General features: G+C 39.1%; 2 protein-coding genes across 4 annotated transcripts; one reads left to right on the top strand and one right to left on the bottom strand.

Annotated features, from left to right (window-relative positions):
• Positions 1 to 639: 639 nt before the first annotated feature.
• On the bottom strand, positions 640 to 88,316 carry exoc5 (exocyst complex component 5). The gene is made up of 18 exons (XM_087989878.1): positions 88,107 to 88,316; positions 72,917 to 73,011; positions 68,366 to 68,513; positions 49,079 to 49,273; positions 45,865 to 45,929; positions 45,368 to 45,396; positions 44,232 to 44,341; positions 37,087 to 37,131; positions 36,776 to 36,916; positions 33,322 to 33,404; positions 25,955 to 26,164; positions 20,634 to 20,781; positions 20,308 to 20,416; positions 9,241 to 9,361; positions 8,816 to 8,902; positions 5,736 to 5,844; positions 3,821 to 4,036; positions 640 to 2,003 (listed from the first exon to the last, which is right to left on the bottom strand). Exons 1-18 carry the CDS (start codon positions 88,131 to 88,133, stop codon positions 1,815 to 1,817), a joined length of 2,127 nt encoding a protein of 708 aa, XP_087846004.1. The 5' UTR covers positions 88,134 to 88,316; the 3' UTR covers positions 640 to 1,814.
• A 120-nt stretch (positions 88,317 to 88,436) lies between these two features.
• Positions 88,437 to 105,482, top strand: ap5m1 (adaptor related protein complex 5 subunit mu 1). 3 transcript variants are annotated; one of them, XM_087989879.1, is made up of 8 exons: positions 88,437 to 88,585; positions 91,202 to 91,865; positions 92,900 to 93,127; positions 94,812 to 94,951; positions 98,156 to 98,241; positions 99,661 to 99,788; positions 102,523 to 102,619; positions 105,201 to 105,482. In XM_087989879.1, the coding sequence occupies exons 1-8, from the start codon at positions 88,521 to 88,523 to the stop codon at positions 105,296 to 105,298; spliced, it is 1,506 nt and encodes a 501-aa protein (XP_087846005.1). In that variant the 5' UTR covers positions 88,437 to 88,520; the 3' UTR covers positions 105,299 to 105,482. The 3 variants fall into 3 exon arrangements, 2 of the variants coding, with proteins under 2 accessions (XP_087846005.1, XP_087846006.1); XM_087989880.1 differs by having other exon boundaries at positions 88,438 to 88,478; XR_015757920.1 differs by lacking the exons at positions 102,523 to 102,619; positions 105,201 to 105,482 and adding an exon at positions 98,430 to 98,699.
• Positions 105,483 to 144,179: the final 38,697 nt, after the last annotated feature.

Below are 144,179 nucleotides of genomic sequence, written 5' to 3' on the forward strand. Positions count from 1 at the left end.
AAATATTCAAACCCCAAATGGAGGTAACAGTTTTATACCATATTCCCATTCATTCGAAGTCCTTTAGGCTGAAATAAAATTAAGTTCAAATGAAACTTCCAACAAAAGTAATAGCTTAGCTTCAGATTCAACAGTTTTGAATAATGAATAAACTTTACTGCTAGAATTACTGCATGGTCTACTGGGTCACGAATGGCAAATGGGCGTATGTTACAAGCCTCCACTGCATTACTCCACGAGCTACAACATACTTGTTGATAAATGTCTGGAAAAGGAAGTGTAATATATGGGAAATCAAACACATTATTGAACAAAGTAATTTTAAACTATTGATTTATCAGAATACTCAAAAAATAAAAGTACCTCAGTGGGTTTGCCTTTCTTTCCTATTTTGAGTTTTCCTGACTTTGAACAATTAGACCTGCAGCTGCTAAGAGATGGTTTGAGTTATAAAATGAAAGGTCATACCTGTTCGCCCAATCATATGACTAAGGTTGTTTCAGATTTAAATATCTTTTGTCCTTAGCATTCAAGGGTAATTAAAATGTAACATCTCATCTTTCCCCACATACAGATAATAGTATCAAGGATTATTGACAATAATACAGAAATAAAGAGAAATACTTCAACTACTCTGTATACTGGGGCATTTGCAGTTTAATCATGAGGAAGTAATGTTTACAATTTTACTAGTGGAGGAATTCTGCAGCTTTCCACTGATCATTTCCAATCGTTCACTCTTCATATTCCAGAAGAAATACTGCACAGCATGCACAGGAAATAATTACAACAATTACAACTGTTGGGAATGATGTAAAATCATATTCTAGAGTGTGAAAAAGGATCAGTACAAAATGTAAAAATTACTGACCAATTGTTTGTAGTACTTCTGGTCACACTGAGAGGCAAGATTTACTCAGAGAACATTGACAAAATAAATTTGAGGTCTGTTGAAATGACTGACATTTATAGCAAAAATAATTAAAACTCACTAACTAAGAAAAAAATTTCCCCCATACGTTAAGAGCAATGACTTTCAGAATGCTCAATTCTTCTATCTCCTCTAGCAATGTTATTAGTGTAACAGAGAACAGTAATAACACCAGAGATGTCAAAGGCATTATGTATTTAATCGAGCACTACTTGCAGTAGCTCATTAATACTAAAGCTAAGTTAACTTACATAGGAATGGCATAACAGAGACACATGACAATCGCCTCAACCCTCACCCCATTCCCTGACAAACAAAATAACCTATGAAGCAATAACATGTTCAATATGCTGAGGCACCTGCTGTAGCTGTTTAATCAAAGACCTGTATAAACAAATATACTATTAATATAGTGTTACATTTGTGTACAGTAAGAGCAAGTGAATCCATTATACCTGGATAAAACACTGTACATTTTCTTCAAACAAGTGTTTATAGAACTGAGCTTTAAATTTATTATTCAGTGCTTCAACAACCTCCCTGATTGTATTTAATTATGAACAGCAATTTTGTTACATATGGACATGAGTTATGTTAGTAGCTTCTGATAGGTTCAGCTCCAGATAATCATTAGAGCATAAGTTGTGCAAAAATATTATTGTGTTTAACTTGGATTAACTCAGCCTGTTTTTCAATGAAACAGTTCAATAATGGCTGCTTTTTAGTGAAGTCACAAATATCCCAAATATATTTGTAAATGGCTATGTAACAGGGGTTGGAATGCCCTGTATTTAAAGCTTCTGAAGTTTGAAACAACCTAAGCCCAAAAAGTCCAGCGTATCAAGCTTCGAAACTGTACTCAGATTTCAAAAAACCAAGGATTTCAGCTGAAGTGGCGACCAAGGCGTGCTGATCTGTAGTCAGACCGTAACTGCACGAAGGCATGAAGGATGTTCTTGTCAAGATTAGTTAGATGCTCTCCAGAACAGACCTGCTTTAGGTTGTCAGGTGCTACAACCAGGAGATTACAGAGTGCATGCAGCGTGTCAAAAAGTTGCAACACCAAGGGAATCTATATATAAAAAACAAAGAGAAAAGTGCAATTAGTTGTTGCAATTCAAGAGAAATTGCATATTTAGTAAAAGCAGCTTTAATCTGAAGAATGCAAAAGATATGCACCAAATAGGAAGACTAATAGTTTGGGCAGACGTTTTCTTATCCCATTCCCCACATCCTTCCCCCTGCCAATTCCCAGAAATAAAGCACAGTAGAATCACTGGCTGGAATTATAAACTTATCTTGATTAGTTGATGATTAAGACAGACAGAAATGCATAAAAGAGAGAATGCAATGGAAAACACGGAACTCTCATGATGATTTGGAGGACCTATTTTCTATAAAAGGGCAAATTGCACTTGTAACAGAGTATAATTCTGCTACTTAACTAATAACTGTACTGTGTTCTTCAAGGTGCAAGGACACAATGCAAGTCAAAGTGGGATGTATTTTTCTCTCAAGCCTCATTCTTATGATGTAAATTGCATTAAAGTTAGGTTGTTTGATCAGGAAACAAGAAAAAAAGCTTTGATTAGTTTCAGATTTTCATCTATAAAAAATGTGATGTCTGAAGAATTGATGTACCATTTTTGAAAGCTGACTTAAGGAGATATAAATGGAAAAAATGTTTACAAAATATGAGAATATTTCAGAAGAGTTGCTTGAAAATTGCAAGAGCAAGAAGTACTCTAAAGAATGACATCAAAAAAACAAAGTGAAAACAATTTCTGTCATGTGATCAGAGTTGAAAAGCTATAGACCGAAGACAAAGTGGACAGCAGCAGAGACAGGAGTTTGACCTCGCTATTGCTGAAGGTCATAGATAGGCTATGTACGAGTCACAGTGAATGACAGAGGATAGTACAAAAAACAGATGAGCATGGCATACCATTACCAATCTCCTGTTAGGAGCAGCTTACAGGAGATTTGTAGAAGTTATATACAGGGCAAGTTTGTAACCTTAGAAAAGAAAATCATTAGATTTTCAACAAAGCATACTTCCAGTTACACAGGGCTTCATATTTCTTTAGTGTACTTACAATGATGACAAAAATATACTATAATTAGAAGAAAATATAGCATTTATGTTACTTCAATACAATAATGTAAGTGTCCATGCATAATTATTTACTATCGTTAGAAAGCCTCCAGCATCAGTCTGACATCATAGACCATCTGGTCATAGAAATACAGAAATGGTTCAATTAACTTCCTGAAAATAGGGCAAGTCAGCCTGATCCTCAATTCTGAATGTGGATTTGCTGAATATCTGCATGGTTATATTTAACTACTTTACATTAATGATTTCTAAGATGCAAACAAACAGATGTTTGGATTAAAGACTTAAGGTTAACCAAAATTTTAGGTGATAACATGTACTGTTGTTAAAAGCATCCATTACTACATAATGGATATTCTATTCTATTAGTCCTGACAAATTAAAAAGGATCCTTGCAATTTAGCATTATTCGGTCAGATACAGCCCTGACAAAACTGTTAAGCAACAAAAATTCCAATCAAATCAATGTATATTTATATTTATTAAGATGGAAAATTTAAGACATTCTAAATCTAAACATTCAGTTCGCTAAAGTATTGTTTACTATTCAAGGCCAATTTTCTATTAAATTAATATTTTGTTGAGGGAGAGATGATACATCAAAAGCAAATCAGAAAGATAATGGACCCATTTAATACTTTTAAGTCACAATTATTTCAATTTGCTACCAGAAAGGCAAGAAAATATTATATAATCAGCAGAAAGACAGTGTAAAACAACAACAATACAAAGCAGTGTTGCGATAATGTTAATATTCAGAGCATATACAACACCTTAAATTCTTTGGCACACTTGCGATATTCAGCTACATCACAGATAGCCAGCATACCACCCATTGAACTGTAAGTATACTGCTGAAGGTGCTCATGAATCAGACGATGGAAGCGAACTCCAAATTCTGTTAGAACAGTATCCACATTCTTTCCATCCATCGAATTTCGATTTTTTTCTACTTGCTTTCTGACATAGCCACAGACTTTGACACAAGCCTAGCCAAAAATGAAATGCAACATCATTACTGTGCGCTGTTGTATTATACTAAGCAGTGAAAATGCGATATTGCATTATAGGCTAAATGCAATTGCTTCAAAACTGCAAGGCAAATAAACATTGTGTCACCTGACAGTTGCAAAGTTTATAATACAAACAGATGAACTTTCAACTTGTAAATTTTCTTCAACCTCTACACACCCTATATATAACCTGTATAAAATTACTCATGAGCCAAAATGAGATTTATATTTTAAACAAAAATGTTATCCATAATTTAGTTTTAAATGTTATATCTTCATGGGATAGGTACATCAACATTAATATACAAAACATTCATCCCAAATTAATAAAGACTTGGGAAGCTTCTTTACAATCAAACTCCTGCTGAGATTGGTCATTTGATGTATTTCTAAAACAGCTGCTCCTATGGAAGATACAAAATGATTGCAACCCAAGCAAAACACCATCACTGCTGGGATCACTGCCGAATATACAAACCTTTGATGTACCTATGATATTATTATTGTACATGGACCAAACCTTGACAAGTCAATCAATTATCCCAGCTTGCTACATTTTCAATCGTTTTGTTTTCTGTATAACGTGCGGCCATCTCAGGGGTCTCAACCGTAAAAAGTATGTTATGTAGTACTGGGCTCAAATATCTTTCTTTTGTGACAGCTCCTCTTGAGATCTTCTCAAAGACTACTTTTTGATTTTCACAAGCCACTTTTTGGTTGCATTGTGACTGCAATCGCAGAATTGAAAATCATCTTGTACTTCTTCTGAGTCAATGACTGTTTGCCACACTGAACACTTCTGACCATCTATACTCTAATTGGTAGCAGGCTTTTGAAAGTTATATAGCAGAATTACCGAGTTTTTCCTTGCAAGTCCACAGCCTAAAGGCATGAGCAGCAGATATTCTGCAAACTTAGGGATGTCTCACTCCTCATGTCTTGATATAAATGATCAATTATCTTTCTGGATCTTATAAAGTGTGTAAAACTAAAATCAGCTCCTTAAATGCAGTTCTATGCAATTTGGGGTGGTATGAACACTGCATAACTTGTTTGGATACACATTTGTCTTAGTTGGATGATTACGTTTCAAACTGTATTCCAGGAATTAAGCACATAATATAGACCTAATCCAATTCATGGGAGAATTATATTGATAGAGATGCCACCTTCTAGATGGGATATTAAAATGAAGTATGTTGAGCTAACTGTTAAAGGGATCGTGTGGTTCACTTAAATGTGTAGTTATTTTTTCCAAGCCAGCATTCTGCCTCAATCACTTAAAAGCAGATTCATTATTTGTGGAACCGTTCTACATACAAATAGATTGCCATTGTTTTGCAGAGCAGTGACCCGCACTTCAAAAAGATTTATTGAATGAGAAGTCCTTTGCAATGTCCTAATGATGTAACAATGCATTATCAAATGATAATTTATCAGAAATTTAGAAAGTGATGTTAGAATAAGAGGCTAAAGATAATAATATAGATTCAGACTGAAAGCTATGCATGAAGATAAGAATTACTGATTTGTAATCAGTTAAAATTTTCAAAGCAAAGCAATCATTTGGCACATTTGGGAGAATTAAATGTAACAACATTTTATGTAGAATAAAACTCTGTTAGTATGGCGTGATTATATTTTACATATTTGCGAAAAAGTTTTGGATACATACATTAGTATATTGAATTAGTACGTTGTTTTCATCTTCTGGCTTGAAGTCTGTCTTTTTTTGTTCAACGCTCAGGATATGCTTCATATGTCCAATCATACAATTCAAAGTCCTTCACAAAACAAAATTTTTTAATGTGGCATATGCCAGTTATTTCATTTTATGTTGGTACAGAACTAGGCAATTTTCTTTAAAAAATGCAAAGAAACAACATATAGACATTACAGAGGTATAGTGTAAATTGCTTCAGGGTAACCTTTGAAATATGAATATCTACAGTTTTTGAAAGGTTGACTATTGCATTGTACAATAATAAATTATATAATCCAATCAGAATTACACCAGAGATTAAAGTGAATCTATGTCAAGACCACTGCTCCTGACTACTTTCATTCATGATCTAGTTGTACATGACAAGGAAAGGTTTCATCTGCAATCTTGCTGACAAAGATAATGAATCCCAGGACTATAGATTATGCTCAAATATGGATATCAAGGGATTGGACTGCTCACAGGCAAGTTGAGTTTAAATGGCAAACTGCAATATTACATACATATATACGTTATATACATAATCAGGGGAAATCATTAGAGCTGGCAGATATTGACTTGCTGAATTCCTTTAAGAAGTGGACCAGTTTCAGACCGGAGCAAAGATCACCTTGTATAACACCGCATAAAGTTATCGGTGCTAGAGTGATCTGGACTGGTTCCAATTGCAAAAATGCTCATACAGGTTTGCTTCCAAATTGAGCTGGATTTTTAAATCTAGTTTTCAAATCGCCCAGATCTCATGGTTTCCGGTGGGGTGAAACAGTGCATATACTGCAAATCTCTAAAAACTGAATGGAGAGTTAGGTTGGATGAACAAGAGATATTTTCCTATCGACCATGTAGGGGAACATCAACTATAATGGAAAGACAGAGAAGTTGGGTTTGTTTATAGCCTAAAGAAAGTTAAGATTTAATAAAAATGTCCAACTTCAGTCAAGGGTTTTGATAGGACCATAGGACATAGGAGTGGAAGTAAGGCCATTTGGCCCATCGAGTCCACTCCGCCATTCAATCATGGCTGATGGGCATTTCAACTCCACTTACCCGCATTCTCCCCGTAGCCCTTAATTCCTTGTGACATCAAGAATTTATAAATCTCTGCCTTAAAGACATTTAGCGTCCTGGCCTCCACTGCACTCCGCAGCAATGAATTCCACAGGCCCACCACTCTCTGGCTGAAAAAATGTCTCCGCATTTCTGTTCTGAATTTAACCCCTCTAATTCTAAGTCTGTGTCCACGGGTCCTAATCTCCTCGCCTAACGGAAACAACTTCCTAGCGTCCAACCTTTCCAAACCATGTATTATCTTGTAAGTTTCTATTAGATCTCCCCTTAATCTTCTAAACTCCAATGAATACAATCCCAGGATCCTCAGCCGTTCCTCATATGTTAGATCTACCATTCCAGGGATCATCCGTGTGAATCTCCGCTGGACACGCTCCAGTGCCAGTATGTCCTTCCTGAGGTGTGGGGCCCAAAACTGGACACAGTACTCCAAATGGGGCCTAACCAGAGCTTTATAAAGTCTCAGTAGCACATCACTGCTTTTATATTCCAACCCTCTTGAGATAAATGACAACATTGCATTTGCTTTCTTAATCACGGACTCAACCTGCATGTTTACCTTTAGAGAATCCTCGACTAGCACTCCCAGATCCCTTTGTACTTTGGCTTTATGAATTTTCTCACCGTTTAGAAAGTAGTCCATGCTTGTATTCTTTTTGCCAAAGTGCAAGACCTCGCATTTGCTCACATTGAATTCCATCAGCCATTTCCTGGACCACTCTCCCAAACTGTCTAGATCCTTCTGCAGCCTCCCCACTTCCTCAGTACTACCTGCCTGTCCACCTAACTTTGTATCATCAGCAAACTTCGCTAGAATAACCCCAGTTCCTTCATCCAGATCATTAATATATAATGTGAACAGCTGCGGCCCCAACACTGAACCCTGCGGGACACCGCTTGTCACTGGCTGCCATTCTGAAAAAGAACCTTTTATCCCAACTCTCTGCCTTCTGTCAGACAGCCAATCCTCAATCCATACCAGTAGCTCACCTCGAACACCATGGGCCCTCACCTTGCTCAGCAGCCTCCCGTGTGGCACCTTATCAAAGGCCTTTTGAAAGTCTAGATAGACCACATCCACTGGGTTTCCCTAGTCTAACCTACTTGTCACCTCTTCAAAGAATTCCAACAGGTTTGTCAGGCACGATCTCCCCTTACTAAATCCATGTTGACTTGTTCTAATCCGACCCTGTTATTCCAAGAATTTAATGATGGATTCTAGAATTTTACCAACAATCGAGGTTAGGCTAATTAGCCTACAATTTTCCATCTTTTGTCTTGATCCTTTCTTGAACAATAGAGTCAATGAAGAAAAATTATTTACATTAGCAGGTAAGTCAGTAACCAAAGGATAATAATTAAAAACCATTGGGGAAATAACTTGCAGAAAATAAGGTGCCGTCTTTTGAAAAGATGATATATAGGCCACTGTTATAATCTGGATTACTCTGCCCAAGGAGGTGGTGAAAGCAGATTCAACATTAATTCCTAAAAGGTGAACTGAGTAAACAGCTGACAAAGAAATTGTAGGTCATTGGACAGAAAGCACGGATTAAGACTAACTGGGACCACTGCTTCCAAAAGCCAGCACAGGCACATTGGGCTAAATGACATCTACAACCTTAAATTACGAAATGAAGTTACATCACTGCATCACACATACAAAAATCCTTGTTAACATCCTAATGAAAATATACTCAACATGTATTTTCCAAAACTTTAGAATCTCCCATTCAATTGGATAAAAGGTTTTCTACAGTAGACAAAGATTTTTTTTGCAGGAGAAAAGTGTTTACTTAGGGATTAAGCAGCTCAATGATGATACTGTTTATTGAAAAGCTGTATCTAACAGATGCCTGATGGATGATTAACCAACCAATAATGAGATGCCGTATAGACAGAAGAAAAACTGTGGGATTTAATGACATCCCTGATACGGCATCTTGCAATGAATTTATATTTACCTGTCAATTCCTGTATCCAGTTTAACTTCCATCTGTTCAATGACTTCTTTCTTTTTCTGTAGACACTCAGTCAGTTTAGGAGAAGAGCTGTAGGTACAATTATTAACCAAACATCAACTTAGTTTGAATGAGGAAAAATAATAAAGATAGATAATTAAATAGATAATACAGAAGTTTTTTTTAAAAAATAAGCTACTGAAAAGCTTTTTGTTCTTGCAACTTTAATGATAAAATACATTTCAGATTTTGAAGCCTAATGATTTTTCACAATGGAGCATTCAGGATGTCATTTGACAATTTACTCCATATCAATTCAATTAAGATCCAACCAAAGGTTTTCATGCAATGCGAATGTAGTCCAAATGATTATTAGCCTAATCAGAGATAGACTGAAGTATTTGTGCCAATTAACAAAAATCTCTCACCTTAAGAGTGGCATGAGGTGGTCGTTAAACTGTTTGTCAAACAAATGAAAAATCGTATTTGCCTGTTGTACAACATCTAAGAAGTAAAGAGCTCCGGTTTTGGAATCTGTTGATGGGATTGCTGAAGGAAAGAAAGATAACTTGTTCTCAGTTTTTAAATCCTGACATAGGATCAATCATCATCAATAATTAATCAATAATTAATTACTTTATTAATCTTCTGGTTAACAGAAATAAACTGGCATAGTAACCAAATTCAAAAAATACAGGCAACTACAGATTCATGAGGCTAATTTTAAATCACTACAATGATAAGAACCAATACACACATGTTAACATGGCTTCAGAGATGAAAGTTTCTACTCATGCTTAAATATTTCAGGAGAGATAATTCAAGTGAAATGGTAAAGCCCACTGATATGGCTTACCACACCAGCAAGTCATGCTTGACAAACTTGCTGGCGTACTTTGAGCCTGTAACCAGCAAGGAAGATGAGGATGATCCTGGGGATGTTGTATATCTAGACTTCCAGAAGGCATTTGACAAGGTGTCACATAAAACACTGATCGAGAAGAGGGCTTAGGGTAGATGATCAGCTGACTGACAAAGCAGAGGGTGAGGATAAATGGGGTTCTTCTCTGGAAGGTGAACTGTAACTAGTGGGTTGCCGCAAGGTTCAGTTCTTAGACCTTAACTATCGACAATCCGTATAAATTATCTGCAAGCAGGAACAGCATGTAAATGCAAAGTTCACAGATGATAATAAAATAGGTGGGAAAGCAGGTAGCGATGAGGATAAAAGGGTTTAGATGGATAGTGTTAGGCTAGGAGAATGGGCCAGAATCTAGCAGATGGAGTTTAATGTAGGTAAGTATGAGATTGTCCATTCTAGCCACAAAAATAAAAGAGCAAATTATTATTTAAATGACAAGCAGGCTCAAAGTGCGTAGGTGCAGAGGGATCTGGACATCTTTGTGCATGAATTGCAGAAAGTAGGTATGCAGGTGCAGCTTATAATAAGAAAGGCAAATGGAATCCTGGCATTTATTGCAAGAAAAGTGGACCATAGAGTAAAGAAGTGTTGTTACAATTATAGAAGACATTAGTGAGACCACTTTTAGAATATCATGCTCAGTTTTGGTCTTCTTGAGGAAGGATGTGGTGGCACTGGAGGCAGTTCAGAGGAGGTTCACAAGGTTGATTCCAGGGATAAAAGGGCTATTGTACAAGGAATGGTTGAATAACTTAGACTCGTACTCTCTGGAAATCAGAAGAATGGGGAATGGAGGCGGGTGGGGGGTGGAATCTGATTGAGGTCTACAAATGCTGAAGGCAATTGATAAGGGGGAATCATCTGGTCAACATCCACCTTATGGGACGGTCTTGAACAAGAGGACATAGATATAATGTGAGAGGAGGTAGGTGCAAAACTGAGATGTGGAGAAACTACTTCTCAGAGGGTGGTGAATCTGTGGAATTCACTGTAGGAGTATGGTGGAGACAGAATCAATCAATAGATTCAAGAAAGAAACAGATACATTTCTGATGAAAACTGGGATAAAGAGAGTTGGGGAGCAGGCAGGAAATTGCAGTTGAGATCAGGACAAGATCAGCCATAATCACATTAAATAGAGTGGGCCTGAAGAGCTGAATTGCATACTCCCACTTCCCACGCTCCTGTGTTAACCACCCCACCTTCCCTGCAAAAGGCTTTTGCGAAATTGTAACCTTAACAGTGGTGCCCTGCACCCTCAACACTGGTGTCCTGCAAGGAGGTGTTCTCAGCCCTCTACTGTAATCCCTGCACACCTGCAACTGTGCAGCCAAATTCCGAACAAATACCATCTATAAAAGTTTGCTGATGACACCACCATAGTAGGACGGATATCAAACAATGATGAGTCAGAATATAGGAAGGAGACAGAGTGCTTGGTGCTGTGGTGCAATGATAACAAGCTCTTTCTCAATGTCAGCAAACAAAAGAACTGATCATTGATTTCAGGAAGGAAGGCAGTGGACATGCCCCTGTCTACATCAACGGAGCAGAGGTGGAGACAGTCAAGAATGTCAAGTTCCAAGGAGTGACGATAACCAGCAAATCTGACTTGGTCCTTCCACATAGATGCAATGGTCAATAAAGCATAACAATGCCGCTTCTTCTTCAGGCAGCTTAGGAAATTCAGCATGTCCATAAGGATCCTCATCAACTTTTACAAGTGCACCACAGAAAGCATTCTATCCGGGTGCATAATGGTCTGGGACGGCAACTATTCTGCACAGAATTGTAAGGAACTACAAAATGTTCTGCGCACAGCCCAGACCATTAAGGAAGCCAACCTCCCATCCATGGACTTCATTTACACTTCTCATTGCCATAGAAAGGTGGCCAAAATTGTCAAAGATCCCTCCCACCCTGGCAATGCTCTCTCCCAATCTCTTCCATCAGGCAGAAAATACAGAAGCTTGAACACACATGTCAACTGGTTCAAGAACAGCTTCTTCCTTGCTGTTATCAGACTGCTGAATGGATCGAACTTCAAATACTGATCTTGCTTTGCGCACCTCCTGTGCCTCGCTCTAAGCACCCCATGATCTGAATGTCCCTGTTTGCTATGAGCTGCCTGCACTGCTTGCAAAACAAACATTTTCACTGTATTTAGGTACGTGACTGGAATAAATCAAAATGGAATTTGTTATTCTCAAAACTGTTGGAATAGAGTGAGATACTTGGAACAGCTAAAAGTGGCTGACCAGTAGTAATTTGGGCTTTTTAAAACTAAAGAAAGAACATTTATGTCATATGATTAAGAAGAGTGAAGATGATATCAAAAACAAACAGACATTTATCCAAATGAATGGAGATTTTGGAGTTTAGAAAATAAATGTTGGATGTATTTTCATTTACAATGTGTTAGAGTCATAGAGATGTAGAGCACGGGAACGGATCGTTTGGTCCAAGTCGTCCATGCCAACCAGATAACCTAAACTAATCTAGTCCAACCTGCCAGCACCTGGCCCATATCCCTCCAAACCCTTCCTATTCATTTACCCATCCAAATGCCTTTTAAATGTTACAATCATACTAGCCTGCACTACTTCCTCTGGCAGCTCATTACATACATATACCAAACTCTGCATGAAAAAGTTGTCCCTTACGTCTCTTTTATATCTTTCTCCTCTCATCTTTAAATCTATGCCCTCTAGTTCTGGACTTCCTTACCCAAGGGAAGAGACTTTGTCTATTTATCCTGTCCACGCTCATGATTTTGTAAACCTCTACATCTTTCCGATAGGAAGGAGACCAGAATTGCATGCAATATTCTAACAGTGGCCTAACCAATGTCCTGTACAGCCATAACATGACCTCCCAACTCCTGTACTCAATACTCTGACCAATAAAGGAAAGCATACCAAATGCCTTCTTCACTATCCCACCTACCTGCGACTCCACGTTCAAGGAGCTATGAACCTGCACTCCAAGGTCTCTTTGTTCAGCAACGCTCCCAACGCTTACCATTAGGTGGATAAGTCCTGCTAAGATTTGCTTTCCCAAAATGCAGCATCTCGCATTTATCTGAATTAAATTCCATCTGCCACTTCTCAGCCCATTGATCCATCTGATCAACATCCTGTTGTAGTCTGAGATAACTTTCTTCACTATCCAATACACCTTCAATTTTGGTGTCATCTGCAAACTTACTAACTATACCTCTTATGCTCACATCCAAATCATTTATATAAATGAAGAGGAGTAGTGAACGCAACACCGATCCTTGTGGCACTCCACTGGTCACAGGCCTCCAGTCTGAAAAACAATCCACCACCACGTCTTCTACCTTTGAGGCAGTTCTGTATCCAAATGGCTTGTTCTCCCTGTATTCCATGAGATCTAACCTTGCTAACCAGTCTCCCATGGGGAACCCTGTTGAATGCCTTGCTGTAGTCCATATAGATCACGTACACTATTCTGCCCTCATCAATCCTCTTTACTTCAAAAATTAAGATACTTACTTTTCTATAGAAAAAAAATCTCTGGTCCTAACGTGGTTGATTCCAGAGCATCGTACATTAGTTTTGGTAAGCACAATAGTAAACAAATAGAACCAGTTCTTCTATAACATGATGATTGCGTTCACGTGCAAGTGCGCATTATTGAAAAATTGCACTTTAGAAACAGTGCTTAAAGTGTTGGTGATGTAATCATGTTACAGCCAACACACATTTAAAAAGTTCATGCTTTAGAAACAGCACCCCCAATTTGTCAATCATGTTATAGCAAAGCATGAGTTATAGCAGAACAACCCGTAAATATGTCCCAGTGATTTGATTCTATTGGTAGGCGAAGTTTTGTGAACTGAATATTCCCTTAGCATTTGTTTTATCTCCAACTTCTTTTTGGGTTTTGCCAAGAAGCTTTTTGTGAGAAAAATATTTTTGAATTATCAGTTAACTTGAAAGGGTTCAGAAAAGATTTACAAGGATGTTGCCAGGGCTGGAGGATTTGAGCTACAGGGTGAGGCTGAACAGCTGGGGCTGTTTTCCCTGGAGCGTCGGAGGCTGAGGGGTGACCTTATAGAGGTTTACAAAATTATGAGGGGCATGGATAGGATAAATAGGCAAAGTCTTTTCCCTGGGGTGAGGGAGTCCAGAACTAGAGGGCATAGGTTTAGGGTGAGAGGGGAAAGATATAAAAGAGACCTAAGGGGCAACTTTTTCATGCGGAGGGTGGTACGTGTATGGAATGAGCTGCCAGAGGATATGGTGGAGACTGGTACTATTGCAACATTTAAGAGGCATTTGGATGGGTATATGAATAGGAAGGGTTTGGAAGGATATGGGCTGTGTGCTGGCAGGTGGGACTAGATTAGGTTGGGATATCTGGTCGGCATGGACAGGTTGGACCGAAGGGTCTGTTTCCATGCTGTACATCTCTATGACTCTATAATAAGGATGATGCAACAATGAGGGTTACCTAATTGCTGCATAGGATTGCAGTTCATTTTCTATCCTTATCTCTCCACCCATCGGCAAAGAATCAAAAAGTGTTGTTACAGTGCAGAAGGCGGCCATTCAGCCCATTGTGTCAGCATCAGCTCCAAGCATTCTGACAAATGCTAAACCCCTGCCTTTTCCCCCTAACCTTGCACATTAGGAGAGGTTATGGCCAAGTACTATTATTGCAAAACCATTAATCTAGAGACCCAGATAACATCTGGGAACCCGATTCAAATCCCACCAAAGGCAGTTCGAGGAATTTGCATTCATCAAAAATCTGGAATTAAAAAAATCAATCAGGAAAACCCATCTGGTTCACCAATGTCCTTCCCCACCTAATCCGGCCTACACATTACTACATACCCACAAAGCTGAAAATGTGTTGCTGGAAAGAAGAAGGGCTTATGCCCGAAACGTCGATTCTCCTGTTCCTTGGATGCTGCCTGACCTGCTACGCTTTTCCAGCAACACATTTTCAGCTCTGATCTCCAGCATCTGCAGCCCTCACTTTCTCTCTACATACCCACAAACACAATGTGGTTGACTCTTAACTGCCCTCAGGGCAATTCATCCCATGAATGTTTTACTTAAATAATTATCTTTACATTCAATCATCCAGAGGTGATTTGAATGATTCAACTGAGATCAATCTCAAAGGCATTTCAAGGCAGAGCATTTCAAACCGGAATTCAATGCTGAATCACCTGCAAAGATTTTCCCCTCCCGCTTACTCTTGTACTGGTTATGGTATTGTTCACCAAGGACCTATTTTTGGCAGTCTCCTACTTCTCAATGACACGTTGCCCTTCAACAGTATCATATGAAAGCACAGCGTCAGCTTTTACACATATGGTGACACTGTCTCATCAGCACCTCAACCCCCACTTCACTGTTCTCAAGTTGCTTGTCAAACATTCAGTATTGTCTGAACAGAAATATATACAAAAAGTCATTGTCTTTAGGCCCAAAATGAGCTCTATTCCCTCACCAATGACTTCATGTCTTACCCTAGTACCTGCCTGAACCTGAATCTTTATGTTACACGCAACATGAGATGAGCTTCCAACCCTATATCTGCACCACCTATAAGACACTGACTTACAACATCATCTGACTAGACTCCTCCCACCCTAGTTCATCTCGCATCCGTGCCTTTGACTCACCCAATGCCCTTCCAAATAATTTTGCCTCAGAGCATTACATAGTTAAGAAATAGGAGAACAAGTCTCAAGTACAGGTCTGGGGTACCTATTTCTATAGCTTCCAAAAACCTTCTCCTATCTGTACCTTCAGTTTTCCTCACCACATTGTTGTTGCTGTGAATTCAGTTGCCAAGGCTCTAAGCTCTGGAACCCTTACTAAATCTGCACTCTCCTTGAAGATGTTCCTTAAAATAGACTTCTGATCAAGGTTCTGGTCATTAGTCTAATATGTGCATATGGAATTCAGTTTCAATTTTATTTGTTAACACTTATGATGTATTTTAATATGTGGAGATGTTTTCCTATATTAAAGGTACGAGAGAAAAACAAACTGTTGCTGTTGATTTTAGACGTCAAGAGGTGAGACCACATAAGGATTTAAACACAAGGCTGAGAACTTATTAAATTTAAAATCAAACTGGTATCTGCATTGTTAGTGGAGGTATGTGGTAAAGATAATTCTAATTAGAGCAGACAGAATGCAGAATTTCAGATGAGTTGCGATTTTGGAAGCATACAACATGAGGAGCTTGTCACTAGAACATTTAAATAAACAAATCTTGAAGCAACTTTCACGGTGAATAAAAAAAAAGTGCAGTTAAGTTCTGAATTTTATTGCTTTAGATTTTCATGGGCTGAAATAGTATTTAAAAGAAAGACCAAACCATGGACTTAAAATAGCCACAACAACCATGTTACTAGTCAGGTTGGTCACGTTTCATGAAACAAGTGTTCATAGAATCCCTACAGTGTAGATACAAGCCCTTCGCCCAACATGTCCACACCGACCCTCCGGAGGGTATCCCACCCAAACCCTCTCCCCCACCCGATTACTCTACATTTACCCTTGACTAATGCATCTAACCTACACATCCCTGAACACTATGGGCAATTTAGCATGGCCAATTCACCTAATCTGCACATTTTTGGATTGTGGGAAGAAACTGGAGCACCTGGAGGAAACCCAGACATGGGGAAAATGTGCAAACTCCACACAGGCAGTCGCCTAAGGCAGGAATTGAACCTGGGCCCCTGGCGCTGTGCGGCAGCAGTGCTAATAAACAAAAACAGCCAAAACTGAAATTAATATTTCATTCAAAGGCAAAGAAGCCAGTCATGTCGGCATTACGGAGATGTGACAAGAACCTCGATGACCAGTTACACTGTTACTCGCATGCTCAAGAAAGAATCATTGCAATTAAGTTTGAAGACATGTTAGAACTCTGACATGTTAGAAGCTTCTAAACAGGAAATCGCTTGAGTAGTGAGAGGAGATGAAACTTAAAATGCAACACTGAACAAGGCTGGGAACTCATGTACTGTCTAACCTGGAGACAAAGCACCCACTGATAACGCAGATTGAAACATCAGAACTGCATGTAGGTTTGCTCGCTGAGCTGGAAGGTTCATTTCCAGACGTTTCGTCACTCTATAACGTCTTCGGTGGGCCTCCGGGCGAAGCACTGCTGATAATTCCTGCTTCCTATTTATATGTTTGGGTTTCTTTGGGATGGTGATGTCATTTCCTGCTCTTTTTCTCAGGGGGTGGTATATGGGGTCAAACACGATGTGCTTGCTGATAGAGTTTCGGTTGAAATGCCCTGCTTCTAGGGATTCTCGGACGTGTCTCAGTTCGGTTTTTCCTAGAATGGATGTGTTGTCCTTCCTTATCTGTATGTAAGGATACTAGTGAGAGAGGGTCATGTTATTTTGTGGCTAGTTTATGTTCACATATCCTGGTGGCTAGTTTTCTGTCTGTTTGTTCAAAGTAGTGTTTGCTACAGTTCTTGCACAATATCTTGTAAATGACATTAGTCCCAAAAAAAAAGTCATTTACAAAATACATCTACAAAAAAGCAGTGCTTCGCCCAGAGGACCACCAAAGACCCTAGTAGGGTGACGAAACATCTGGAAATGAACCTTCCAGATGAAAATGGCTTCAGATCATAGATTCATACAGCATAGAAACAGATGTTTTGAACCACCATGTCTATGCTAAATACCAATCTCATTTTCAAAAGCTTATCCTGCAAAGACACCCAAAATATACTAAACTGGAAATACATCCAGGGAAGTTATTTGGGTGGAATTGAGAAATAAGAAAGGGATGATCACCTTATTGGGATTGTATTATAGACCGCCCCCCCCAATAGTCAGAGGGAAATTGAGAAACAAACTTGCAAGGAGATCTCAGCTATCTGTAAGAATAATAGGGTAGTTATGGTAGGGGACTTTAACTTTCCAAACATTGACTGGGACTGCCATAGTGTTAAAGGTTTAGATGGAGAGGAATTTGTTAAGTGTGTACAAGACAATTTTCTGATTCAGTATGTGGATGTACCTACTAGAGAGGGTGCAAAACGTGACCTACTCTTGGGAAATAAGGCAGGGCAGGTGACTGAGGTGTCAGTGGGGGAGCACTTTGGGACCAGCGATCATAATTCTATTAGTTTTAAAATAGTGATGGAAAATGTCAGACCAGATCTAAAAGTTGAAGTTCTGAATTGGAGAAAGGCCAATTTTGACGGTATTAGGCAAGAACTTTTGAAAGCTGATTGGAGGCAGATGTTCGCAGGTAAAGGAATGGTTGGAAAATGGGAAGCCTTCAGAAGCGAGATAACGAGAATCCAGAGAAAGTGTATTCTTGTCAGGGTGAAAGGGAAGGCTGGTAGGTGTAGGGAATGCTGGATGACTAAAGAAATTGAGGGTTTGATTTAGAAAAAGGAGGAAGCATATGTCAAGTATAGACAGGAGAGATCGAGTGAATCCTTAGAAGAGTATAAAGAAAGTAGGAGTATACTTAAGAGGGAAATCAGGAGGGCAAAACGGGGACCATGAGATAGCTTTGGCAAATAGAATTAAGGAGAATCCAAAGAGTTTTTACAAATATATTAAGGACAAAAGGGTAACTAGGGAGAGAATATGAACCCTCAAAGATCAGCAAGGTGGCCTTTGTGTGGAGCCACAGAAATGGGGAGATACTAAATGAATATTTTGCATCAGTATTTACTGTGGAAAAGGATATGGAAGATATAGACTGTAGGGAAATAGGTGGTGACATCTTGCAAAATGTCCAGATTACAGAGGAGGAAGTGCTGGATGCCTTGAAATGGTTAAAAGTGGATAAATCCCCAGGACCTGATCAGGTGTACCCGAGAACTCTGTGGGAAGCGAGAGAAGTGATTGCTGGGCCTCTTGCTGAGATATTTGTATCATCGATAGAGACAGGTGAGGTGCTGGAAGACTGGAGGTTGGCAAACGTGGGGCCACTATTTAAGAAGGGCAGTAAAGACAAGCCAGGGAAATATAGACTGGTGAGCCTGACCTCGGTGGTGGGCAAGTTGTTGGAGGGAATCATGAGGGACAGGATGTACATGTATTTGGTAAGGCAAGGACTGATTTGGGATAGTCAACATGGCTTTGTGCGTGGAAAATGGTGTCTCACAAACTTGATTGAGTTTTTTGATGAAGAAACAAAGATGATTGATGAGGGCAGAGCAGTAGATGTGATCTATATGGACTTCAGTAAGGCGTTCTACAAGGTTCCCCATGGGAGACTGATAAGCAAGGTTACATCTCATGGAATACAGGGAGAACTAGCCATTTGGATACAGAACTGGCTCAAAGGTAGAAGACAGAAGGTGGTGGTGGAAGGTTGTTTTTTCAGGCTGGAGGCCTGTGACCAGTGGAGTGCCACAAGGATCGGTACTGGGTCCTCTACTTTTTGTCATTTACATAAATGATTTGGATGCGAGCATAAGTACAGTTAGTAAGTTGCAGATGACACCAAAATTGGAGGTGTAGTGGACAGCGCAAAGGGTTATCTCAGATCACAACAGGATCTGGACCAGATGGGCCAATGGGCTGAGAAGTGGCAGATGGAGTTTAATTCAGATAAATGCAAGATGCTGCATTTTGGGAAAGCAAATCTTTGTATGACTTATACACTTAATGGTAAGGTTGGGAGTGTTGCTGAACAAAGAGATCTTGGTTCATAGCTCCTTGAAAGTGGAGTCACAGGTAGATAGGATAGTGAAGGCGGCGTTTGGTATGCTTTCCTTTATTGGTCAGAGTATTGAGTACAGGGGTTGCGAGGTCATGTTGCGGTTGTACAGGACATTGGTTAGGCCACTGTTGGAATATTGCGTGCAATTCTGGTCTCCTCCTTATCGGAAAGATGTTGTGAAACTTGAAAGGGTTCAGAAAAGATTTACAAGGATGTTGCCAGGGTTGGAGGATCTGAGCTACAGGGAGAGGCTGAACAGGCTGGGGCTGGGGCTGAGGCGTCGGAGACTGAGGGGTGACCTTATAGAGGTTTACAAAATTATGAGGGGCATGGACAGGATAAATAGTCGAAGTCTTTTCCCTGGGGTCGGGGAGAACTAGAGGGCATAGGTTTAGGGTGAGAGGGGAAAGATATAAAAGAGACCTAAGGGGCAACTTTTTCACGCAGAGGATAGTACGTGTATGGAATGAGCTGCCAGAGGATGTGGTGGAGGCTGGTACAAGTGCAACATTTAAGAGGCATTTGGATGGGTATAGAATAGGAAGGGTTTGAGGGATATGGGCCAGGTGCTGGGAGGTGGGACTAGATTGGGTTGGATATCTGGTCAGCATGGACGGGTTGGACTGAAGGGTCTGTTTCCATGCTGTACATCTCTATGGCTCAATGCATATTATACTGTGTCTTTCTTTTTGTACTGAACATTGTCACCAAAATTAAAGCTAGAGGCGATCAAATCAAGTTCAGCCAAAATAAGGGCTCGGAATGAATGCTGGATGATCATTAATTTAATTAATTTTTTAAAAAGCCTTTACCTATCCACTGAGAAACTTCCATACACTGAATTATCAAATAATGAAAATTACCTGCAAGTCCAATTTCTAGAGCATAGTCAATATGCTCAACACACAAGTATTCCACGAGAATAGTAAATATTCGAAAAGCATTCTTTGGTAAATCAGAAGAATCAGACAGCTATAAATAAAAAGTTAAGAATTAGCAAAAATAGACACTGCTTAACATAATAATTATATTGACTGCCCCAGTGAAAATCATCCCCAGAATATCCACCTGCAGAAATTTTAAAATTGAAGGACGGCAAGGCATCAATATTTGAAAAAAACCATCATATAGCCCAAACCTCAACAATACAGTACAAGGAACATTATTCTTTTTTGAAGAACATTCTTACCCTGTGACACCTCTCAAAGGCCTGTCTGGTCTCCTGCAAAAGATTGACAACTACCTCCTGTGACAGAAATGTCTCGCCATGCGTGTCAATACTTGGCCCCAGTGGTAAGTTGGTACGTTGGCGAATTCGCTCTTTTAGGTCCTGAATCCTACAAGATACACATCTATTATTTCACAGAAACATCCAAAATTTACAAAGATTAACAACTGTACTAATTTGCAGAGGACAAACATGTATAAAAGTATACCATAAGCAAAAGTTGAGATTACACAGGTTGACTCTCCTATGGTGTCAGACATGACTGAGACTTCTTGTAGTCATTTGAATGTCTAACATTAAAGCCATAACAGAAGCTACCTTTTCTTAAAAAAAAAACTGAATTCAGTGCACAATATTACAGATTGCTGGCCTGTTCTGATTTCCTGCAGGTTTACTGTAGTAAGCAAATTCATTGAATCTTCTATGTAAAACCCTCTGGCTGTCAGTGCCTCAAACTGTTTTACACACACACACACACACACACACACACACACACACACACACACACACACACACACACAGTAAGGTTCCAAAGTTTTCATTGCATATACGAATTTTCACAATCATAAAATTACTTAAACTGTTTTGCTCATAATTATTTTACCTTTTTACAAGAAAATGGAAGCCATCTAGGAGAGGATGTAACAGCATGGTATTTTGCCAGCCATAGCGTCTGATATTTTGCAATAATGTTATCACTCAGGCAATCGGGAAATCTACAAGTTTTGATTCTGCTTTTTAATAGAACAGATGTGAATATTTCAGAAAACATGAAAGAGCTGTTTCTGTAAACAGCAGAAGATTGAGACAGGACTCAGTAAATGTTTCGAAGCAGGATGCTATGAAAATATTGCCAGAATTTCAAAACTATTTTTGTTGGGAAAAAGCCCAAAATTGCACAAGGAATCAGGTTTATCCTAATCAACTGAAATGGGTCAAGAAATAGGAGAAATTTGAGCCAACTTTGATTTCTTCTGCACAAAAGTGGCATGGTGGCTCAGTGGCTAGCACTGCTGCCTCACAGCACCAGGATCCCAGGTTCAATTCCAGCCTCGGACAACTGTCTGTGTGGAGTTTGCACATTCTCCCTGTGTCTGCGTGGGTTTCCTCTCAGTCCAAAGATGTGCAGGTCAGGTAAATTGACCATGCTAAATTACCCATAGTGCTAGGTGCATTAGTCAGAGGGAAATGGGTGGATTACTCTTCGGAGGGTCTGTGTGGACTGGTTGGGCCGAAGGACCTGTTTCCACTCTGTAGGGAATCTAATCTAATCTAAACTCTGAGCTGCAGAGCATTTAAAAGAGACATTTGTAAGTAGAAGTAATGTCAATAATTCTGATCATCATCAAAATCAATGAATTTGTTCCAAATCTACAAAGCTTTGGGCTGACCAGAACAAGAATTAAATAATTAAAATTAGTGAGGTAGGCAGTATTCTAAAAAATTAATGATCCTAGCCCACATGTCAAGATGCTCTGACATTAAATATTAAATTCAGAATTCATCTAGTAACTAACTTCACCCAAAAATATTAAAATAAACTGAAGTAATGTTTCTAATTGAATTTTATAAAATAAACAAAAAAACCTTCAAAATAATTCTAGTAAAATTAAAACATTCAACTTAAAATATTCTTCAAATTGTAAATTCTTTCAAAACATCTTGGAACTGACTTTAATGAGATGTCAAGCAATTTCTCCCAATTTTTTCTGTCCAATAGAGTATAACATTCAACAGACTTGAAAGTAAATTTAAAATAAAATTATCCGTGATAACATCTTTAATAGTGTTAATGATTCAGAAAACAGATTAGACAGTTTCAAGCTAGTTTATATGCATGTGATTCTGACAAAAGTAATTTAAGAGGCATCACTGTAACATTTACAGAATGATAATGTACAGACAATTCTACCCAAACTCAAGTGAAGCATTCTGAAACAGAGGTGATAAGTTGGTAAAAGTGTGGCTGAACCAAGGTGTAAAGAGGATCAATTTGCCAAAGTGCATCAGTGGCTCCAAATTCAGACTCATTTTCAGCATGGTTTTGAAGTGCTGCAATTATTAGGGAATCATAAAAACGAAAGAGGGAGGGAAGTATTTTGCCCCTGCTGAATCAAATAAATTTAATTTTCATCTAAAAGGAATTCTTCCATTCAACAAATAGCACAGAGGTTAATGCAGGGAAACAAACTTCAATGTATGCAGTTAATATACACACTTGAGCAACTAGACAACTTTTTAAAAATCAGCTACAGTAAATTACAAATTACTTTCTTCACACTTCACTGTACTGCATTTCCAAATGCTTCTTCAAAGCACTGTACCTTAAATTTAATTATGTAATCATATAGACATACCAAATATTACAAAAGGGGGCATAATGATGAAGTGCACCTGCTGTGTATTCAGGTCATGGTATTTAATTAGATAAATTCATAAATGCTCTCATGTACAGACAAGCTAAGCTGGTTTCTAGACTCTTCTGTGAAATCCAAATTGGATGTCAGGCCTGAAGCAAACTCAGTCACCAAAGTAATCATTAAATTGGCACTGTAAATGGCTGTCCATCAAAGATAAGAAACCTTTATTGTATGAATCAGATAAATTGTTTGATTATGGTATAAATTAATTGAGTAATAAGCATATTAACAAAGAGCAAAGGAAGGGATATGTAGATCTTTATAGATTTGTTCCATAAATGTAATATATAAAACTGCTCAATTTTTTACAAAAATTCATTCATCAAATGAGGGCATTGCTGGCATTTATTGCCCATCCTTACTTGCCCAAAGGGCAATTAAGAGTCAATCACATTGCTGTGGTTCTGGAGTCAAACTTAGGCCAGATCCACAGCAATGGGTCATCATTAAAAACTTAACTTTCAAATTTTTTCTTGAATTCATGGTGGGACCTGTAAAGGAAATTACATTTGATAAGAATAAGGAAATTAATCACTGATGTGACAATAAATAATTTCCACAATAGGTCATTTGAGGAACATTGCATGAGTAGGGAAATGCAATCACCAACTATTCTTTTCGATTGACCCACTACCAATTGCTTTCACTCTATGATTAGGACCCAGTTTAATAATCATCGGAAATTGAATTTCACACACAGTTTTGCTACAGGCTTCATAAACTGATTTATGCTTGATTTGTCAATGAGGCGGCTTTGATAAGATATGTACTATTACAGCTTGCCTCAAAAAACTAGATTACTTTGAATTCAATTATGTTGATAAGGATAGAAAGAATATCTATTGCGCACTATAAACTTTAGAAAAAAATATTTTCAACATTTATAGTTTTGAAATCCCAAACATTAAAATTCTTTCAGGAGTGAAAATAAATAAGTAGTTTGAACAAAGTAATCTTTGTTTCTGTAATCAATGATTGGTTATGTCTTCAGGAGAAACTAGTCATATCCAATGATTCCTCTATGATACACCCATGCACAGCAGCCAGGAAGGTAACATGCATTTATATAGCTCCTTTAATGCAATAAGTATGGCATTTCACAGAAGCACCATAAAAATGAGAGAGTCATGGATGACAAAAAATTTGATGGAAGACACAAATTTAAGACAACTTTTAAAAGGCAGAATAGGAGATGGAGAGACAGAGAAGGCGTGTACATGTGCTTAGGCAATTGAAAGTACAGGCACCAATGGTAAATCAATTAATATCAGGTATACAAAATAAGCCAGAATTTGAGAAGTGCATATATTTCCAAATTGTAATGTTGAAGGAGATAATAGAGACAAGAAGGGGCCAAAGCCAAGAAAGGTTTTGAAAGGAGGTCAGTAAGCATGGGGCTGTTGGGATTTGATGCAAGACATGGGCTCTAGTGCTTGAGAGTTCAGTCGATGAACAAAGGCATGAATGAGGACTTCAGCAGCAAATGAGCTGAGGTATGGGTAAAATCGGGCAGGGTTAGAGAAATGGAAAGCGTCAATCTTAGTGATTATGTTAACATGACATTGGAAGCGCATATTGAAGTTAAATGTGACACGAAGGTTGTTTAATCTAAGGCAGTTGCCAGGAATAGACAGGGAGTTGGAATAGAATTTGGAGTTCAGACTGCTTTCAGCCTTATTAATACTAAATGGAAGTAAATTTTTGCTCTGCTAGATGTTGTCAAGTTACCTGAAAATGCAACTGTGGAGGTGGCATGAGGGGTAATGGTGAGGTGGGGCGAGATGTCATTAGTGCACCTGTCAGAATTACTAACGTTCTTCCAGATTCTGTCACAGGGATAGCAGTTACAGAAGAAAAGGAAAGGACAAAGGAACATGCTTCTGGGGACTCCAGAGGCAACTGCTTAAGAGCAAGTTATTGGAAGTAATAGTTTCAATTCAATTAGATTCATATAAAACTGTGTGGCAGCAGTCCACTCGTCTACATAACAGTGATGTTGGAGTTGGTTAACCATGTCAAAGGTTGCCGACAGTTCAAAAAGATTGAGGAAGGAAAATATATGTTTGTCAAGTCATTTAGGATATAAATGTTGAGTTTAATAGGGAGTTTTTTGGAGCGGAAAGGAAGGTTAGATATGGAACCTGCTAAAGTCAAGAATTTACAAATTATCCCACTTATAACAATCCACAAAAACGGTTGCCTAAAATTTATTAGTAGCTCACACTGAACTGGCCACTTTGAACAAAACATTGCAGGGAGTATTAAATTAGTCATGTCAAGACTTTAATTAAAGTATTTCCTGCTTTCTCTCATTTTTGAAATGCAATATTTAATTGTAACCTCTGTCCCTTAAGTTTTGTAGCCATTGGGGTGACTCTGCGCTCTCGTTTACACATGCTTGAGATGCCACTATTGTTTCCTTAATTGCCCCTTTAGCGTATAGCTTCGGCTTTCACCATTGCCCCTTTTATCATTTAACTTCCCCTTCCTACTATCTTATCACAAACCTGTTTGCTTCCCCTCCATCCCCAAGCTTGACCTGGAAATAGATTGCAAAGTACTCTTAGTCCTAACCAATAGTTAGGACTAAGAATACTGTTAAATAGTTCAAGTACCTCAGGTTTTATTTTAGAATCTTTGAACTGTAGAATTTTGCATGTGTCAATTTAAGTCAGTGATTAAGTCAGGGCTAAATTCTCAATGCTAATAGTCTCACACAATACACCTGGTATCTTTATACACAAACAAAATCCAATCTGAAAATTGAGAAAAATCAAGAGCTTCTGAACATAAAAAACAATTAAAATATCAGAAAATATTAATCATGGCTATTTTATCAAAACTTTATATTACTGCACTTACCCTCCAGATCCATAGGACCGTTTTTGATGATTTTTGGAATCGTAATAGCGTTGTAACACCATGCTACTCCTAGTTTTCAAGTATCCTGTCTCAATTTCGATATAATTTTCCAGGTATGAAAGGAAAATGCCTTTGATCATCTTTGCCAGAAATGTCTGTTTATCAGTACCAAGATCAAACTCTGCTAACTTGCTTGCTAAACTTGTGGTCCTGTAAAGCAGAGACATTACAAGAAATGATTATTTATTACCAGCTTCAAACCCCCTGCTAATAATGTACAACTAAATCCTAAGTAGCATTTTTAAAAAAATGTCAAGTTGAGTTGACTTTCATGCTTCCTTTACATTTATGGAAAAAAAAAACCTGAGCTTGCCACATTAGCCAGAGACAACAAGTGAAGTTTAAGTCCACGATCTGTGAATAGTGCCATGCTTGTTTTAATTTAAACCTGTACCTCACCATTTGAGGCACAGCATATTAGTGTACTGTCATGATGTGGTGCACTAAGTAACCTATAAAAAATAAGCCTTGCAAGAATCTGGTGCTTGGTTTTTCTTCTCCAATCATATGTAATACGCATCAAGAAAAATTGAAGAAGAAATCCTGTTAAAATGTGCAAATTTAAAAGCAGTTTACCGATTTATATGCTAGGAAACAATAGCTGGATGTATAGCTGTCATGGAAGTGTAATCATCATCTAAATGGTGGGAGTTAACAAATTTTGAAGAGGCTTACAAGTGCTTTCCTTTATTGTTCAGAGTGTTGAGTATTGGAGTTGGGAGGTCATATTGTGGCTGTATAGGAGATTGGTTAGGCCATTTTGTAAAACTGTGTGCAATTCTGGTCTCCTTCCTATCGGAAGGATTTTGTGAAACTTGAAAGGGTTCAGAAAAGATTTACAAGGATGTTGCCAGGGTTGGAGGGTTTGAGCTATAGGGAGAGGCTGAACAGGCTGGGGCTCTTTTCCCTGGAGCATCAGTGGCTTATAGAGGTTTATAAAATCATGAGGAGCATGGATAGGATAAATAGACAAAGACTTTTCCTTCGGGTAGGGGAGTCCAGAACCAAAGGGCACAGGTTTAGGGCGAGAGGGGAAAGATATCAAAGAGACCCAAGGGACAACCTTTATCACACAGAGGGTGGTATGTGTTTGGAATGAGCTGCCAGAGGAAGTGGAGGAGCCTGGTACAACTGCAGCATTTAAAAAGCATTTGGATGGGTATTTGAATAGGAAGCATTTAGAGGATTATGGGCCAAGTGCTGGCAAATGGGACTAGTTTAGGTTAGGCTATCTAGTCGGCATGGACGAGTTGGACCAAACAGTCTGTTCCCGTGCTGTACATCTCTATGACTTTAAGTGCTGACACTGAAATAATTCTCTAACAAACAGCACAGATCACTGCTGCATGATATCTACAGTTGAGGAAGATAACTCACTTTAATCTAGTCTAAAAAAATGAATTCATTATGACATCCAATTGTTTCTGAAATGAATAAGTTTTTAATCCTCTCAATGCTATCTGGAAATGCATTCTATGTGATCGTCAGAATGCATCAAGAAAATCTAGGATAGCATTGTTTATTCTCAATAGTTTGAGTTACTGTCCATTTTTTTATCCCTGCAGCTTAGCTTGGATAAACTTTTTCAAGCTTTAAACATGGAAATATTAAGAAACACAAAGAAGTCATGCAGCTCATCATCATGTCTGCACCAGCTGAATAAACTGGCTGCTGATTCTCATCTCATTTACTAGCACTTAGCATTGCAGGTTATAGTGTTTCAGTGCAGATTCAAGGTTTCTGCCTCAAATGCCAAACCAGGCAGTGAACTCCAACCAACCACCACCCTCAGGGAGCTACATTCCCTCTAATTTGCTTGTGGAGCACAGACTTCTTGAGCACAACAGTGGCTACCTCATTATTTGCCTGACTTAAGGAAAACCACCTTAGCCTATTCAACTTTTCCTCTTCAGTGCAATTTTCAAGCGCTGGCAACAATCTTGTATTCTCTCCAGAGCAATTATGCAACTCTTGTGATGACCAGAACTATACACAAAACTCAAGCTGCGACCTAACTTGTATCTTATGTAGTTCCAAATGTCAACCTCTGCAATCATGGTTCAGCTGATAGCATTCCTAAATTCTTCAACTTTTATTCCAGAACTTAAGCAAAAATAAAAATCAACACAGACTGAATACTAGAGTATTTCACTTTTAGAGGGGCTGTCTTTTGGAAAATAGAGACACTGGCAGTCTGCCAAGACACCACGACACTATTGTGATGATGATTAGAGGTATTCTCTGTGGTGCCCAAAATATGTTTAATCCTAATCAATATCATAAAAATATATCCAGCAATTATCATACTTTTTGTGAGAGCTTGCGGTGTACTCTACATTACAACAATGAAATATAATTCAAAATCATGAACTGTAAAGTGCTATCATGAAGTGCCCTGTGCTGCATAAAAGACATTAATAAATAAAGGCTTGCATTTATATAAAAACTATTAAGATCTCTTGCACTTAGAATGCAGCAATGGAGGTGAAAACAATCTAAGTTCTCCTCCAAGCCAAATGCTATTCCAAATTGGAACTAGATTGCTGATCTTTGAAGTCACTGGGCTAAAATCCCGGATCTCCTTCCATAACTGAACTGTGGATTCACCTACTCCACATGGACTTCAGTGAGGTAAAAACTTCAGTGATTCAAGAAGTTGACTTTTCAAGGGCAAATGGAAGGAATCCTGAGGGACAGGATGTACATGTATTTGGAAAGGCAAGGACTGATTAGGGATAGTCAATATGGCTTTGTGCGTGGGAAATCATGTCTCACAAACTTAATTGAGTTTTTTGAAGAAATAACAAAGAGGATTGATGAGGGCAGAGCAGTAGATGTGATGTATATAGACTTCAGCAAGACGTTCGACAAGGTTCCCCATGGGAGACTGGTTAGCAAGGTTAGATCTCACGGAATACAGGGGAAACTAGCCATTTGGATACAGAACTGGCTCAAAGGTAGAAGACAGAGAGTGGTGGTGGAGGGTTGTTTTTCAGACTGGAGGCCTGTGACCAGTGGAGTGCCACAAGGATGGGTGCTGGGTCCTTTACTTTTTGTCATTTATATAAATGATTTGGATATGAGCTTAAGAGGTATAGTTAGTAAGTTTGCAGATGACACTAAAATTGGAGATGCAGTGGATAGCGAAGAAGGTTACCTCAGATTACAACAGGATCTTGATCAGATTGGCCAATGGGCTGAGAAGTGGCAGATGGAGTTTAACTCAGATAAATGTGAGGTGCAGCATTTTGGGAAAGCAAATCTTAGTAGGACTTATACACTTAATGGTAAGGTCCTAGGGAGTGTTGCTGAACAAAAAGACCTTGGAGTGCAGGTTCATAGTTCCTTTTCAGTGGAGTCGCAGGTAGATAGGATAGTGAAGGCGGCGTTTGATATGTTTTCCTTTATTGGTCAGAGTATTGAGTACAGGAGTTGAGAGGTCATGTTGCGGCTGTACAGGACATTGGTTAGGCCACTGTTGGAATAGTGTGCGCAATTCTGGTCTCCTTCCTATCGGAAAGATGTTGTGAAACTTGAAAGGGTTCAGAAAAGATTTACAAGGATGTTGCCAGGGTTGGAGGATTTGAGCTATCGGCTAGGGCTGGGGCTGTTTTCCCTGTAGCGTCGGAAACTGAGGGGTGACCTTATAGAGGTTTACAAAATTATTAGGGGCATGGATAGGATAAATAGACAAAGTCTTTTCCCTGAAGTGGGGGAAATCCAGATCTAGAGGGCATAGGTTAGGGTGAGAGGGGAAAGATATAAAAGAGACCTAAGGGGCAACTTTTCATGCAGAGGGTGGTATGTGTATCGAATGAGCTGCCAGAGGAAGTGGTGGATGCTGGTACAATTGCAATATTTAAAAGGCATTTGGATGGGTATATGAATAGGAAGGGTATATGAATAGGAAGGGTTTGGAGGGATATGGACCGGGTGCTGGCAAGTGGGATTAGATTGGGTTGGGATATCTGGTCGGCATGGACGGATTGGACCGAAGGGTCTGTTTCCATACTGTACATCTCTGTGACTATGACTAAATGGGGATGAACAGTAAATGCCTACTTTTATAAAATAATATGTAGAAGCATATATAATAGTTTTCTTCCTATATTTCTTTATACCAACTTTCAGGTGACTCTTTGCAAAACTGAAAAGCTTAAATACTTCCATTCTTGCCTCAATTTTGAACACTAGGAATCAGACTCATGGATCTCGGTATGGTTTCCGATAGCCAAAAGTCTCCTATACCTCAATAACCAAAACTGACCGCAGTACTGAAAGTGGTGACATCTAGAAATAATACAACTTGAGCAGGATATTTCTGCACCTGGAATTAAAATTATTTCTGAAACATTCCAATAGCTGTGTTTATTGATGCTCTGCATTGTAGAGATATATTGAGTGTCAAGTTTATCAGTCTCTTTCCACTCCGTGTTTTGCTAATTTCAGTAAAATTCCATGTATGCAGAGTACAAATGTTGCCCATTTTTCTTTGCAAATTACAGTACAGTACACTTATCCTTACTAACATTAGATTAGATTACTTACAGTGTGGAAACAGGCCCCTCGGCCCAACAAGTCCACACCGACCCGCCAAAGAGCAATCCACCCAGACCCATTCCCTTACACCTAACACTACGGGCAATTTAGCATGGCCAATTCACCTAACCTGCACAATTTTGGACTATGGGAGGAAACCGAAGCACCCGGAGGAAACCCATGCAGACACAGGAAGAATGTGCAAACTCCACACAGACAGTCGCCTGAGGCTGGAATTGAATCCGGGTCTCTGGCACTGTAAGGCAGCAGTGCTAACCACTGTGCCACCAGAAACTTTATTTTGGCATTATCCTGCCCACCAGTATATAATAGTCGCTTTCTGTTTATGCTTTGCTCTTCCAGTTTGATACATTTGTTAAATTTTCAGATTGTATTTCTAGTTTGAGGTCAAGACAAATTATGTAGATAGGAAATAGGACTATAAAATCCTCACTTCTACCCAACCATTTCCATCCAAACTGACATTTGTCCCCTAATGTTTATGTATTATTTTCCATCCTTCATTCAATACCTTAACTATTCTCAAAATTTCCCATGCATTCGCAGAATATAAGAAATCTCTTAATATTTATAAAGTGTCTTTTCATCATTTCAGTACACCATGCTGCAGCTTTTTATACAATTTACTTGAGATGTCACTTGCTCATTAAATGGTCCAAGTGACTGGTCGAGCAATGTTTCACGTTGAGTTATGTTGAGTGCATTACAGTTAAGCCTCAAATGTATGCCTGGTAATCAATTCCATTATATTACAAAAGATCACAGCAACACTGTCTATTTCATGGATGCCTGAGACATTTTTGTCACTTTTGAAATTAGATTAGATTAGATTACTTACAGTAAGTAATCTAATCTAATCTAATTTCAAAAGTGACAAAAATGTCTCAGGCATCCATGAAATAGACAGTGTTGCTGTGATCTTTTGTAATATAATGGAATTGATTACCAGGCATACATTTGAGGCTTAACTGTAATGCACTCAACATAACTCAACATGAAATATTGCTCGACCAGTCACTTGGACCATTTAATGAGCAAGTGACATCTCAAGTAAATTGTATAAAATGCTGCAGCATGGTGTACTGAAACTAACATCATGCTCAAGGACAGTATTTTTTAATTGTCAATTGTAACAGATCATTAGAGCTTCCCAAATTTCCTCCTGACTCTTAAAACGCTGGAATATATACTATTCAGCTTTTGACGTGTCAAGTTAAAACTATTATCAAGTTATACCAAATTCAAGGCTTGTTTTTATCTTTCAGTTCCATTATCTGCAAAATCTGTTTTCAGAATCCACATTAGCATCTTAGGATTATAATAAGTTTCAAGCTGTGTGTAAATTTATAAGTGATGCTATGAATAGGACAGTGTCAATTCTCAATGCAAATGCATAATTCAAACCCAAAGGTTGCTTAATGTTTACTTTAATCAGGTCAGTTTCTTCATTTGAGTATTGCAATTCTTCGGTGTTTTATTTTACTATATTTGAGGAACAGGACTTGAGACCTAATTACCTGTCACCTAAGAGGGACCGAATTTCAGAGTTGGTGTATAAGAAATACAATACAAATGTTAAGTCACCCATACCAGGAAAGAACCAATGTGCAACATACTGGCCATTACAAGGGAATTGAAGTCTCAAACACAACTCGCTTGGCTGAGGAGAGCTCAGGATGTAGTTCATATTTACCACTTTATCCCTCTTTCCTATTCTTTTAAGCTTTACAATAAATTCTCCACTCAGCCACCATGCCATCCTCTCAGTTCCCTGGCTACACTGTTTTAAAATTTTCAGTGGTAGAGCCTTATTTCAACCACACGTAAGAGGAGGTATTTATGTTGCTGAAAGTCAATTATCAGTATATTTCCTTTCACCTTTCAAATAATTCTCTTAATCCACTCTTTATCATGTTGTGCTCTTTTTATATAGTCAGATCTTGACTCCTAGCTACAGTGTAACTTCATCCATTGATGGAAATCACCGACTGCAAAAGACATTTGCTTTTTAAATTCTGGGATTTTTCACTCTGAATGCTTAAGAACTTAGGTCGTTCCAGGAACAAAATGTCTTAATCAAATCATTGTATGCAGAAAAATGGTTACCGGTTATTTTCTAAAAAAGGGCAGAAGGGAAATAGTTTTAAGATAACTTTCTACAACAGACAGAAAATAAGTTATTTATTTCCTTGCACATTGAAAGTTTATGGATTGGTTTGATTAAATATGTAATAGAGAAACTGCCATTGACAAATTATGAGCTTACTTCCCACATAATCACCTTGAAAATAATAATATGACACAAATATTGCACATTGAGAAATATTCATTATACAGATCAAATGAGTGTTTAGAAAGTGAACATTCTCACTGTAGCTGAAACAACTGCTCACAAATTACAAGAAGAGAAAAACAAAGGAAAATTCTGTTCACCTTAATAGATACAGTATATCAATCTTGTCACTGGCAAATTGTAATTCAAATCAAAATGAGATTAAATATTTTGTAAGTTGTTACTCTATAAAAACTAAATGTAGATTGATACACAGTGATTAATAAGTCACCTCCTCCCTAACCCTCATATCGCTCCCCATTATACACATTGGAATTCATATTTTAATTTCTTGAAGTCAATGACTGAAACTTCATACTTTTTTAAAAATGATCTATCAATGCTGGTTACAGGGCCTAAAACAGAAGCAGGAGTTTCTTACAGTTAAAAGATGGCATTACTGGTAACATCTTACCTTGTATACAGATCGTACAGATTCTTTAGGTATTCTTCTGCATCAGACTTTTTACATTCTTCTAATCGATCTCGGATAAAACTCTAAGCAGGCATAGAATGGACAAGAGTTTCTAGCACTCAATGTGAATATTGAATCTGCTAACAGTTAGTGACAATAATCTGACTGCAGCAGTCACATCGCTGGTGAAAGTGCCCAGCGAATAATCACCTCTGCAGTAGAAGTATTAAAATGCAATCACAAACACTAGCAAAATGTTCATAATGGTGAATTTACATTTTAAAAACAAATTAAATACGTTAAACCCCTTAATGATAATCATGATAAATCAGGAAGTCAGAACAAGCAAGGGTTGGCTATGTGTCACAAGAGAATTGGCTCAAAGATCAAGATTCCAAGACTGAACTTATAAGTTGTTTGATATTTACTGTTTTTAAACTGTAGCACATCCATTTTTTAAAAAACAGATTTGTGAGAATACATAGTTAAATGGCATGCATTAAGCACAGCAAGTATAAGACATTGTCATGAAGTAGGAGCCAGTGTTTGGTCCTCAACACAAACACCATTCCATGGTCTCTGACAATTCACAACCTTGGCATTTTACTTGACCTTGCACTCAGGTTTTGATCCCATATCTTCTCATTCAGCAAGATCACCAATTGCTAGCTGATTTTCACTACTGCCTTAGCCGAAACCCTCACCCAAACTTCTGTTACCTTCAATCTTGACTATTCCAACACACTCCTGTCCAGCCTCCATATTATATCCTTGTAATCTGGAGGTCACCCAAACTTCTGTAGCTTACATCCTAAGTCAGTCCATTGTTATAGACACTCCTTAAAACCTATTCTTAGCCGAGCTGTTGGTCACTTGTCCCTACTTCATTGTCAATTTTTCTAATACTGAAAATCACTCCTGTAAACCATTGGGATATGTTGCTACATTAAAGATTTATAAAAAGGTTATTATGGCATTTAATTTAATATGACAAAGAAGTTAAAGTAATTTGGAGTGACAAAATTAAGACTAAAGTTCTATCAGAGTTCCTATCAAAAAAATTAAATGAATATTCTTTCCAAATTAAGCAAAACAATAACCAACGTTCATATAAATTGCTGTTTTCACACAATAAAACATACCAAGCCACTTCAGAAGTGCACTTTTAAACAAAATTCGATACCATGGCCCATAAGGACTGGTGACTAAAAGTTTCATCGTAGGGATGGTTTCTAACAGCATTTTAAAAGAAGACAAAAGTGGAAAATATGAGATGTGAGAAGGATTAAACAGTGAATTCAGAAGCTTCGGGCCTAGACAACTTAAGATATGACCACCTCCAGTGATGCAATGATAAAACCCAAGGATTTATAGGACTGAACTGGGGAACAGAAACTTTCAATACAGTCAGTTCTGATAACATGATAGTTCCATTCTCATGTGATCACGCATTAAGAAAATTCGCAATAGCCACCCCACTTAAACTAATCAGGCCTGAATCGCATTATAACCTAGGAGAAAGTGAGGACTGCAGATGCTGGAGACCAGAGTTGAAAAATGTGGTGCTGGAGAAACACAGCAGGCCAGGCAGCATCCCAAGAGCAGGAGAATCGACATTTCGGGCATAAGCCCTTCTTCAGGAACCTACACAGGTAATAAAAGTTCACATTCTACAAGTAACAGGCTAAAGTTTTCAATTGCATTAAAGCCAAATTGCATTGAAGAAACATGTGTTATAGCAGAACTGACTGTAATTGTATGCAAAAACTTATATGGAAGAGTGAAGCCTTAAAGGGATTTGAGATCAGCAATGAGATTTAAAACAGGCGCACTGCTAGAAAGGGAGCCAGTATAGGTTAGTGAGTTTGATCAGTGAATGGGATTTGCTGTGAGGATGGAGGTCAGCCAGAGCAACGTTGGAAGACTCAAGCCTAGAGATAGCAAAGCCATGCATGAGGGTTTTTGTAGCAATGTACTCAGGCAAGGAAAGAACAGAGATGTTATTAAAGAGGAATTGCATATTCTTGATATGGTACAGACATGCAGTCGAAAGATCATCTTGCAAAACCTAAGATAAGTAATGATTTATTGTTGTCATTGGGTTGGTGCCTTATATTAAATTATTTTTCCTGGTATAACAGCACTAAGGCAATAGAGGGCTCATATACGTCAAAAAATAAACAAACAAATGGCATGGTTGACAAGCTAATGAAATTGATGTAGTGTGCATGGACTTTCAAAAGTATTTCATAAAGCATCACAAAACAGATTCATCAGTAATGTTAAAGTTCCGAGAGTAAGTCGTACAATAGCAGTACGGAAATAAAATTGGCTAAGCAACTGGAAAGATAAACAGTCAACTTTTTATTCAGACTGCAGGAAAGGATAGAAAGGAATCCCCAAGGGCTCATTTTAGGATACCACTCCTCTTCATGTACAGTAATAAACTAAATTTTAGTGTAGAAAGCACACATTTGCAGATCATTAAAATTAAGATGAACTGTTCGGGTGATAGACCTAAACTTCAAGAGTTGAAATGGCAGTCAAAATTGTAAATGGGATTTAACACAATGAAGTGTATTGTGACTAATTTTGATAGGAAAAAGGAGGAGCAACACAAGAGAAAGGTTTCAATGCTAAAAGGGTGAAGGCAAGTTGGCTTAATATGCAAAATCTTTGAAGATGACAGAACGTGAGAGGAAGCAGTGAAAAAAACATGCAGGATTTCAGGCTTTACAAATAAAAGAGTGCAACAAGGATGTTATGATAAACTTGCTTAAAATACTGGTTCAACATCAACTAATATGCTACATCCAGTTTGGGGCTCCGCATTTTACGAAGGATGCGCAGTTTGAAGAGAGATTGAAGGTGGTTTCCTTTAGAGAACAGAAGATTAAGAAATGCTCGAAACTGAAGGGGCTCTGGCTACAGTAGAGAAAAGCAGTTTTCACTGCCAGAAGAATCGAAAAATAAAAGACACAGATTTAAGGTGGTTGACAAAATATGCATACAGGGCGGAGGTGGGTATTGCAGATGCTGGAGATTCGAGTCAAGATTAGAGTGGTGCTGGAAAAGCACAGCAGGTCAGACAGCATCTGAGCAGCAGGAAAATCGATGTTTAAGTCAAAAGCCCTTCATCTGGCATGAGGAAAAACTTTCTGTAAAAATTAAGTTGTTAAGATCCAGAAATCACTACTGGAGAAGGAAATGGAGGTAAAATTAATTGAAATTTCAAAAAGAGAATGAATAAATGTGGAGTGAGAAAACGTCAGATGAGGAAAAGGCAGGTGAATGAAACTAGAGGAGTTGACTATGCAGACAGGCAGAGTAATCGTCCCCATTCTATGCTTTAATTTTTCTATGCATTCACTGAACCACGAGTAGGAAGTAAAACTGCTTGGATTTTCCCTCGTTAAAGAACATTAAATTTTATCTGCAATAGTAATCCCTTTACCTGAAGTTTAATTTCAAAAATGTTTTGTATCAGTTTGGCCATCACATTCTCTGGGTTGCTGAAGACTTCACGAACTTCTTTATTTACTCGTTGGCATAACGTGGCTGTATCTTCAAATAAATCATTCCTGAAATATGAAACCTGCACAGACAAGATTTTAACTACACTACAAAATCAAAAGATTACGGTATTACAGCAAACATAGTCAGAGCTTCAAGAACACATTTTGCATGTATATAAACAAAACTGTTGGACAATTAATACAACGAAACAGAAACAATTACACAGAAAGAGGACTTAAAACAGATTACCTCCTGGCACTGTTTTATATACACATCCACACAGTGAGCATACCCCTGGAAAAAGAAGATAAATTGTCTATTTTAATAAGTGTAAATGAAGAGGAGATTAAATTGTAAAGCAAATATTCTATTTAAAGAATCAGATTCTCAGTGTTTGATTGTCATAGCTTCCAATGAAGAACAAATATCTTTTCATTTTTTATTTTTAAAAAATGCATTGTGAACACTATATCCATATTTTAGCAGCACCGACTAAATATGTATTTCTCACACTTCCCACCTCGCTCCCCCTCATGACACACATACACACTTTTTTCTCTTCCCCTAATGCTGCCTGATCCACTGAGCGCTTCTTTCATTCCCTATTTCACAATTTCAGCTGCAGGAACTTCAGCTTTTATAAATTTGAAATAAACCTTAAATAAAAACAAAATGCTGGAGAAACCCGCCAGATGTGGCAACATCTGTGGAGAGAGAAACAGGGTTAACATTTCAAGTCCAGTACAATTATTCTTCCCAGAGAAAGGTCATATTAGACTTGAAGCATTGACTCGGTTTCTCTCTCCACAGATGCCACCAGTTCCAGCATCCACAGTCTGTTGCTTTTAAGCAGATATCAAAGTCTGACACAAATAGGTAAGTGAGAGGGAATGAAAAGTTTGAAACACGGGTAAGGCTGAATCAGATAAGAGACAGAGGAAACTGAAATTAATATGATAGACACTGAAGTGGTTAGGGAAGTGTAGCAGTCATGATATTTAAGCAACTGGAGTAAATTAAGTCAGTAAGAGTCTGAAGAGAGAGTGGCAAGTAAATGAAATTGAGACAAATTAAGAAGAGAAACATGAAAACTTGCGACTGAAACAGTTGAGATACATAGATATGAAATCAAATCTCAAAGAACAGATATTTATAGAAAAAGAAACATAGTTAAAGGGAGGATGAGGCAACGATGGCTGACAAAAGTAGTCAGGGACAACATAAAAGCAAAAGAAAAGGCATACAATATGGTGAACATTAATGGCAAGTCTTTAAAAACCAGCACAGGATAACTAAAAAAACAATAAGGGGTAGAAGATGAAATATGAGGTAAGCTAGCTAGTAAAATAATAGAAGATAGTAAGAGTTTTGTCAGAAAACTAAGAGAGGCAAAAGTAGGCATTGGACTGCTGGAAAATAAGGCTGGATAAGTATTAATGGGGACAAAGGAATGGCATCAGAAACAAAGAGGGATTTTGCATCAGTTTTTCCACAGTTGAAGACACCAGCAACATACCAGAACTTCAAGAGAGTTAGAGGGCAGAGGTGAGAGTAGTGGTTATCACTAAGGACAAGGGGCTGGGAAGTTCAAAGGCTTGAAGGTGGACGACACGCCAGATTTTTGAAGGAGATTGTCAAGGTATTGTTGATGTTGTTTCAGGAATCACTGAGTCAGTGGAGTTCCAAGGGGCCTGGAAAATGGTTAATGTAACACCCCAGTTTAAGGAGAGGGAGGCAGAAAATAGGAAACTACAGGCCGGTTAATCTGATCTTGGTGACTGCTAAAATTGTAGAGTCCATGACTAAGGGTGAGATTGCAGAGTACTTATAACAACAGCGAACCTGCACAGTTACTGCCTTTGCTGTTTGAATTCATGTATCACTGGACATCGGAGTGCACCTGGGAAATTTTACAACTAATCTTGGAGGAACCTATTTGGGAGAGGTCACAGCACAGAAACAGACAAGTGAATATTTTAAGCGTGGCCTTGCAGTAAGTCTGCAGTAGTGAGTAGAGTGAGTTCTTTCTTGATTGTAAGCTATATTGAGATATGTCTCTTGATTAAACTTAAAAATATCAGCCATAATAATTAATTTAACCTGGCGTAGTGTTTTGTAGAGGAATAAGACAGTGCTATTTTCTGGGTCTGTAGATTGAAAGAAGCAAAAATGGCCTTCAGTAGAGTGATATGCTCTTCTGGTAGGATGTGGGAGCTTAGGGAGTTTAAGTGTTACTGAGGATTATATCTGCAATAAATACCGTTGGTTGCAAATTCTCAGATCGAATGGATTGGTTGGAGAGACAGTTAGAGACAATGAGGAATTTACAACAGCAAGGGGACATGGTGGATGCCAGTTATAAGGAGGAGGTAAAGTCACAGATATAGTCACATAGATGGGTTAACTCCAGGAAAGGTAAGAAAGGTAGGCAGGTGGTACAGGAGTCTTCTGTGGCTATCCCCATTTCAAACAAGTATGCTGTTTTGGAAAATATAGGGGGTGATGGATTCTCAGGGGAACGTAGCACGAACAGCCAAGTTTCTGGTATTGAGACTGGCTCTAATGCAACAAGGGATATGTCGGGTTCCAAGAGATCGACTGTGTTAGGGGACTCTGTGGTCCAAGGTACAGACAGATATTTCTGTGGCTAGCAGCAAAAACTCAAAGGTGTGTTGTTTCCCTGGTGCCACAATCAAGGATATCTCAGAGAGAGTGCAGAATGACCTAAAGGGTGAAGAGGGGCCAGCAGGACATCATTGTACACATTGGAGCCAACGACATAAGAAGGGAAAAGGTTGAGATTCTGAAGGGAGAGTACAGAGAGTTAGGGAGGAATTTAAAAAGGTCCTCGAGAGTAGTAATATCTGGATTACTCCCGGTGTTATGAGCCAGTGAGGGCAGGAATAGGAGGATAGAGCAGATGAATGCATGGTTGAGGAGCTGGTGTATGGGTGAAGGGTTCACATTTTTGGATCATTGGAAGCTCTTTTGGGGTAGAAGTGAGCTGTACAAGAAGGACGGATTGCACCTAAATCGGAAGGGGACTAATATACTGGCAGGGAGATTTGCTAGAGCTGCTCGGGAGGATTTAAACTAGTAAGGTGGGGGTGGGACCCAGGCAATAGTGAAGAAATAGATCAATCTGAGACAATTGAGAACACGAGCAAGTCAAACAGTCAGGGCAGGCAGGAACAAATCAGAGAATAAGGTAGGACAGATAAATTGAACTGCATTTATTTCAATGCAAGGGGCCCAACCGGGAAGACAGATGAACTCAGGGCATGGTTAGGAACATGGGACTGGGATATCATAGCAATTACAGAAACGTGGCTCAGGGATAGACAAGACTGGCAGCTTAATGTTCTACAATAGAAATGCTACAGGAAGGACAGAAAGGGAGGCAAGAGAGGAAGGGGAGTGGCATTTATGATAAGGGATAGCAGTACAGCTGTACTGAGGGAGGATATTCCCAGAAATACATCCAGGGAAGCTATTTGGGTTGAACTGAGAAATAAGAAAGGGATGATCACCTTATTGGGATTGTACTTTAGACCCCGGAATAGTCAAACAAATTTGTAAGGAGATCTCAGTTACCTGTAAGAATAATAAGGTAGTTATGGTAGGGGATTTTAACTTTCCAAACATAGACTGGAACTGCCATAATGTTAAGGGTTTAGATGGAGAGGAATTTGTTAAATGCATTCAAGAAAATTTTCTGATTCAGTATGAGGATGTACCGACTAGAGAAGATGCAAAACTTGACCTACTCTTGGGAAATAAGCAGGGCAGGTGACTGAGGTGTCAGTGGGGGAGCACTTTGGGACCAGCGATCATAATTCTCTTAGTTTTAAAATACTGATGGAAAAGGATAGACCAGATCTAAAAGCTGAAGTTCTAAATTGGAGAAAGGCCAATTTTGAGAGTATTAGGCAAGAACTTTCAAAAGCTGATTCAGGGCAGATGTTCGCAGATAAAGGGACGGCTGGAAAATGGGAAACCTTCAGAAATTAGATAACGAGAGTCCAGAGACATTATATTCCAATTAGGGTAAAAGGAAAGGCTGGTAGGTATAGGGAATACTGGATGACTAAAGAAATTGAGGGTCTGGTTAAAAGAAAAAGGAAGCCTATGTCAGGTATTGACAGAATAGATCAAGTGAATGCTTAGAAGAGTATAAGGCAGTAGGAGTATAGTTGACAGAAATCAGGAGGGCAAAAAGGGGACATGAGATAGCTTTGGCAAATAGAGTTAAGGAGAATCCAAAGTGCTTTTAGAAATACATTAAGGATGAAAGGGTAAGTAGGGAGAGAATAAGGCAACAAGGCTGCCTTTGCATGGAGCTGCAGATGGGGGGAGATACTAAACGAGTATTTTGCATCAGTACTTACTGTGGAAAAGGATGGAAGATATAAACTGCAGGGAAATAGATCTTGAAAAATGTCCATATTACAGAGGAGGAAGTGCTGGAAGTCTTGAAACGCAAAAAAGTGGATAAACCCCCAGGACCTGAACAGGTGTACCCTAAAACTGTGGGAAGCTAGGGAAGTGATTGCTGCGCCTCTTGTTGAAGTATTTGTATCATCGATACTCACAGGTGAGGTGTGGAAAGATTGGAGGTTGGCTAACATGGTGCCACTGTATAAGGTGGCAAGGACAAGCCAGGGAACTATCGACCAGTGAGCCTGACGTCAGTGGTGGGCAAGTTGTTGGAGGGAATCCTGACGGATAGGATGCACATTTATTTGGAAAGGCAAGGACTGATTATGGATAGTCAACATGGCTTTGTGCAAGGGAAATCATGTCCCACAAACTTCATTGAGTTTTTTTGAGGAAGTAACAAAGAGAATTGATGAGGGCAGAGCAGTAGATGTGATCTATATGGACTTCAGTGAGGCATTCGACAAGATTCCCCGTGGGAGACTGGTTAGCAAGGTTAGATCTCACGGAATGCAGGGAGAACTAGTCATTTGGATACAGAACTGGCTCAAAGGTAGTAGACAGAGGGTGGTGGTGGAGAAGGGTTGTTTTCCAGACTGGAGGCCTGTGACCAGTGGAGTGCCACAAGGATCGGTGCTGGGTCCACTATGTTTCATCAGTTATATAAATGATTTGGATGTGAGGATAAGTAGTAGTTAGTAAGTTTGCAAATGACACCAAAATTGGGGGTGTAGTGGACAGCGAAGGAGGTTACCTCAGATTACAACAGGATCTTGATCAGATGGGCCAATGAGTTGGAACTGGCAGATGGAGTTTAATTTAGATAAATGCGAGGTGCAGCATTTTGGGAAAGCAAATCTTAGTAGGACTTATACACTTAACAGTAAGATCCTAGGGAGTGTTGCTGCACAAAGAGACCTTGGAGTGCAGGTTCATAGCTCCTTGAAAGTAGAGTTGCAGGTAGATAGGATAGTGAAGAAAGCATTTGGCATGCTTTCCTTTATTGGTCAGAGTATTGAGTACAGGAGTTAGGAGGTCATGTTGCAGGTGTACAGGACATTGGTTAGGCCACTGTTGGAATATTGTGTGCAATGCTGGTCTCCTTCCTATCGGAAAGATGTTGTGAAACTTGAAAGGGTTCAGAAAAGATTTACAAGGATGTTGCCAGGATTGGTGGATTTGAGCTATAGGGAGAGGTTGAATAGGTTAGGGCTGTTTTCCCTGGAGTGCTGGGAGACTGAGGGGTGACCTTATAGAGGCTTACAAAATTCTGAGGGGAGTCCAGAATGAGAGGGCGTAGGTTTAGCATGAGGGGGGAAAGATACAAGAGAGACCTAAGGGGCAGTTTTTTCACAGAGGGTGGTACGTATATGTAATGAGCTGCCAGAGGAAGTGGTGGAGGCTAGTACAATTGCAACATTTAAAAGGCATCTAGATTGGTATATGAATAGGAAGGATTTGGAGGGACAAGGGCCAGGTGCTGGCAGGTGGGACTAGATTGGGTTGGGATATCAGGTCGGCATGGACGAGTTGGACAGAAGAATCTGTTTCCGTGCCGTACATCTGTGACTCTATGGCTCTAAATGCTTGGTAAAATAGGGTTAGGTCAGCGCAGCTTCATCAATCTATTAAGATTCTTTGAAGGAGGTAACAAGTTAGACAAACGATCTATTTGGATTGCCAAAGGACTTTCAACAAGGTGCCATACAGAAGATAAGAACCCATTCCATTAGGGGCAAGGTACTGGCATGGAAAGAGAATTTCCTGACTGGCAGAATGGGAATAAAGATGTCCTCTTCGGGATGACAACTGGTCACTGGTGGAGTTTTGGATTGTTCAGTGTTGGGAACACAACTATTCACATTATATATTAACCCACTGGACAAAGGAATGGAGGGCATTGTGGCTAAGTTTGCTGATGACACAAAGACTGCTGGACAGACAGGTAGAGTCAGGAAGTGGGAGGCTGCAGAAGGCTGAAAACATGGGCAAAGAAGTGGCAGATGGGATTACGTGAAAGATTCAGCACTTTAATGGGAAAAATAAAGGCGTAGATTAAACAGGGAGACACTTCAGAAATCTGAAGCACAAAGTGACTTGGTAGTTCAAGTTCAGGATTGTCTTAAGATTAACGTGCAGGTTCAGTTGGCAGTAAGAAAGGCAAACAATGTTTGCACTGATTTCCACAGAGCACAGATATACTAGTGAGGCTCTGGACAGACCACATTTGGAATACAGTGAGCAGTTTTGTGCCCCATATTGAAGGATGGATGTGCTGGCTTTGGAAGTGTTACATAGAAAGTTTACAGAATGATCACAGCAATGAAGGGTTTATCATATGAGGAGCAGTTGAGGATTCTGGATGTGAACTCAGTGGAATACAGAATTGCAGCAAAAAGGCAAAAGGAGGCAACAAAATGAAATAGCTAACTTAGTTACAAGGCACTCAAAGATTTCCTAATTACTTTTTCCCATTGAATTTTTTTGCTTCTCCAAGTTCCAAGTATAAAGAGAAAAAAAAGTTACACACATCAAATCATCTCAATTAACTTTACCCATGAGCGTCTTTTAATGCTTTTACCAAGTTTAATTCGGTCTCAAACATTTATGCTTGAGGTCATTACTTTTGCCAGTTGTGACACTCCAAGCTGCATTAAAGAATAAACTGATGCAATTTGAGCAGTCACAGTTGACGAGATTCCAAGCAATGAAATGAAGGAAAGAGAGAGGAGGAGAGAGAAAAAGAGAATGAGACACCGACACGTCACAGATGTGTAATATGCAAAGCCGGATGGATGCTAATTACCGACACAAATGCTGCTTATTTCACTTAAGATATTTCAACAAATATAAAGTAGACATGTTGAAAAAGTAAAAAGTATCTGTTGAATTCCAACACTGCATAAATTTTTCAGTTTCAACTTTCTGCTCCACATGGACACGGATAAAATGAATACCTTAAAATGAAGTAAAACTGCTGCAACCTCACGCATCCTGGAAATTTCACCTCTTCTCTGTGCATTTGTAAATTCCTGAATCAACTGGCATTCCAAGTCATGATATTTACCTACAGAGATCACAAACCACATTTTACTTTACTTGGTACTCAAGATCTAATAATTATAAAATCATTAAAAGGGATAGCAAATTCAGATTTTAGACAGATAAAAACTGGCCAAAACATGCAAGTTCCATCAATCGTAACTTGATATTGTACCCGTTGCTCCCGATGTGGTCTCCTCTACATTGGGGAGACTGGACGCCTCCTAGCGGTGCGCTTTAGCGAACATCTCTGGGATACCCGCACCAATCAACCACACCGCCCCGTGGCCCAACATTTCAACTCCCACTCCCACTCTACCGAGGACATGGAGGTTCTGGGCCTCCTTCACCGCCGCTCCCTCACCACCAGACGCCTGGAGGAAGAACGCCTCATCTTCCACCTCGGAACACTTCAACCCCAGGGCATCAATGTGGACTTCAACAGTTTCCTCATTTCCCCTTCCCCCACCTCACCCTAGTTCCAAAATTCCAGCTCAGCATTGTCCCCATGACTTGTCCTACCTGCCTATCTTCTTTTCCACCTAGCCACTCCACCCTCCCCCCCCACCCCTGACCTATCACCTTCATCCCTCCCCCACTCCCCTATTATACTCTATGCTACTTTCTCCCCCACCCCCACCAGCTTACCTCTCCACGCTTCAGGCTCTCTGCCTTTATTCCTGATGAAGGGCTTTTGCCCGAAACGTCGATTTTACTGCTCCTCGGATGCTGCCTGAACTGCTGTGCTCTTCCAGCACCACTAATCCAGAATCTGGTTTCCAGCCTCTGCAGTCATTGTTTTTACCACAGAGATTTGCAAACCAATTTGTTTTAAAACAGTTGGACATCTCCCCAATTTGTCATCAATCTATTATTTGCAAACCAATTTGTTTTAAAATGGTTGGACATCTCCCCAATTTGTCATCAATCTATTACTGTATTTCACCATTTCTTAAGTCATGCTGGCAGAACAATGGTGACTGAACCATATTTTAGAACATGCCAATTGAGGTTTTCTGTAATAGCAACAAAAAGAGTCAAAATAACTCACTTGCAATTTTTGACTTCACTTCTGCAAACCTAGGGGTAAAAAAAAACATTAATTTAAGATACATCGCAAAAGCGCGAGTCATATCCTTTACTCTTTATTCAATATCTGGATGTGTGCAGAACACTGAAGAGCTATTTATGATACATGCATATATAATCTATAAATGACAATAAGATCTACATACTCAAAAATTAAAATTTGGATCCATAAATGATCTCCTTATCTTTAATTCACACATTTAAAACAAAGTCATGATCTCACTAGTGAAGCATTTGATTTTCAATGTATCATTGCACTGAACCCAGAAGCATTTTATTTAAAACGGGAAAGAAAAAAAGAGCACTTCATTGTGGTGTATGGTTACTTTGTTAACATGGCTTACTTCTTAAATCCTCTTCAATTAGGGTCAAAATATTTTCATAAGTAAATCACTTATAAATTTCAAACTACCACTTTCAAGTTTTCAAACAAGCTTCTACCATGAATTATTGGCTCACCTGTCAAAGGGCAGTTCTTGAGCAATAAGGTGCAACTTCTGAATGATATCAGCTGCTTCTTTAATCTGAAGGAAAAATGTGATATTCAACCATGAAGCTAAAAATACTTTTGATTTTTTGAAGGAGAGAGAGAAGAAAAAGATTAAATTATTAAACTAGCATGTCGAATTTAATGATTTGCTAGTTTGCACTTCCAAAGTTAGCTAAGAATATAATTTTTGATTGGTCAAACTGAAGTATAATTGAGACATTAAAAATAAAACGAAAGCTTGGAAACTAAAAACAAACAAATAAACGGCACAAAGACTATGCTAGTTATTCATGCTCTTGTTTTACCAACCTAACTGGCCAGCATATCATTCACAAATTGAGCATCATCAATATACAATGATTTATAGAAATCTTGCTGGCTACTTAAAGGCACTGAGTTGGCCAGTGATGCTATATTATTACTCTTAATTTTTGAACAGGAAAAAAAGCACATCAGCATTTTAACTTGTAATTTTGCCACAAAGTACTGATTTTTCAATGTGAGAATTAAGAGTAATGTGCAATACTGGTTGCAATTAGCTTCCTTCAAAACACTACACATTTTTATAAATCAGCTTCCTTGTAATCATAAACTTTGAATAAATGAAAACAATAAATATTGCAGAGAAGGATTAAGCAAAATATAATCCAGTTAGTGATGTTGACAGGGGAATAAATTAATCACCATATTATAGCACTGACTACACTTTCCCCGAGTACTTTTTTGGCTAATGAAAATCATGAGAAAGGCACAATAGAAATGCAAGTCTTTCATTCTATAATACGACGAGTGCAGAACTCCTAATAGGACTATGTTAGAGCAAGTTTTATGGAAAGATAGAACTATTTAAAGTTGCAACAACTATATAATCTCATTACACTTTATTCACACTATTATTTGCTGCAGTTGAGACTGCAGGGTGCTAAGATCTGTGAAAAATGTACCACATTTTTATTCTAGTTCATATTACCACGAAACAATACTAGAATTGTACTCAGATACTAATTAATCACCCATGGCATTGTACTGAGAGAAAAGACAAGTGCAGTATTCAGCTCAAGGTAGGTAGGTAGAAGGTAGGTAGTTAACTTGATCATCATACTGCAGGGGCAGGAGGAGCATGAGGTTAAGGAAAATGGTATGAGGTTGGGATAGAAGACAGACAAGAGTCACAAAATGATGCAAACCAAGAATGGCAGAAGTGGGACATTGGATCATAGTCCTTTCCTTTAGTGGTGAGGGGAATAGCAGGAAAATCGAAAGTAGTGGAGTGTGGAAATGTTTGGAGGAAAAGGAGAAAAAGGGTCACGTGGTATTAGATCAGAGCCTATTTCCTTGTCAATGGAAGGAATGCTGGATTTCTACAACTGGCGCAGGCAATGTGTTCCACACCCTGACTGCTCTGAGTTAAGAAACTACCTCTGACATCTGTCCTATATATATCATCCCTCAATTTAAAGCTACGCCCTCACGTGCTATTGATCACCATCCTGGGAAAAAGGCTCTCACTATCCACCCAATCTAACCCTCTGATTACCTTATATGTCTCAATTATGTCACCTCTCAACCTTCTCCTCTAACAAAAAAGCCTCAAGTCCCTCGGCCTTTCCTCATAAGACTTTCCCTCCATACCATGCAACATCCTAGTAATTCTCCTCTGAACCCTTTCCAAAGCTTCCAAATCCTTCCCATAATGTGGTGACCAGAACTGCACATAATACTCCAAGTACAGCCACATCAGAGTTTTGTACAGCTGCAGCATGACCTCATGCTTCCGAAACTTGATCCCTCTCATAATAAAAGCTAACACACCGTATGCCTTAACAGCCCTATCAAATAGCAGTAGCAAAATGCCTGGACATTGGGAAGGTGAGTGTTTATGGGAGCAAGAGTCAGAGAATGGAGAAGACAATGAGAAGAAAGTGGATGCAGCTCAAATGTGTGGGTGAACATTTTTCATTGAAAGAGGATGGACAATTATTTCCGCTCTTTAATATTTATAGGTGGGGGAGAAATGGTTAGCACTCTTAGATCTGTAGTGACAAGGGTTTTACTCCATCTTAGTTCGGAAATGGGGAAATTTTTCCCTGTATTGTGGGTATAGGCAGGAATGGTCTACTCTTATTGAGCTTCAGCTGTTTCAGGCAGGGATGGAGCTTTCACATTTGAAGAAATTGGAAAGTGAACAACTGAATTTTGAGAGTGGAATGAGGAACGAATGCATGGATTACTGTGGCAGGGAGGGGGCAGATCTTAAACAGTGTGCATTGAGTTGAACTTTATGCTGTCGGGCAAATGGTATTTAGGTACAACTCTGCTTGCCATTTCTCCTGATTTTTTTAAAATGGCATGTTCTTCTTTGTTATGAAGCAGAATCAGTGCTTTAGTGATTTCTAACTATTAATCTTCTAGCAATTACTTCCATTCTACTGCCAAGTGCTTCCTTAATGAATGCCAGAGAATGGTTCTTGTCATTTCAGTTAGCGATGTCAATTGTTAAAATAAGTTGTATGGTTTATTTTAACAGCCATTGGAGGGATTACAGTGAATGAGGAGGCATACTTCAAACTCCAAGATATGCATTCTTAAACTTTATGCTAATAGCAACAAGGGAATGGACATGTTAGGTGTTTTTCCAATCATACTAATTTAACCACAGTATTTATATGTCCAGACATACATAGAATTACTTTACTGCTAGCAGCTGTAACTGACTAAAGAGCTTTAAAATTCAACTATTGAACTGAATTCTAGATTTTGCCTTCTAAAATTTAAAAAAAAACTTTTCTTGGAGCCAATTTATTCCTCACTTATGCAGCTGATACATTTTTATTAAAATTCTTTAGCCACACAATAGAATTCAATTAAAGAATAATGAAACAATGGGGGGAACCTTGCTTCTTTATCCATGTGAATATGAATAAGCCATGAGCCAAAGGTCTTAGCCTAATTAGTAAAATTGGAAAATAAAATTAAAAAAAAAACACTAACAAATGCTTTATCAGCACTCTGCAGGTTACCATTTTTAATTCACATTTCTGAATAATGAAACGGTTAGACTCTTTGAAAAGTTGAGGCTCTGTGGTTTGAAGTCTTACCGGGGAAGTCATAGTAGCAGTTTGTAATTAGATAGAAACACTGCTTACTGCTTTGAACCATTTTTATCCTGCTGACAGCGCTTACCTTTTCTGGATTTGTGAAAACATCTGACTTCAGTTCTCCATCCAGAAACTCATTAAAGTATTTCATCAGTTTCTGTGCCTCTACAGCCCGTTGCCTTGGTGTATTTACGCCTTCCAATTGGTCTCCAAGGTGACAAACTTTTGTTGCTACATAGCTGATATGTTCATCCAACTCTTGGAAATGCTGGAAAGCAATCTATGGGCATGAAAATGAAGCATCAAAATTAGGGTTACTCATGCATTAGGGCATTATCCAACTATTTCATTTTGAAAGACACTAATAATTAATATTTAGGATACAGTGGTCCTGAAGAATTAAATAGCACACTAACTTTACTCAGTTTTTCATCTTTCTAAAAGTAAATCCAGGAAGCATATTATCCTCTGACTTGTGGTTTTGGGCTGCAGACTTTACTAGAGTTTAGTTGGTGCTCAATTGGTCAAAGCTTCAAAAGGATAAAAATCAGTCTCCATTCTAATTTTTACCACCATACTGATGCCCAACGGTTGAGCTCAAACATAATTTCAAATTGCTCATATATGCCTGCAAATCCCAACATAGCACAACACACCACTTATCTCTAATGCTGCATGCTTCACAATTTGCACCATCCACTCTATCTGTAGTATCTCACACTCTATCCCATCCCATACTTCCACTGAAACAATCCTCAGTAGTTGCTAAGCCTGATTTTGGTTCAGTTGGTCACACACTCACCCAAGCTATGAATCTTTCAGTGGCTAGTAAGTGTTTAGTTATTTCTCAATGAAGTCTATATCATCATATTGTGTTCCACTCAATGGTAACCTTGAAAGTGATTCTGCTGTTGTTTTGATACTTTTCACATGCACATCTTGTAGTTAAGCATTCATCTGAACTACTGATTTCGGGGCTGCATCTTGGCAATTGCTTTTGACTCAGTGACCAAGTTTCTAGTCAGTTTCAATGTTGAACTGTGAACTAGCCACTGGTATTTCAACGCTTAACCTAGATGTGGTTATTTTTCACAGAGTGATACATTATGAGCAGTACATATGGGAGGCATAATCAAGTTCTAATTTTTCTGATCAGGTGAGTTTCATGACCCTGCCCTGTTACTTAAAGAGAATTGAGATTCCCCCTTACCTGCATCATCATCACCAAAAGTAGATCAGTAAATCATCTATTTAACTGGTGGTTTGTGAAATGTGAGAAAAGTGGTTGGATTCCTTTTTCATGCAATAACACTTTAAAGTGATTCATTCAATCACACCTCCTCTAAACCTTCTGAACTTTACCTACACAAAATGCAAGCTAACACAATGAGAAATGCAAGTTTATAAAACTGAAGATAACATTTCTTTGGTATGTTGTTTAAGCTACTGAAATTACTCGATCTACTAAAGAGGAGAAACTTAGTAAAATCACAGAACTTCAAAGATTCCTTAGGACATGAACTGAAGTGCAAAGGTTTTGCCCAAATTTGGCAGAGATTACAGAAACTGAGATAGTTTTTTTCAACAAATGTTGCTGGAATGTCAAGAAAAATAGCTTTTGACAAAATCAAACCTTTTGACAAAAGCAATCTTTTTAGAAACCTTAGCACATTGCGATCCATGCCTAGTGACTATACATCTTCAACAAGATTGAGAGCAATAGTATTTCAAGTAATGAAAGGAGTAAAATGCGAATCAGTTTACTATGCTCAAAATTTCTAACAGGCAGAACAGGGTTAGGTTACAATCGAGAAAGAAGGTTTAGCAGTACCACGGGCATGAATGTTTCAGGTAATGGGGTGGGCTCACAGTTCAACATTGAAACTGACTAGAAACTTGGTCACTGAGTCAAAAGCAATTGCCAAGATGCAGCCCCGAAATCAGTAGTTCAGATGAATGCTTAACTACAAGATGTGCATGTGAAAAGTATCAAAACAACAGCAGAATCACTTTCAAGGTTACCATTGAGTGGAACACAATATGATGATATAGACTTCATTGAGAAATAACTAAACACTTACTAGCCACTGAAAGAAAATTGAAACAGATACACAACGCTCACCGTCCTGAATTGGAAATATATCACAGCTCCTTCAGTGTTATGTCAAAATGCTGCTGGGAAGGGAGTTTCAGAAATGTGGCTCTGCCTACAGCACATGACTACAGCAGTTCAATGCTGCAGCTCATCACCTTCTAAAGGGCAATAAGTGCTAGTGCAGCCAGCAATATCTATATCCCATAAATTAATTTAAAAAAACAAGAAGAAAAACACTGTTTGGACAGATGGCTCGGCTGCGAAACTAACAATCCAATACTAAGTCATTACTTTGAACAACTCAGACATCTGCAATTAATGATTTGCTAGTCTTTAACAAAACATTAGTAACACCCAGGGTTCTTTGACTTGAAATTCTTCAAAAACATTGTCATCACATTAGGGAATCACAAAGTGTCACATGAGGATACAACAGCCAGTCTGGCAGCCAGACATCACTCACTATATACAGGAAGTAACTGATAATTGGATTCCATGTGCTGCTAACAGCCAAGAGGAAAAAAAGAAACATTTTTCATTCAAGGTACAGAAGGACCTAAGAAACGTTTTACATGAATTCAAAGGGAAGATCTTCATTACTAGCAAGTTTTGGGAAGATTTGTAGCTCAGATTGAGGGTCTGGACATAGGTTTGCTCATTGAGCTGGAAGGTTCATTTTCAGACATTTCGTCATTATACCAGGTAACATCTTCAGTGAGCCTCCGGACGAAGCACTGCTGATGATTCCTGCTTTCTATTTATATGTTTGGTGCTATCATTTCCTGTGGTGATGTCATTTCCTGCGGCTGAGCAAGGAGTATAAACAATACAAGCATCACCAAAGGAATCAAAGGTTTGAAATCATGCTCCAAGTTACCAATCCTCATTAATAAGGATGAGTTATCACCTTCAAAGTTATTGATGAACAGGAAATTAAATACAACTGCCATCTGTGAATCAGATGATTCAGCAGAGAAAGCTGGAAGGCAGGGCAACTGTCACTTAATGTGAAGAAGAGATATACAAAACACTAAGTACAGAGTTCTTGCAGAAGATTCCATGGGTTTCAATCATGCTCAATGGAGACTCGCCCCCAAAATAAAATCATACTGAGATTTCTCAGACAGCAAACCAGAAAGTAAAATATGTTAATATTCTTTTTGTTAAATGATAAATATGTATCTGTTTCATAATTACAATGAGCTGAAATATTAAACTTTTGCAAATATGTAAATAGGAAACCATCAAACTTTTTTTCACTTGATAGGCAATTTGGTTTCAAATTTACTGCGGTGTAAACAACTGAACAGCTCTTCATTGCTCAGCAGGAATTTCCAATGCCATTATCTCCTCAATAAACATCAACCTGCTTCCCAGTTTAAATTTCTGATACTATAGTTGCATTGCAATTCATATTCAGTGTATGAAAATCCCAATTATTTCCCTGATAACAAATATTCAACTTTCCAACCCTTTTCTCTCCTTGTATTGTTTTCCATCACTGCTCACAAAAACACTGAACATTCAAATATTAGAAACACTCAGCAGACCAGGAAGCATCAGTGAGGTTATGTTTCAGTTGTGGACTATTCACTAAAACTGGCACTTTACATGCCGCTCTCTACTGAAAACAAAAAATTGGCAAGAGAAAATTTTTGATCCCTAAGAATCAAAGGACATGGGGAGCAAACAAGTGGAAGCAAGGCAGATCAGTCACAATTACAATGAATGGAGGAGTACGCTTGACAGCCACATGGCTTACTCCTGCTCCTATATCTAACATTGTTAACTGTAGTGAAATAGTTGGAGAACTCTGATAAATATGATTTCTTATCTGCTTCAGCACAAAGTTAGATGGAGATGCAGCACAAGTCATTTGGCCAAACTTCACAATGATGGCATTATTATAATAGCCATGTTTAAGAGGCATCTTGACAGATACATGAATAGGCAGAGAATAGAGGGAGATGGACCACATGGAGGCAAAAGGTTTTTTTAGTTTGGAAACACCTCATGTGTCAGTGCATGTTTGGTAGGCTGAAGGACCTGTTAGAGTCCTATGCTGTTCTTTGTACAAGCCTTTTCTCACACCTCTTCATCTAATTCTATCAACAATATGTTTCACGTCTTTCCTTCCAAAGATTACACATTTCAATTATAAAACACATGAAAAGTATATCCAAATGTAAAAAAGCACAAGTGCACAAAAAGGAAAAATAAGTGTCAAGACACATACATTGTTTTTACTGTCACCTGCATTTTGGAAACCTCAATATCAATCTAATTTAACAGCCTTCTGGAAATCTGTACAGAAAAAGGATCTTGAATGTGATGCAGAAAGCATTTGATATTAATTGCATGTTAAACAGCAGGCATCTGAAATCTTTGGTTTGAACTATCAAAAATCCATGCTTTCTATTTTTAAATTAAACTTATGTTCTATTGCAGAACTCTTCAGATATGGCAAAGATTATGATGTAATGCATTATGGTTTACATTTTCAAAAGTGTGAGGAAATGAGACCATAAAATTGAATGTTCAATCTGCTTAGGGTTTCTGTATGGTCTGCCCTTTCCATGAATATTTTTTCACACTAGAGAACATGCTTACTGGTTAACTGATTCTGGTTGGTTTAGTCAATTGAACTGAATAAGTTACTAAATTACAATTACAAGTACACCACTAGATTTAATCCTGTAGCTGCACCTAATCTCGAAAGCAGGCCTGTCCATTCTCGACAATATCGATTCTTTCATGATTGGTGCTTAAACAACTCAAATGAAAATTCTTTAAAGATCATAACCTTTATACAATTACTTTTGAGTTTGTGCACAATAGAAATTCATTGAAGCGTCTGGATACCAGAGGTAATTAGGAATTCAAATATATAATTATGTGAAACCACGGAGAAAACGTTATTAAAAAGTAGTATTTTGCTCATTGAGCTAAAAGGCAACAATTTGTACAAGGTCACAGTTAGCATTTTATGTACAATTTTGACAGCGACTTCTATTCCCCAGTAGGATATGTGCACTGCCATCTGGCCAGCTGCCCTTCTGGTGGTGATAGTGGCAGTGGGGTGGTAAACAGTCTTCTTGCACTGTTGCAGTACATGTGCTGTAGACCTATCCACTGTGCCCTTAGGGAGGAAATTCCAAAATTTCACCTAGCAACAGTGAAGGAACAGCGTGATATTTCCAAGTCAGGATGGTGAGTCACTTGGAAGGGAACTTACAGGTGGTGGTGCTCCCATACATCTTCTGCCCTTGTCCTTCTAGATAGTCATGGGTTTGGAAGGTTCTATCAGAAGATCTTTGGTGAATTTCTGCAGCACATCTGGTACATAATACAATCTGCTGCCACTGAGCGTTGGTGGTGGAGAGAGTGGATGCTTGTGGATGTAATGTCAATCAAATACACTACTGTGTTCTGGATCATGTCAAAATTCGACTGTTGTTGAAGCTGTACATGTCCAGGCATTCTATCACACCCCTAGCATATGATGAACAGGTTTTGAGCAGTCACAAAGTGAGCTTCTCACCGCAGTATTCCTAGCCACTGACATGATCTTGTAGACACTCTCGTATGTGGCAAGTCCAGTTGAGTTTCTAGTCAATGGTAACCCCAATGATGTTGATAGTCAGGGAATTAGTGATTATTACCACTGAAGGTCAAAAGGTCATCCATTTGATTGCCTCTTCTTGGAAATAGTTATTATTTGGTGTTTGTGTGGCGTGAATGTGACTTGCCACTTATCAGCCCAAGCCTGGATATTGTCCAGAACTTGCTGCACTTGAACATGGACTGCTCCAGTATCTCTAGAGCTGTGAACGGTCCTGAACTTTATACAATCATTGGCACATATGTCCACTTCTGACCTTAGGATGGAGGGAAGGTCATTGATGAAGCAACTAAAGACAGTTGGGCCTAGGACACTACCTTAAAGAACTCCTGCAAAGATATCTGGTAGCAGAGATTACTGGCCTCCAACACATGCCATCTTCCCATGTGCCAAGTATGACTACAAACATTGGAGAGTTTGCCCTGATTCCCATTGATTCCAATTTTGATAGAGCTCCTTGATGCCGCACCCTGTTGAATGCAGCCTTCATGTCAAGGTCTGACACACTCAGCTCATCTCTGGAATTCAGCTGTTTTGTCCACGTTGAAATAAGGCTATTATGAGGTCAGCAGCTGAATGGTCCTGGCAGAACTCAAACTGGGCATTACAAACTGAGTTATTATTAAGCAGGTGCTACTTGACAGCATCTTCCATCACTTTACTGATGTCTCAGAGTAGACTGATGGAGCAGTGACTGGCCTGGTTAGATTTGTCCTGCTTTGTGTTTACAGGACATACTTGGGGCAATTTTGCACATTGTCAGACAGATGCAAATATTTTAAGTGAGTGGCATGTTCTGCTGCGTTTCAAATGCCGGAATGTTGTCAGGGCCCATAGCCTTTGCAGTATCACTGCTTTCAACTGTTTCTTGATATCAAGTGGAGTGAGGTAAATTGAAGACGACTGGTTTCTGTAATGCTCGGGATGACTGGAGGAATCTGAATGGATCATCCACTTGCCCCCTCTAGGTGAATGTTGCTGCAAACGCTTCAGCCTTACTTTTTGCATGCTGTTCCATCTTTGAAAATGAGGATACTCACATTGCCTCATATCCCGATGAGTTGTTCAACTGTCCACCACCATTCATGACTGGATGTGGTAGGACTGCAGAGCTTAGATCTATCACTTGCTGCTTATGATGTTTGGCATGTTTTGAGGCTGCACCAGGTTGACACCTCATTTTTAGTATGTGGGGGCTGCATCTGGCATACCCTCCTGCACTCTCCATTGAACCATGGTTGATCCCCTGGCTTGATGGTAATGGTTCAGTATGGGATACTCCAGGCCATGAGATTTCAGATTGTACTGGAGCATAATTCCACTGCTGCTGATGGCCCACAGTGTCTCAGGATGTTTAGAGTTGTTTGGTTGTTCGAAGTCTGTCCCATTTAGCATAGTGATAGTGCCACACAACATGTTGGAGGGCATTCTCAATGTGAAATCAAGACTTTGTCTCCATAAAGGGCTGTGTGGTGGTTACTCTTACCAATATTGTCAAGGACAGATGCACCTGCAGCTGGCAGATTGGTAATGATGAAGTCAAGTATGTTTTTCTGCTCTTGTTGGTTCCCTCACCACCTCCCACACAACCTGTCTTGCAGTTAGCACCCAACCAACTCAATAAGTAACACTGATGCTGACACTATCTTGGTGGTGGACAGTGAAATCCCCCGCCGAGAGTATATTTGCACTCTTGCCACTCGCAGTATTTCCTCTAAGTGTTGTTCAAGATGGTGCAAAACTGGTTCATTAGCTGAGGGGGGATGGTATGTGGTAATCAGCAAGAGGTTTTCTTGCCTATGTTTAATCTAAAGCCATGAGACTTCATAGGACCCAGAGTCAATGTTGAGGATTCCCAGGGCAACTCCCTCCCAACAGTATACTGTGTCGCCACCCTGCTAGGTTGTTCTGCCAGCAGGACAGGACAAATCTTGGGATATCATTTGTAAGGTATATCAGGCGTTTGCTTGACTAGTCTGTGAGACAGCTCTCCCAATTTTAGCACTAATCCCTATATGTTAGTAAGGAAAACTGCGCATAGTTGATAGGTCTATTTTTACTATTGCCTTTTCTGGTGCCAGGTAATACATCCGATTTTATTTCTTTGTTGAGACTTTGCAGCGACTGATAAAACTGAGTGGCTTGCTAGGCCATTTCAGAGGGCAGCTGAGAGTCAACCACATGGCTGTGGGTTTGGAGTCACATGTAGGCCAGGCCGGACAAAGATGGCAGGCTTCCTTCCCTGAAGGACATTAATGAGCCAGATTGAGTTTTCCTACAATAAACAATGGTTTAATGGTCATCAGTAGATTCTTAATTCCAGATGTTCTTAATGAATTCAAATTCCACTACCTACCATGGTGGGATTCAAACCCAGGTCCCCAGAACTTTAGCGGAGTTCCTGGATTGATAGTCAAGCAATAAAACTACAAGGACATCACCTTCCCTCAGGACAGGCCACACAATTAAGAGTACAGGTTCACCAGAATGGTTTCAAGAAATTTGCCTTGAGAAGATACAAGAACAATTCCACTTGTGTAAAGAAGTTTAGAAGTTTAAGGCAGCTTTTCTGAAAACTTTTTCATAAAGTCCTCAGGCAAAGATGATTTCCTCTGGTTGATGAGTCAGTAGGAAGGAATCAATTAAAAATGTCATTAAAATATTGACGAAAGATTACCACAAATTTATGAGCAGAGAGTTACTGGAGCATGAGTTGCTTTGCAGCAGGGAGTAGTTGAAGCAGAGACTATTCAATTCATTAAAGGGAAAGGTAGAGAGAACAGGCAAATAATTTGGATAGCTCAACAAAGTGCCAGCACAGGCATGATGGGTTCAAACTCCCTGCTACAAAGATGAAGACTGAATAAACTATGAACACCAAACTCAAATTGTAGATCTTTCACCTGTATAAAAGCCAATGTCACAACTCTGTCAATACGCTCCTTGCAAAGCGTGTTGAACTTCAACTAATATGCTCATTTTCACAAAACTCTTGCTTTTACATCATTCTAAAACAAAAAAATTCTGCAGTGAGCTATAATTATAATTGGTATATCCATATAATAATAATCTAAGGACTGGGTCTTTTTATTTTTGTGTTTTTAAAAACTGTGGACTGAAATGAGAAAACACTTTCAAAACAAAAAAAAAAATCAGTCTTTGAAAGAATAGCTGCACTTTTGAAAGCACAAAACCAAACAGCCATGGCAGACAATGTAAACAAGTGTTTGAACAAGCAGGAATTGAAATTCAGACTGCAGACGATCACTCCAAGGATATGTACTGATGCAGCTCTTGTAGGCAACAAGATTGACCTAGAGACCTTTGCTTTTCAAAAATTTTGAGATTGTTTCCCAGGTGGCTGCGCTACTTTGAGATGGAAACAGACAGTGTGAGAGAGAGAGAGAAAGAAGTGTGCAGATCTTCTCCCAACCCAGAAGCTACCTGGTGTCTGCATTCAAAACTCAAATTAAAACAAGAAAGAAAACCATTACCTTTCCAGTGACATTTCCTTTAAACTGTGATTTTGAAATCATAAATCAGATATTTTTTCCCCAAGTGAATCGGATACTTCTTACAAAATGGTAGCAGAGAGAAAAATCTGAAACAAGCAGTCTGGCCAAATGCAGAACAACCATCCCAACATTAAAACTGAGAAGCAAAGACCACGCCTCTAACTCTTCATGTTTTCTATCTCCACAATTAATCTATTTGGTGAGAGATAGGCTCATAATGCTGTCACACAAAACGATTAGTCGCAAATCCTTCCAGCACATTGAGGAAATAAGGAGGGAGTGATATTCCTGGTCAGCCATATGATGGCAAGATAGTTAGTCTCCAGCAACATTATCTAAAGCTCCAGGTTAAGACATGCATGCAACCAAGTCCATATTATTGACACAATCACTCACTGAGTGATCCAGAACACACCACCACAATGTGGCTTCAGAGTAGGCAGATCAACAATAGACATCTCACCTTTAAGTCAGCTTCAAGATTGTGAAGAACACCAAATTACTACTCTAGGCTACTTTTGTCGATCTCTTAGAAGCATAAAGAGTCATAGAGATGGACAGCATGGAAACAGACCCTTCAGTCCAACCTGTCCATGCCGACCAGATATCCTAATCCAATCTAGTCCCACCTGCCAGCACCCGGCCCATATTCCTCCAAACCCTTCGTATTCATATACCCATCCAAATACCTCTTAAATGTTGCATTTGTACCAGACTCCACCATTTCCTCCGGCAGCTCGTTCCATACATGTACCACCCTCTGAAAAAGTTGCCCCTTAGGTCTCTTTTATATCTTTCCCCTCTCACCCTAAATCTATGCCCTCTAGTTCTGGACTCCCCAACCCCATTTACCCTATCCATGCGCCTCATAATTTTGTAAATCTCTATAAATTCACCTCTCAGCCTCCAACGCTCCAAAGAAAGCAGCCCCAGCCTGTTCAGCCTCTCCCTATAGCTCAAATCCTCCAACCCTGGCAACATCCTTGTAAATCTTTTCTGAACCCTTTCAATTTTCACAACATCTTTCCGATAGGAAGGAGACCAGAATTGCCCGCAATATTCCAATGGTGGCCTAACCAATGTCCTGTACAGCCGCAACATGACCTCCCAACTCCTGTACTCAATACTCTGACCAATAAAGGAAAGCATACCAAATGCCTTCTTCACTATCCTAACTACCTGCAACTTAAGGAGTTATGAACCTGCACTCCAAGGCCTCTTTGTTCAGCAACACTCCCTAGGACCTTACCATTCAGTGTATAAGTCCTGCTAAGATTTGCTTTCCCAAAATGCAGCACCTCTTATTTATCTGAATTAAACACCATCTGCCACTTCTCAGCCTATTGGCCAATCTGATCAAGATCCTGCTACGATCTGAGATAACCTCCTTCGCTGTCCACTATACCTCCAATTTTGGTGTCATCTGCAAACTTACTATGTACCTCTTATGCTCGCATCCAAATAATTTATGTAAATAACAAAAAGTAGAGGACCTAGTACCGATCCTTGTGGCACTCCACTGGTCACAGGCCTCCAGTCTGAAAAACAACCCTCCACCACCTCTGTCTTCTACCTTTCAGCCAGTTCTATATCCAAATGGCTAGTTCTACCTGTATTCCATGAGATCTAACCTTGCTAATCAGTCTCCCATGGGGAACCTTGTCGAACGCCTTACTGAAGTCCAAATAGATCACATCTACTGCTCTGCCCTTATCAATCTTCTTTGTTACTTCCTCAAAAAACTCAATCAAGTTTGTGAGACATGATTTCCCACACACATAGTCATGTTGACTATCCCTAACCCTATCCCTAACCAGTCCTTGCCTTCCCAAATACATGTACATCCTGCCTCTCAGGATTCCCTCCAACAACTTGCCCACCACCAAGGTCAGGCTCACCGGTCTATAGTTCCCTGGCTTGTTCTTACCACCCTTTTTAAACAGTGGCACCACGTTTGCCAACCTCCAGTCTTCCGGCACCTCACCTATGACTATCAATGATACAAATATCTCAGCAAGGGGTCCAACAATCACTTCTCTAGCTTCCTCTGTTCTTCTAAACTTAATTTTCCCTGCCAACATAAAAGGAATGTACTTCCAGACATGATTGGATGGGAAACTCCTCAGCTTAGAAAGAGTGAAAACCAAGACAAAGGCACAGCATGTCCTCACCAGACAATTCCTAATATGTTGATGTAAGTTACAAGCAGCAATTCACCAGCAGTTTAACATGTGCATTCAGAAGTTTCAAAGTAGATGCAAGTTCAGCAAAAAATTTGTCAGAGATCATCACATATCACTGGCAAGGATCAATTTCTCTGTGGTACCTGTGGCAGAATTCATCTTCGTAGAATTGACTTGTTCAACCATCAAAAATAGTGCAGATGACATTATTTGATCTCAAATGAGGTTACAATCCCAACAACTTCCTGTCACGTCAAATGACATTATTTGAACAATAAGTTAGAGGGGCGTCACTTACCATCTAGATTTTAATATTGTTCAGTTTAACCCCAGTAATGAAAATATAAACTTATCTTCCACTTCTAACTGATTACTGCTTATCGCTGGCACTGTACCTTAATAGCTTTTCCTTGGCAGTTAAAATATAACTATCTCCTTTTTTTTTATATCAAAAATATACTTGATTCATAAAATACTTTATTGATCTGTACAACTGGACATGCCATACATATGTAAATATTCCATTTGTTTGCATATCGAAAACAGAGTAATCATTCCTATTTACAGATCTGTACGATTACATTTTTACCTGAGGTGTCAGCAGGGCCCAAATGACTGCACGGGCCCCCTGTTCTTCTTTAAGCAGGCAGATGTTACACAGTGGTCTTTCCCCACCGTGCCTTGGCGGCAGCTGCCCCAAGCTTCAGCATGTCCCTCAGCACGTAGGCCTGGACCTTGGAATGTGCCACTCTGCAACACTCAGTTGGGGTCAACTCCTTCAGCTGGAAGATCAACAGGTTTCAGACCGCCCAGAGAGCATCCTTCACCGAGTTGATGATCCTCCAGGCACAGTTGATGTTCGTCTCGGTGTGCGTCCCGGGGAACAGGCCGTAGAGCACGGAGTCCCGCATCACGGCGCTGCTCGGGACGAACCTTGACAAACACCACTGCATTCCTCTCCAGACTTCCTCTGCGTAGGCACATTCCAGAAGGAAGTGTGTGACAGTCTCCTCCCCCCCCCCCCCCCCCCGCAGCCGCTTCGAGGGCAGTGTGCGGTGCGGCTGAGAGTCCGGGCGTGCATAAAGGATCTCACAGGCAGAGCCCTTCTCACCACCAGCCAAGCCATGTCTTGTTGGAAAGTTCTGCCAAATGGCTTTGACAGTCTGCTCAGGGAACCGCTCGATAGGATCCGCCCTCTCCTTTTCCCGAAGGGTCTGAAGGACACTACGTGCTGACCACTTCCTGATGGACTTGTGGTCAAAGGTATTTTTCTTCATAAACTTCTCCACGAAGGACAGGTGATATGGAACAGTCCAACTACTTGGAGCGTTCGGCGGCAGCGAGGCCAGGCCCATCCTTCGCAACACCGGGGACAGGTAGAACCTCATTACGTAGTGACACTTGGTGTTTGCGTACCGGGGATCCATGCACAGCTTGATGCAGCCACACACAAAGGTGGCCATCAGAGTGAGGGTGGCATTGGGTGTATTTTTTCCCCCGTTGCCCAGATCTTCGTACAGCGAGTCCCTTCGGACCCAGTCCATCTTTGACCTCCATATAAACTGGAAAATGGCCCGGGTGACTGCAGCGGCACAGGTTCTGGGAATAGGCCAGACCTGTGCCACATATAATAGCAATGACAGTGCCTCACATCTGATGACCAGGTTTTTTCTCGCAATGGAGAGCAACCGTAGCTTCCATCTGTCCAATTTCTGCCTCACTTTGCTGATACGCTCCTCCCAAGACTTGGCGCACACCCCAGCCCCCCTGAACCAAATACCCAGCACCTTCAGGTGGTCGGTCTTGATGGTGAAGGGGATTGAGGATTGTCGGCCCAGTTCCCGAAGAGCATGGCCTCACTCTTGCTTCGGTTTACCTTGGCCCCCAAGGCCCGTTCAAACTGGTCACATATGCACATGAGTCTGCGCACGGACAGCGGATCAGAGCAGAAAACGACGACGTCATCCATGTGCAGGGAGGTCTTAATCTGCAGGCCCCTGCTGCCAGGAATAGTCACCCCTCTCAGGCTCGCATCCTTCCTGATGGACTCAGCAAATGCAGCACACAAACAAGGCAGGAGAGAGAGGGCAGCCCTGCCTGATTCCAGATCGGACTGGGAAGCTGTCTGTTTCCCACCCATTGATTGAGACTGCACTGACAATGTTGGTGAAGAGCAGTCTGATCCAATTGCAGATTCCCTCCCCAACGCCCATTTTGGAGAGAACATCTCTCATATACCTGTGTGATATCCTGTCAAAGGCTTTCTCCTGGTCCAGGCTGATCAGGCAGGTGTCCAGCCCCTTGTCCTGTACGTAGGCGATCGTATCCCTGAGGAGTACGAGACTCTCAGCGATCTTCCTGCCCGGCACAGCACAGGTTTGGTCAGGGTGAATCACCGACCCCAGAGCAGACCTGACCCGGTTGGCGATTACCTTTGACAGAATTTTGTAATCCGCATTCAATAGTGAGATTGGTCTCCAATTTTTGAGTTCCTCCCTCTCCCCCTTCTGCTTGTAGATGAGGGTGATGATGCCTTTCCTCATGGATTCACTCATGGTACCTGCCCAAAGCATACTGACATACACCTCCAGCAGGTCCTGACCAATCAAGTCCCACAGAGCGGAATAGAGCTCGACCGGTAAGCCGTCGCTTCCGGGAGTTTTATTCTTTTCGAAGGACTGAAGCGCCTTGGTCAGCTCGTCCAGAGATAGCGGCTGGTCCAGCCTCTCGCATGTTCTGTCGTCCAAGACCTCCGTGATAGAGGACCTAATCGACTGGGAGGCCGCGCTGTCAGTCGGCTTTGCGTCATACAGATTGGCATAGAAGAATTTGCTGATCCTCATGATGTCACCCTGAGATGACGTTATCGAGCCATCTTCTTCCTTCAGGCTGCTGAGCATGGAGCTCTCTTTGTGCACCTTCTGGAAGAAGAAACGTGTGCACGTCTCCACCGAGCGGACCCTGGACCGGAAGATTATCTTGGAGGCCTCCGAGGCAAAGACCGAGGCTTGCTGGCCCTTCACCTCCTTGAGGTCCTCCGCAACATACACCCCCATCGTCTGCAGCAGAAGCAAGTTCTGCATACTTTCCTGGAGCTGGGACAGTTTTCCCCACCTCTCTCTCGCCTCCTGAACACCTTTGAGGATGAAGAACCTCTTGATGTTCTCTTTGAGTCTCCAGCAGACTGGTGGGAAACAGTAAAAGAGGGGCTTCACGGTTCTCCAACCTGCGTAGTCCCGCTTGAGCTTCTCAATGTTTCCCGGGGTCAACAGCTTTGTGTTCAGCTTCCACGTTCCCTTACCAGCCCGCTGTTAGTCCTGTAGGTGACAGTTGGCCAGCAGGAGGCAGTGGTCAGAGAAGAACACTGGCTTGACGTTGGTGGATCTGACGGAGAGCGTTCGGGACACAAACAGGTAATCTATCCTTGAGCGGATAGACCCGTCTGCCCGTGACCAGGTGTATCTACGCTGCGCTCCATCTGGAGGGGTGCTGAAGACGTCGTGCAGCTTGGCATCTTTTACCGTGTCCATCAGGGCTCTGGACGTGGCGTCCAGTTTACTGTCTCCCCCGCTGGATCGTCCATCTGCATCAATGATACAGTTGAAGTCTCTGGCCAGAATGACCGGCCTGGACGTAGCCAGCAACAGTGGAAGCTGCTGCAGAACGGCCAACCGTTCACTCTTACCCACTGGGGCGTACACATTAATCAGTCTCAGGGGAGCATTCCTGTACATGACGTCGGCGACGAGGAGGCGCCCGCCCACCACCTCCTTAACCTCGGAGATGGTGAAGTTGCCTCCTCGCAACAGGATACACAGGCCGGAGGCGCGGCTATCGTTGCCCCCCGACCAAACTGACGGCCCATGGGCCCACAAGCTCGAACATCTCCTGTAGCTGCTGAGGTGCGGTATCCCACACTCCTGCAGAAACAGGACGTCGGCTTTAACGTTGGCCAGGAAGGCCATCATAGAAACACATCGCGTAGCTGATTTGATGCTACGCACATTGATGCTGGCAATTTTTAACCCCATTTTAACAGTTTACGAGGTTAACGCTGTCCATTTGCTGCTGGTCTTGCCCCTCTGGGGTAGTTGTGTGCATCCCCGTGGTGACAGCAAACTGCTGGACCCTCCCAGGGCTGAGGTAGCTGTCCAGCTCCATGCTGGAGCCATTTCCCCACTCTGGTGCCTTCGGGTAGGGCCAAGGGTCTGCATAGTCCAGTTCTCCATCTGACAGCGGGGCTGTCACAGGACCGCTGCTCCCAGTTACCTGGCGCTGTGGGCCAGTGGGTACCTCTTGGTTCTCACTGGGTGGGGGGAGGCCTTTACCCATCCCCTCAGAGGGATCATCTTTTCCTGCTTGGGCGGTGCTGCCCTCCTTTTTCCCCGCGGCGCTCTGTCTCTTCCTCTGGTGACAATCCTCCTTGCACCCGTCCTCACCGTTGGAAGAGCTGCCTGTATCCTCGTCATGTAGGTGTCGCTTCCCCCTTCGCTGGGTGGCTTTGGGAGGTTTCCTCTTCCTGCTTTTGACGGTAATCCAATCCTCTGCCTCCTTTGATCCCTGCTCTTCCATTTCCTCCGTCTGTCTTGAAGGCGCTTGGATCGGCTGCTGCATCTCCCCGCTGTCTGCCGTCTGCTCCGCTACAGCCCGCCCTTCCTTCTGGGTGCCTCCAGACACCATTCCCGTGCTGTTTTGTGGTACCTTGCTGGTCTTAGGCAGTCCACGGCTCATGTTGCCACCTCCGGCCATCTGAGCGTAGGTGGCGGCCCCTTGTCTTGGGCAGGCCTTGTACATGTGGCCCGCCTCTCTGCACAGATTACAATTCTTGGCCTCCTTACATTCCTTTGTCGGGTGGCCTTCCTGCTTGCAGTTTCGGCAGACGGTCACCTTACAATCCGCCGCCATGTGTCCTGACCTCCCGCAGGTTCGGCACACTTTTGGCTGCCCTGCGTATGTCAGGTAACCTCTGCTTCCTCCGATGGCAAAGCTGGAGGGTGGGTTGAGGATGTTCCCATTGGCATCGATCCTCAGGGTTACCCTGACCTGTCGTTTGCTGGTCTAGATCCCGAAAGGATCGACCACATCGGTACTCTCTCCCTCGACCTGGACGTATCTTCTCAAGAAGGTCAGGACATCTGCTGCTGGGACATGAGGGTTGTACATCTTGATTGTTACAATCCGACTCCTTTGCGCAGGAAGCACACACAACGGGACCGCCGACAAGATGGAGAACAGAGGTTCCCCTTCCTTCTCCTTGAAGACCTTCAGGAGCTGCTCGCAATTCTTCACGCTCCTGAAGGTCACGTCGAAATAGCCTGCCGCAGGGAAATCTTGCAGGCAGTACATGTCCGCTGCTTCGAACCCGCAGCACTCCAGCAAAATCTTCTTCACGAACACCGTCCGATCGACCGGTGTGTGCTCCCCCACCTTCTTCACAGTCACCCTGACTGTGTTGAGAATGCCCTGGCCTGGGCTGCGAGCGGCTGCTGAGGCCATAGCTCTGAGGTTGGCTGGTACCTGAATTGGCATTAGGTGGAAGCCAGCATAAAGATCCACCAAGAGCAGGTCAGCACAACCAAACGATCCTTCTACGTCCAATCACGATCCAGTGATGGTCTCCAGCAGGTCCGACGACTCGCAACACTATCCACGTGGTTTCTCCCCCGCTAGCACACGTCCGCTGTGTCGAACCTGCAGCGCCCGAGCAGAAACTCTTCCTCTGGTCCTCAGAAACTACACATATTCCGAGCCAAAAGGCAAATAACTCAGCTTGATTCCCCAATGTCTGTCAAAATCAAGTGTGGTGAAACGCCCTCCACCTGCCTGGATGTGTGCAGTTCCAACAATAATCTAAAACCTCAAAACCATCCAGGCCAAAGCCATTTACTCAATTAGCACACCGTTCACACTCTTCAAAATTCACACCCTCCAACACCAACAGATACTGACAACAGTTTGTACTGTCACAAAGCTGGTCCCTTTTTTCTAAAAGCTGTTCCTTTTCTCAAGGATACTGTGTCCTTGATTATTTTTTCAGAGGTAAAAAACTCTCCCGGCTCCGAGGTGACTAGCTTGGTACAGAGACTAAAGAGTATTGAGGGGCCTTTCTGTTTATATATAAACAAATGAGACTTCAGGCCAAAGTGGTCATGTTTTAGAAGAAACCTATATAATGAAAGGGGAGGGGTCAGCTCTCCAGCTGAGCAGTTCAGTCCAGAACTACTGAGGTGTTCAGCTGTATGGAAACAGACTCTTTCTCTCTCTCTCCTTCAGCCCTTCTAACTTCAACTGTAAGCATTTGTTCCATTTTTACTTTTTAAGGGGGGTTGCTTATTGGGACTGTGGTGTATATTCAGTTTGGATAGACTGAGTTCTGTGGGGGTTCTTTGTGTTTCATTGTATAATTTTGTGAATAAATTTTTGTCTGTTTTAAAACCTGGTAGTCAACCTAGCTAATTTACTCCAGGTAATTTTCACTGTACACTTATTGAAACAAATTGCAAAGTTATGGTCTGGGCAGCCTGCTTGAGAATGTTTTGAGTGGTCTGGCCTAGTCTACAAAATACACCAAGGCTCCTCCAAAAGCACTTTCCAAACCCATGACCTCTACCCAGGACATGGGAACACAACCAACTGCAAGTTCCCTTCCAAACCACACATCATCCTGAATTGGAACTCTCTTGTGCCATTTCTTCATTGTCATTGGGTCAAAGTCCTGGAGCACCCTTTCTAACAGCACAATGGATGTCGTTAGACCACGTGGACTGCAGTAGTTCAAGTAGGCAGCTCTCTATCACCTTCCTCAGGACATAAATACTAGCCTGGCTAGCAATGCCAGCATCCAGTGTAAGAAATCAAGGAACACTTTAACCATTTACAAGAAACATCCAAGCTATTGAATAGTTTGCTGATTATTGCATCCTACATTTTTATTACCATCACTTTGACAGCAGTGGCATCAGATATTAGTCATGATATAGTGTGTCAGTGTTGGACTGGGGTGGATAAAGTTAAAAATCACAACACCAGGTTATAGTCTAACAGGTTTATTTGGAAGCACTATTTCAGGTGATAGGAGCAGTGATCTGAAAGCTAGTACTTCCAAATAAACCTGTTGGGCTATAATCTGGCGTTGTGTGATTTTTAACTTTGAATCAGAAACTAGATATACTGTTTGGATTGATGGGGGTGATGTTGAAACTGTAGGCAGAAATGCATTATGGCAATCACTTTCTCTATGACAGACCACTAGATTTAAGTCTTATAAATCATGACTATAACAAATGAAGGTGTTACATTAAAGACTGTATTGCTTACAATTACTGTGCTACACGAGTTCAATAAGCAAAAATAATTTAAAACTGAAAACAAAGAATTGCAATTGCACAGTTCGTGCCAATGCTTGCTATATTCAACAAATACTGCTGGAAAAGTGCAGCAGGTCAGGCAGCATCCAAGGAACAGGAGAATCGATGTTTCGGGCATAAGCCCTTCTTCAGGAATGAGGAAAGTGTGTCCAGCAGGCTAAGATAAAAGGTAGGGAGAAGGGACTTGGGGGAGGGGCATTGGAACCTATCGCATTTCCAACGCCCCTCCCCCAATTCCCTCCTCCCTACCTTTTATCTTAGCCTGCTGGACACATTTTCCTCATTCCTGAAGAAAGGCTTCTGCCCGAAACGTCGATTCTGCTGTTCCTTGGATGCTGCCTGACCTGCTGCACTTTTCCAGCAACACATTTTCAGCTCTGATCTCCAGCATCTGTAGTCCTCACTTTCTCCTCGTATATTCAACAAATAATCAGCTTTATTTATTCTACTTCAGGTAAACATGCAGTGATTTTTTTAAATGAAAAGTATAAATTTAAAAATTAAATCACTTTCAATCTAGTTGGTGTAAACGCACCGTACTTTAAAATACAGCATTTTCAATCTGAAAATCCCCATGATACTCCACTAACCTGGTTGCTTTTCTGTAATTCTTGAACCTTCCTGGCAAACTCCTTGGCTTCCTTCTGGCATTGTTGCTCCAATTTTTCCACTCTCCTCTGAATGCGTTCATCCAACATCTTCAGCTCCTCAATGTGATTCACAAATTCTTCCAAAAGCCTATTGCATAAAAGTACATTCACCTAATGTTAAATACCAGTGTTATACCGCCACATTAAGAATTACTGCTTCTTCCACATTTTCTCAGTCTGGTTGTGGATAAATGAAACAACATCATGGCCCTGACTGCAGATTGGCTCATGAGTGGCAAAACTGTGCTGCATCCCTCAGCAATGCTGCCTGGTTAAATTAGCCACAATCTACCTCAACTAAATGACAACAGTGGCAGTTCGCCACTATAACTACACCATACACCTGTCTCTCCATCAGTGCAACTCATTCTTTACAATTCACCAAACTACAGCCAAATCTCCCTATCTGCTAGATAACTCCCCTATTTTCTCCTTGATCGTCTGTGTCATAATTTCTCCATCAGAATTCAGATTACTAAAATCAAAAGTGGTCTCTTCTACAATTATGAAATGAAACATCTTCCCTCCTTAAGCTTTGTGTCAGTGCTTGTCGTCATCTCGACCATTCTCTCTATATCTTATATCTTGCTCAGTGGGGGTTTTCCACTCTTTAATCAATACTATTTACCAACTCATTGCCCTATCCACACAGTTGCCTCTGGAATTCCTCAAGTTTCTATCCTTAATCCACTCCTCTCATTAAAATGTCAATTCTTAGCAAGGATATCCAAGGCTATTCAGTCACCTTCTAAATCTATTCTGATGACACCCAAGCACAACCTCTATAGGACTACACTGCCTGCACTGTTAAACTGCGTATCCAAAAGATGGCTTCAGGGGAGCTACAATTTGTTTCAGTTAAACTATCGCAAAATCAGTCATTATTACCACAACTCGCTAAAATCTCCACACTTTTTGTCAGTGATTTCATCCTTGTCTTTTGCCAGTATCTCTCAGCTGGAATTGTTTCCAAACGTGACATTTATTAGTTTCCAAACTGTGTTCCTGTCTCCAGGACTTCATTACAAAAGCACCCCCTGCATCTCCACCTCACTGTAGTTCATCCACCCTGCTAGACTCAACTATTTTAGATTATCTCATGAATGGCCTCGTACCTCCTCCATGCTGCACACACTTTCGGTAATCTAAAAATCTTCTCACTGCATCATACACTTCAAATCCTGTTTACCCATCACTTCCAGCCTTGCTGAACTATACTTCCTTACCATCAATTTAAACTTCTTACACTGTGCTGTTTTCTTTTACCCTCATCCCCCTCTATATCTAACTTCCTTTTGCTCTACAAGCTCTTCAGAAACCTGTCTTTCAGACACTGACTATTCTGCATCATTTCGCTCCCTTTCTCTCTCAATAATGGCTTTATCTCAGCCTACTAGTCCCTATACTTTAATAAAAGTCCATCATGAACTCTTTTTACAACTGCATTATTCCCAAAGAGCCATTTTTGGTTATCACTTATTCAGCTTCCCTTCTGTCCTGGCTTACCATCAATAATCTCCTTGTCAGCCTATACCTTTCATATCTCTCTCACTCTGGGCTTCATAAGCACCCATTTGATCACAACCACCTCCTCTTCCAATTCTGCTTCCCCACCCTCCTCCTCACTCACCCTCACCCCTCCCAACTGTGACCATCAATACCACATTTTTTCAAGCTGCTATCACCAGAAATCTCGGGGTTTTTGTTGAATTCTCCCTTTTTGAAGATGGCCACTGTTTTGTTTTAGTGACATGCATTTTGCTTGCCACTTACCAGTCCAAGTCTTGCTGCTTAACTATGTAAATGAATTCCGAATGGTGAACACTGTACAATCGTTATAAATATCCACACTGCTGACATTTTCATGGAGGCAATGTCATTGAAGCAGCTGAAGCTGGTGAGACATAGCTGTGACAGCAGTTAGTTTAGGGTAGTATGCGGAGACTATGACGATTAGTCTCCAAAAACAATCATGTTTCGCTGTGCTAGGTATGGCTCCAACTAACAATGTTCTTCCCTCCAATGCCCACTGACTTCAATATTGCCAGCACACTTCACATCAAAATCAGCTGAATGCTGCCTTGATGTCAGGAACGTCTTCTAAGGCATTTGCATCCTTTCTTAAATAAGGAGTCCAAAAATGTACACAATATTCTAGACGCAGTCTTACCAATGTTCTATATAACTGCAAGCAAAATACCCTTAGTTTTATATTCCATTCCTTTCACAACAAGCAAAATTCCATTCAGAAAAACAATAAGTTAAAATAAAACTACCCTCCAGTCTGCATATTACATATACACATCTTTCAACACCAGATGGCACACTATGGTATCAAAGCCACTAGCTTATCAAGACCATAAGACATAGGAACAGAAATTAGGCCATTCAGCCCATCGAGTCTGCTCCGCTATTGAATCATGGCTGATAAGTTTCTCATCCCTGTTCTCCTGCTTTCTCCCCGTAACCCTTGATTCCCAAGGATCTATCTATCTCAGTCTTAAATATACTCAATGGCCTGTCCCCCACAGCTTTCTGTGGTAATGATTTCGATAGAGTCACCACACTCTGGCTGAAGCTTCTCCTTATCTCCATTCTAAAGGGTTTTCCCTTTACTCTCAGGCTATGCCATCGGGTCCTAGTGTCTGCTACCAATGGAAACATCTTCCCAACATCTACTCAGTCCAGGCCTTTCAGTATTCTGTATGTTTCAATTAGATCCCCCCCCCCCCCAATCTTTCTAAACTCAAGAGTATAAACCCAGAGTCCTCAAACGTTGCTCATATGTTAAGCCTTTCATTCCTGGGACCATTCTCACGAACTTTCTCTGAACATGCTCCAGGGTCAACTGATCCTTCCTAAGATGTAGGGCACAAAACTGCACACAGTATGCAAAGGTGGTCTGACAAGAGCCTTATAGAGCCTCAGAAGTACAGCCCTGCTTTTATATTCAAGTCTTCTCAAAGCAAATGCCATCATTGCACTTGCCTTCCTAACGACTGACTCTCAACCTGCAAGTTTAACTTAAGAACATCCTGGACTAGAACTTCCAAGTCCCTTTACACTTCAGACTTCTGAATTTTCTCCCCATTTAGAAAACAGTCCATCCCTCTATTCTTCCTACCAAAGTGCATGACCTCACACTTCCCCATTTGCTGCTACTTTGCTGACTATCCTAACCTATCTAAATCCTTTGGCAGCCTCCCTGCCTTCGCTATCCTATCTGTCTCTCTACCTATCTTTGTATCGTCCACAAACTTAACCATAATCCCCTCAGTTCCTTCATCTAGATTGTTAATGTATAAGGTGTGTGTGTGTGTGTGTGTGTGGGGGGGGGGGGAGAGAAAGAGAGGGAGGAGGAGGGAGATAGAGAAAAGAGAGCGCAGAGACACAAAGGATTTATGCCTGGAATTTCAAGTTACAGTGAAACTTTATGGTCCAAACACTGAACCTTAAAGAACACCACTTGTCACTGGTTGCCATCCTGAGAAGGATCCTTGCATCCCCACTCTGTTTTGTGCCAGACAGCCAAGCTTCTACCACGCTAGTACGTTGCCTCTGACACCATGGGCCTTTATCTCACGCAGTATCCTCCTGTGTGGCACCTTGTCAAAGGCCTTCTTGAAGTCCAGGTAGACAACATTTACTAGTTCTCCTTGGTCTAACCTGCTCGTTACTTCCTCAAAGAATTCTAGCTTAGTTATCAGACATGACCTCCCCTTGATGAAACCACACTAACTTTGCCTTATTTTACCAAACACTTCCAAGTATTCAGAAATCTCATCTATCACAATGATTCCAAGATATTACACATGATCGAGGTTAGGCCAATTGGCCTGTAATCTTTTGTCTTACTCCTATTTTAAACAGGAGTGTCATGTTAGTGATTTTCCAGACCCTCCTTGAGTCTAGTGAATCCTGAAAGATCACCACTAATGCCTCCACTATCTCTCCAGTATCTCCCTTAGAACTCTGGGGTGTAGTCCATCTGGTCCAGGTAATTTATCCAACTTCACGCCATTCAGTTTTTCTAGCACCTTCTCCTTGGTGATGGCCACCCTACTCAGCTCTGCCCTCTCTGTCTCGAACTTTTGGGATATTACTCATGTCATCCACTGTGAAGACTGACGCGAAATAATTATTCAGTTCCTCAGCCATTTCCTTGTTCCCCATTACTGTCTCTCCAGTGTCATTTTCCAGCAGCCAAATGTCCACTTTTCCACTGTCCTTCACCACATTATATGCTTGCTCCTTTTGATTTTATGGCGTCCCTGACTTCCCTAGTCAAATACTCTGATGTCTTCCAGTTTGTCATTGCGTAATCTAAACCTAGCTACATAATGAACCAGAATCAAATACAACCATCAGATTAGAATGGTATTCATAACACAGATTTCTCTATTATACTTAAACTATAGCACACAAAGGAAGTACACCATCCTTGAAACAGTTTAAGAGTTGAATGGACAACTTCCAATTAATAGACAGTACCTTTTTGGATCAAAGGCTTCTGCACCACCTTTGGAACCTCCACCTGGTGTCCTCCATGCCAGACGTTCAATATACTCATCAACATCAAAAGGTTCCTGGAAACAAAATAAACAACTCTCCAACAAAACAGTTTTGAATTGCATTATACGTTAATAAAATAACTGCACAGCTAATTAGGAAAAATTGGACACTTAAATTATTCAGAGAACTTCCAGTACATCAGCAAATATTGATACTTTGATATTTGTTTTCTATTAACACAATATTATCAAACCAACAAGAGAGGTTACTTCTACAGAGGTCAACAAATAACATCCTTCTTATACAAAAATAACTTGAATTTCTTATTATGCCATTTGTTGGAGTAATATATCCTAAGGTGCTTCACATGAGTGCTATAAAACAAAATTTGACCCTAAACTGCATAAAACAAGGACAGGTGACCAAAAGCTTGACTAAAGCTAGGTACTAAGAAGCATTATAAAAAGAGGGGATATGGGGGAAAAGGGCAGAGGCACAAAGGGTTTAGGCCTGGTATTCCAAGTTAAAACATACACACCTCAGTTAACTCAATTTTATATAGGTAAATGTAAGTGACTTGTATTCAATAGCTGTGCAGGTGAAAATGTCTGCTTTCATGATTTTAGATAAATAATTTATGTTCTTCTGACATAGGCATTGCATGAAATCAGCGTGGTGATTAATGCTTCACATTCATCATTTCTCCTCAATAGGACCTAGGGTTCATGTCACACTACGGGTGACCCCACTGCACAACACAGACACAAGCTCGTTTTCATATGCACACATATACACCTCTGCACTCACACTGACACATGCACCTTCTCACACTTACCCCATATCACGTGCACACGCACACGCAATCTGTCGCTCCTGCATATGCACACATATAAGCTTAAGGGGTGAATTTGTTTTTGCAGAATTACATTTAATTTTGCTCAAAAGCTGCATGAATCTATGCAAAACTCTAAAACGATAGAAGGTTTTGTCGGTCTGACATAGCATTGGGACACAGACAGACTTCACTAACACCCTTTGTTTAAAAACCTGAGCTTTCTTGAGAACATAATTTAAAAGTAGTTCTGGGATTTACATATCAAATAACAGAGACCAGCATAGCCCATTATAAAAGATGAAAGTTTTAATCTAAGATTGCTTACTGTATCACATCTCCACAACAGTGGAGATGTGATACAGTAAGCCAATTTCTAGCCAATGCTTTGGCTAGAAATTGTGAGCATGATCTTTACCTCCACAATCACCAGATGAAGGAACTGCACTCCAAAAGCTAGTGCTTCCAAATAAACCTGTTGTAACCTGTTGTGATTTTCAACTTTGTCCACCCCAGTCTAACACTGGCACCTCCAAGTCATGGTATATATTTTGTACATCAAGGTTACTTCACACTTTCATTTCAGTTTAACATACAAACAAAGGAATAATTAACAGCAACACCAAATACAATTTTGCACAAAAATTTATGCTATTGCTGCAACATCTGAACATTACAAGCACAAAATAAATATAATTTACTTTAAATTGACCATTTATAACTCTGGACATGGAAATTACAAAAATTTACTGCAATTTCTATCCACTTCAAATCTTGCTCACTGAAACCTTTCACAGAGAAGTGCTCAAGTGGCATTGCTATCTCAATTTCTCAAGGCACTCACTTGAACCTATATACCATTCCCTTGGGTACATAACAACCTGAGCTGAAAATGTGTTGCTGGAAAAGCGCAGCAGGTCAGGCAGCATCCAGGGAACAGGAGAATCGAGGGCTTATGCCCGAAACGTCGATTCTCCTGTTCCCTGGATGCTGCCTGACCTGCTGCGCTTTTCCAGCAACACATTTTCAGCTCTGATCTCCAGCATCTGCAGACCTCACTTTCTCCTCCTACATAACAACCTGGCATTGTCATGAAAACTGTTGACAAGATGGGTTGTGTAGTTTGCTGACCCAACATTTACCCAGCAGAGGCTGAATGCCAGCCCTCTAACACCACCTCCTACTTCCCCACTCGGGACTATGACATGCTGTTTAGTGATGGAGTCATCATTTAAATTTTTTTTTTGACCTTTGGGTCTTTGTGCCACAGCCTCCAATCTAGTTTCCAAGCCCAGACCTCATCACCTCCCCAAGCACCACTAACAGGACTGCACTACACAGACCTATTGTTTCTGCTATTCTTGCCCCTATTTTGACTGTCTTTTCATTCTTCTCCATCTAGCTTTTGCCTAGTTTCTTATTTATATCTGGTTCTATTGACGCCCTCTGTTACTTGAACAGTTTTCCGGCTCTAACTGTCACTTTCTCATCATGATATCAAAATCATTGACACCATCATTGCCCAATAAGATAGTCTGACAGTCCTTTGCTTCTTTCAAGTATTCAGGTCCATCCAGTCACCACCAACAACCAACTCTGCCTCGGTGAACGTGTCCTCACTTTGAATAAACTCGAACTCCAAGTACTTCCTCCATTGTTGGAGAACCTGCATGGGTCCCAGGCATAGCTGTCTTTTTAACTGACGATGTGGTATACTTTCTGTTCCAGCACAACTATGTCCAGTCATTATTTTTTTTTTCAATTACCATCTCCTTTAACCTTGTACAACCACTCCTTTCAGCATTTAGTCTCGCCTGCCTCTCACAGATCTCTAACTCTGGCATCCATTGCCCAATTCCTTGCCTGTGTCCAAGCACTGGTCACGTCATCACTAACTTGCCCCTTTTGATGATGCGGATGAGTCTCTCACAAAAGATACAGCTTGAGCTTTGATTTTTTTTCCCCAATCATTTTCCATTTGTCTGTCTGCCTATTCAGGTGAGAACTAAAACCAATTTGTGTGTTTGGCAGTTGTAGTAAATTAATAATTTTATCTTTGTTCAAGAGAATTATTAAAACACAAACCCAAAATAAAAACAGCAAAAGTTCCTTCCTTCAAAGGTGCAATTAAATTCTATGTAGAAAGAAAATTGAAAAGGTTTCAAAGTTGTTAGAAATTAGTCAGCCTACTTGTAGTTGCCAACTTAGCATGCTCCACTAAGATATAATTTACATTGCTGGCTAAAACCTGAGCACATAGAATGATATTAGGGTGTAAATCAAGGCTAAGGAGTTAAAGTGGCAGCTTTTAGATAAGACTGTAAATAGGAGAACATAATTTCTCTTTATCTTCTATGGATGATATTAAAAATTAATTTGTATTACCTTGACAATTCTTTTCAGGAAATAGCTAGGATTGAAGTGCTTTCACTAAACAAGTCATTCACACTTCAATTCAAAATATTGTGTCAAGATGAGAGTTGGATGTGAGGCATCACTATAAATGACTCAGTCTGTGAGAGAGGAGTTGTCAGTCATTTTCATGTGGTACTTAACCTATAAATTATATAGTGATAAACTTCCACAGTAGACCTCAACATGAAACCACAGCAATCATATTTCTGGAAATTTATACAATAAACTCCCATTCAAAGGGGGACAAATTTGCAAATTACAGAAAACTGCAAAAGTACTTGGCAAAAATAAAAGATGTTTCAACTATCCTGGGAGTAAATGCAATATGGAAAGTATAGAGGATACAATTAATTTGTTAAATATATTTAGGCGAAACTTATTACTCAGTACTCAGCAAAACCAAATACTAAGGGCAGTATTACACAGCAATACCAAATTCACGACTTGGTTTAGGGGATGAAATATAGAAGGTGGAGTGCCATCATAGGCAGAGCCATCCAAAATTGACTAAGTGCAGGAAAAAGAAAGTATAATTTTGACAGGCAGTTTTGTAACTAGAAGGCTTCTTTCAGAGTGGTACAGTATTAGTCCTCTGCTATTTATGCCAAAGATCAATTCTTTAGACTTGTATGTAGTGGATGTGATTAAGAAGTTGGCGGATAGTACAAAAATTGACCTTGTCATTTATACCAAGAAAGTTAGACTGCAGAAAGCTAATAGATTGGTCCTCTGTGCAAAAAGGTGATTCCATTCAGAAGTGGAGCGATGCACTTACAGTAGCAAATAAGGCAAGGAAGTAAATGACAAGTATAAGATTATTGTGAAGAATATATAGAAACACCACAGGGACCTTGGAGATCACATTCATGAGTACAGAAGATAGGGAGGCAGGTAGATGAGTTTGTTCAAAAAGGCATGAGATACCTTCCTTGTGACAAAGTCAGTCAGCATAAGAACAGGGAAGTTATGTTAGAACTGTAAAGAAACTAGTTAAATCTTTATGGCACTAGGTACAATTCTGGTCATACTACTGGAAGGATGCGATTGTACTAAAAAGATGTTTGAGATTACTCAAATTAAAATTGTCCAGTTCTACCAAAGATTGAATAGATTAAGGTGGTTTTCTTTGGAGGCCAAGGAAAGATTTAACAGACACATACACAAATGCAGAGGAACCTGGATAGAATAGTAAAAATATGCCTGTTAGTAGAGAGATCAGTAACCAGGGTCTTTATAATTAAAGAAACTGTTGAAGGATTAGAGGGGATCAAAATAATATTTCAAAAAAATAGTGAGCATCTGAAACCCCCTGTCTGAAAAGGGTGGTAAAAGCAGAAACCCTATTCATAACTAAAAATACTTAGAAATGTGCTCAAGCTACAACTTACTGGGTTATGGATGGAGTGGAACAATAGAAATAAGACTGGATTACTCTTTTTTATGCTGGCAAAGTTAAGAATAGGCCAAATGGCCTCTTTGTGATCTAGGCATTTCCTTGGTTCATACAATGATGCTACGCAGCTCAGCCCATCATTATAAAAGTTCTTGAAAAAAGTACTAACCTATGAGACCATAACCCAGCACATTCTTTCAAGATAAGATTTTGTTTGGGAAATGGCAGAGAACATCTGCTCAATTTTAATTTTAATATTGTTTCTTCCAACTATATCACTCAATATATTCCATCTAAGATTGCATACAGGAAACCAGTACCCTCCTCCATTTCGGCTACTGAACCAGTCAATAGCAGAGACCTTGAATTAATTTATTCAGATTTATCCTGCCAATGAAGAAAGAAATAATCTCTCCTAAGGATCCCCAGTAACAGAATTAAAAAAACAAGATGGGAACAGAAGGCACAAGCCTAAATCTTTGTTTGCCATGACACCACTTGTTGAATATTCTAACGTATCATCATAAGACAGAAGCTAACCATTTGGCTTGACAGTCAATTGCATCGCTACTGCTGAATCACCCACTATTAAAATTCTGGGAATCTTTACTCGTCCAGCCATATGAATTCTGTGACTAAAAGAGCAGGTATTAGGTTGGGAATCCTGCAAGAAGTAACTCTCAACTTGATGTCCAAAACTTGTGTAGCATCTGCAAGGCACAAATCAGGAGTGCTCTCAACTTGTCTGGATGAGACAATGTGAGTCAATTTTTCAAGATCAAGGACAATTTGTTTCACTTCAATGTTATAGGTTCTACTAACTATGCCTCATGCAAGGCAGGTGATGCTCGATGGCTCAGGCAGAGGTGTCGGAAATCTCCCCGCTCTCTGTGATGCCTCAATAATGCCTCTGCATGCTCCTGACAAAAATCCCATGAGAACCTTCTCCATTTTAGACATTCACAAGCTAAGACCCTCCATGAGTCATGGGCATGTTTGATCTCTACAGGGGGCTTGTTTCCACTGTATTTCTGGGAGTCTCTAGCCATGACCAAGTTCCAAATTGTTTAGAATGAAAACCAAATAACTACAGATGCTGTAAATTAAAAACAAAAATAGAAATTGCTGGAAACATTCAGCAAGTCTGGCAGCATCTAAGAAGAGAAATCAGAGTTAAAATTTGGGTCAAGTGACCCTTAGAATTCTGAGGAAGGGTCAATCAACCAGAAATATTAACTCTGATTTCTCTCCACAGATGCTGCCAGACCAGTTTAGCTTTTCCAGCAATTTCTGTTTTTGTTCCAAATTGAACAGTTACTTCAGAATCTAGTATCAGGCACATAAATGTTATGCCCTATCCAGTGGAGCTTATTTTGGGCGATTAGTGTCTCAATATTGGACAGAATGGTTTGGGAGAGGACACGGTTAGTGGACCACCTTCCTTCAGGTTTGATGGGATCTTGCTGAGGGAATAATGACAGTACTTTTTCATTGCTTTGAGAAATGTGCTGCAGGTTGCCCAAGTCTCTGATGAAGTGCAGGTATTACTGTTGCCCAGCAAAACATCGCCTTAGTCTCAGGTTTGACATTATCTGTAAGCAGTCTTTCTCACTTATCTGAAAACTCAACTGGAACACTGGGGAAGATGAAGAATTCTGGCATCTATGACTTTTTCATAAAGATGCAGCCCAAGATACAGACTACATTCCACGGGTCTGGATGAGTGCAGCTCCAATAACACCCAAGAAGCTCAACAACATCCAGGTCAAAATGGCTTGCTCGATTAGCACTCCATCCATTAAATTAATCATTCACTCATTTCACCATCAATGCAGCAATATACACCTCATCTAAGATGCAGTTCAGCAAATTGCTAAGCCTCCGGAAACAGCACCTTTCAAATCCTTCGTCACAACGACATTCAACGCCAAGGATAGCAAATACATGGAAACACTACCAAATTCCCTTTGAATGATAGGCAACAAGACACTTGAGCTCAAGCTTGTCAACTGAATGTTGTTCCATAAAGTCAACACCCAATCTGCATTTAGTCTTCTCAATGTGGAGGAGACCACATCATAAACAGTGAATACAGCACATTTAATTGGAAGAAGGACAAGCAAATCACTGTTTCATTTTGAAGGATGTATGGGTCTTGCAACAGAAAGAAGGGAGAACATAAAAGGGCAGGTGTTGTGCTTTAAATGAATCAATTGAAGTAAAGTACATGCAGATGGAGTGAACTATTACAGAAGCAAAGAAGGTAAGTGACTAGGCAAAACAGCAATGGAGCAGCACCTCAATTAACGTTTCTGATCAGGTGACCCTTCTTCAGAACCGAAATAGTTCTGAAGCCCAGTTCTGAAGAAGAGTCACCTAATCCAAGATAGTAACGGATTTCTCACTACATCTGCAGCCAAATCTGCTGAGTTTTTTACAGCAATTTCTGTTTACAGCATCCACAGTTCTTTTGGTTTTTATTTAGCACCTCAATTCTTTGGCAAAGCAGTTGGGGGTGTTGCTAAGCTGGCTGTTTGCTGCCTGGCATATTGGAAGGCCTTAAACCAATCTCCAGTTTAACAAGGAGATTCAGAGTTTTGAACATTTTTCTTCAAAAGTATTATCATGGACTTGATCAGTTAGACTGAGCATACCAATCAAAAAGTGATGCCATGGATCTGATATATGTACTTAAGCATGAGGGGCTGACACTAAATAGCTTCAGAGATTGAACGTTACAAAGAAAGTAAGTCAAATTTGAACAAAATATAGTTGAGTAGGTCTAGATCAGGGTACAATTTTCTGAGAGCTTTTCTTGTGATTTTCTTGAGGGATATGTTTAATTTTCATTCTCACTAATTTAATGATTGAGCAATGCAATCACATAGTAACAATACCTTGAGTATTTGTCATAGAGAAAGTGAGGACTGCAGATGCTGGAGATCAAAGTCAAAAAGTGTGGCGCTAGAAAAGCATAGCAGTTCAGGTAGCATAAGCCCTTCACCAGCATCCTGATGAAGGGCTTATGCCTGAAACGTCGACTCTCCTGCTCCTTGGATCTGCCTGGCCTGCTGTGCTTTTCCAGTGCCACACTTTTTGTATCTGTCAAAGACCAGGCAGCATGACAACAGACCCTTCGATCCAACTCATCCATGCCAACCAGGTTTCTCAAACTAAACTAGTCCCAGTTCTCTCTAAACCTTTCCTATTTACAAACCTATGCAAATGTCTTCTAAATGTTGTAACTGTACCTACATCTACTACTTCCTCTGGCAGTTCTTTTCATAGACACACCACCCTCTGTGGGAAAAGGTTGGCCCTCAGGACCCTTTTAAATCTTTCCCTTCTCACCTTAAAAATATGCCCTATAGTTTTGAATTTGCCTACACTCGGCAAATTCTGTACTGTTCACCTTCTCTCTGCCCCTCATGATTTTAAGCCTCTGTAAGATCACCCCTCAACTCCAGAAAGAAAAGTCCCAGTCCATCCAGTCTCTCCTTATAACTCAAAACTTCTAGTTCCGGTAACATCCTTGTAAATCTTTTCTGCACCCTTTTCAATTTAATAATATAATTTCTTTGGCAGGGTGACCAGAACTGTACACAGTACTCCAAACGTGGCCCCAATGTCCTGTAGGGCTGTAATGAGTTTTGGACTGAAAAAAATTCAATACCCTTGATAACCATCAACCCTCCTTTAAAATTGAAAATCACACCACAGATGGAAAACATCAATTTTCTCAACACCACAGTATTTAAGTTGGCACACGAATGCAAATATAAGCAATAAAAACCTGACTCTTCTACTGACAAAAAGCCATCACATTGAACACACTCGCTACAGACGAGAGGAGTCACGTCAAATGCCTATTTGTCACACATGCACAAAGCTGGAATATTTTAATCAAGTAATTACTTCCCCATTCACAGCTTCACAAATCTCAGATTTAATTTGACCATGTTATACTTTGTTCAATGTATATACACCTACTCATTTTTACGTCGATATTAACTCCTGAACGTGCAGCTATAAGTTAGAGATTTCCCATTCATTTTTAAGTAAAGATAAAGTTGCCATAGTATTACCAGACCATTGGACTGCTCTCTCATTACAGAGAGATACGACTAGTGGTGATTTTTAACCTGAGGGTCACTGCTCCTGACGCGAAGAGCAAGGTCAAAAATGCAGGACCTTTATGGTACGGTAATTGAATGTTTCTGTAGACAATTTAAAAACATCTCCAGTCCCCTCACAGCCTCCCTTCAAGCACCCGAAGCCCTTCAAAAGCTCCAACTGGCCCCTGGCTCTTTCACAAGCTCCACTTCACTTCCAGTTGTTCACTTGAGTCTGCTCTTTTTGTCCCCATTTCCTCCAAAAAAAGTACATTTGGTCCACTCAGCCATCTTCATCCAATCACAGATTATTTTTCTTCTGCGTTTCTTTTCCAGGGATCTGTACGGGGACCTCTGTTGTTTGTGATATACGTAAGTGACTTGGATGAAAAAGTATATGGGTAGGTTAGTAAGTTTACAGATGATACACAGATCGTGGAATTGTAGAAGGTTGTCAAAGGATACAGTGGGATATAGATCACTTGCATATATGGGTGGAGAAATGGCAGATGGAGTTTAATCCAGTCAAGTGTGAGGTACTGAACTTTGAGAGATCAAATGTTAAGGAACAGTATAGAGTTAGTGACAGGACCCTGAACAGGATGAACAAGGGTCTTTGAGTTCAAGTCCACTGCTCTATGAAAGTGCCACTCAAGTGGATAGGGTGGTAAAGGAATGCTTGCCTTTATTGGTCGAGGAATTCAGTACAAGAGTCAGGATGTTATGTCGCAGCTTTATAACACTCTGAATAGGCCACACATAAGAATATTCCATTCAATTCTGTTCACATTATAGGAAAGATATGGAGGCTTTGGAGAGGGTGCAGAAGAGGTTTACTAGTTGCCTCTAATGTTGCCTGGATTAGAGGGTATCACCTGTAAGGACAGGCTACAAAAACAAGGGATGTTTTCTCTGGAGCAGCAAAGACTGAGGGGAGATTTGAAAGAAGTCTATAAAATTGAGATGCATAGATAGGGTTGATGGTCAGGATCTTTTTCCTCAGAGCTGAAATGTCTAAAACAAGGGAGCATGCATTTAAGGTGAGATGGGAGACATTCAAAGGAGATGCGAGGGGTAAGTTTATTTTTACAATGAGAGTGGTAGGAATCTGGAATATGGTGCCAAGGATAGTGATGGAAGCAGACACAATAGCAGCATTTAAGGGACTTTTAGATAAACACATGAATATATAAGGAATGGAGGGATATTGACCAAGGACAGGCAGAAGGGATTACTTTAATTTGCCATCATAGAGATGTACAGCAGAGAAACATAACCCTCGGTCCAACTCACCCATGCCGACCAGATATCCTTACCTAACCGAGTCCCATTTGCCAGCACTTGGCCCATATCCTATTCATGTACCCATCCAGATGTCTTTTAAATGTTGCAATTGTATCAGCCTCTATCACTTCCTCTGGCAGCTCATTCCATACACATACCACCCTCTGCATGAAAACATTGCCCCCTAGGTCCCTTTTAAATTTTGCCCCTCTCATCCTAAACCTATGCCCTCCAGTTCTGAATTCCACCACCCCAGGGCATCACAACATCGTAGGCTGAAGGGCCCCTTCCCACGCAGTACAGTTCAATGTTCACCTGGTGACTAGAGGAAGAACGGCTCATCTTCAGCGTTGGGACCCTTCAACCACACGGCATCAATGTCAACTTCACAACTTTCCTCATCTCCCCTCCCCACCTCATCCCAGGTCCAACCTCCAACTCGGCACCGCCCTCTTGAACTGTTCTACTTGCCCATCTTCATTCCCATCAATCACAGCCACCCCCCCAACCCCGCAACTACTTATTGCCATCTCAGCTACCTTCCCCCCCACCCCACTCTATTTATGTCTCGGACCCCTTCCCCCACCACTCCCCTCCACATTCCTGATGAAGGGCTTATGCCGAAAACGTTGACTATCCTGCTCCTCAGATACTGCCTGACCTGCTGTGCTTTTCCAGTGCCACACTTTTTGACTCTGATTCCCAGCATTGGCAGTCCTCACTTTCTTCTATGTTCTATGCTTATTACTGATAGGTGTACTAGTGAAGCAGCCTGTGACTGGAATCTGTACAAGATTGTTTTCTGAATTAATTCATTGAAAAACCAACTGGAAGACAGGTCATCTCAACTTGGTATTGTGTAATGAGAAAGAAATAATTGGCAAACTAGCTGTGTGGCACCTCTCAGGGGAAAAGTGACCATAATATGATAAAATTCTTCATTAAGAAAGAGAGTGACATAGTTAATATTGACACTATGGCCCTAAATGTAAATAGAAGGAAATGTGATGATAGGATGCATGAGCGGGCTCTGATCAAGTTGGGAGCATTACTTAAAGCAATAATGGTGGATAGGCAATGGCAAACATTTAAAGTGTGTATGGAGGAATTGTAACAATCATTCATTCCTGCTTGATACAAAAATAAAATGGAAAAGGTGGCTGGCCATGACTAACCAGGGAAATTATGGATAGTATTAGATCCAAGGAAGGGGCATACAAATTGGCCAGAACGGCAGCAGACCTGAGGATTGGCAGCAGTTTAGATTTTACCAAAGGAAGACAAAGCATTGATTAAGAGAAGAAAAATACAGTCCAAGAGTCAGCTTGTGGTGAACACACCAAAGTGATTGTGAAAGCTTCTATGTGAAGAGAAAAAGATGTGAAGACAATTGCAGAACCCTTACAATCAGAAACAGGGGTAGTTATAATGGGGAACAAAGAAAAGACAGACCAATTAAATACAAAAACAAAAATTGTTGAAGCAGCTCAGCAGGTCTGACACCATTTGTTAAGAGAAAGCATAGTTAACATTTTAAGTCCCGTATCCCTCCTCCATAACAATCAAATACATATTTTGGCTCTACCTTCACAAAGGACAGAAATACTATCCCATTCATCTGGGGAACACAGGATCTAAAGAGAGAGCAAAAACGAGCACGAGAGCAAGAACTGAAGGAAATAAATATCAGTATGGAAATTGTGTTAGGTGAACTGATCGGGTTAAAGGCCAACAAATCCCCAGTGCCCAACTATTTATACTGCAGAGTACTCAAGGCCCGAGAAATAGGTGGTGATCATCTTTTCAAGATTCTAGGACTCCGGAACAGTTCTTACGGATTGGAGGGTAGCTACTGTAACACCATTATTTTTCTTTAAAAAGAAAAAAAGAGCTAGAGAGAAAACAGTGAATTTTAGGCCCTCATTTCTCCCTCTCTACTGTCTTCTGTATAGGTTCACACACCCCTGCCACTTTTGTTTAAACTTCGTCAACCACATGAGCAAATACTCTCCTAGAACATCAGTTACAGTCTTGCCCAGGTGCAACCTATCCAGCTTGTACTGTTCCAACCCCTCCAGAACCGATCCCAATGCCCCAGGAATCTGAAAACAGCTCCCCACCGACCCCCAAACATTTCTCCAGCCACACATTCATCTGATCATGTGTACCAAAGCTTAGATTTCAGAAACACAACTAGTTAATTTTCTACCAGCTCTTAATTTTGCCAGGCAAATACTTCTGGGTTGAAAGATAGGGTTCTAAGCAGAAATTAAACATGTGGAAATTTTAAATTAGCATTTCCCAAGCAAGTATCGAGTAATAAACTGTTTTTCGTTCTTCTCAATTAGACCGGCAAGTACATTGAAAAACAATCTAAGACTGCTGGCTTTTGTTTGGTGTTCTGACACTTCACCACATTAATTGCGTCACTGCTACACATGCTAATGTAACTCATCAATAACGTCCTTAATGTTAATGTAATTGTGATCATGTTGAACATTTAAGTGTAAAATTCTCCTCCTTCATAATTAATATCTGATTCAATGAAAGCATCATATACAAACCATTTGTTTCATACAGACTGACATAATTCAGATTTCTGAGATCTTATATTAAAATACAGCTGCAAACATACATTCTAATAGACAACTCACCTTTAAATAAAGACAAATTCCTAAACAACATAGTAACAATGATACAGATGGATTTATAAAAAAATTACACGAAATTATTTTTAAAATACTTGAGCAGAAAGTCTAATATTACATTATGTCAGCTACATATTTAGGAATGTTTTAAACTATAAAATATTTGTTTCCAACTAGTAGCTGCAAAGACAGCAAAATGTAGTCTTAAAGTTAACAGCATAGTGCACAAAATGTAGCCCTGAGTTAACAGCATGGTGCAGAGGAAAACAGTCTAACATGGTTTAGCATAACTGAAGTTGTGTGGAAAACATGACAAGAGAAGGGAAGGAGAATCCTACAGAATATCACAAGATTCAAACATGGGCCTGAAGTATAAACTGGATTTAGACAGTCATGGCGCAATTAAAAATGCTACAAATAACGAGGTCAGGCAGCATCAGAAAGAAACAGTTTTAACAGTTTGGTCTGTTCACATTCATCAGAACGGGAAAAGACTTGCAATATAAAAGTTTTAACAAACCTGTCAATTGGGCACCTGTTAGGAAAAGGGGAGCATTGGGAAAAGAAGAAAAGGAAGATTTGTGATAGGGTCGAAAAGAACAAAGAACAAAGAACAGAATCAGAGGACAGAAACTCGTCCATGCCAACCAGGTTTCTCAAACTAAACTAGCCCCGCTTGCCCATGATTGGCACATATCCCTCTAAACCTTTCCTATTCATGTACCTATACAAATGTCTACTAAATGTTACAACTATCCCTGCATCTACCACTTCCGCTGGCTTTATTCCATATACCATCTTGTGCGAAAAAGTATCATCAGGTCCCTTTTAAATTTTTCTCTTCTCACCTTAAAAAATATACTCCCTAGTTTTGAAACACCCCTACTCTAGGGAAAAGACCTTTTCTATTCACCTTATCTATGCCACTTGAGAGTTTATAAATCTAAGGCCACCCCTCAAACCCCCACACTCCAGGGAGAAAAGTTCCAGCTTATCCAGCCTTTCCTTATAACTCAAACCCTCCAGTCCCAGCAACATCCTGGTAAATCTTTTCTGAACCCTGTCCAATTTAATAATATGTTTACAATAGCAAGGCGACCAGAACTATACACAGCAATCCAGACAGAAGAGATGGTGATATGAGGCCACAAGGACTTACACATGAAGAAAAGATTTTTCGAGAATTTACCAAAACTTGCAAAGAACAGGGGAACAAAAGGGTAGCACAAGTTAAGTTTTTTTAAAAAAAACCAACAGGACTGTATTGGTTAAAAGTTTCAGGATCTGGGCTTTGTTAGCTAAGTCAGCATTTGTTACCCATCGCTAACCGACAGTGAGAAGGTGTTGATGAGCCATCTTCTTCAACCATTGCAGTCCATGTGGTGCAGGTAAGACCACCACAAGAACTAGGAGCATTAGTAGGTAATTCAGCCCCTCGAGCTAGCTTAGCCATTCAATACAGTCATGACTAATCTCAACTCCGCCTCAACTCCACTTTCTTGCTGACTCCCTATCATACTAATTTAAAATCTGTTTATCTTTTCCTTAAATGCATTGTGTTTCAGCATCCAATGCATTCTGGGGTAGTGAATTCCACAGATTCATGACCCTGTGCAAGAAGAATTTTCCTGTCTTGGTTTTAAATCTGCTATCCCTTATCCCAACATTGTGACCTCTACTCTAGATTGCCTCACATGGGGAAAGATCCTGTCTTTGTCTACTTTGTCAATTTCCTTCAGTAACATTCACACCTCAAGTAGATCACCTCTTATCCTTCTAATCTCCAGAGTGTAAAGGCCTAAACTGTTCAACCTCCTACAATACTACTCAAAAGGGAAAAGTACTGACAACCGTTCTGGAAATCAGATGTTACAGCTTAAAGAAAGGATTTAAAATTATGTCTTTCATTGGAGTAAAAAGGACTGTAATGGAGCAACCAAAATGATTAACTAGAGCACAATAACATTTTCCATTATTGTGGTGAATCAGTAAAACAGGGCCAAGATTCAGGATCATGAAAAGTTAAGAGGGTGAACTTTCAGTGCCTAATACTAGAAGTAGCAGTCAAACTATTAACCTCTGTACAGAAAACATAACATTTTAAACGAATTGGATAAATGCAGGTAAGGGAATCGTAACTGAGCTCGTTTAGGCTTAATGGGTCGAACTGCATCTTCTGCGACTCAATAGTGACAACTGACTTGGTTGAAACAACCTCAGTATAATAAATAGCATGGTCCTTTGTCATCTCATTGACTGCTGCACACTACAACAAACAACTAGAACGTTACATTCTTACAATGACAGCAATCAATTAAACCCGTCTTCGTGCCTAACATTTCTGACAGTCAGCCATTTTCCCAAAATATCGAAAACACGGAGGCCCGAGCTAAAGCAGACTCGGAGCGAGCATCGACAAAGAAGCTGGGGGGGGGGGGGGGCGGCGAACACGGCCCTACCGCAGCAGTCAGCACCGGCAACCCACCTCGAAAAGTTCCGCTGTAGCAGCCATTCCGTCCGATATCAGGAGCCCCTCGCTATCGCCTAGCCCAGCTGCCTACATACTGAGTACGAATGCAATACCGACCCAGAGGAGGATGCTGCTGAATTGAGATGAGAACCTAGGGGCGTTAGACTCCGCTGGCGCTGTCAACCGCTCCCTGATCTACACACCCGATACCTGCGCCATCTTCCTACCACCGGAAACTGCGCAGTGAAGCCCTGAACCTGCGGCTTCTGCGCAGCCGGGTGCTGCCCTCTGACCCCGCGGGCTGGCAGGGCGCAGGCGCTTTTTGCTCAGTCCGGTGCGAGGTTGCTTGGGACCGTGTTCTATGTGGGAATTGTCAGGATAGTCACGGTATAGTTCCTACTCCTTTAACAGCAGCCTTGGGTTAAAAAAATGAGTGTTCGTGCGATTTGGTTGCTGGGGCTCGAAAAGGGAACAACATCTGTGAAACTGTCGAGGTAACGATCTGAAACTGCAAATCATCATTAGGATATGCCCTTCTGTCTAATACCCAGTCCTCAACAGTAAAGAACACAAATATTATTTTATAATTATTACATAATAAATTGCTTTAGCATGCTATCTTGCTCAAATCAGCAATATATCGTGCAAAGCATCAACAAAATACTAAGGAGTACTGGCTACCTGTTAATTTTCTCGGGGGAAGTGGAACTGGGAAAATTGCATTCTGCATCTCAGTCAGGAAATAGCTTTATTTTAGTTAATTTTTTTTAATCACTGATTTTTCTTCACAAGCAATAACAAGAGAGCTGCCTCTTTGGTAGTTTCCTGACCTAAAATGCTCAATTTCACCATAATTGGGCGGAGAATACTAATCGAAGGTTTCTGCCAGCAGTTATGAAAGTCAATATCTTACTTGTATTATATATAATGCTTTTAACATAGAGAAATAGTCCAACTTGATTCAAGGGGGCGTACTCCAGACAAAAATTGACACTGAGCCAAACAAGGAGCTATTAGGATGAAATCCTAAACGTTGTGAAAGAGGAAGGTTAAAACAGAATCTTCAAGAAAGTGAGAGGGGCAAAGGAAGGGAATTCTAGACGTTAGAACCAAGACGGTTACCACTAGTGAAGGGAACAAAGAAGAGGGCAGAATTGGAGGAACATAGTCATTGGAAGAAAGTGAAAATGGGTGTACATTGCTTTGATATTGATTCACTTACAAATGTTTTTAAGTTAATGAACAATGCAAGTATTGAAAAATCACATTTCATATTACAGATCAGTTTGGATAATGATTGGGAGTCTTTTTTTCCCACTATATACATATGCTGTAATTATTAATAACATATTTGTTTTCATTGTACAATTCAACATACTTGCACTTGAAATAGTAAAGAAGTTGGAGATGATATCATTAGTAGCAAATTAGAAATGTTCTGGAATAGACTTTGACCTAATGCATACTTTTTATTATGAAGCTGTTCCTGAAAAAAATATTTTTCATTAGTTTAAATTAAAGTAAAGCTTTTGCATTGTATGTTGTACTATTTGTTTAGCTTGCTTAAAATGTAAGTGTAGATTGTTTATAATACTGAACAGTACAGTAGAGCTTTAGTACATGACTTTAAAAAATGTGTTCACTAGCTGTTTTGAAGCCCATGTGATAAAAGGGGAAGTAGTATCATAAATTCAGTGTTGACTGAAGAGCATAAAATGGTGGTTAATGGCTATTTTCAATATAGAGAGAAGTTCCCCAAAATTAGTACCATGACCACTCCTTTTTTTGATATGCATTAGTGGTTTGGACTTGGGGATAAAGGACACTATTCAGAAATTTTTAAATAGCACAAAATGTAGAAATATTGTAAAAACTAAGGGTGAAAGTAACAGATTTCAAGAAATTATTGAATGGTTGATGGAATGAGTGAACATATGACAAATGAAGTTCAATATAGAGAAGTCAGATGTTGAGATTTGTGTTTGGAATAATGTGGGAAACATCCATGCCAACTGGCTGAATTATAAGTCGATTCCAAAAGAAAGACACTTTGGTGTTTATATGCACAAATATTTGAAGGTGGTAGAATGGTTAAACAAAATGCTGAATGGTGAGCACTTTCATAAAGCAAGTGTGATCCTGAGCTTAAATAGAGGCTTAGAATTTAAAAGCTAGGATGTTATGCTAAACTGAAAAGAAGCAGATCCCAAGCTCGAGTCATGTGAGCCAGTAAGGGTACTAAACAAGATGTAAAGACTTTGTAGATGGTACAGAAGAAATGTAGAATAGTTTCAGGAAATTGAGATCACATTAAGTGTGATGAAAAGTGTGTAGAGATTGGGTTAATTCTTCTGAGAGCCCATATTGTGTCTTTTTATTAAACCTATTTTTCTAAACAAGCTGTTCAGAGATGTTATTGCACATTTTTGGAGCAGTTAGGAATTGAACCTGGGTCTCGCGGTCTAGGTATAGGGGACTATCACTGTGCCACAAGAGAGCCCTCTGAAAGTACGTAGACCTTAAGAAGACACTTGATACAGGTGTTTAAAATATGGAAGGATTTAGATTGGAGTAAATAAAATGAAAACTTTTGAGGAGTTGGTGACATAAGGGCATAGATTTAAAATAATTGTCAAAAGAATCAAAGGCAAGTTGAAGAATTTTGTTTCATGGAATTAGTGGTTAGGATTTGGAATGGACTGTTTGGTAGAATGGTAGATACAGATTCAGTGGTAATATTTGAAAGTAGCTGGATCAGTACTTGAAGGAGAAAGAATCGCAAAGATGTGGAAAAAAATGGTACCAACTGAAAGAGCTTCACTCAGCCAGTTATGCTGTACCATCTGTGATTCAGCTGGTTAAGAAGCAAATAATTGACATTACAGCATCTTTTCTGAGTTTCCTCTAGCAGCTCTTTCCATACATGCACCAACATCTCTATGAAAAAGTTGTCCCTTTATAAAAAAAATTTAAATTTTTAATATTACATCTATTATTTGTATTTTGCATAATTTCTTCCGGCGCCTAAAGCACTGTTTTAAATAAACTGCTTGTAACACGTAGAATGGATTGATTAACTTAGAAAAAGAGTAACATGCCTTTTTTTCTAGACGATATCCAACTGTTGAAAAAAGAGCCCAAAATTTCAATGGGAAAAGCTATACAGAGCTACCAGAAGACAAGATCTTCCTCAATGCACTGTTAACAGAGCTTGATATGACTGAACTGGATAAGAACTTTGTGGAGCACAGAGATAGTTGTTGCAGAATAAACAGGACATCTGTTTATGAAATTGCAATAGGAGACGGTGTTCTTTGGCCTGTCCTTGTAATGACGCAAAATGCTATCCTCTATGCTTGTCTACCTTTAGTCGAACAGTCTTTGACTCCCCGCCCGCCATTAATTTCTCTACGTGGAATATCTCCTGCATTTGCTCTACTATCAGGGTTAATGACCTTTTTAAACATGACACAAAGAAGTGAACCAGAAATTACTAATAAAATGACACAGATCTCTGCAATGTTAATGCACGCTTGTCCGTTCGGGACTCCAACAGATACTGACTTTGGATTGATGCAGACCCTGTCTGGCAGCTTTGTACCTCAGAATCCAATATCTTCAGTGCAGGCACAAAAACAACCAGCTTGGAAGCCTGGTATATACAAAGGAAAGCCACAAGTTAATGTCTGTGTCACTGAACAGATTAGATCTATGCAATATGGCAAGAATGACGTCATTGATGTATGGCAGGAGTATGGAACTGTAACATGTAAGGTGAGATTCATTAACACATTTCCACCTAAAATAAGGGATGTTATGTTTTATTTTAAAATCATTGTGCATTTTTAATATGGGACTTTATAGATATTGATGTATTTTACATTTATGTTTTGAATTTTTGGAGAAATCACTTTTGCTGAAAATTTAAACTTCAAAATGTTTCTGTGAATTCGAGCAGCCATTTAATAACTGAAAGAATATGTGTTAAGTTACATCTACATGCTTAGTTTCATTAATTAAATTTCCATTATTATTGATAGCATTTTTATTTTATTGTATTTCTAAATTCTTTGGTTAATTTTGTCTGATAGCATTACTTTAACCCAACACGCGTCAGTTTCATAAGAGAATGCTGTTTTGTTGTGGTAATCTTGCTTTCAAGTGAGAACACAATGGACACAATTTTCTAATATATCTCATGGATATTTCCTAATCAACCAGTTCAGAGATATTGGTTCACTTCTGAATCATGTGGGACTTTAACCACAACTTCTTGTTCAAAGATGGGGCACGACTACTGTACCACACGTGCCCCCCTGATAAATCATCAAAGTGTGGTGTGAGCATGTAAAATGATGACTAGCACAACACCATTCCCTCCTCCAAGAAACCTCATCCATCTGCTCAGTTAATCAGTTCATTGGGAGCTGACAGGCAGAGATAGGGTGGATTTCTGGGTGAATCACACAGCTGCTGATTTCTGAGTCCTAAAGCCCACTGGTCTAACTTTCTGCTTGGGGCGAATCCAGCAGTGAAAAGGCAAATCTTTTGTCTTGTCCCTCGACCAAAACCAGCAAATGAGCCAAATGTTTGTTACTTTTGTTTCCTGCCATGTTTATAACAATAGCTACATTTGAAAAGTAATTCATAGGCTGTAAGCACTAAACTTAGTATTTTTTTTCTATCTATGGTCTTTACTAGATCTTGGAAGTTTGTGTTGCATGATGATTCTTTTCTTTTATTTAAAAAAAAAGCTTGGTTTTGATCTTATGGTTTTTTTCTAACTTGCTGTATTTGTTCCAACTTAGTGCGATCTAGAAGGAATACTGCCCACTGTTACAGTAAGCCTGAATCTACCAATCAATGGCTCTCCTCTACAGGATATTCTTGTGCATCCATGTGTCAGTGCTGTTGATTCCACTATCCTTACATTTAACAGTGTTGATGATGTGGACGATTCATTGTTTAATGGACCATATAAATTCCCTTTCACACCACCATTAGATGTATTTAAACTCTGCTACTACACGTCCCAGGTCAGAATATATTGTTTTTATTGAAATTCAATCAAAAAGAATGTAGTGAATTTTGATCACATTTTTTTTATATAGAAGACTTGTTTAACTCATTTTCATTGAAGTTGAACTGTATTTAGTTTGTCTTAGATTATCAGTTTCAGCTTTGATTCCTGTCCTCAGGTGTCAACATTGGCTTCATGTTAGCCCTTCAAAATCAGATTGCCATGGGTTCAAGGTAATGCTAATGGGGAAATACTGAGCTATTTATCACTTTGCTGTTTCTAGTTCCTACTGTGAATAATTTGGCTGTGGTTAGTTACATTATAACAGTGAATATACTTCAAAAGTATTTCATTGACTATGAAGTGTTTTTGGGACATCCCGTGGATACCAAATAAATTTATTTTTTAATTCTCTTTTAACTTTCTTCCTCAACTAATTAATTGCAAAAGTGCGGATGCCCTCAGTATAGGTTATGTTTTAGTGTTAGTTACTTGTCTTTGATTTTATTTTGGTGTATGTTATTCTGACATTTTGTAACAAGGTTTGTTTAAGAAAAAATACACACAGATTTATAGCTTTGGATCAAAACATATGTACATGGCTCTCAGAAGCTGTTAGATGTCATGGGCAGATCTTGATACAGCTAAAGACTGCCCATCAAAACTAGACCATTTTTGTGGTCCATTTTCTTGCACCCTACTATCTATGTTACTCGCTACATCGTCAAAATTTAAATGTTATGCTATTAATTTATCTGGAAGAAGAGAAGGTTGTACATATCTGGTCTTTCATTTGGTTTCTAGCTTAATTGACTCATTAAAATGGGTGTTGCTTCACACCTACTATGTCAGAGACAATTCTGACTTATCCAAATCTTAATGTTTGATTTTTCATTATTGTTGGATTCAGACTGTGATTGAAATTCAATTACCTTCTCAATCTGTATATGATAATTTCTTAAATACATTCCGAATTGGAACTCTTACAGCCCTACATAAAATGTTACCGCTGGAAGAAAATACTTCTTGAAAGTGATCTGTAAATTGGAGCCTCTGCAGTATATTTTAGTGACTCATAGGGTACATGATATGGTTTTTGATTCAGTGCTATGCAAATAATATGCTGCATTTTGTGGTATATGAAATTCTAAGACCTTTGTTACCAGTGAAATATTCTTGTCTATATAAAGCAACTTTCCCTATCAATATTTGTAAATCTAACCATTATTTCAAAGATTAATAACTATACAACTCTTGTAACAAATGTTCTTAATCATTATTTGTTCATTGTGTAATTTATGTTAGCGTTCAATGATGTCACCTTCAGCACAAAACAGTCAATAATAAACCAAATAAACCAAATGTTTTTTCAATGTGAAGATCAAAAAAGCAAATTTTTGATGTCATTGAGACTATCACTATATATTGCACAGTACAAAAGAAATTTGATTGAGAGTACTTACATATTTTATAAGATTTTTATTGTCATTATATTTTTACTTCATTTTACTGCATTCATTGACTTTCTTGAAGTTTTCAGAACCTTTCAATTTAACAAAAAAAATTCCAATTTGATTTGAATAGAAAGACTAGATTGTTATTCCTTCTCAAATCAAATGGTCATCTGAATCAATATAGTTAATTTCAATTTAGGAATTGGAGATTAGTTAAGTATTATTGACCTACCAGTTTGTTTGCAGGTACCCATCCCTCCAATTCTTGGTTCCTATCAAATGAAAGAAGAGGAGCAAAATTTAAAGATTACAGTTAATCTGAAACTACATGAAAGTGTCAAAAATGGATTTGAATATTGTGAAGCACATATTCCCTTTTTCAACAGGTAATATAGGTGACAGCATCAGAAAGAATTTGTGTGCTAATATTTTCAAAGTATTGGGGAGAACAGATGAGGTAAATAGAGAAAGCACTATTTTCACTAGTTGAGGATTATAGGACTAGGAAACATTGTCTAAAAATTGGAAATCAAACCTTTCAGAAATGAAATTAAGCAACAACACAAAAGATGTATAAATTTTGAGCTTACTTAGGCAAACTGCAATTTATGCTACATTAATTGATTACATTTACATTATTCAAACATAGATTCAAGTTTTCTTTAAAAGTTATTCTTTATGGATATGGCAATCACTGATACATTGCCCATTACTCATTGTCCTTCAGAAGATGGAGGTGAGTCACTGCTTTGAACCATTGCAGCCCCACCTGCTGTAGGTGCTTCCACAGTGCTACCAGGAAGGGAGTTCCAGACTTGGATGCAGAGAAGTGAAGAAGTAGTAATGCAGTTTCCAATAAAGATGGTGTGTGATTGGCAAAGGAGCTTGCAGAAGTTGTTGTTCCCATGTGTCTGTTGTAAACATGCTGTTGGAGGAGATATGGTGTGTTGCTGCAGAGCCTCTCATTTATAGTATATACTGCTGCCAATAGGGGCTAGTGGTGGAGGGAGCAAACGTTTAACATGGTGGATGGGTACTGAGCAAGCTTTGTCCTGGATGATGTCAAACTTTTTAATGTGTTATTAAAGCCACATTCATCCAGGCAAGTAGAAAATATATGAAGTTACTTGTAGATTATCCATGATCTCATTCAATGGTGAAATAAGCTTGAGGGGCAAAACAGACCTGTTCCTTTCCAATGTTGCAATGAGTGCTTTTTCATGAAAATGAGATCAGTAATAATAATAGGAATATTGGGAATATTAGCGGGGAGGCCAGAGGAGTTCCAGAAAGTTGGAACAGTGGCACAGTCATTAGCACTGCTGCCTCTCAGCGCCAGGGACCTAATTTCAATTCCAATCTCGGGTGACTGTTTGTGAGGAGTTTGCACATTCTCCTCGTGTCTGTGTGGGTTTTGTCCGGGTGCTCCGATTTCCTCCCACAATCCAGAGATGTGCAGGTTAGGTGAACCGGCCAAGCTAAATTGCCCATAGTGTTCAGGGATGTGTAGGTTAGGTGCATTAGTCAAGGATAATAGGGTAGAAAAAAGGGTCTGGGTGGGTTGCTCTTTGGAAGGTCGTTGTGGACTTGTTGGGTCGAAGGGTCTGATTCCACACTGTATGGATTCTAAGTTCTATTCTAAGAGTCAATGTTGGACCTCTGCTAGGTTGACAAACTAACAACAACTACAGTCTTGTCAGCAGATTTGATATCAAAGTTAATTTGACTAATAGAGAATAGAGTGCTACAATTTCAGAAGGAGATAGGTTAAAATGGGAGAGGAGTGCAGGGAAATTGAGATGGCAAATTCCACAGTAGCAATTTTCACTAAAGAAGAAAAGATAATGGACGGTAAGACTAATGGATGGTGGAAAATTGTATGCAGTATGGTAAATCGTCCAGAGGAATGTGGTGTCCACAAGTTTGATCATTTACTTTGTGGCACATTTGATTTCTAGTAAAATGGAAAACTGCTGAGTGATCTTTATATGAAAAGATGGGGCAGTCGAATGCTGAATGAACTGGATTTTGTGAAAAGTGAATTTAGAAGCTCAGATTAGTATTGTTTTGGAAAAGCAAGACCAGCACAGATGTAAAAACATAAACTACCAGTGAGACATTTGCACTAAAGTATTTACTGTATTAGCATATTCAATTGCAAGTGAAGAGATTTTACTTGCTGTGCAGTCACATTCTGAAAATGTAACTGAAATATAAATCTCATAGAAAGAGTTTCATCTGTTGCACAATGTATTCATATGAATTCGTTTTCTGGATGAATGCCTTTTAACTTGTGCATTTTCCTTTCCATATGGAAAAAGACAGGCTATACAGGCTGTTCTTTCAACTGTTTGTTTAAGGTATTTACTTTGATAAGTGTGTAGTTAGAACCACTGCAAACAAGAATAACGTTTAGAGATAACTGTTACATTAGCAATAATGAGTCAGACCCAAACTGTTAAATAGTTTTTAAAATTATTTTTACACTTGAAACAAATAGTCATTCAATCAGTACAAGATTATTTGCAGCCACTCTTCAAGCATGGTGATTCTTTTTGAATTCGATTAGTATCTTATCTATTGTCCTCTACACACAGAATATTAGCTTTTCATTTTGCAAAGTGTGATCCTAATAATCTTTCATTCTGTTCTTACTACTCGAAACTTGGTTACGTGGCCCAATACTGCATTTTACCTTTGTCTGTATGGAAAATAAATGCTTACAAATCTGCAAACACAACTATTAAAAGTTTATTTTCTCTTTAACTGTTCCATACCTTCCAGTATTAATCAAATTTCTTTCTTGCTGTTTTCATCGTTTATGTTAATCATAGTAATGTTTTTGGCCACAAAGGCGCCTTCTAGTCCTGGGTATTGATCCTATGCTTTGAACTCAATTATCTTTCTTGACAGGCTGTAGAATATTTTTCATCTTCAAGGTAGATTACATTATGATTTTCATTAATATCAAAATTAAGTCAATTGAACTTTTTTTTCACATGAAAAATAACGTAACGTTCTGGTACTTGCAATGGAATAGTTGCAGAAGTGAAAACGTCAGAAAATGTAGTTCCACTTGAAGGTGACTGCTCTTATTTAGGTCAATATTGCTTTAAATGCTTTTTTAAAGGCAACATTGCAAAATTCCACTTCATAAAAAAAATTGAGATTTAAGTTTTGGGATTCAAAGGTAGCATGCTATATCATCACCTTTTCATAAACAATCTATTACAGCTGTTATCAAAAGATAGAATATTATTTATCATTCTTGGATTGCAGAAAGCAGCATAATAATGTGCCACTGGCCCTAATCAGCTTTAATGTAAAATCATTGGAAGATCAACAGAGATCAATTCAAAACAGTCGATTATTGAGGATTAATATACTTTGATTTATTTTGCTTCGTTACATGAAGTTTGTGTGTTGGCCTATTTCTCTGTGATTTAATTAATGGCACATTTGTTCCTAAGTTTAAATATATTATTCCTGAAGGAGGATAAATATTAAATCATTTGAAATCAAGAAGCATGTATGACTTAGAAGTCTTTCAAAAGGTACCTAGTTATTCAATTCTGTCTCTTTCATTACAGGGGTCCAATACTACACGCTGAGTGTAAGGTGAACCATGGGCAACTGGAGGTGTCACGGGAGAAAAGCTTGCTGGTCTGGGTCCTCGGTTAGTTTATTGACTGTTCCATTTCACTTAAATTTGATTCATGAAGCAAAATATCTTTTGTGTAGTAACAGATTGTAATGATTTTCCCAATGTAATTACTGCAATTTCAACTTTCTCTAATCCTGTAATATACGACATACATTCATGGCCGAAACTAAGATGCATTTAATTGTGTGTAATTCATTCAGTAACCAGCTTTTCCTATGGCCAGACAGTCTTAGTTCCAGCATATGGAATTTGGGTGTGGGGACCCTGCGGAAGCCCTTCGTAGTAGTCTCTGAAGAAATTGCCCAGGAAATGTCCTGTCCTCACCCAACAGCACTCTTTTCCCCCAACCCTCAAACCTTCAACCCTGACACCAAGAAGAGAACTGTCAGGATGGAAGTAGGGCTCCACATTTCTAAGGGAATTCCAAGGAGAATTTCCTGTCAGAAATGCTCCCTTTTGCAAAGAAGAAGGTTAGTGTGCCAATCTACGTGAGATTGCCATTTATCAGAAAATCTAGCTTAATATGTAATAGTGGAAGAAAATTGCTAAAATGTTAGGGATACCTTACTTTTCATTTGCAGCAGTCTAATGACTTTGATTTGGTCTGTACTATATAGCAGTGACATCAACGTCACTATTAAATTACACATTTATTATTCATAAAATGCCTGTGTGTTAACATGAAGAGGGAGATTATCAGTGAGGATAGAAGCAGATAAATTGTTCAAACATAAATGGAGTTGTATGCTCTGGATAGCTGAGCAGGATCTTGGCAATACTTTATTTTTTTCTAGTCAGGGAAGAGAATTGTACCTCTGGATCCTCCTGTTAAATTATACAAGTGGCAAATGTCTTCATAACACACCAAAAAGTGTATTGATTCCAACTGCTTCAACAATTGTATTAATTATATTGTAATGTTGGAATATATTACTTTGTCAAGTAATTGAATGCATTAATACTAAATCAGTGTCAATGAACCAATTTGTTTCATTTTCCATCAAAAAAGTTCATAATGCAAATTGCAAAGTTCTCATTGCAAAGATTTATAATTTGACTGGTTTCTTACATATTCCTAATGTTTGATTCATAAAGGTTACTAATAATACACAGGTAAATCTATGTATTCACCAACCAGAGATTTCACATTGGCTAACTGCTTTAAAATTCAGCATGAAACAGCATGCTTTGGGAAGTTGAAGCTGTTTTGCTCTTTATTGAGCTGTAAAGTTACTGCAAAGCTTTGAAGTATTGGTGTCATTAGTACTTCACTTTTGAAGGCAAATAGATCATGTTACAATGAACGTTAATTTTGGGGATCAATTATTTTGGTGAATTAGTAAGAATATTTTCTGTAATATCAAATATTACAAAATATTCAATGCATTTATTAGTATGTTTCAAATACTGTTTGCTTTATTCCATTTTTAGGTCAGAAATTCCCTAAATCTTTGGAAGTATCTTTAACTGGTATTGTAATGTTCCCTGCATTTGGCATATCAAACCATTCAGCGCAGCTAACTGATCCATTCTGCACTGGCCTTACTGCATATGTTAAGGTACGTAGATTGGGATTTACTTTGACAGATAATTATCTCAACCTGTCATTTGAAGAAATGAAATCTTAAAATGTATATGCAGTCAAACTATTTTAGACTGGAAAAATATCTTTAAATGGGACACTGTTTGCAGGCTGCCCTTCTCAATTAACAACATGTCTTATTGATAAATTTGTAATTGCCACAACTCTTCTTTAAACAGTGAGAATAAAAAGATCCATGGTAGGAAAAAAATTGCCATAACTATTAGACAGATTGACTATCAATTACAGTCTATTCATGCAGCTGGTGACTGCAATTCCATTTTAAATAATTCTGTGCTGTAAATACTCAAATCTACTCCTACATCAAGTAATTAGAAGTATGTAACTTTTTGATTTTAAATATTGACATGCTGCCAACTTCAGGTAGTCCAGCCTCCTGAATTTAGAAGTAAAATAATGTTCAGGTTAAACTTTGAGTCATAAACACATTAAATACTGCTAGTAGCTGGATTATCAAAACTATTTTTTAAAATAATAATCAGAATTTCAGAATGGTAGTGACTAGTGAGGGTCAATGTTGGGACAACAACTATTAATTTTATAAATTAACCATCCGGACAAGAAATGAGAGCATTGTTCCTAAGTTTGCAGATGACACAAAGATAGGTGGAGGGGCAGGTAATGTTAAGGAAGCAGGGAGGCTCTAGAAGGGCTTTGACAGGCTAGGAGAGTGGACAAAGAAGTGGTAGATGTAGTACAAAGTTTGAAATTGTGAGGTAATGTACTTTGGTAGGAAGAATAGAGGCATAAACTATTTTCTAAATGGATAAAGGCTTTGATAATCTAAAGCAGAGAAATGGACTTTGGAGTCCTAGTTTAGGATTCTCTTAAGATTATTACACAGGTTCATTTGGCAGTCAGGAAGGCAAATGCAATGTTAGCATTCATTTCACGAGGTCTAGAATACAAGGGAATGGATATATTGCTGAGGCTTTTTAAGGCTCTGGTCAGACCACATTTGGAATATTGTGAGTAGATTTGGACCCTGTACCAAAGGAAGGATGTGCTGGCATTGGAGGGGGGTGCAGAAGATATTTACAAGAGTGGTCCTGGGAATGAGGAGTGGTTAAGGATAAGAGACAATTTGATTGAAACTTACAGAACACTGAAAGGCCTGGATAGAGTACACGTGGAAAAGATATTTCCACTAGTAGATAGTAGGACTCAAGGGCAAGCCTCTGAATGCAGGAACGACCCTTTAGAACTGAGATGAGGAGGATTTCTTTTCCGCCAGAGTGTGCTGAATCTGTGGAATTCACTGCTGCAGAAGGCTATGGAGGCCAAGTCATTGAGGGCCTTTAAGGCAGAGAGACATTCTTGATTATTAAGGGGATCAAGGGTTATGGGGAGTAGGCAGGAGAATGGCCTAATTCTGTTCCTATGTGTTATGGTCTTAATGCCAACCAGTTACTGTAATTTAATTTCCATCTAAATGTTGATTGTTATAAGCTCTGACTACTTATAGTTATTTTCCAAAGTACACAAAATGTAACAATCTACATTTTGTGGACTGCAGCTTTATACATTCATGTGTTAGGTAACCATTTGAATGGGGTATGTCTGTAACAGAGATGAATACTTGGGGTCAATCATTCTGTTATCTCTGGTTTTAACAACTTAGTATTATTGTTTTCCTCCCATGTTTTGCAAAATGTTAGACAACATAACTTAGTCTCTCATAAGATGTCAAAGGATATCAAAGTGACTTAATTTACAGTAAGAATTAAGGATGTTATAAGATTATTTCAAATATTTAATAGAGATTGCTTAACTTTCAAAAACCTTAAAAGGAAATAATTGGACAATATCAAATAGTAAAATAGCAACATAGTAAGCACAACTATGCTTACTTTGACAGAAAAATAACTCTTTGAACAGTGCAATGAGCTAACACATATTGTTTTATTCCAGGAAATACAGATTTATTTCTGCATAATAATAGTTATATTTATGAATTTTACATTTGTTCAGTGTAGAGGACAAGATATAGCTTCATGAGAAAGGGCTGGATAAAAGTGCCATTCCATTCCATTCCTCCTTGGAAACCTGGTATGGCACAATGGTTGTGGCGGTGTACTTTAAGGTTGTCTTAGGATAAGGAAACAAAGTATAATTTATTAATGGAAATCTAATGATGGTTTAAAAAAACTCATTTTGGAATAGGTTACCAAAACGTAATTCATGCTTTTTTTACTTAAATCCTTCATATTTTGTAATACTAATATGGAAAGCTATGTAACTTAAGCAAGAGATAATTATCTCATCCTGAAGTTGGCTTGGTGTACTGGATGTACTGTCCAGCTGATTTGTTGGTATCTAAATTTCAAAGGTGCTTCGACTTCAGTTCACCCAAAAAGAAACTTATTCTGTAAGATGATAGTTGGGTTTTTGTACAACCCCGCATTATAGAAAAATCGCTTGTTAGAAGCAGCACTTAAAATGTTGGTGATGTAATGGCGTTACAACCAATACATGTCTTAAACGTTTTCGCTTTAGAAACAGTGTCCCAAATTCATCAATCGCATTACAGTGAATTTGAGTTAACAAAAGGTGCATTATAGCAGAACGACCTGTAGTTAGAAAATGAATGGAAATTTTTCAGAAGTTTTCAATGACAATTAAGTCATTTTGCTCTAAAGCTATTTGTTAATTTTTCATTTTCTTAATTTTATTTTATTTTATATCTCCAGCTTTACTTTCGAATACCAGATTATACACTGACAGGTTGTTATGTGGATCAGCATTCTATACAAGTGTATTCATCAGCAAAACCCAGAATCATCACATGTAAGGTTCTACATTTTCTTATATTGTTTGATGTATGAATATTTTTAATTGTCTGCTAGCCAGAACAGATTGTTTCCTGCAGGGGTCAGTCTTGCCTGTTATGTAGCTGAAAGCAGTGGACTCTGGTACAGTGAGGTGAAGATTTGCACGTGCATTTGCCTCATGACGTTGTTATTCTGGTATGTGACATGCAATTGCCTGATTCAACTCAAAATATGTTACTAGATTTAATCATGATTTAATTATTAAGGTAGGCAGCTTTATTGATCTTTACTTCTCCACTTCTCCACTTCTCCAATTTGTAAACCTTTTAGCTTTGTTACTGTCCTTGTATTATCATACACATCATTATTGGCTGTCCATTGAATTGAGAATGATGTTTACACAGAATTAAAAGTGTCTGCCAAGGTTTTGTGTCTGAACAAGCCTATTCTCAACACACAGATCTTTGTGCACATGGGACAAGACGTCCTACATAATGAGATCTGGAGAGCAAGATTCGCTTCCTTTTCTTTCCTTCTCTGCCAAAGCTTTGCATTGTTGTTGTGACTCAGAGTGATACAACTTAATGGTCAGGTTGTTCCAATATTGAACAATTAGTAATAAGCACCATAAGTGAGGGCCCTCTTGTAGTACAAAGGTAGTTTCCCTGCGTCTGGACTGGGAGGCCCAGATTGAAGTGCCTGCTGCTCCAGAGATGTGTAAAAATATCTCTGAACAGTTGACAGGAAAAATAGTAAGCAGATAGTAGAAGATCTTCAAAGTGTTTTCAAATATTTTATTTGCTTATTTAGGAGTTGAGAAAACAGCATCTGCCTGGGAAGATGCTATTCAACCATTCATACAAGTTTGTAGTGAATACTGTGGGTACACTGGCATGGAGTAATGTGTGTACAAGATGGAAACCATGTGATGAAGATAGCTGTCAGTGGGGCTTTCGGTTATTGGGTCAAGGCATAAAAAATGGAAATGATCAAAAGTGGCCTGAAACGAAGAACATAATAATACAGCAGGCGTCCAGAGAGCCCCTTCTTTTGTTGATTACAGCTGAAATTTAACATCAACTCTTCAAGTCAAGATCCCTACATATTGCTTTCTGAGTACTTTATCAATATCTTAAACTGTAATATGTCACAATCTATTACTGAGACTGGAGGGTTTGAGTTAGAAGGAGAGGCTGGTTAGGCTCTGATTTTTGATGAAGCGTGGGAGGCTGAGGCTTTTAGAGGCTTATAAAATCATGAGGCCTTTAGATAAGGTGAATAGCATAGGTCTTTTCACCAGAGTGGGGGGGGGTCTAAAACTAGAGGGCATAGGTTTAAGATGAGTGGTGAAAGATCTAAAAGGGACCTGAGAAGCAATTTTTTCATACAGAGGATGGTGCCATATGAAATAAGCTGGTGGTGGAAGTAGTTATAATTACAGCATTTAAAAGGGCAGATACATGGATAGGGAAGGTATAGAGGGATATCGGCCAAACGCAGGTAATAGTTCAGTTTAGGTCGGCCAGTTGAACCGAAAGGTTTGTTTCCACGTTGTATGACTCTATGACACTGATTCTATTCAGACAGAGTGTCCAGTCCATTGAAATTGGGAAAGCAGGAGTTTTGGCTGAACACTTACAGAGCTAGCTTCAAGAAGGATACAAGCATTGTTTAACATTTCTCTCACTGAACCTGAATGATGGGTCATTGATATATTGATGGAATTTCTCTGGCACACAAAGATGTCACTGATTCACATTCCAGGTCTCACTGCACTACAGATGAGTGATTAGGACAACTAATCAGTACACTCCTAATTCTGTTAACATGGGGATGTCTTTCTTACCGACACTCACTGCCATACTTTGGATCAACTTCACCAGCTTAGCTTTTTACAATGTTGGAGCTCCTCATCAATGGTAGCCTTTTGAGAAAAGTAGTTTCCAAAGTACATTAAGTGTTTAACGTATTTCAGAGTCTCCCCTTCACATGGATGGGCGGTGGTGGAATATTTAACTAATCAGGTGTGAGTTGATATAAGTTTTGTTTCTGCAAGTTTAAAGAATAAGTCAAGTTTCTTTTATGCAGAATTGAAGAAATTGATTTGCAGCAGACTTGCAAATGGACCTTACAGTCACCTGCAAATTGTAGGTCATGTTTGTCTGTGCTGTTCAGTTTGGCTTTGGCATGGAAGCAACTGAGGTGAAAGAGTTTTCGATCAAGATTATATTTATTACTCAGACCAGAAACCTTTGATCTTTGAGTTGAATAGCATTGTCAGGTAGATTGGAAATAGTATGTAACTATCACACAACATTGTTGACCCAAGGCTGAATTCAAAGCCATCTATTTCAGGTTTCTCACTCAATACAGCTCAAAAGCAGCATTGACATATCTGTGTTGTTTGAGCTGTCTAACCATATCTTTAGTATCACGTAGCAGTTCCAATGAGACAGCTAGCTTCAGTGATCTGTTGCTGGGTCTTTTGAGTTAGTCACTGAGATAACACCGCCATACCTAGATGGAATACAGACTGACACATAAGTAACCTACCAATTCATTGTAACTTCATAAAGTATTTTCTTTTGTTTTCCCAGCCAGGGAACTACTTTCTTCTGAGTACTACATCTGGAACTCCAAAGGTGATGCACCCGTGGCCAGCAGGCCATTAGTATCCTTACGAAATTGGGAGTGAACATTTGGGCGAAATGTTTCAGAACAAAAATCTTTTTTCAAAACAAGATACAATAGTTAACTATTCAGTTATCTATTTTAAATTGTATGAAACAAAAATATATCCTAATTATAATGGTAAATTTTGATCAAGTGATGTACAATGATAAGTATTGTAAATATATTAATAAAACATGAAAAGTTTGCCTGAGTGAGCCACAGTAATTATTACAAATATGATGATCTGTAACATTTTGGAGAGTTCTTTCTTGACCTGCTATCTTGAATACATTGAATAAAGGATACTGTGCTAATTCTGCAGCTAATTCAAGCAACCATTATTGTCCGTGTTGGGAGCTCCAGTCTCAACATCATACTGCCTTACTGCCAACAATTTACAGGTCGACCCTGATTCCGCAGTTTACTGTGGTCCAAACATATACCCTGGAAGCAAGGACCAGGGGGCTGCCGGGAAAGTTTGAATGGGTTTGCACCTGTCTGCAGTTTGATGCTTCCGCGATAGGTCTTGGAACGTATCCCCTGTAGGTACAGGGGGATGACTGTAGTTAAATAAGCCAGGACCTGAAACTTTGAATTTTATATTCTTCTTCTCACTCTACCCCAGTTGTAGTGTGACAGTTACCGTCTCAGCAGAGCTTAGCTATTTTAGAACATGGAGTGAACCTGGAGCTTTACAGGTAATTATATTTCAACTAATCAATTAGTAAAGTGAGTTTTTCTGGTCAATTTTTAAAATAGTTCATAGCTAATTCACTGTCTAAATAAACAGTAAAGAAAAAGGTATTCCTTTCATGTACTATTGAAGTTTGTTATTTCAGTTCTGCATTGTACAAAAGTAGTATGCAACAAACTTTTTCACCGGGAAGCAATAGATTGCTCAAACTGCAGTTCACAGACCACACATTAGATCAATACTTGTACAGTGTTTGACCAATCCAAACAAAAGAAATTGTTTGCTCTGCATCAAAGAAACTTTTAAAAAGTCACCTGTTTTCTTTTCTCTCCAGTCTTTTTATTCTGAACTGACTTCCCCCAGTATACTCATTACAAGCACAAGTTTATTTCTGAACTCTACAAGTGTTGTTCCTTAGCTTACTTTCAAATGTTGTGCTAAAAGGTGTCACAAATAGCTGCCCCTGCTGTTTCTTCTTTCCCGTGGCAAAGCTCCACTCACTCATTACTTGATAGCACAGACGATACCAGAAACAATTTTATTTATTTGTGGAATTTGGGCTTCATGGCTGGGCCAGCATTTATTGCCAATTCTGAGTTGGTGAGCTGCCTTCTTGATTTGTCACAGGTAGACCTACAATGCTTTAGGCAGGGTTTGCCAGGCTTTTGACCCAGCAACACTGAAGAAACAGTGATGTATTTCTATGTCTAAATGGTAAGTAGCTTGGAAAGGAACTTGCAGGCAGTGATATTTCTATGCATCTGCTCTCCCAGTCCTTCTATCCAAATAAGCTGCTATCAAACATTTTCCCATTGTCAATATTTAGTGACATTAAAAAATATATCCAACAAGTATGTTTTGACTTCCTTTCTTCCAGAACAGTTGAAAGAAGAGGAGCTTTCAGTGGAAAAAAAATGCTTGCAGAGTTAAGCTGTTCCTCATTCGTGATATATTAACGAATGAATTTAACCCTTCACCATGGCTAAGTGATCATTGCACAGTTTGATATTGAGTTGGCATCTTAACAGATGTTACGTTCGCCCATTGTACTGCAAAGGCTGCAGACTGTCATAGATAAGTGAACATTCATGAGTCACGCAATTACTGCCACTCCAAGCAATGTTTCCTCTCCACCAGTTGTCAGATGACTTGACCATAATCTTGTGATGAAAAGAGAACTGCAGTGCACTACGTCAATGTTTGTCTTCCAATCATTTGTACTGATTTCATAATAGCCTCAAGTCTTTTTAAAAAGTCATATATGAGACAAAATGAACACGTTTTAAATAGCCCATGCTACCCACTTTCGCCAAATAGTTACTGTTGTTGCAAATGAATACATTTACCTAAACACAATTAACATGTCATTCCCCACTATTCTAATATCATTCCCTTTGTCATCAAAACACATTTTAAAGATCTTTTTAATTATACACAAATACCCTTAATTCTGAGCAGCATGTGAAAGGGAATTATTTTTCCTGAATCTGCATTTCAGTACAATTACATTTTGTATCATAGGCCTAATATAAATTAAATTGAATATTGCTTTAAATTTGCAGTGTTTAGTCTTTTTGTGTGGATTAGAAATGGTAGACTATCAATAACATGGCAATATAGGTATTTTATTAACACACTCCAGTCTTTTGTAAAGAGATGGATTAAGGAGTGAGATTTGAAAGCCAGATGAGTTCTGTGTTAATTTATTTTGAAATATTTCCTCCATAATAGTCACGCCTCCAGAAAAAAAAGTGAACAAATGAGAAGGCCGATGCCATCTGCAGGTTCGGCTTACCCTCCATCAGGCCTCTAAGGAAACAAAGAAGGCAGGAGAGAAGCCCATACTTTTTACCTTTTGTGGTCAGCTGATCCCACTGAGTTGCTTTTGGTCATGTCTGGAAATCTTCTACTTCAGAAAGGTTTTTTTTTGAAGGCTGAGTCTGTTTCCAGTTTGGTAGGTGACCTGTTTTGTGTTTTCAGTGTGTCTGGGAACTCCTTAGTGTAATTAGTGACCTTTGAACTCTGAAGCTAATCCTGAGCTGTTTTGTATTCCTTACCCATCTTTAAGGCTGGTCTTCTCTCTTTTTCAGTATCCGTTGCCACAATTAAAGAAGAAACAGCTGCATTTCAAAGGGATTCCGATTCTAGAAGCTTAATCGTGATTGACAAGGCCTTCTTATTCTAGGCAATAAGAAAACTCTGGGAGTCCTTTCTTCTGCTGAAACTTCAATCATTTTCAAAAATTCTCATTTGGATTTCATTCTATTCCTTTTATAACTATTCTGCTATACAATTTTACAAAGTTGAAAGATGCTTAGTATTTGCAGTATATATGAATTGCATTCATCCCAAGATTGGTGCCAGACCTATATTGTTGATGGGGAGGAAGCTAAAATCCATTTAGCTTCACAACACGGTTATAAAACATTGTGCAAATCCTGCAGACGGTCTTCTGTCACAACACTTTTATCTATGTACATAAAAGTAGCTTGCAGCATGGCATTCTATAAGCTAAAATGTCCAGGAAGTGTGCACATTAAAGCTACTGTTTTAAGCATTTTCACGGCTTTTTTGTACAGAAGCCTGCATTTTAAAAGATACTTTGTCATGTTGAGAAGTTGTAAGTAGATTAGTAAATGAATTCTGGAGCATAACCTTGTTTTTTTTAACTCAACTGTACCTATTCAGTAATTATATTTAAATACATCAGTTTTGGTTGTTGTAATATGTGTTTTACATTAGTATCTGAGACAAATTAACATTTAACAAAAGTTAAACTTGCTTTTATGATTAAAAAGATAATCTTTCTTTTTCTCCCTCTTCTATCCCAAATCACCACTGCCATCATCAAAGCAGCAAAAGAAATCAATCATCTTCTAATGTAGTCAGATCTTCGGTATTTAACTAACGTGATTATTTCTTGAGCTTCAGGTGTATTCTTCCACAAGGGTTACTGGATAGTGTCTGTTGTGAAAAGGCTGATAGATATTTTCCCTAATCCAGGCAAGGAGGGTAATTATCAATCATAAAATGCCATGCCGCTGCCCCAACCAATTCAGTGTTGGACTGGCATAGAATAACAAATGGAAGTGAATTAATTAAGTGAGCTATTGACACAATAAATAAAAACGTTTAACGGAACATATTTTGATAAATTCATATGTTCAAGTTCCAACTGAACTAATTTTTTAAAATTATGTCAGGAGATCCAAGATCATTCATGCTGACTAAAAACTTCAGCAGAAAAAGAATGAATTTCGTGATTTGAGTGGAACATATATATGATTGCCAATTTTATGGAAGAACAATACTTGCATTTTGAATTAATTGACAAACTTTATAGACAAATGATTTAAATATGAACCTATTAATTTCCTTTTGTACAATGATACATCTTAAGTCTCTGGCTTTAGTAATTTTCACTGTCTTAAAATTTATAACCTAAATCTTCCCTATCATTAATGCAGTACAAAACTTGGAGTTGCAATTGACATGCATAAAATTGTGGTAATATATATCCTTTATTGAGATAAAACCATGAGGCCATTATATTGTCTGCAAACTATTTATATGCGTTCAAAATTAACTTTGAAATAAAACTATTCTCAGTGAGGCTGAAAAGTATTGCTGACCACAAGGTGAGACCTTGCATCAATGTCTTAAATCAATCCAAATGTCAATAATGTACTCATGATTTGGAGATGCCAGTGTTGGGCTGGGGTGTACAAAGTTAAAAATCACAACACCAGATTATAGTCCAACAGGTTTAATTGGAAGCACTAGCTTTTGGAGTGCAGCTCCTCCACAGCCACCTGATGAAGGAGTGGCGCTCTGAAAGCTAGTGCTTCCAATTAAACCTGCTGGACTCCAATTTGATATGGTGTGATTTTTAAGTCGATAATGTAAATTATTTCAACGATGAACTCCACCATTTCTAAACTATTTTAATTCCAAAAAGCAAAGAACTGCAGATGCTGAAAATCTGAAACAAAAACAGAAATAGCTGGTGAAACTCAGCAGGTTTGGCGGCATCTGTGGAGAGAAAGTAAAGTTAAAGTTTCAGGTCCCTTACAGCTCATTTTGCAAGAGGGAAAGGGCAAATAACTTCCACGCCACCTCTTCGTTCTCCATTATCAGTTGGCTTGATTGGTCTACCTTTCCATCATCATCCAGTCAAATCTTTCCTGTTTGAAGATGTTTAATTCTATCGGTTGACTTGACATAAAAGTTTCTCATGCATGAACTTTATCTTCCGTGTCTTGATGTTTGGTCCCCATATTACCCTGGCACGTCATTTCCAGTACAGAGTATACTGCATGCCGTGCTGCTTTCTGAATAAATACCTAATGTCCAGATCGAATTTTGTCAATATAAATATTTAATTATTTGCATCTTATTTGTACCCCTTTTCTAAGCCGCCAGTCAAGCTGTTCCTCTCTTCATAAAATTCTTAAATACTCAACCCTTTCCTAATCAAACCCAGTCAATGCTGTTACCATTTTTTTGTTTAATCCATGTTGTGCATATCCAACCTCTAAAAAAATTAGGACTAGCTCTGGTGGGATTACAGCTACATAAAACCATCCGAGAGCACACTTAACAAAAAAGCCTAAATGTGTACCTCTTGATGTAGCTTCTATGTGGGACCTTTCAATATGCAAAAGTTAATTCGCGTCCGATCGTACAATGGTATTATCCACAAAAAGTACAAATTCACAACAGCTCAACAACGTAAAATAAGATGTATTTGAAAAAGGAAGACAGTTAACAAAGATGTTGAAAAACAATTAACATTGTTCAGATTTCAGGGACCTTTTGGGATTACATCTTAAAAGCCAGCAAATCAGATTTGCAGCAACTGAAAGTGAAACTGATACTTCCTTTACGAAAGTTTGCAATACTATCCAATTCGAGCCATCGTCCAGTCAGTTTGTTGTATTATCAGGTTAGAATACATGAAGGAATGTTATCTGTTTTCACAAAGAGGACCGCAACTAAAAGAAAAGTTAAATGTTAGCTGAATTCTGAACCTTTTAACCTGGCTCAAGCCTGTTGCTCCCTGTTATGCAAATACCTTAAAATCCCCTTGTTTAGTTCAGTGGAAATAATTTTTTGAATGACAGGTTTACTTTGTGTGGATTCAATTGGTGATTAATCCCCCTTTGATCTAGGGTATTTTGCTAAACTACCAGTTACCTCTTCTGACAGAGTGCAACTGAGATTAGGGAGATCATTGGAATGCTATCAGGGTGTAGGTTTATTTTCCATAACCTCTAAGAGCAAGGGCGAGGAAAGCAATCTATTTGTAGGATTTGATGCTGTGCGGCGTTGTCAATGGAGTCAGGAAGCTGATTGTATTTATTTTAACACTGCAACTGTTTTTTTCACACAAACAAGGCAGATTTTTTGTTAACATTGCACATCCTTGTTGATTGGGCAGTTATGTCAACACTCAAACCAATTTGGTGAAGGGAATAATGTTCCGTGTTCATCTCAAACATAAAACTGTCAATGTATTCCTTTAGCCTCATCAAGAAGTGAGCAGATTTCCCCTTCAAATAGCTGTCGAGTTGATGTAAAAGTAGCATGGTGAAGATAAAGGTTTTAACGAGTTGAATAATCAAAGCCTAGATTGTAAAACGTGTTTCGTGCATGCATTCCCGTTATTTTCACTTGCAGTTTATGGAGAACGGCACAACTAACGCCATCCTTCATTCCACTGTCACAGACATTCAATAAGCATTGCCTTGTAAAACTTTTATTTAAAGAGATCTTGATTTCTCAATTCCAGTTTTAATTCTCAATTCCAATTCCAATTCCTTTTCCACATTAGAGGAACTGCAAATTTCTAGCTGAGATTTGTGTCATAAATGTGTGAATTGCCATTTTTGCTAACAGGCGGTTATAACATATTGAATGACGAGAAAATGTTTGAAATATTTAGCTCACTGGCAACATCCAACTCTGTTGAAATGATTTCTGAGAATTTGTACCTAAAAAACGATCAAAGATTTTTTTAAAATTTCAAATTATAACATTTTTAAATATACCTACAATGCTAAGATGTTTCTTTGTGTGATTAGCTTTGTTTGAATCAAAGAAGCAGCTGTAATGTTAAAATATGAACAAGCATTAATGCAACTTTAAAAAAAAGATAAATTTGAGAAACAATAAACCAATGGTAAATTGTCCCATTTCTTGTCAGATAGATTTTCCTAGTTTTTGTTGCACAAAGCATGTTCTGATAATGTATATGTATTATTGTATATATGAATTCTTTATCACAGCCAGACTCCAGGAAAGGCAATAAACACTGGCAAATGAAGCTTAAAGGACACTGACCTAGGTTATTTTTGTACACTTTCACGTTATTTATTATTATAGGGAGGCACTGGGAAGAGACATTTCCTAGTTCCCTGCACCATTCTTTTGCAAAAATAGATGATGGAATATTAAGCAGCTGGAAAGAGGAAAACACCTCAAGAAGGAAAATCATGATGTCCATACAATGCACATCATGGCAGTTCATAGTAACGTTAGCAAATTCAAGCACAGGCTGCATGGCTAAGAAAGCAAAACATAAAAAAATACAATTTTGCTGTTTAATTAATTTCTGCTGAAGTCATTTCCCACTTGTCACAGGACTGAATAATGACCTCTCATATTTTTCTTCACAGAATATACACAAGGCAATTTGTGTCCTGAACATTATCCAACTCACTCCATCTCTTGTACTGGAAGAGGCAACAGCTAAATCTAAATTTGAACAATTGCTCAGAAAGAAAGATAAATAAGCAGGAGGAGGGGAAAAGCTGATCATTCACAAGTTTTAGATGCTTGTTTATTCCTTCTGTGTGATGTCAAAGAATGAATAATTTGTTGGTATTTTTGAAAAGTTAATGTATTACATCAGATCATGACTGGTAAGAGAAGATTATAGCTGCTATTATTATGTACTGTAGATGTATAACATTTTAACAGCTGTGTTTAAAGGAATAACCATGTAAAAATGAGTTAATGAGTTAAAACATAAATTGCTGTGGTGAAGCATAGAGGTTAGATAACAATCTGATCTCATGTGAAGGCTTTTTTTTCCCTAATTTAGGTATGTTTAATTTATTACTTGGGGTGATTTGTGAATTTGTATTAACTTAAACACACACTACAGAAATTGAACCTTTATGTTACCAGTTACAATGACAAGAATTTGTGATGCAAGTAAAAGTTTATCAAATATATGTTTGGGTGGAAGCGATTATTTGCTATATGGAAGATGCCAAGTATGTAGGAATAACATTAGAATTATTTTTATAAAATCATTTTATTTGAACGACCTTGATTTGTATTCAATATTCAATGCCATTTATAATTATTCAAAGTGCTTGAATGTATCACATTAAAGAAAGTAAGTCTCCACTGTAGTTTAAAAGAATAACATTTATATAACACTTTTCAGATTCGTAAAATAACTCAAACTGCTTCAAAACCAATCCATTGATTTATTCCACTTTGTAGACAAACCTGAAGCAAGTTTTCTGAGCAGCAAAATCCTACACATATCAATGAGATAGATAGGTGGCCAGCTAATCTGATTTTGTAATTATCATGGAAGAATGAACGTTAGCAAGAGCACTAAGAGAATCTTTCTGCTTATGTTCAGACTATGTTGTTAGATCTTTTGCATCATTTCAATTCGATCTTAGTTTATACTCCAACTAAAGGAAAACACTTTAGATATTGCACCATTCCTTCAGCACAGCATTGACATACCAGATTTACGTGCTCAAGTTTGGAGTGGAGGTTAAGTCCATGATTTTCTGATTTAAATGTCACAGTGTAATCAAATAGTCAAGCTAATGCTGCACCTATTCAGAATAATCATTGCAGTGAAATAAAATAATTCTTCAGTTCCGTTCAAGATAGCAGCTTTGAAACATTTGTTTGTCCTTTCTGTTGTGATATAGTGCACTTTGCTCAGTTTACAGTTAAAATTAGGTACTTTCCCCAAGAAATATACTTTGCACTTTAGGCAGCATTTGCAACTGTTAACTCTGGAAAAGTTTCCTCAGTCAGAGGGCAGAATTGTACAAAGACATTGGATATAGTTTGTTAGTTTCTTAAATGACTCATCATGGGATTAGAATATCGGTGAATTACATCTTCAATATGTTACATTTGCAATTGAAATCACCAAACTTTTCAGTCTTCTGGTAACTTGTCGACAAATAAAACAAGGTAAGAATTTAGAATAAGAAATTCTTACATTTAAACAATGTTTCGTTTCGAGAAATAGAACTGAACTAACTGAATAAAGATATCACTTAACATTTATTCTAATGTAATCTTTACTCCGAGTAAAATGTCAAATAAAGTGATGGAGTAGATTTTAACAAAAGATATCACAATGGCAATAAATAGGCTAAACATTAGTATTGAAAAACAGCCTTCAGTTTTGTTCAAGAGCTTAATTAAGATGATTGGTGCTTGATCCCAACAGAGGCATTATTGTTCGCAACATCTTCTCACAAAATCATGTATTTTCTATTTATCTTTAACATAGTTTGCATCTGGCAATGTTACAATATTTGAGATTCTGAAGAGAAAAAAATGAAGAAGTGCAAAGAATTATGATGCATGTATAGTCATGATTTACTCCTGTGTTAACCTGTGATTGAATTCTAACAATTTAACAAAAGTTGCTCATAAAAAATACACTTGGAATTCTGTGAAGATCTCTCATAGGAAATCAGCCAAAACACACAGAAATGCAAAGCCTAATAAGACTCTCAGCAATTCTTGTATCAAACTAGCAATATGTGACATAAATAGTATGTAAAATTGGAGGTGTTTTAGAGTTATGTTTGTAAAGGCTAAATTAATATTCACATTTTAATAACTGCACGTGGTATCAAATCATCCAAAATGTTTGGTTAAAATATCATTTTGGACTAAAGTGTTCAAAATATTATTTTTGCTTCTATGTTCATGAACCAGCATTTTAAGGCTTCATTTGAAGAGTTTATTTCAGGAACAATTACATTTTGAGCTTTGAAAGGCAGTTCTGTAAATGATATTCCTTTTGTTTGACTGCAGTTTATCATTCCAAATAACACTGTTTCCCAAGTTGCATGCATCAATCCTTTCTTTCACTAAACATATAGGATTCAGTTTTCTTCCTTCACATTTTAATGTCTCCAGTTCCATGTTGTTTTTGAAATCCGCACACAAACCCATAGATTATGTCTCATTCTTGAGCTCTCAGATATCATGTACCAGGCCTTTCAGCAAATAAAGTCATCAAAATGACAGCAAGCCAAATTGAGAGCCAAAACTCTAAATCACAAAATTAGTTTCTGTTGCAAATAGCATTACAAAATTTGTAAAATTTTTGAAAATATTTAATGATATGTGATCTTTAAAAAAAAGTTAATATATAAATACAAATATGTCATCAAAACCCAAATTCAATTATTTTAATGTGAAACACATTATTGCCACATATAACCTTGATAGACAGTATTTGTGTTAGAGATCACTTGTCATATCCTGTCATGGGTGAAAACATTGTTTACCCTTTTTTAAACTTGGTTTCACAAGATTACTTCCTAATGGATGTGGTTACTTTGAATCTTATCAATTTCCATTTTATCACAACCACATAGAAATGGTGGCAGAGAGTCAGCACAGGTCATTTATAAGAGGTCTAACCTGACTAGATTTCATAATTTTTAAAAAGAAAGATGTACCTGGCCTCTCCAATGACTGAAATGTTTGCTGTTTGTTTCATTTATAATTAGAGCCAGATAATTGACAGTGAGTGACAACTAGTAGAATGCTGATGTATTACTGCATGTTTTTGTATATATTGAAATATGTCATTAAATCTTAAAAAGGGCCATTGTCACTTAAACATTCCAGCTTGAAAATCTTAGATTTCTGCAAGTTCCTGCCAATTATAGAATCATTACTGTCATACAGCATGAAAACGAACCCTTCGGTCTAACTCATCCATGCTGACCAGACATCCCAAAATGCCAAGGTTCCATTTGCCAGTATTCAGCCCATTTCCCTCTAAACCTTCCTGGTCTTAGAAGAGATACCTTTTAAATGTTGTAGTTGTTGCAAAGGTACTACACATAGGGAGAAGCCATTGGTAACTTTCACATGAATTAAATTGGTGTAGAGTTTCAAGACTTAATTTGAATTTTATCACAGAAATTATTCAAGACCATCCCAGTGGCAGATTTATATGGCCCCTCGTTTACAATTGTGCCTCTTTTAAATATCACTTGCAAACCCCACTTAACTATTTGTGGAATTGAATAGCAAATTGTCTTCTACTTTAAAAAACCCTTAAAAATGGCATACCGGGAGTGACAAATACTGTTAAATTCTGCATGGTTGCCAGTTTGCCATCTGTCCTCGATGGCAGAATTCTGCACCAGTCTTGTCTGTCCTCTAGTGGCACATTTATGGCACTGCAGCATGCAAATCTCAACTACAACTATTTACAGGAAGAATCTGCTTGTCACCACCTTTTGTTAAAATAAATACTTCCGTTTCAATGACATCGTGGAATAATGGCCTACACGAGTCAAGAATTTCTAGATTTTAAACCAAATATTTTTGATAACATAGGGCACTCAATAAATGGTCAGTGACTAAAATAATAGTCACTGCTATCCATACCACAGTTAAAGTGTCATTAAACCATGGCTATCACTTGTTATAGTATATAAATTAATATGAAACATAATCATGTACCTTGAAATAAACGGGGTTTATAGGTATGTTGCATCTCTTTTCAGTTTCTGTCACATCTTCTGGACCATTCCATCAAAGGTAGTTAAAAACCTGAGGAAAAACATCTATCATCATGTAATCAGTTGTAATCGCATTTGCTTTTCATACAGATTTGACTTCTGGTCCCTCTCCATGAAATTGCTATGGGAATCAGAGCTAATTTCCAAAATAACACTCCACTAAGCATTGCTATAAAGGTGTGCTATTCAGAAACAGACTTCTTTCCACTCCAAGTGTTTTAACCTTCCAATAATTCCTGACTCCAGTTGGGACTTGGTACCCTGACCACCAGTTGCCTCTCTCTCTCTACCTCATCCAAAGTGTTCAGAATGGTAGGCAGCTCTTGGCCATTAAAATGCTATAAATGTTGTAATTGTCAGATACTATTTTGCATACAGATATGGTGCAAGTCACTTTGGAGATAAATCCCATTTTGTTCTCATTCATATTTTAGCAGGTGGCATTGTACAACTACTGGCAACTGGAATTATAGATGATTTTTTCTTCCTGATCCTGGAACTAGACTAGAAAAGCCTTTGCCGGGTTTTAGTCATGATCCTTCAACTTAGTGCAGAGTGTAGATCAAACATGGGACCTGAGTCTGTATGGTTCAATGCAAAGCCTCTCAGTATATTGATTCAGCATGCCATCGCAATGCTAAATAATGTTTTATTTTTAGCTAACTTCTGTTTGAGGACCATTTAGATTTACATTTTTTAAAACTTTGCTTAAAGTTGGCATTACACCTTGTAATATATTGATATTGATGAATTTGCCTTAATTCCTGTTTCTTTTAAACACACCCTTGAAGGAGATGCTGTGTTGAACATAAATCATGATCTGGTGCTCATTATAAAAGCCAAAGGGGCAGGAGGTTGTTTGTATTGTGCTTGTTTTTTTAGATACACAAAGGCACAACATATGCAAACTTAGCAGTGAGTTGCCCCACACAGATTTAGTAGGGGATCACCTACCTGCTCTGGTTTCATCTTATTGTACTGCTATAAAGTGTCTACAGATGTTTTATACAAATATATGTTTGAACAGTGAAATAATAATGCAAATTGCTTTTTTCTGTTCTAAAAGCTTCAGCACCCACTGTGAATGCCAACTAAGATAACAGCTTAGAGACTGAGCTTAGATATAAAAATGTCCAAAGTGACCTCTGTGAATGCAACCTGCCATTTGACAGTAAAAGCAGAATATTATAGATGGCTGAAATGTGAAATAAAAACAGAAAATGCTGCAGATTTTCAGAAGATCCAGCAACACCTGTGGAGAAAGAAACAGGGTTAACCTTTTGAGTCCAATCCAAGTTCTGAAGAAGGGTCTCTGGACTCAAAACACTTCTCAAACATTTTTTGATTTTGTGACAGTTGATAAAGATACTGTCACAATTTAACACATTATGGTAGATAGCTGCTGACCCTCAATGAATCATGCCTTGTAAACAAAAGATTACTTTTATTTAAATCTCTTTAGAGTTTAACATTAAACATTAGTATTTTTAACACACTTTAACATTTAACATTAGTATTGTTTTTCTGGATTTCCAGATTGTCATGTTTCTTTCCCATCTGTAATGAAGTCTTATCTTTTCTAATGTTTACAATCCATTCAGATTGATAGGATCCAATGCCAGGTCCATGTTCTTTGATTGTTTGGAGATGGAGTTATCAATGGAGATGGAGTTATCATTATCAATGGAGTTATGCAGGATGAGAAAGTCTCTTTTCTGGTTGTCTTGGCTATCTAGGTGGTCCAGGCATAGATCTATATCTGATCACTGACGGTCAGAAGTGGCTCATGCAGTGGCCTAGATTATCAGGATCAGGCTACAGCTTGAGTTTACTCAGATTTCCAGATCTTGGATGCAAAAGTAAATAGCTAATAAAGATCTGAGCATTTATCCTGACAAAGTAGATGAGACAAGACAGACAAATATTTACGTTATAGACAAGCATTGATAGCTACAGTTATATTAGCTGCAGATTGAAACTTGTTAAAGACTGGAAATGCTTGAATGAAATCAAGTGGATTGGACAATGGCAATGGATATTTTCCTCAACCTAATTCTCTGAAATCTCATTACTAAAGGTATTCAGGCAAGTAGTACAGCACCATCATTTATTCTTTTGCTTTAGACCAAAGTCTCCATGAGTCATCAAGATGGCAACATTCTTTGACTTAAACAACACAAAAGAGCTTATACTCTATAAATTTCTATTCAATAGAATTAAGTGGTCTTGATTGAGAACATGAACTTTGCATTTAAAACTGCTTATAATAATCTTTTTATAGGTTACATTATTTACAGTTGTAATATTTAGTGGAAATATAGAATCTTGGATATATCTGTTAAGTCCTAGAAAGCCACCCAAATACTATGTTACAATCATTCTGATATGATGTGCAGGTGTCGGTGTTGTACTGAAGTGGACAAAGTTAAAAATCACACAACACCAGGTTATAGTCCAACAGATTTATTTGGAAGAAGCAGTGCCTCGAAAGCTAGTGCTTTCAAGTAAATCTGTTGGACTATAACCTGGTATTGTGTGATTTTTAACATCATTCAGATAGTAGTGCATTTAAAAAAAATCAGCAGTTATTGACTGGAACATTGTATTAAAAATAACAACTGGCTATAATTACTCACTGAATTAAACATCACAGGAGTTTCTAGAGTCTGCATTTGCACAGTTAAATATGAAAATCAAGAAATTGTGCCCAATTTGCCCTGCTCCTCCATAATATTCAACAGTGGAAACTCTTGGTCAGATTTGGCATTCAATATAAGGGAGGGCATCTGGTTGTGATGCTTACCAACTAGACAAACATTGCACTTACCAGTAAATGTTACGGCTTGTCTATTCAGGTAAAAGAAAAGTTTCACCTCCTGGCACTAAAAATTTACAATTAAAAACAGATAATCTAATTCCTTAATTATTAATACCTTTAAAATTAAATTTCTTAACATTTTTCTTCCTATTTAATTTCTCTAAGTCCCACCTTCCTTTCATCTACATTGTTCCATATTCTGAACGTGATTTGACAGAGAATATTTAATCCAATCTCATACTACTTGGTTTGGAACTTGCACCTCTGAGATTTCTTCACTCTATTTGAAGAACCTATTATTTCTTGAACTGTTTAGCCAGATTCCAGACAGTGCTGTGCTTAAAAATTTCTCTGGTAACTGTAAATTGCAACTCAAAATTCCGTGAAAGGTTTTTGGGTAGCTGTAAGAATGATAAATGGCAAGCTGTGTTCCTTCACTGCTGATCACAAAGTCCAGACCATTTATTTTCAAAATAATTACACCCATTGTCATTGTAACTAATCCTGAGGCAATTCTTAATACTAAGCCGCAGCTTTGCACAGAAGGGCATGTTGTCAAATATTTACAGTTTAAGGAGAGAAGGCATTAGCTTAATTTTCTTGAGCAGTCTTGGGTTGATTTTATCAATTGTTACCTGCAGGTGAGACCTTTAACATCACCCGCAATTACTTAGAGTCATAGAGCCATTGAGAACTACAGCATGGAAACAGACCCTTTAGTCCAACTCGTCCATGCTGACCAGATATCCTAACCTAATCTAGTCCCATTTGCCAGCACTTGGTCCATATTCCTCTAAACCTTTCCTATTCGTCTACCCATCCAGATGCCTTTTAAATGCTGCAATTGTACCAGCCTCCACCACTTCCTCTGGCAGCTCATTCCATACATGCACCACCCTTTGCATGAAAAAGTTGCCTCTTAGGTCCTTTTTATATCTTTCTCCTCTCACCCTAAACCTATGCCCTCTAGTTCTGGACTCCCCCGGCCCAGGGAAAAGACCTTGTCTATTTATCCTATCCATGCCCTTCATGATTTTATAAACCTCTATAAGGTCACCCCTCAGCCTCCGACGCTCTAGGGAAAACAGACCCAGCCTATTCAGCCTCTCCCTACAGCTCAAGTCCTCCAACCCTGGCAACATCCTTGTAAAGCTTTTCTGAATTCTTTCAAGTGTCACAACATCCTTCTGATAGGAAGGAGACCAGAATTGCATGCAATAGTCCAAAAGTGGCCAAACCAATGCTCTATACAGCCGCAACATGACCTCCCAATTCGTGTACTCAATACTCTGACCAATAAAGGAGAGCATACCAAACGCCTTCTTCACTATTCTGTCTACCTACAACTCTACTTTCAAGGAACTATGAACCTGCACTCCAAAGTCTCTTGTTTCAGCAACAATCCCCAGGACCTTACCATTAAGTGTGTACATTCTGCTCTGATTTGCTTTTCCAAAATGCAGCACCTCGCATTTATCTAAATTAAACTCCATCTGCCATGTCTCAGCCCATTGGCCTGTCTGATCAAGATTTCATTGTACTCAGAGATAACCTTCTTCACTGTCCACTACACCTCCAATTTTGGTATCATCTGCAAACTTACTAACTATATCTCCTATGTTCACATCCAAATCATTTACATAAATGACGAAAAGCAGTGGACCCAGGACCGATCCTTGTGGCGCACCACTGGTCCCAGGTCTCCAGTCTGAAAAACAACCCTCCACCACAACCCTCTGTTTACTATCTTTGAGCCAGTTCTGTATCCAAATGGCTAGTTCTTCCTGTATTCCTGTATTCCATGAGATGTAACCTTGCTAACCAGTCTCCCATAGGGAACCTTGTCGGATGCCTTACTGAAATCTATATAGATCACGTCCACTGGTCTGCCTTCATCAATCTCTTTGTTACTTCTTCAAAACCTTCAATCAAGTTCGTGAGACATGACTTCCCACACACAAAGCCTATCCCTAATCAGTCCTTACCTTTCCAAATATTTGTAAATCCTGTCCCTCAGGATTCCCTCCAACAACTTGCCCACCACCGATGTCAGGCTCACTGGTCTATAGTTCCTTGGATTTTCCCGACCACCTTTCTTAAACAGTGGCACCACGTTTGCCAACCTCCAGTCTTCCAGCGCCTCACCTGTGTCTATTAATGATACAAATATCTCAGCAAGGGGTACAGCAATCACTTCCCCACCTTTCCACAGAGTTCTCAGGTACACCTGATCAGGTTCTGGGGATTTATCCAATTTTGTGCATTTAAAGACATCCAGCACCTCCTCCTGTGTAATATTGTCATTTTTCAAGATGTCACCGTCTATTTCCCCACATTCTATGTCTTGCATGTCATTCTCCACAGTAAAGACTGATGCAAAATACTCTTTTAATATCTCCCCCATCTCCTGTGGTTCCACACATAGGCTGCCTTGCTGATCTTTAAGGGGCCCGGTTCTCCCCCTAGTTACCCTTTCATCCTCAATGTATTTATAAAAACCCTTCTCCTTCCCAGAAATGATGATGATGCATTAGCAATGACCAATGACAGAGTCATCACAATTGCTTCAAGCCAGGTTTGTATTTGACAGTTAGTGCAAACTCCACACAGACAGTCGCCTGAGGCTGAAATCGAACCCGGTTCCCTGACGCTGCGGAGTAGCAGTGCTAATCACTGTGCCACCCAAATTAACTGTTCATCTCCTCACTTTTACACCTGATCCCCAGATGTAACAACTATTATAATGTACGGTTCATCAAAGGCAGGGAGTTGGTGACAGTTAATGACCATCCTCTCACAGTAGCCTGGGCTCTCCAGAGCTCTATCATTTCCCTCCTTACATTTTGAGTTGCTACAGCACCCTGAACCTGTATACCTCAAGACTCTGGACAGAGATTGGACGATCTTGACTGATTGTGGCAGGACCGACGGGACTTGATGAAGGATGACTCTCTTTAGACTTTGAGATATGGCCTTTTGGTATAAACACATTCAGTGTATTTGCCATATAATCTACTGGCACATGCTGAACATTGATATAATGTGGTGCAGTACAACAACATATCTAGCTCCTTGACTGATCACTGCTGACAAGCATAACAAGCTGCCTGGTTTGTATCTGCACTAAAAGGCAAGCTAAGACAGAATTACTGTGAGCCTGTAAGTTCTGAATGATACAGCATTGTGAAAAAGGCAAAGCACATCAGGGGTGCTTGGAGAATCAAACAGGTGCGTGAATGCCAAAAGATTAAGCCAAAAGCCCCGTGATGAACACTGTTCCAATTTATGAGACAGGTGCCTGTCCCTGCAATGAGGCGTGGCAGCAACTTTGCAATATGAAGGGTAAGTTAGCCTGAAAGTTCAGTATTGGAGTGGTGCATGGTATTCTAAGTAAATGAGAGTGTGGCATGTTGATGTGGTGAACCTGGTGCTTGACTGATGCCACCCTCAATGGACACATTGTTGTCCAATGTCGTTGCAGCTCATCACTGTCCCGAGTTGTTGGGGAGCGATAGACATGATAAAGGCCTGGAGAAATCACCAGTGTTTTTACAGCTGCCAGATAACTGTACACACATTCATGTCAGGAATTGGTGCCATTGAGATTTTCTCCACAACCTGGGAAAACAACAACTTACCTATAAATGAAATGGAATTAGGTTATGTTGAGATGTTAGTGTATACATATAGGTCCCTCACACTCAATAACAGAAGTCTCACCTAACAGTGAGAACTTTGGGTGGTAGATCAAATCTTTTGTACCTCTCTACATCAAGAATCAAATTTTTCCATTCTTACCATATTTTCTAAACTGGCTTGCCATTGCCTATATTATTCAGATGCTGGGAAACTTCCACCTATGGTTTCCACCATGGATTGCAATAATGTTCTGATCCAATGAATTGTAAATTTAAGGCATTACCAAAGACAAACACTTTCTTATTCTCTATGTCCAATTTCATCTTCACTTTTCTCAGTGAAAAACTTACATATTAATAATTGTGTCATTCAGGACCAGATTAGTGCTGATGAAATTATGCATTCCTGCTATTTCACATTGGAAACCATTCTAATTAAAAATGTTAATCCATAATTATCCCTAAATCTAAAGCATAGAGTGCTTTCATACTTTTTAACTTTATGATTATTTGCCTTGTCAAGGGTTTCCAGGTAACCCTTCCACCAACCAGCCCTGCACACTGATCCAATGCAGCATAATTGAATGAATCAGTGATCAAGATAGTCATGGCCTGATTTAAGTTCTCAACAACTATTTTCATGCTATTCATTTTCATTGTTATCGCCATCAGAGTCATGACAAATATTCAATTCATGGTTTTCATAGAGTCATTCATCATGGAAAACAGACCCTTCAGTCCAACTAGTCCATGCCAACGATGTTCCCAAACTAAACTGGTCCCATTTGCCTGAATTTGGCCCATATTCCTCCAAACCTTTCCTACTCATGAACTTATCCAAATGTCTTTCAAATATTGTAACTGTACTTGTATCCATCACTTCCTCTGGCAGTTCAATCCACACATGAACCACTCTCTGTATAAAAAATTGCCCCTTTTTAAAACTTTCTACTCTAACCTTAAAAATATACCCTATCGTTTTGAACTCCCCTACCCTAGGGAAAAGATCCTTGCTATTCACCTTATCTATCCCATCATGATTTTATAAATCTCATTAAGGTCAACTTCCAGTGAGAAAGGTTCAGCCTATCCTTATAATACAAACCCTCCATTCCTGACAACATCCTGATAAACCTTTCCTGAACCATCTTCAAATTAATAATATCCCTCCTGTAGCAGAGCAACCAGACTTGCACAAAGTACTCGAGAAGAGGCCTCACCAACATTCTGTTCAGACTCAGCACGACGTCTCAACTCCTATACTCAATGTTCTGAGCAATGAAGGCAAGAGTGCTAAATGCCTTCTTAACAACCCTGTCTACCTGTGATGCAAATTTCAAAGAACTATGTAAATAAACCCCTAGGTCTCTCTAATCTACAACACGACCCAGGGCCCTACCATTAACTGTATAAGTCCTGCATTTGTTTGTTTTACATCAATGCAATCCTTGCATTTGTCCAAACTAAACTCCATCTGTCACTGCTCAGCTTATTGACCCAATTGATCAAGACCTCTTTATATTCTTAGATAACCTTCCTCACTGTCCACCATGCCACCAATTTTGATATCATCTGCAAACTTACTAACCTTGCCTCCTATATCCTCATCCAAATCATTTGTATAAATGACAAACAAAAGTGGATCCAGCATTGATCCTTGCGGAACACTGGTGGTTATAGGCCACCAATCAAAAAAAACAACCCTCCACCACCACCCTCCGTCTCCTTGAGTCAATTTCATATCCAATTGCCAAGCTCACCCTGAATTCCTTGTGATCTAACTTTACTAATTAGCATACTATCTGGAACCTTGTCAAAGGCTTTCTAAAGTCCAAGTAAACATCTACTGCTCTGTCCATATCAATATTTTTGATTACTTCTTCAAAAAAGTCAATCAAGTTTGAGAGACATGATTTCCCTTACAAAAGCTAGGCTGACTATCTCTAATCAGTCTTTGCCTCTGCAGATGCATGGAAAATCTAATCTTTCAGAATCACCTCGAGCAACCTGCCCACCACCAATGTCAGACTCACAGACTAATAATTTCCAGGCTTCTCCTTATAGCTTTTCTTAAATAAAGACACAAAATTAGCCACCCTCCAGTCCTCCAGCACCTCATCCATGGTTATAAATGATACAAATATTTCTGAAGGGGTCCCACAACTTCTTCCCTAACTTCCCACGCCGTCCTGGGATACACTTGACCAGGTCCCAGAGATTTATCCAACTTTATGTTTTCTAAGACCTCCAGCACTTCCTCTTCTGTAATGTGACCTGTTTTCAAAACACCAATATTTATTTCCATGAGTTCTCTAACCTCCATTTCACCACAGACAACTGACTGTGTGGAGTTTGCACATTCTCCCAGTGTCTGCATGGGTTTCCTGAGGGTGCTCTGGTTTCCTCCCACAGTTCAAAGATGTACAGGTCAGTGTCCAAATATGTGGAGGCTAGATGGGTTAGCCATGGGAAAGGCAGGGTTACAGGGATAGGGTGGGAGGTGGATCTGTATGGGATACTTTTGGAGGGTTAGTGTGGACTCAATGGACTGAAGTTACTTGCATACAGTTCTGAAATATTGTACCTCTAAACGTTTTAAACATTTTCCTGATAAATACAAAAGCCTCGTTCCATTTTGGTTACAGAAGTAACCCAAGTACATATTTCCACTTCATCCTTCCATTGCTCTCTGTAAATTTGTTCACATGGTTCAACTTCCAACAAAAAACTGTTAGCAATCATAGTTAGAGAACTTGTGGCATAATTCAGTTATTTCACATCAGAAGCTCCCAGAGGCAGTACCTCTGTCAGGAAAAAAAAGTTACTTATCTTCCCACCAGCAGAGATCAAAGTTAATCCTCCGCTACAATGTTGAACCACAACTTCTCAATTCACTGGAGTAGGAAGCAGGAATCAGTCTATCATCCACAAGTGTTTATCAGGATTTCTCAGTTCTGTATAAACATTAATTTCCTCTTTCCAACTTACTATGCTTACAGGTTAAAACCAGCTGTTACATCTGTGCTCTAATGAGAATCCCTATTATCTCTTGAACATGTCATAAGAAGTCTATTCTTTTACAGCATTGTAATTCCAAACATTGGTACATGCTTATCAATACAAGAAAGCATTATGAATTATGTATATGTGCATATCTGGGTATGAGTGTATATATTCACAGAGATAATAATTCACAGCTACGTCTGGAGTACTGTGAGCAATTTTAGAAAATATAGTATTTCATTGGAGGCAGTATAGAGAAGGTCCACTAAGAATGATGTCTGGTATGAAGGGATTGTCTTATGAGTGAAGGTTAAACAGACAAATTCTACTCACTGGAATTTAGAAGAATGAAAGATGATCTCATTGTAACAGGGTAAATGCTGAAAAGATGGTTCCCCACATGGGAATGTCTCGGACCAGGGGGCATAGTTCCAGAATAAAGGAGCACCAATTTAAGACTGAGATGAGGAGGAATTTCTTCTCTCAGAGGGTTGTGGGTTTTTGTAACTCCTTGCCATAGAGAACTGTGTTGGCAAAGTCCTTGTGTTTTAAAGAAAATTGCTTTTCCGAAATTGCTGGAAAATCCCAGGAGGTCTGGCAGCATCCCATGGACAGAAATCAGCATCAATATTTTGGGTTGAGTGACCTTTTTTTCAGAACTGATGGTAACTGGGAAAAAGTTGGTTTTTATGCAGAAGATAAAGGGGGTAAGGAATAAACAATAGGTGCATGTAGAGCCCAAAGGTACAGAATAACAGTTCGACAGGCAAAGGAATAGATAACGGTCAGCCTAAGAGAATGAATAGCTGCTAATGGGGACTATTCATAGCTAACAATGAGTTGTATGTAATAGCAGACCATGTGCTAACAAGGCTGGTGTGTGGGGCTTGAAGTAAGGACATGGCAGAAGGTGCCTCAAGCCCTAAAATTGTTAAACTCAGTATTGATTCCAGAAGGGTGTAGAGTTCCCAAGCAGAAAATGAGGTGCTGTCCTTCCAACTTGTGCTGAACTTTGCTAGAGCACTACAGCTAACCTGGGGCAGGGATGTTGGCCAGGGAACAGGGTGGTGTGTTGAAGTGGCAGGCAACTGGAAGCTCAGGGTCTACTTTGCGAACAAAAAATGGAAGCAAAATTGATAAACTTTTCTAATTCTGGACGAGAGAGGGAAGCAGCACCAATTATATTATCAATATACCAGAGAAAGAGTTGTGGGGTAGGGGCTGGAATAGGACTGGAACAAGGAATGCACCCTGTACCCAAAAAGACAGGGGATAACTGGGGCCCATGCGGGTACACATGGCCACACCTCTGACCTGAAAAAAGTGAGAGCAGTTAAAAGCTAAGTTGTTCAGGGTGAGGACATGCTCAGCCAGGGGGAGAAAGGTCGTGGTGGGTGGGGATGGTTTAGGCCTTTGTTCCAGGAAGAAGTGGAGAGCCCTGGGACCATCCTGCGGGGGATGGAAGTGTAAAAGGATTATCTATGGTAATGAGGAGGCGACTGGAGCCCACAAACTGGAAATTCTGAAACTGACATAAAGCACCAGAAGAATCACTGATAAAAGTGGGAAGGGACTGGACAAGCAGAGAAAGAAACCGAGTCAAGGTAAGAAGAGATGACTTCTGCGGGGTAGGAGCAGGCAGAAACAAAGGGTCACCAAATTAAATGAGATTAGTGACCATTGTGGACAATGCTGAGGTCATGGTCCACAGGGAAATAGGGGAAGGAGAGCTGTTGAGGTCAGTTCACCAGACAAAAACAGCACCACCCTTGTCAGCAGGCTTCATAAGAAAGTCAGGATTAGATCTGAGAGCAAGGAATGCAGTCAGGTCTTGGAGAGATAGGTGGGATTGAGTGAAGGGGCCAGAGAAATTGAGGTGACCAATGTTATGAAGAGGCCGAGTGCAGGTAAAAGGCCAGAGGGAGTGGTCCAGCTGGATGGAGGGTATAGGAGGTGGCTGAAGGGGTCTCTGGGATCCTAAAGGAGCCTTTGAGTTGTATCTCTTCGGGCACTATCTCCACCTATCGTTTACTCCTTATCCCTCCCCCACCCTATCTTCTGCGTAAAAAACAACTTTTTCCTAGCTACCATTAGTCTGAAGAAGGGTCATTGAATCCAAAGTGTTAACTGATTTTTCTCCACCAATGCTGCCAGACCAGATGATTTTTTTCCAGAAATTTCTGTTTTTGTTTTTGATTTCCAATATCACAACTCAGATACCTTCCATATCTTCCTCCCCTCCCCTTCCCTCTAACTTCCCTCTTCCATTGCCTTCACCTCTGTGCCCATTTCATTGGACAAGAGTCCTCCCCTGCCAATGCTGTGTCTTTGGATAACTGAGGAATAATATGTAGATGAGTAAAAGAAGGAAAAGACTCCTACAGTTTATTATGGACCAGTTAGTATTGTATTTTGTACTATTGATTTCCAAAGTCTCAATCTTATAGTACAGAGTCACTGTATCAGAATGTAGTTTTTACAGCATCCCATCTAAAGAATGGGGCACTAGGGAAATACAAATGATGTTCTTTACATGGAGCTTATGACCTGCTTAATCTTTTAATATTTCCAACAATTTATAAACATTTTTGGTCCCTGTCACCTGCACCAATACATAAAATACCAAACATTCTGTCAGAGCTATTGGTTTCATTGCCATTTCTCTTCTTAAAGTTCTTCTGGAAGTCTATTTCCCACAACAGTATCCTACTGTTTGCATGAGTTTATTCAAATCTAGTGAAACGTAGTGGAACTAAGACCAAAAGCAATCATTCAACACAAGGTGAGACCCGGCTGACTTTCTACTTGATGGACTTCGTGAACAAGAAGCTCATAAAGAAACTTGATTGAAAGAAGCCATAAAGTGATATTTAAACTAAACAAGCCTTTTTTATTAGAGAGGTGAATTTCTGGTTGAAAACAATAAATGTCCTGAGTTTTAAGTTTAGGTTCCATTTTACCACATATACATTGGGAATATAATTTCACATATGTATAAATGTCCACTGACAGGTGCATGGTATCCATTTCTGTGCAGGATAGGAGAGGCTTGTTTGCTGTGTAACTGAAGAACTAAGCACTGGGTGCAGGTGCCACTTTTGATTCAATCCAGACACCCTCTTCACAGGATCAGCAGCTCAATAGGATAACAGCAGGAGTGTCCATGAAGCCAACTTAATATCCAAGAAAAAGTACCTGACGTTGGGAGAGGGGAATTAATTTGGTCTCACTAAGGTGCCCTTCAGGAATATTACAAATTAAACTGGTTAGTGCGAGCAAATTCTTTCAATGCACTGGATGTGGTGTCTGCAAGAATTAATTGTTTCTGTTATAGTTAAAGCCATGGTGCACAATGGAGGGTAAATGTTTCCTCCCTCTGTGGAAGCTTTCTCCTGTGTTAGTTGTTGTCTGTTTCTGTCTTATTCAGAGCACTATAGCAGGTAGTTAGAATTGTTTTTAGGTTTGATCCTGTTATGACTCATTTCTGGTAATTATATGTATTATATTATTACATGACGTCTTTTAGAGTCATACTGTCATAGAGATGCACAGCACAGAAACCAACTCTTTGGTCCAACTAGTCCACGTCGACCAGGTATCCTAAATTAATCTAGACCTATTTGCCAGCACTTGGCCCATAATCCCATTGGGTGGCATGGTGGCTCAGTGGTTAGCACTGCTGCCTCACATCACCAGGATCCCAGGTTCGATTCCAGCCTTCAGTGACTTTCTTTGTGGAGTTTGCATATTCTCCCCGTGTCTACCTGGGTTTCCTCCCACAGTCCAAAGATGTGCAGGTCAGGTCAATTGACCATGCTAAATTGCCCATAGTTTTAGGTACATTAGTCAGAGGGAAATGGGTCTGGGTGGGTTACTCTTCAAAGGGTTGGTGTGGACTTGTTGGGCCGAAGGGCTTGTTTCCACACTGTAGGGAATCTAATCTAATCTAAACCCTTCCTGTTCCTATACCCATCCGATGCCTTTTAAATGTTGTAATTATACCAGCCTCCACCACTTCCTCTGGCAGCTCATTCCATACACACACTACTTTCTGCATGAAAACATTGCCCCTTAGATTCCTTTTAAATCTTTCTCCTCTAGTTGTGGACTCTCCACCCCTGGGAAAAGACCTTGTCTATTTACCTTATCCATGCCCCTCATGATTTTATAAACCTTTAACATCACCCCTCAGCCTCTGATGCTCCAGGGAAAATAGCTCCAGCCTAATCAGCCTCTCCCTATGGCTCAAACCCTCCAATCCTAGCAACACTCTTGTAAATCTTTCCTGAACCCTTTCAAGTTTCACAACATCTTTCCTGTAACAAGGAGATCAGAATTGCACACAGTGTTCTAATAATGGCCTAACCAATATCCTGTGCAGCTGCAACATGACCTCCCAACTCCGAGGCGAAAGTAAGGACTACAGATGCTGGAGATCAGAATCAAGATTAGAGTGGTGATGGAAAAGCGCAGCAGGTCAGGCGCATCCGAGGAGCGGGAAAATCAATGTTTCGGCAGGAGCCCTTCATCAGGAATCATTCCTGATGAAGGGCTCCTGCCCGAAATGTCAATTTTGCTGCTCCTCGGATGATGCCTGACCTGATGCGTTTTTCCAGCATCACTCTAATCTTGACTCCCAACTCTTCTGCTCAATGCTCTGACCAATAAAAGCAAGCATGCCAAATGTATTCTTCACTATTCTATCTACCTACATCTTCACTTTCAAGGAACTATGAACCTGCACTCCAAAGTCTCTGTTCAGCAACACTCCCCTGGACATTACCATTCAGTGTATTAGTCCTGCCCTGTTTTGCCTTTCCAAAATGCAGCATCTCACATTTATCTAAACTAACCCCATCTGCCACTCCTCAGCCCATTGGCCCATCAAGGTACCTTTATACTCTGAGGTAACCTTCTTCACGGTCCACTACACCTCCAATGTTGGTATCATCTTACTAACCATACCTCCTATGTTCACATCCAAATAATCTATATAAATGATGAAAAGCAGTGGACCCAGCACCGATCCTTGTGGCACACTGTTTAATCAGTGTGAGTTGCTGAAGGAAATCTTTAGAATGTAATAAAGAATGAAGTGAATGTGTAACTCTGTCCATGAAACTCTCCGTCACCAGAGGTCATGCAAAATGTACCATGAGCTACTGTGATCCAGCCCTTTATCTTATGAAGAAATGTTCTGTGGAAAGTATCTCCAAAATTTTAAAAGTTCACCAGATAAAACTCTGAAGTTTCATCTCATCTCTTCCAAGCCACCAGCTTCCATCATTTTAATTATGTGTACAAGTAGGTAACTGTATAAAAATGCTCTGTGGAATTATGGGTTTTATAATGAACATCCCTACAAAGTAATGAGGATTTTTTTTACACAACAATAGTTGGACCACAGCTATATTTGGAAAGTTGCTGCTATTAAATTAAGTTGTCTAAAACTGCAATAAGTAAACAGTGAACTGGGATAGTGTCAGGAAGGGACATAAAATCCTTGAGATATGTGATTGTCTCCACTGAAGCTGATTGTCTTCTTATTAAGTATGTTGATAAAAATTAATTAGAAAACATTTCATCTGTTGGTGGAATCAGTGGTGAAGATCCTTCTGTTTAAAATAATTACTGAGAGTAGGATATTAGGTAAATTTAGAGGTTTGTTAGAGCATGGAACGTTTCACTGCAGGAAGTGGTTGAGGCTGCAGCTTGTAAGGGATGATGCAGAGATACAAGGATAGAGTGAGCAGTGGGGTTAGTTTTGAATTTCCTGAGAAAAATGTTGAATATTTTCTAAGAACATTTCTGATATTATAGTGTTTGGTTGGCAGTTTTTTTTGTAGGATGAGATACGGAACACATAACGAATGATTCTATTAAAACCCAGCAATCTTGCTGAGTCATTTGTTAATGGCTTAATGAAACTCTGAAGAAATTTAACACACACTAATCACACTGTTGTATAAAAAGAACATTGTTCCAAATAAAGCAATTTATCAAGGCAAGATGAGATTTAACGTTCTACCTTGCAGGTAGAGTGAAAATGGCATTTCAGCCTTAATAGCATTGAACTCATTTGGAATATGACAGAGTTAGAATGAGAGAGCAGAGAAAACTAACATCACCATTCACCTAGCACACAGAGAAAAGTTAGCAATTGCTGAATTCAGAAATTCAATCGAACATCATCAGATTCACATATGATGCTCAAGCTAGGAAAGGACCATTATAAATGAACATCAGGCTTTCATTAAGAGCATCTGAAAATTGCATGAGGGTCTACACTTGAAAAGAATACTGTTCAGAAATGAGCACCTCAAAAGGTGGATAGTGAGATTGACCAGGATCACTGGGAGAAGACAAGGAATGGGCAAGTAAGTGACATATTTGATGGCTAAAGAAGTACCCCATTGTTAGAGAAATTATCTACTCAGTACGCTGCTAATTATCAATTTCGTCTGCAGTGTTGCAGAAATAAAAGTGAAAAAACAAAATATCTCTCACATACTCCCAGGGTGTTGAGGTCCATACTCTATTCTATAATTGTGTTTTACATGGTAGTCCCAAGAAAGGACAGTAAGAGACCTCAAAGCAATACAAAAACCATGAAAAATTAGATGGGGAACCCATGTGGGGAATGACGTAAGAAAGCCCCTCTGGGACTTTGGGTACTATTACAGGAATGGGGTGTCACCCCCCCCCCCTTTCGAAATGTAATAAAATCATATTATCATCTTCTAAAATTACTCCATCACACTGCCTGAAGATTGTTTGGGTAGTGGATTCTTAATTCATGAAAAACTTCAATACATATAAAGTGTCCATGAGCTCAGAAAAGGCAATGACACTCCCCAGTATTTTTCTAAGCTAAGAATCACACAACACCAAGTTATAGTCCAACAGGTTTAATTGGAAGCACACTAGCTTTCGGAGCGATGCTCCTTTATCAGGTGACAATCACTTGATGAAGAAGCATCGCTCCGAAAGCTAGTGTGCTTCCAATTAAACCTGCTGGACTATAGCCTGGTGTTGTGTGATTTTTAACTTTGTACACCCCAGCCCAACACTGGCATCTCCAAATCAGTATTTTTCTGCAATGATTCAGATTGTCCAGCAGGGGTCAGAAAATGTCAATACAGGTAACATATTATTTTCATTGACCTGCCTCTTTTTTTTTGCCACAAAAGGTCCCAGCAAGCAAAGTTATTCTGTGATAGTGTATTCCAGCATGGATTTATCCGATTCCTCTGTCATCAATGATGTTTACAACATTTTTGAGGTTTCTGCAGCTTTTCACTAAAAGTTGCCTCATGAATGGTGTTACGTAATTCACTGGGAATTCTGGATGACCAGGAAGAAGCAAAACATATGGGAGACATTCACACCCAAAGAAATGTAGTTTTTAATTATACTGAAACATTTAAATTTCCTTTAAATCACTAATAGTTAATGCATTGAATTGGATTTGCAGTGAGTTGGCAATGGGTATGACAGGCTGAATGGCTTCCTTCTGTGCTGTAACCATTCTATGATGTTATAAACAGCATCAACATATTAAAAATATTGTCAAATGATGAGCACAAATAAAACCTGTCACAAGTTAATTTCAAAGGTTATCCTGCCCATCAATCTGCAATTTACAGGAGACTATAATGCACATAAAAATTAGACAGGAATAGTTCCTTGGTGGTGACTCATCTTTCCAAGATTCTCAAACCACAGAGTGGAGGCCACTGCTGGCTCAGCGGGAGGCCCTGGGCCAACAGCAACAATGAAGGCCTGGAAAGAGACGTGAACAGGATGGTGACTGAGCCAGTCATCAGGGCCTTGTGGAGAGCAGTGTTGGGTGTTTAGTTTGTAAATTACAATGTAAAAGCCTGAAATGGTCTGGAATTTGGGAAGACTATCACCTTCCCCTGACTTAATTGGGAGAAGTTGAGAAGAAGATGGGCAAGGGCGAGGATTGACCATTAAATTCCATCCAAAGAATCAACTACCAACATGTTAGATTAGATTAGTTACAGTGTGGAAACAGGCCCTTCAGCCCAACAAGGCCACACCAACCCGCCGAAGCACAATCCACTCAGACCCATTCTCCTACATTTACCCCTTCACCTAACACTATGGGCAATTTTAACTTGGCCAATTCACCTAACCTGCACATTTTTGGACTGTGGGAGGAAACCAGAGCACCCGGAGGAAACCCATGCAGACACGGGGAGAATGAGCAAACTCCACACAGTCAGTCGCCTGAGGCGGGAATTGAATCCGGGTCTCTGGCACTGTGAGACAGCAGTGCTAACCTCTATGACACCGTGCCACCCACTTGCAAGAGAAATTAAAATGAAAGCTAAAAAAAAATCCCTTAACATTATTGATGCAACTGCGGTAAATAAATCATATTTAATTTTCTCTATTGCTTGCTTTTTTTTGTCTGTATCATCTCGTGTCAGTTCTGTATCTTATTATCCATGCTATAATCTCTTCTCTTGAATTTATCATGTTCTAATCACATTGCACTGTGGATGAAAAAGTTTATTTGAACCTCAGCTGAACTGGTTTCTCAGTGATCACACATTAGGAGAGTCTTCACGGGGGCCACAAATAAATAAAGAAAGAATGACTTGGAATTCTTTAGCACCTTTCATGACCTCAGTATATCTTAAAACAAATATGGAGTATTTAGTCACTATTGTATTCCAACGCAAGTACATCCAAGCTGTCATACAAAACACAACCAGACAATGTCTTCTTTAATTCATATTGAACTCAGAATGATAACTCTAGTTCTATCTACACAGATGCTGGAAGATCTATTGAGTTTCTTCAGGACTTTCTGCTTTTTAATTACAGATCTCAAACATCTGATGAACTTTGGTTTGATGATGGACATCTCCACACCAGGTCTTGTTTACTCAACTCTCAAATGGCCCACGTTCTAGAGGAGGACAAAGAAAACGAATGGCAGCATTGACATCAAGAATCTTGATACCAATTTGGCCCTCAAATTGCATCATTATTTACATCTCAATGCCTTAATGATGAGGCAGAGTACAGGCAGAGAGGGAAAGTAAAGGAAGTGAATCCTGAAATTCGGATCTGACAACTTGATGTGACATAAACTCCATGTGCCTGAAGAAATGTGGGTAGAGAATTGGCCTGTTCAGCCACATGAAGACCCACAGCAGAAATGCACAACCCTGAGAATACACAATTCTCAAAACAATGGACAGCCAACAAATAAAACAAAATAAAATGAAAAGGTGTCCAAAAATTGGGCCAAGTAGTTGGATTTTAAAGAATGTCTTAAAGGAGGGAAATGAGGTAACCTGACAGAAAGCTATAGGAAGAATATTCCCGATCTTAAGGCCTGGGTAACTGAAAGTCCAGAGGTACATTAAAATCAGTATGCTCAAGAAGCCAGAATTAGAGTAGAATAAGAGCCAATTATTGAAGGAATATATGATATTTTAATGTGTTTCTATCCAGATATCAGTAGCAATCAAAATCATATAACAAACTAGCTTGTAAAAGAGCAATATATAATGCAACGTAAGACTGAGTTCATAAGTGATTAGGTATCAGAATATATCAGTATGCTGATTACCATATGGCTATTAAGTTCCAGCAGGGACCTGACATAAGTAATTATAACTCTTTGCAGTAAGGTGCAACATTAGTTAGCCTCTAATGGATAATCACACTATTAAGACAATTTTCATCTGATAACCCTATACTGCAGTATCAGTGCAATTCTCCGACATGTTTTTTTTTGCATTACTCAACTAGGTGGCTTGTAAACAGATGGATTGTTCATGGTGCTGAAACATAAGTTGAGATCAAAGAGAATCCACCCTAGCAACGACATTAACCTCCTGTTCACCTTCCTTTTTCATTTGGCGTCAAAAAACATGAATTTAGTTGGATAAAAGAACAGAGCCAACTTTTATTTTAGTTCTAATTACTATGTAAATAGAAAAGCATTTACCTCCCTTCAGTTTCAATTTCTGACTCACAACTGTCCCACTAATTACTTCATGCCACAAAGAAATGAAAAACTGTGATTGATAGAAACACCATGGATCTATGTAAATTAAGTCTTTTAAATTCTGATAATAATGGCAGGAAATTTTGTGGAATGAATAGAGACAGATTTTAGATTTCACTCACATCTGTTTGGAAAGATAATTACTCCTCTGGTCTATTTGTTTCCACTTTTTTTTTATAAACATGCAATTTTGAATATCTCCAATATGTGTCATAAAGAGGATTATTTCTGATGGATGTCAAATCAACAGTTTGGCTTAAATGTAAACAACCAGAATTTTGCTCGATGAGTAAATGTGACGAATAGTTAAGTCATATAGAACAACTAAGTGCTAAATCCTTCGCGGTTGTGAATTAGTTGATCTCAATGAGGTGGTAGGGATGTCACAAATAGCCTCATTCCTACTCTTTGGTTAGGAGGAGAAAATTGTCTCCAGTTGCCACTCTGATGATTCTTGTGTGTCTGTTGAATTTGCATATTTGTGGATGTTAGTTGAGAACAAATTACTACTGGCCTCATGATCTCTCTAGTACAATAATCTTTCATATACTCACCATCAAAGCTCACATATGAAATATGTCCACTTTTCTATATGGCAGGGGCCATATAATCAACTCCAAAAACAAGTGATTTCAGAGAGCAGAGGGTTGGGTGGAGGATGAAAACGAAGTGCAAAATCTATTGTGGACTCAGCTACCTTTTTTGGACTAGGATGATGGGAAATAAGGAGAAAGAACATTGTGCTACCTACCACAACAATTCCTGTCCAATTATCAGCTGATATTTGTAGCACTGCTTGGTTGATTATCAAAAGAAAAGCCACAGTTGACTGTAAAGAAAGCAACGCAAGGATAAAAGGAAACATAGCTCTTTTTAACACTAATTTTCAAAATGAGAAATGTACAAAATATGCTTGTTTCTTTTAATAATGTAGACTTAATTTATATAATTTAATTCTTCAACTGTTGTCAGATGCAAATAGTTGGAGAAAGGAAATTACATTATTATGTGGGTCAATGTGTGGATGTGAAGTAATATATTTTGCACTGGAGCAATATAAAACTACTATAAATAGTAAGTAAAATTTCTTTCCAACTTACTTCAAAAACACCATCAAAACTAAGATTTTTTTTGCACCAAACTTGCTGATGAAGTTCAAGCTAAAACTTCCAAGATGTTCCCTAATGCATGCTGTTGATAGTATTTCTTTTTTAGCGGCTAGAGTGTGGTCAAAGCACTTCCCACAATGATGTTCAGTGGGAAATGACATGGCATGGCAATAATGAGGGAACAGAAACACGTATCCATTAGGACGTCTGCCTTGAAAGAATACAGCTGTTCTCACACACCTGCTAACCCTGTTCATAGAAGTATGAAGAGCCTGTGTTTAGAAAGTGCTGCAGAAAATGCCTTAGTGACTTGATGTAGCGCATAATGTAACTAGGACAGATTGTAGTGATGGTATGCTAAAGGTGGTGGACTTGAATGTTTATGCTGGTGCAACATGTACCAATTATCTTGACTGGTCTGACCTTCCAATGTTGAGATTTTATTTCCCCAGAAGGAGGGCAGATATAATGATTTTGTCTTTGTTTGTTAATCATTTTGTCTACAAACAATATATCTCAAAAACTAATCAATAGCTTGTGACAAAACCTGATACAAAGATACGGTATGACTTCAGGAAAAACAGATTTGTCAAAATGGTTTTTAAAAGAATCTGTTAATGTTGGTAGGTAATTCAAATTCATTTTTTTAGAATGCTCTGGGTTACTTTGTTTAAAATGATGTTGATTATTTTAGATTGCTGTGCATTTGCTCAACTGCCACTGTAAATTTGTCATAGCTATCAAAATGTGAAGAGTTTTCAGAGCAGATTGTTGGATGTAGATTAAGGTAAAGCCCCCTCAGTGAAATAGAAGCACAAGGAAAAGCCTAAAGAAAGAGCTCTATAATTATAAGAAGCTCATATAGATTGATGGGACTGGGCATTCTACTACATACTCACTTAATTTGTCACTTCTGTCAGTGAAGGTAATATTCACACTTCTGTTTGTTAGCTTATTTATCCAATATATCTTAAAAACAAATTGATAGATTTCAATAAAACCTGGTACGCTAACATGATAATATGTATGATTGTGGAAATTGCTAATGGTGCCTGCACAACAGAAATAGAGGAACACCTATAAAATCATGCAAAAATTCTGTTTTATGGTATTTTTAGAATAAAGGAGTTGTTTCATGATTGTAGTATGGTCTAATTTGTAAAGTGCTCAGAAGTAAATGTGTAACAGTGAATGTAAAAACAGAACCCAGTGAAATATATCTGCCTAACTTTGCTCAATGTACATCAGCCATTTGCAAAAATCCACTTTGGCGCAGTCATTCAGAAATGTAAATAGAAAACGTGAGAAAAGTTCAACATATCCCACAAAACCACAATAATTCATTGCTTTGAGTTTAAAACTCAATAGTTTTGATTCCAGAATAACTCTGTAAATTCATGTAGAAAACATGAGCAGGGCTGGAGGATAACAATAGAACAGTAAATCCAAGTGTGGCTATTTACAGAGATAGGGAGAAATAGTGATACTGTCTGGTGAGGATGAGAGAGGAAGCAGATGGAGATGATATAGAGCCTCTGTAAAATATGCTGTTTTTAAAAGATCATATTTAAGCATTTCTGGGAAGCTGCGTGAGCAGCAAACAGAAAGGAAACAGAAACAAAGTGAAAGATTGAGAGTTGAAAAAGCCTGTGCAATGTTAAAATTTATGAAGTGTTATTAGACATGCCCTTTGATAGTGATATAGAAACATACAAAATGGAGGCAGGAGTAGGATATCTGGCCCTTTGAGCTTGCTTTGCCATTCAATTTGATCATGCCTAATCATCCAAATCTATACCCTGTTTCTGCTTTATTCCCATTCTCTTTGATCCCTTTAACTCTAAGAACTATATCTAGTTCTTTCTTGAAAACATTTAATTTTTGGCTTCAATTGTTTTCTGTGGCAGAGATTTTCACAGACTTACCGCTCTCTGGGTGAAGAAACTTTGACTCATCTCAATCCAAAAATGGCCTACCCCTTGTCCTTAAACTGTCACGGCTGGTTCTGGACTCCCCAGTAATCAGGAACATCTTTCCTGCATTTGTTCTGTCTGGTCCTGTGAGAAATTTTAAAGTTTCTCTGATATTCCCGCACATTCTTTGAAACTCTAGTGAATATCGTCCTAACCAATCCAGTCTCTCTTCATACATCAAACCTGCCATCCCAGGAATTCATCTGATAAAACTTTGTTGAACTCCTCATTAGCCAGAACATCTTTCCTCAGAAAAGGGACCAGAATTACACACATTACTCCTGATATTCCTGCTCCTGCATTTGAAACCTCTGGCTATGAAGTTCAACATACTATTGGCCTTCTTCATCACCTGCTGCTCCTGGATGCTTCTTTTCAGGAACTGGTCTACAAGCAGATCTCGCTGCATTTCCCCTTTTCTTGGTGTATCAGCATTTGCATAAGAATTTACCTTCCTGATGTTTGCTTTCAAAGTGAATAACTTCATATTTATTCACTTTGTACTTCATCTGCCATGTATTTGGCCACTTACTCAACTCATCCAAATCATACTGAAGAACCTCAGCATCCTCCTCACACTTCACCCTCGCATCCAGTTTGGGCCATCTGTAAACTTGGAGATTTTACATTTAGTTCCCTTATCTATGTAATTAATATATGTTGTGAATAGCAGGGGTCGAAGCATTGACTCCTGCGGTACCCCACTAGTCACAGCCTTTCACTCAGAAAAAGACGCGTTTAATCCTAATCTTTGTCTCTTGTCTGTGAAATAGTTCTCTATCCATGGCAATACATATGACCAATCCCATGTGCTTAAATTTTATATGCTAATCTCTTAATCTCTCTCATGCCCCTTATCAACAGCCTTCTGAAAGTCCGAGTAAACCACATTCACTGGCACCCCCTTATTGAATCTACTAGTTACACACTTGAAATATTCCAGTAGATTTGTCAAGCATGATTTCCCTTTCATAAATTCACACTGATTGTCTAATCCTCTTACTCTTTACCAAGAGCTCTGCTCTTCAATCTTTTATAATGGACTTGATCATTTTCTCTACTACCAATGTCAGGCTAACCAGACTATAAATTCCTTATTTTCTCTTTACCTCCTTTTTAAATAGTGGAGTTATATTAGCTACATTCCAATCCATAGAAACTGCTCCTGAGTCTTTATAATCTGAAAAGGGAACCACAATGCATTCATTATTTCTAGTGCCACTTCGTTAATTACTCTCAGATGTAGATTATCAGGCTTTGGGGATTAATTAGTCTTTAATCTCATCAAATTTTCTACACTATTTCCTTACTAATATTAATTTCCTTCAGTTCCACCATCCTCCCCAAGATTTTTTAGACATTATTTGAGGGCCTTGTGCAGATCAAACCAAAACATTTATGTTAATAGTCTACCATCTCGTTGGTACCCATTATAATTTCCCCTGTATATGACTGTAAGGGACCTACAATCATTTTCATTAATCTTTTTTTCTTCATATACCTATAAAAGCTTTTAAATTGGTTATTTTCTCCTTGTAAGTTTACTGTCATACTCTATTTTTGCCCTCTTAATCAATTGTTTCAGCCTTTTTGCTGAAATCTAAACTGTACCCAAGCTTCAGTTCTGCTGCTCATTTTTGGCCTTTTTGTATATCCTTTCCTTGAGTTTAACAGTATCCATAATTTCCCTTTCTAGCTATGGCTGGGACACCATTCTCATTTTATTTTTGCATCAGACTGGAATGAACAATTGTTGCAATATCTCCAAGCACGCTAAGTGCTTGCCATTGCTTTAAGTAACATTCTCCAATTTATCATATCCAGCTCATGCCTCATACCATTATTGTTTCCTTTATTTAGATTCAGGACCCTAGTCTCAGAAAAAATGTGTCATATCCATCTTATTGTAGAATATTCAGGTTAATCTCCCCTTAGACACCTTGCACAGCTAGTTTGCCAATTATTCTTTTCTCATTATATAATACCCTGTCTAGGATTATTGGTTATGTAGTTGGTTCCTCAACATAGTGCATGAGATGATTTTCTTAATCAATATCCTGGAATTGCTCCCATATTGTATTGTTCCTGATTGGATTTGCCAAATCTGTATGCTTATTAAAGTCAACCCTAATTATATTTGTAGCTTCATTGCTTGCATCTCTAATTTCCTGCTTGAATGCCCTTTCAGACACTACCACAACTGGGGGTCTATAAATAACAGTTACTGTTGTTTCCTGCTCCTTGGCGTTCCTAAACTCTGTCCTTACAGGTTCCATTTTGATTGGAAGTGTATGGTGGAACAGCACAGGCGTCAGGTTATTATTCTACTTATTGTAAAACATTATACTAGGAAGAATATTAATTTTGCTGTTTTATGTTTGTTTCATCCATAAAGTCATTTCGGCTTTCAGTTTTACTTAAGATTATGTACCTAGGTACATTTGTACCTAAGATGGTGCTGGGAATGGTGACTTTGTTTCCTTTTTACTGTACTCCTGTATCCCTGTACTTGAGTAGACATGACAATAAAATCTAATTCTAATTCTAGTTTACAATAACACAATCTATAGCCTCTATTTTAAAATTATATTCATGAGTAACTCTTGCTCTGAAAATCCCCTTCATAATTTAATAATTTTAAATTTTTTTCATCATCTTTAACATTTATATGCAATAATTTCTTCATTTGCGTTAAGGAAGTTAAAAGTTTAAGTTGGATCTGAGAGAAAAACTTCTAGCTCACACTAATAATCATTATTTGTATTACAGTGATAAAAATTGTATCACAAATAATATTGTGGTTTGACTTTTGAAGTTATTAATGAGACTGCCAAGTTTCTCTTACAATCCCAGAGAAGACAGCCAAATTTATGTTAAAAACTGGTTAGAAGCCAATAACATATTTATCAAAAATAGGCCATGTTTGAATCCTAAGGTACTTGTTCAGAGAATAAAGCCACAAACTTCCACATTTCAAACAAACAAAATAGACAAGGCTAGAAAAGTAAAACAATCTGCTATATACAACACAACTTAAATCTAACATCCAGAATGAGCTAACGAGGCAACAGACACACCATCATCAAAACTCCCAAAAGGCACATTAAGTAGCAGATGACAGATCCCATGGATTTCTCAGCAAGATGTCCAGACATTAATGGTACTATGTATCATCATATCTCATTAAAACTTTGCCTCCTTTACAAGGAATTCAAATGCTTCATCTTTGAATATTTACTCTTAAAACTCGCTCAAAGCTGTGGTGAGTATCAATGACTACTCACCTTCCGATATTTGAATCTCTTTTTCTCTGACCACTTCTCCTTCAGTTTCAAAACTACAATCCAACAGCTACTGATGGCACAATTCCAGCTGTTTCACAGACAGCTAGTTTCACTAAGTTGATCATGCCTTTGGGTTTCCCTGAACTCCATGCCCCCAGCTACACTAAGCAAGTACTGCTTCTTGGCTTCCTTTAGCCCCACTCTCAGATCCCAAATGATTCCTGAGACTTCAGTGAGCCTCCAGCTCCTCACAGTAAACAACAATATTTTAGCTGGATGGAGCCACTTTCTTAAGTTGCTCCTGTCTCTCTCTATTTTTCTCTTCAACTCAGAGCCATCACATTACCAGTTTCTTAGGACTTCTCCCAAGCCCAGACTGCCTGGAAACTGCTGACAACAGCACCTTGGTGACCAGAAACCCAATGAGCAATCTTTGGGTTTCTGTTTCTTCTGCCTCCAACCAATTAACTGGTTTCTATGGATTCCTCTTTCACTCCCTCTCCTGTCCCAAAATGTTCCTTTTTGTGCCAGTCACATCAACGTATGATCATGCCTTTGGGTTTAACGACTCATCAGTTCAGCATTAACACACCCCTCCATTCCTGGTTAATTCATGTTTTTCATTCCCTCTGCTCCATTATCATCAGGCAGTTTTTCTTTCACTATATCCATGAACTCTGGTACTCACTTTTAGGATGCAGTTTAATCCAGGCAATAAGGGTCTTAGCCAAAGACTGGAGAGCTGGTAAGGGCCCTACATGACTTCCTTTATAAAGGAATGCCATATTAAGTGCCAACAAATACATAAGTGGCCTGTGGCAGGCCTTTGCCAGAATCATGGAGCCCAGAGGAGAAAGCCCATTGACCAACCACCAGCAATAGCTACCAGCCTATTAGATGCTAATAGCTGTCCATTGATGGTAGTGCCATCAGAAGTAGTTGGCAGTGCTACATTGTAACCACCAGAGATCAGGATCTACAAGGCAGCCAGGCCACAGGTACAAGAATGGGATTTGCAAGCAGGGAGATACAGGGTGGGTCCAAAGAAAAGATAGGTATTTGCTGTCAACAGGCTGCAGCCCTTTCCAAAGTCAAGTCTCACAATTAAGCACTGAATACCTGATAGAGAGAGACACCCTGGGAGCCCGAAAGTAAACCCAACAAATTTCGCTTTTCAGGCTCCACGCAATGGTAACTAACCTGCCCTCTGCTGGTGGCTGGACAAAAGTCCTTAAATGAGCACTTAAGGGCCTCAGTCAGCATAGGCAGGAAGGCAGACTATAGGCCTTCCAGTTAGATTGCACTCCATCCTCAAACCTTCAAGAGGGGCATACATTCCACCCATTAAATCTCTTCTCTTTGTCACCCACCTCCCTGGTGTGTAAAACTTCTCAAAACTCTCTTCAACGGTGTTTTTGTTTCTGATGTCACACCCAATTATTCGGTTATTTGCTCTTCTTGTCACTTTGTGAAGTGCTTTGAAATGCCTTTCTGTAACTGGGGAGAATTT

The sequence above is a fragment of the Chiloscyllium plagiosum genome, unplaced genomic scaffold (assembly GCF_037043375.1).
Source record: "Chiloscyllium plagiosum isolate Xiang-an unplaced genomic scaffold, Cpla_swu_hap1 HiC_scaffold_8, whole genome shotgun sequence".
In the NCBI taxonomy this organism is placed as follows: Eukaryota; Metazoa; Chordata; class Chondrichthyes; order Orectolobiformes; family Hemiscylliidae; genus Chiloscyllium; species Chiloscyllium plagiosum.

What these genes read in the sequence shown, in the direction of transcription:
- exoc5 (XM_087989878.1), bottom strand. Translation starts at nt 88,133, where the DNA reads ATGGCTGCTACAGCGGAACTTTTCGAG. An exon ending in TTTTCACAAATCCAGAAAAG is followed by an intron (nt 45,930 to 49,078) that starts GTAAGCGCTGTC and finishes TTTTTCCTTCAG; the next exon opens with ATTAAAGAAGCAGCTGATAT. An exon ending in AGTGAAGTCAAAAATTGCAA is followed by an intron (nt 44,342 to 45,367) that starts GTGAGTTATTTT and finishes TGATCTCTGTAG; the next exon opens with GTAAATATCATGACTTGGAA.
- ap5m1 (XM_087989879.1), top strand. Translation starts at nt 88,521, where the DNA reads ATGAGTGTTCGTGCGATTTGGTTGCTGGGGCTCGAAAAGGGAACAACA. An exon ending in CATATTCCCTTTTTCAACAG is followed by an intron (nt 94,952 to 98,155) that starts GTAATATAGGTG and finishes CTTTCATTACAG; the next exon opens with GGGTCCAATACTACACGCTG. An exon ending in AAAACCCAGAATCATCACAT is followed by an intron (nt 102,620 to 105,200) that starts GTAAGGTTCTAC and finishes TTGTTTTCCCAG; the next exon opens with CCAGGGAACTACTTTCTTCT.